The 144,179-nt window shown below is 41.9% G+C and overlaps 2 long non-coding RNA genes and 1 other non-coding gene across 4 annotated transcripts; all 3 read right to left on the bottom strand.

Moving 5' to 3' along the window:
• Positions 1-35,548: 35,548 nt before the first annotated feature.
• LOC113606378 (uncharacterized) lies at positions 35,549-50,457 on the bottom strand. Of its 2 annotated transcripts, XR_003427509.1 has the most exons (4): positions 50,386-50,457; positions 47,155-47,279; positions 44,526-44,715; positions 35,549-35,883 (listed from the first exon to the last, which is right to left on the bottom strand). It is a non-coding gene; the product is annotated as an uncharacterized LOC113606378 (long non-coding RNA). The 2 variants fall into 2 exon arrangements; XR_003427508.1 differs by lacking the exon at positions 50,386-50,457 and having other exon boundaries at positions 47,155-47,840.
• A 216-nt stretch (positions 50,458-50,673) lies between these two features.
• Positions 50,674-119,360, bottom strand: LOC113606377 (uncharacterized). The gene is made up of 4 exons (XR_003427507.1): positions 119,224-119,360; positions 94,220-94,307; positions 53,405-53,478; positions 50,674-53,081 (listed from the first exon to the last, which is right to left on the bottom strand). It is a non-coding gene; the product is annotated as an uncharacterized LOC113606377 (long non-coding RNA).
• Positions 119,361-130,435: 11,075 nt separating this feature from the next.
• On the bottom strand, positions 130,436-130,508 carry TRNAK-UUU (transfer RNA lysine (anticodon UUU)). Its single transcript has one exon. It is a non-coding gene; the product is annotated as a tRNA-Lys (tRNA).
• Between the last annotated feature and the right edge of the window lie 13,671 nt (positions 130,509-144,179).

The following is a 144,179-nucleotide window of genomic DNA, read 5'->3' as shown; positions in this document are numbered from 1 at the left end:
ACAGAATATGGGGTTGAACACAGGGCCACCCCAGAAGCCTGCTTCTCCCACTTGCTGTGTGACTAGTTCATGAACCTGAGCTCAATCCCAGAAAGGAGTTGTAAAAGATCAAACGGGAACATTCCTTACGTGGTGCTGTCCCATTACCAATACTAAGTGCTGGGTCTTCTCCTTTCTGTATCAAAACTGTGTGTAAAATAAAACCTCAAGGATGGTACCTTTGAAAAGGAAAGGTAAAGGAGACAGCAGAGGTATTTTCAAGACGTGGCAGTTGGTGTCTCATTATAAACATACTGTTAACATTTGAAATACAACCCAGAGACCTTTATCAAGCCAACAGAAGCACAGGGTCTGGTCCCTGCTACTTTTCTTACCTCATTTTCTACCTGTCACCTTCACTGTCTGAGCTCCTTGCCTTCCCTTGAAAGAGGATATTCCTTAGGACAGCAAATTCAAAGCCTTCTCTGTCTGGAAAATTCTACTCTCACATATTCATAGGGCCTCTCTCTCACTACCAGTACTATGGATTGTGTAGTATCTCCTCAGACCAGCTTCCCCCATCACCCGTGGGATCCACATACACACACTACTATAGTTAAAGTAGATAACCAGCAAGTTCACTGCAGTCCTGTTTACAATAGCCAAGACACGGAAACAGCCTAAATGTCCATCAGCAGAGGAATGGATAAAGATGTGGCACATATATACCATGGAGTACTACTCAGCCACGAAAAAGAATGAAATAATGTCACTTGCAGTAACATGCATGGACCTAGAGGCTGTCATACTGAGTGGAGTCAGTCAGACAGAGAAAGAGAAATATTGACTGATACGGCTTACATGAGGAATCTAGAGAAAATGATACAAGTGAACTTATTTACAGAACAGAAACAGACTCACAGACTTCGAGAACAAACTTATGGTTACCAGGGGGAAGCGTGGGGGGAAGGATAGTTAGGGAGTTTGGGACTGACATGTACACACTGCTATATTTAAAATGGATAACCAGCAAGGACCTACCATATAGCACAGGGAACTCTGCTCAATACATCATCATATTCACGTGTGATATAGACTGCAACCCTTACTTGAAAGTGATTTCATGAAGTCATGTAAATATAAGCGAATATGGTGGCTTATTTGGCCACAGAATACTGGCACAAAACGAACATTGTGTTTCCCCGTTGAAAGCCTTCCGGCGTGGCCACCAGCTTCTATGTTATCAGCTCACAGGAGTCTACACCTTTTCCTTTGAGTCACTTCCTATAAGCTGCTCACTTGATTACGGTAATTAAAGAAAACTTCTTCCTATGTGAAATAAGGTGTGAAAGAACAATCAGAAAAAGTAAAATGGTGAGAACGTTCCTCCAGGCAAAGCAATTTCCCCTTTGAAAGAGCTCATCCATTATGATCTCTGTGGAGACATCTATTTTCAGTCTATTACTCCCCCATGATGAAGAACAAACTCATCTCAGGGAACTAAAATACCAGGATAAGTCATAATGAACACAATTTTAGTCCTTGACAATCAAAACTCGTAAGATATAATGTCATTAAAATAAACTCAGAACAATAGTTTCCAAGGAGCTAGTAAGGTTTCCTTTGGGAAGAAAACTGTTCTCTTCCCCCTTTATTGTGTTATATTTGCAGCATAAAATATAAATACACCTCCCAAGGTTCCTAATCTATTTCTTGGTGGAACTTAGCTTATAAGATGCTGAGGACCCTACATCCAGAAACATGTAATTTCCAAATGGTTCTTTCTACTCAGAATTATGTTCAATCATTCAACATACATCGTGAGCTTTTTTATATGCATGGCACTGCATGTTGTTAAGTTTTAATTCTAGTGTTAGAAATGATTTTTGAGAGTCTACTGCATACAAAGCACTATGTCAAGTGCAACTGGAGAAACAAATATGATCAAGGCATGGTCTCCAACATCAAAGGGTACCGAACATAAGTTGTGGTTTGGACCATCAGAGAATCTGTCATCTAGGCAGGGAGAAAGGACAGGTGGGTGACGGAAGTCAGTGAAAACCCCAGATAGAAGGGCTAGAAAAATAGGAAAAGAGAAGGAGGTGTCACTTCAGGCTCTGTTAGTAAGTGGTTTATCTTGGTCATCATCCCAATTATAGGTGGTGGGAAAGAAATTCCTTTTACCCTTTGATCCTACTAGGCTCCCACTGGTATAAACCATAAATGCCTCCAGCTACTATCTCTAGCAGTTTTTCATATCTGGCCCCATCTCACTTCGGGCACATAAGTAAATGATGCTACTTAGCAGTTAGACGTATGTGTGATGGCTTTCTAAGGTTTTGCATGGGAGGATTTAGTGGTCCATCTGTTCTCTACTGTTGTGGCCCATGAATAACGGAAGTGCTAATAAACGGGATGCATTTCTGGACTGTGCAGGGAGCCAGTCTCTCTATTTAGTTACACTGAGGTTTTGCTCTTCTCAAGGGGATTAAAATCGAAAGTACCTCAAGAGGAGCAGTACTGAAAAGCATCTTTCCACACCTATTTCTCTGGGAGAAAAAGGGTAAGAGAGCATCAGTTTCACTTTGCATCTTGGTGAGAGACAAGGAGTGTAAAATCTGATCTCCTAGGAGCTAATTACCCCTTTAATATTGTGGCGGGAGGAATCCTAGGATAGGTAGGGCAAGCACATTATTTATCGTCTGTCTTCATTCAGACCGCTATCCCCAAAACACCACAGACTGGGTGGCTTAAATAACAAACAGTTCTCACAGTTCTGGAGTCTAGGAAGTCCAAGATCAAGGCACATTCAGGGTCTGGTGAGAACTCGCTTCCTGGTACATAGAGGGCTGTTGTCTCACATGGTGGAAAGGGCTAGAAAGCTCTCTGAGGTCTTTTTTATAAGGGCACTAATTTCATTCATGGGGGCTCCACCCTGGTGACCTCATCACCCCTCAAAGGCCCCACCTCCTAACGTTATCACCTTGGGGTTCAGGTTTTTAACACATGCATTATGGGGAGACACACACATTCATTCCATAGCATCATCCAAACCTGGCTACATTTCAGAATGACGGGAGCACTGTTAACCCTTACATCTGAGTAACAGGCTTCAATCTTGATGATTCCAGAAAACCAGAACACGTGATAGGTAGGAGGTGGAATTCCATTTTTTTTTTTTTTTTTTTTTTTACTATGAATCAAAAGGAACATCAGATATACCCTGTCTTTGCCTCTTGGAGGAAAAACTCTGGACACATTGCCTAGCTTAGTTAATCAGATGCTGTGGCCGGCATTTGACCCAAGAGTGGAAAAAAAATCACAAAGAGATGCATGTAGAAAGTCAGAAAAATTTCAGTGTAATATGGGGATTCCCTTGGTATAGCAGGAAACGTCCAAAAGCAATTCAGTTCTTCAGAGCAACAGCCAGTGTCCAGGGTTGCTGGACCCCAGAGGCAGCAATAATAAAGGTCAGCTGATGAACAGTGATGTCCCGAAGTCCACTGGGGACACCTTCAAGGGACCTTTCCTTCCTTGATTTCTGCTTGAGCTGGCTCTCCAGCTTAAATCTGAGAGATCCTACAGATCTCACGAACTACCATTTCTCCACCTAAGTTACCCAGAGGTGGTTTGTTGGTTTCTATTTAAACCAAGAACTCCAACTAAAACCAGTACAATATTAGATTCCTTAGATAATGACGAGGATGCTTCTACTTGATGATGGTGGCGATGACCCCTTGAACTGTAGTGCCTCAGTTACTAACTAGGGACTTTGCATTGACAACAGAATAGCATTCCCTTTAGAAAAAAATCTCTAAATACATCTTTCGATTGTTAAGGACTTCTCTAAAAATAGCCAAGAATTTTTTAATCCAAATCTTTTCCCTTTCTAGTCTCACAAAAATATCCATAAGGCCATTCATAGAAGTCCTATGAAAGAAAGAGCCTGAGATATTTTAAGAAGTCACACACTTCTCAGTTGAAAGAAAATATTCAAGGCTTTTGAAGCCCTTGTCAAATTATTTACCTTCATTTTTGGATGTCACAGCTGAAGTATTGGAATAAACAGATATTCATTTGGAAGATTACAGATGGTGAATATTAATTGTCGCATATATCAAATTATAATGGAGCTTTGTAATTACAGTAAATGGATTTTGTAATTGCTAGAAGCCTAGGGAAGGGGATAAATGTAAAGGATGCTGGAACGCCAAGGAAGATAAATATTTGTGGGGCTGTACGTGTATAAGGCATTTGTTGAGTGTTTGTAATTTAGGAGAACATGAAAGCAGAGCCCATGGTTCCCATCTATGAATTGCAGGTACCATCATAATAAGGCAAAAGTCACAACCTTTTCCAAAAGGCAATTGCCAGAATGCCTTAACTGGACCAGTAAGAATCAGAACTTGCTTCTGCTAATTTGGTTTATGAATAAGTCAGTCACTGGGAATCACCTGACACCGCTCTTACAACAAACAGGAGGGGCTCTGGACCAGTACGAGTAGTTTCCGTTTTTGAATCAAATCATACTAAAGAGCGCTGGACTCGGATCTGAACCACCTTCAGACATGTCCTGCCTGTTCCAGTGACAACTTAGGACCCCAATCGCCTTCTTGGCTTCTGCCTTGTGAGCAGCTATTGAAGGTGGGGGACCACGCTGCGGTCCATGATAAATTCCCCAACATTCCTTCCATCACATGTCATGTCCAGCTCGAGAGAGAAAGCCTGAACTACAGTACAGTATCGCTCTGAGTTCAAGGGTGGGAAAACAGGATATAAAAAGCATTTGGGATTGACACGTACACACAGCTATACTTAAAATGGATAACCAACGAGGACCTACTGTAGAGCACAGGGAACTCTGCTCACTGTTCTGCAATAACCTAAATGGGAAAACAATTTGAAAAAGGATAGATACATGTAATATGTAGAACTGAATCACTTTGCTGTACACCTGAAACTAACACAACACTGTTAATCAACTACATTCCAATATAAAATAAAAATTAAAAAAAGCATTTGGAACCATTTATTTCTTCCCAATCCACTGCAGGCACATCGATAGAAGTGGGGCTTTTTGTTTGCTTTTTTGCTATTTCTTAGAGTCTGATGTTAGGAGTGCTGATTTTGGCCGATGAGGGTGGGTTAAGGAGTGGAAGAGATAATTTCCTCACTTACTTCTTCCTCTAGTTAACTTAAAGTCCATTTGAAACAAAAAGTCAGCGGTTACCACCTTATCACATACATTTCTGGACATAATTAACAGTCACAAAACTTAAAGAGTTCACTTCTTTTCCATTTTTCCATGTGGTACGGTAGGAAGAATACTGGACTAGAATAGAGACCTGCATGCCTGTTCTTGCTCTGCCCTAGACTAGCCAGGTGGCCTCCTCTCAGCCTGTGTCCACATTTCTAAAATGAGGGGTTTCTTTTTCTCAAACGACTCCTAATGCCCTGCTTTGTTTCCTTTGTTTTCCTTATTGAAGGTATCTGAGATTCCTTCTATATGTTTATGTTTACTTGGAGTCACAAATTATGTCTACTTTTTCATCCCAGCTACTCAGCAATTCTCACTTAGTACGTAGGAAGCACTCCAATGTTATTAAATGAATGAACGGACTAAAGGATGAAGAAGTATATTCTAAATATAAACATACATGTTCTTCTGTATCATTAAAAGGTATTTTATGGATCTTTTCCTCTCATTTGGCTTCTCCCAGAAGTCTGCCAGACTTTGAGACATGGATGAGAATTCAAGTGTTTTGTTTGGAACGTGATCCCGGGAAATATAGACAGTGCCAAAGTGAGACGGGGGAAGAGAAGCTAAGAGAGTTATCAAGACAGTTCTCACTGCGGGTAATGAGAGCTTGACCCAGCTGGGGAAGGAGAGAAACCAGCATGGAGCCTACGCACCAAGCAGCAAGGGAGCTGGGGTTTTCAAGCACCAATGCCGACCGGTCATTGGCCAAGGGATGAATAGCCCAGGTGACCAGAGGAAGCCCTCTCAGGTAAACAGATGAAGGTGCTGGCAGCTGGAAGACAGACCAGCAGGTACCGATATGGTACAGGCCAAGTGGTTTACATCAACAGTGTAACATCAACATCTAGTCTCAAAACATTATTCTCTCTCTTATGCCTTCCCCTGGAGCCCCGTGATTGCAGTCATTTCCCTATGACACACCTGCCCGTTTACTTACCTTTATTCCTCACTGGCCTATAATCTCCTTGAAGGCAGAGCACATGGCTTCTTCAAAGCTGTATCCTCAATACCTGGCCTAGCATAGCTCACTTACATTTGGGGACTAAATGATGAATCTATAATAAGGGCATAATACCACGAACTTTATAAGTTTATACAAGAACCAAATTAGATAACGTTGACCGAAGCATATTGAGAAGTGCAAAGTGCTCTCCATATCTGAGAGAAGAATGATTGGGAGAAAATAAATACCATCCCTAAGCTAACCAGGCGAGGGAAGAGTCTGCCATCTTTCACATCAACACATCTTCTTTAGTTGGCTGTAGGACGAGGTGTGACCAACACGTCAACATGTTTGAAAAAAGATGGACAGCAGTGAAGAACTGATGGAGAGCTTCTATCTAGCGGGACCTAACTGGTTGAGAAGTACGTTACGTTTGGACCAGTAAAAGTACCTCTCCTAGACAGCACTCAAGGGTGACCTGGGATAGAGGTAAACAGGGAGGAGAGAAAAGAACAGCTTTGTCTAGGAATTCTTCTCTTAAACACAAACTCCTTCAATTTTAAAATGGTGAGAATGAAGTAAAAGACGATATGCTAAGGGAATTTGTGGCCCTGGTGCTGTTTTGATCCTTAACAAGCTTATTTATGAAACCAAAGGCCAAAGAACAAGGCCAGTGTTTTTCTCAGTGATGTGAAAAGAATCATTTCCCTTCTTTTTTGACCACCGAGAATTGAACCTTTTCCATTTCCCACACCAGATTTGAGAAACCCCTCAATTCTTCATACCATTCCAAATAAGCTGGAAGCCTGTAAATGGTCCAGGAGCTGAGGACATTCTGCCGGACAGTAAGATTTATAAGTCACAGTCTGCTTTACTAAGAGAGAACAGGCTTTGGGGAATTAGAAATGGAATTTTACTTCATTTGTGGAGAAATCTGTAAAGACTGGCTCTCTTCAGACAAAGAACCGGGATTGGTTGGTTCTCGGTACATCTGGGACAACGCTGGAGAAATACTAAGTGTAGGATGTACTTATGGATATGCCCGCGCTTCCCGTGCTGCAGATCCCAGGGCCATTTTTGGGTGAGAGTCGGGGGTGGACAGATAGTCAAGCTTTTAAAAGTTACGTAATTGTCCAAGGTTATACAGTCTATAAGCAGAAAAGCTAGAATAAAAATACAGGTAAAATCTAAAGCCACAGTCTTTCTATTACAATATACTCTCGATGGATTCTCCTCCTTAGAAGCTTTAGACAGGGAAGATTTTAGTCACTCTTAAGAATGTTTAGATGAACGTAACCTTGTTTAGAATGAGGGGATGGACTAGAAAAACCTTAACCCTTCTCTCCTACCATGACTTCATTACTCACCTGGGCAGTCATCTGCTGATTAAAAAACGGGAACTTTCTTGTGCCCTGAGTATTTGCAAGCGAGTCATGTGATCTCATTTATAATACACAGGTTTCAGCAGTATTTGGCACTGTTTTCCTCTAGAAAATGCCACATCACGGAGCCCTGACTTAATAAAGGGAGTCCACTGTAAATCAGGACCATTTAAAGCAACGTGACATGAACAGAATTAAAAACAGACCTAAAAACATTACTTTAAAGAATGACAGGATATAAATGGAGCAAAGTCCATTTTTTCTATCAGTGGCAGCACACAGTGTGAGAACAATTCTCATTCTGCTTCCAATCACATGTGTCTGTCCAGCAAAGGAAGAAGTTGTTTTGTTCGACATGTTTAGTTTTGGAATTAGTAGTTTTTTGTTTTGGTGTGGTTTTGAGACAAGGAAATACATCCCTATTTCTCCTCTGTCATTGTTCTCATTTTCTCCTGCACCAGGTAGACAAAGTAGACATTAGAGAAAAGACAATAGAAACCAGCAACATGCCCTACAGATAAAAAAAACAACAGTCTCCAGACGAAGGCAACCGCACAAGACTAAAAGCTGGAATCAGCCAGCATCTGAGGCAAACCCAATCTTGAAATTAACGTTTATCTCGTTGCAAAACAAGTCCTACTTGAGGTTCATTTTTGTAGTGACTAGAAACCCAAAATTGCCATGTTGGACACAGTTTTCCCTGACAGGTTTCTTATCTCACTGCATGACGGGTATTATGAGGGAGAAGTTGCACTGTAAGTAAGACATCAGCATGCCTGTCCACTGACATTCGGCTGCCTGGGGAAGAATCAGATACTGAGCTCAGAAAATAAAGCTGCCACGACTAGACAAGAGACCTGCCAACCCTCTCCCATCACTTGTCCTGACAGAAGGCCCCTGAGGCCTGTGCTGCTGAATGGGACCGTAGAGTGTTTACATACCAACATCTCCTTTGTAATTCTGTGCGAGACCTCTGGGCATCCCTCACCCTTTTCTCCAATATTCTCCAAGTGTAAGTGTTGAGCTGCATTATGAAATCAGATTGGCTACAGATGAGGAGATACCCTCCCAAGGGTACAAAACAACTAATGTTGCAGTTAACTCAGAAGACCCCAAGTCTTAAATTGCTGTCTTATATGGAGTCTCAAAGTTTCTCTGTAAATGTATAAGATGAATTTTATATGATGTAAAGGAAAAAAGATTACATATATATTTTTTCTCACAAAATAGAACATCAATAAAACAAAAAAGAGTACCTCTATCATTTTCTGCAGCGGGACCTCTGTCTGCTTACAAACTGAAGATAGGATTGAAAGTCACAGCTCTACAAAGGGCAAGCTACGTACTCCCAACTGGTTGAAGACAGACACAGCAGAACAACCTGGAAATCCCTGAGTGTTTTTAAACCTGTTCCATTTGGGGTCAAGTGGATGGTAAGGACCTTGCTTTAAGAAAAGTAGTTATTTCTGCCAAAAATTACACTTCTTGTCTGGCTCACTGCTATCTGTCTCAAGAACATTTATGGCAGGCTGACTATTTTCTGAGTGATTCCAAAATGTTTAGACTTTCAGTGCAGCATATGATGTTCTATTACTACCTCAGGTGATAAAAGGATGATGCTGTTACTAGCTGATAAATTCACCACCCTTGTGGCCATACATTTTATATAGTAGTATCCTGAAGGGATACATCAAAAGCATATCGTTGGAAAATAAGATTCTAAGTTCAAAAACAAAAACTTTAAAATAGCTCCTAAATGTTTACTGTTTTAGGACACAAGCCAGCTTGGACAGATAAAAACGGATGAATCCAGATTGCTCCCTGAATCTTTACATTGAACAGTATATTTTTTTAAAGCCTTAGGAGTCATCCAGCCAAGTTCTTTCTTTATTCTACATGTGAGGAAACCGAAACCCGGTAGGTAAACTGCCTTGTTCAAGATCAAAGAGGAGATCTGAACTGGGGTTGCATTACGTTTTATTCACACCACTCGTATCAAAATTCAAACGTGATGTGAGATGGGAATAAATGGGAAGTGAGAGCTCCTGAGTTTCTGCTGCTGTTTTTCTCACTTCGGCCATTCTGCAGAATTTGTCAACATAAAAGCAGCTGCTCTTAGCTTCAGACTAAACCCTCGATTCCCTAAATCAGGGGGAAAGGAACTGAAATCATACTTCCTCAACTCGGTAGTGGAAGTAGATGGGTAGTAAATAAAAACAAAGTTTGCAAAATATAATCAAGACGATATCAAGCATGAATACTTGCAGGTAGCTCCCTAAATGCCATTTTAAGAATCCCGGAATGGGATCTGAGACTAGAGAAAAATATTTTGTGAGAAAACGTTCTTCTTGGAGGTGTCATTAAGAAGACAAGTTATCAGAAGGTTGTGCCAGAAAGAATCAGATTTAAGAAATGGAGCGCCAAATCCTTCCGCAGAAGAGGGTGTTTGCTATCTACTCACCCCAGGACCTGCACACGGCAGTGTCAAACCAGCCTATGGACAATGTTTTCTAGTCAAATCACAATTAACTGGTAAAGCACTTAATACTAAAACTTGATGGACAAAATTGATGTGAGGAAGTTAACTCCAAGCTTCGCTGAAGTCAAGACAGATCACATTTATCTCACATCCTTCGGGAACTGGGCCTGTCAGTCAGTCACATAAGATGAGAATCGTGCGGTTACAGAAATCTGGAACTGGCAGAAACTCAGAGATTAGTCTGGAGGCTTCGAACTCATTCAGTGGGAAGCGACAAGGAAAATGCCGTATCTGTCAACGAAGCTGCTGTTGAGGAGGGCTTGGGAATGACTTGCACCAAGTCAGGGAACAAGGCAAGTGTATAAGAGAGGATTAATTATGCCATGATTCATAGTCATTGGCTGTGCTATAAATAGGTTTATGGAAGTGCTTTTCTTTTCCCTTTTCCTTTCCTTTTTTTCCAAAAGGCTGCACGGAGGAGCCTTGCTTCCAGGACTCATATAACTGCACCTAGAATCACAGAATGTGAGAGCTGGAGGGATCCTCAAGGTCTGCCCAAGGTCCTCCACCGGCATTCTACAGTTGAGGAAACTGGAGCCCAGACAGGTCAGGAAGCTTTCGGAGGTCACGGAGTTAGTGCCCTGCAGTCTGGATCGCTGGTCTGCTGAGTCCCAGAGCGCAGTGCGGTCCACCACACCTTGTCATCTTCCAGTGTGGGCAAAAGACGGTCCCTGGACCGGGCATGTTTCTTCCAGTCAAAACTCAGCCCCAGAGCCCTGTCCAGCCAGAGAACCTGAAGCATTTCCTTCCCAGAGTTCACGGGTATTTCTGATCGTCACTTTAATGAGAAGGTATTTTTAGCTCTTCTCCTCCCATGAGCGTTCTTCCAACTCACTTCCAGGCCTCGGTTCAAGCTTCGAGGCCAGGATAACTTTTTTTTTTTTTTTTTTTTTTTAAGCAATCCACTTCAGTAAGCTTTTAGTGAATGCCTTCAACGTATAAGGCATTGCACTGAGGGCCTTGTGGATGGAGACGTGAATGAAAGGGACCCCTGTGCCGAAGCAGCTCACAGGGGATTGTGAGCTAGATGAGCTAAAACGTCATGTGGTCTCCTGATGGGATCCTGGAACAAAGCAAGGACTTCAGGGAAGAACTAAAGATGTCTGAATACAGTATTGACTTTAGTTAATAAAAAGTATCAATGTTGTTTTATTCATTGTGAAAATGGACCATACAAGTGGAAGATGTTAATAACAGGATGACTGGGTGTGTGGTGTAGGGGACCATCTGTACTACCTTGGTCATTTTTCTGTAAATCTAAAATTATTCTCAAATTAAATATTTATTTTACAGAAATGCGTAAGAGTTGAAAGGGAAAAAATTGTTCCTGGACAGACCTATAATGTCTTCATTAATTTGCTGGTCTGGTTTAGGCTTTTTACCAAAGGAAACATTCTGAAGTAGTACTTAAGCTGCTCCTTTTTAAATGAGGAGCATTTTAACATGGAGAAAAACACGTAACAAATACTTTTAAACACACCCCTCATCGCAGCAAACTACTTGAGCGCTCCCTTTATCCTTTTTCCATAAGATTCCCTTATTTAACTGCTCTTAATTACATCCAGTTGCGCTGGCTCTATCAAGTTGCTTTTAATAGCACTTCTAGTAAACAGAGCTACAGAGAAAAATCTTGGTTGGTACCGGTCGCTAGGATGGGGGTGTAAGTCATAGGTATGAACTGCTTGTGTACTCGCGCCGGGAGAACAGTTATGGGGGTCAGTATGGGGGCGGGCAGGTAGAGAGAAAGGGGAGACAGGAGAGACGCTGCGATGCTATTAGATTAGTGATTCTCAGCTAGCAGTGATCAACCGTCCCCTGGAGATATTTGGCAATGTCCGGAGTCTGTTTCTATCCTCACAATTTGGGGACGAGGAAAAGGGTGGTGGAGGGCTTGCTACTGGAATCTAGTGGAGACAGGCTACAGCGTCTGCTAAGAATCCTACAGAGCAGAGGGCAGCTCACCGCGGTCCCCAGCAAAGAATTCATATTGAGCCCCAAATGTGAATAATGCCAAGGCCGAAAAACTCTGCATTAAATAGAAGAGGGAAAAATATGCGTTTGCCTCCATTATTTCCTATCCCCCAAGGAAACTAACAATTATCTGGACTTAAAAGCACTTGTATATTCTTTTGAATTCTACTAAAGGATAACAACTAACCCATTATTATTACGGACCCCTTGTTAGTGAAAATACTTGCGGAAGGTTCTTCTCAGGCCCCACTTCACATCGTCTTGGCCCTTCCTCCTCCGAGACCATTGCTAAGGCAGCGGCTGCCAGCAGTGTCATCTGACTGTGTCTTGCTTCAGCTGCACTGTCTGCCCTGGGGCCTCTCTGACACCCACACGGTGGGACGGTTACCAGAACCTTCCGGGCACTCATACATGTGCATCCTGGAAGCTCTAAGGAAGCGCTGCCCCCGGGGTCAGCATTTGAACCTTGGAGGATGGGAACTCGTGCATAACTCTCCTCTGCTTCCTTCTTTCAGACGGCAGTTCTACACCGCACTGAGCCCAGATCTCTATGCCTGTGGGCATGGCAGTGGAGCCACTGAAGCTCAGTGGAGGCCACTCGACTCAGACGGCAGTTCTAGACGGCATGGAGCCCAGATCTCTATGCCTGTGGGCATGGCAGCGGAGCCACTGACGCTCAGTGGAGGCCACTCGGCTAGGCTGCTGATGGTGGGCTTGCCCACCTGTCTTTCTCTTCTGTTTTCATTTTTACTGGAGTCCAGTTGATTTACAATATTGTGCTAGTTTCAGGTGTACAGCAAGGTGAATTAGTTATACGTATACATGTATCCACTCTTTCTTTAGGTTCTTTTCCCACATAGGCCATCACAGAGTGCTGAGTAGAGTTCCCTGTGCTGTACAGTAGGTCCTTATTAGTTATCTAGTTTATATATAGTCGTGTGTATATGTCAACCCCAAGCCCCCAATTCATCCCTCCCCTGCCCTTACCCCCTGGTAACCGTAAGTCTGTTTTCCATATTTGTGACTCTATTTCTGTTTTGTAGATAAGTTCATTTGTAGCCTTTTTTTTAGATTCTACATATAAGCTGTATCATATATTTGTCTTTGTCTGACTTACTTCACTCAGTATAACAATCTCTAGGTCCAATCATGTTGCTGCAAACTATAAATGCTGGAGAGGGTGTGGAGAGAAGGGAGCCCTCCTACACTGTTCGTGGGAACGTAAATCGGCACGGCCACTATGGGAACAGTATGGTAGGACTACCAGAGGATCCAGCAATCCCACTCCTGAGCATATATCCAGAGAAAACCATAATTTGAAAAGCTACATGCACCCCAGTGTTCACAGCAGCAGCATTCACAATAGCCAAGACATGGAAGCAACCTAAGTGTCCATCGACAGAGGAACGAATAAAGAAGATGTGGTACATAAATACGGTGGAATATTACTCAGCCACAAAAAAGGACAAAATAATGCCATTTCCCCACCAATCTTGCTTCGCCTTCTCCAGTCCACCACAGCTCATATCTGAGATTACTTCCCCAAAGAAACTACCCCATACAGCCCTTGCCTCAGGGTTTTCTTTCTAAGGAACCTAGGCTGACAACATGCTCTTTAAGAATTTTTCTTGTCAAAGATTTTCCTCCCGAGTGGCAGATAAGGATTATTATGGGTTTCATAGAGTCTCTTAGCTCTAATTTCAAGGAATAATCACAATAATAAATATTAACAATAACAAAAGTAGTTATTTATGGTAGTCTTCCTTATAGAAAATGAAACTTAGATTCAGAGAGATTGAACTTTGTAGAAATCCCTTGTGGAAAGCCAGGATTTGACCCCAGTCTGCTTGAGCTCAAAGTTCTTACCACACAGGGGCTACAAGTTTTCCTAGAAGCAGTATGAGGTCCAGGTACAAAGCCTGAGAACAAAATATTTTCTTCTGCAAAACCACCTCGCTACCATATTTCAACTCGTTGAATCTGTCATGATTGCAATACAGTGTCTAGCCCAGCAAGGTATTTAAGGTCATGTTGGAATTTCACGTATAGTTAACTACTGAGTAGGAGCGATTACCTACGATAGTCATAGGGCGCCAAAGTGAGTCTAAGAGCACGGTGGTCAGTATAGGGAAAACTGTGCGTGCACGTCTAATATGTGTATGTGTGTGTCTTTGTGTCTGTGTGTGTCTGTACTTCTGTGTGTATGTGAGGGAGAGACAGTCAGAGGAAGAGACAGACAGAGAAAAAAAGGGAGGAAGGGAGGTAGAGAACGACAGAGAGAGAGAGAGAGAGAGAGACTTTGAACCTCCAGCCCTAAAGCCAAAGGCCAAACTGTAATTAGGTTTCGTAGTCCGTTGTTTCATATTCTCAAAACTGTCACACTCCATTTACGTGAACAGTCAAGAGCTTCCTCAGATGCTGGTTCCGAGCCAGCTTCACAGTGAGTGTGATTGTACAGGGAAGGATACAGCTTTGCCTTTACAAAACTAGGAGATGTCAATGCCCCGACTTTACCTCCTTGAATACTGTGGTTGGGGGTGACGGTGGTTGTCTGCAAGTAATGGTGCTGTTGGATTTTGTTGTTCCTTTTTTGTTGTTTTGCGTTTTTATTTTGTTTCTGAAATGAGCATTAGTTTAAAGGTTTCCAGGGCGCTAGTCTTTGAATCAGAAAACCTACATTGACGTTCTCTCAATTACTTACTGTAGCTCTGAATAACTGTCATAGCAGAAATAGTTGTACTGGTAGAAGAAGTAATAATTAAAACCAACGAATGCTTATTGACCATAAATTATGTGCCAGGCATTCTGTTAAATGCATTTTACATGTGTCAGCTCATTTAAATTCCCTCAATAACATTAGGTGGTGAATACCGTTATTGTCACCATTGATGAGATGATTTATTAAATACGACTAAAAGTAGAGACATTAACTCATCCAAAGTCACACAGCCAACATGTAGGGTACCCAGGACCCAAATGAGCCTCCCTGCTCCTCACCCTTTTCTATCCTGCCGCCTTATGGAACACTGAGCTCCAGTTTGCTTACCCATAAAACAGAGCTGGTCCTCCTTTCTCCGTGTAGGTGTTGCTGCAGTCAGGGTCTTTCTTTTAAGGAGGGTGGAGAGAGGATGAATGATACCATATACCTGATTGGAAACTCTTCCTTGAAACCCACAAGCTAGACTGGCATTTTGGAACGTCATTTTTGTAATAGATGAAAATGCCGATATGAGACAGATGTGGAGCACAGAGGGTTAGTAACTTTCCACTGCACTGGGGGACTGTCCACTGCCCACCCTGGCCTTTCTGATTTTTCTGACACATCTCAATCACAGTCACACCTCGAGAACTTTAGAGTCGGAACTTTTAGTCGTAGGGGAGACTTTTAGTAAAGTCAAATTGGTTGAAAGTAGTAACATGTCCTCTCTTGGCCCAAGAGGTGGTCAAGCAGTGGCGGGCAGCGGGGGTGTGGACAGAGCTTGGAAGCGTGGACTGGGGTGTCCGCACGCGAGCCTGGGGGCCGCCTCAGGTGGTGGAAGCAGCCAGAGGTGAGAGGAGAAGGAAAAACAGGCTTATTTAGGGGTGGGGCTGGCCCTCCCCATGCTGCCAGCTCTCCCCATGCTGCCATGTGTCAATGAAGAGCGCCCCAAAGTTCAAGGTATTCTAAATGTCAAGCAAGCCTTCCAGGTTGTTAGGGAGGCTTATCTGTCAAGGTGGGATTATAGAAAATATTGTATTAATGGTTTGTAAGCTTGATTTATAACTTTCAAGTATTTAGATGGGGGCCTACGGCCGGGACCCCAGTGAGAGGAGGGCGTGGCCTGGGTATCGCTATTAACGGCTTCTCTCTATCCTCAACCAGCGGGCTCCTTTTCGCCCTTCAGGTGCCTGCACACATGGTATCTCCTGAGAAAGGCCATCTCCGGCCGCGCTGTTCTGCACAGCCCTCCCAACACAAGCCGGACCCTCTCTACTTCTTTCCTGTTTTATCCACAGCACTGGCATTATCTGCTTTGTGTCTTATGGTACCTCCAGGCCAGAGTGTTTCCTCCTTGGAAGCGAACATCTTGTTTCACTTCTTCATGGCTGCGTTCCTAGTGCCTAGAAACACAAAATAAGTGTTCCATAAATATTTATTTGATGAGAGAATAATGGATAAATTGATAAATAAAATATATGTATATATCCGCACTTTTGTCTTAATAATAAAGAGCTGTACTGTGTCTGATGCTTTTTTTATAATTTTTATTTTATATTGGACTATAGTTGATTTGAAACGTTGTGTTAGTTTCGGGTATACTGCAAAGTGATTCAGTTATACATATATCTATTCTTTTTCAAATTCTTTTTCCTCTTAGGTTTATTACAGAATATGGAGCAGAGTTCCCTGTGCTACACAGTAGGTCCTTGTTGGTTATCTATTTTAAATATAGTAGTGTGTGTATGTTAATCCCAAACTCCCAATTTATCCCTCCCTGATGCTTTATTTAATGTCAGTACACAATCCTCTCTTACTCCTTTTGGACTTGATAGCCAGCTAATTATAGAGTTAACAGCACCAAACAGTTATTTTGAGAATGGAGCAGGAAACAGAAGCAACCGATATGGGAATAAACAGTTTGTCTTATGTTAAACAAAATGGCAAACAAAATAGTTTTACCCATCCCTCTCCCAGTCCCTTTCGGATCTAAGGCAAAGTGAAACATGAATTTTTCTGGCCCTATAAAAGGATGTTACACTTGTTACAAGTGTTACACATATGCTGATTCTTTTCTGAGACTGAAGAAAGTGCTGGGGATGCAGATTTCAATAATGACGTGGTCAAGGTCCAGGGTTTCTTACATTAAGAATTTGAACCTCATTTCCTGAGAAAATATACACATTGTCTCAGATCTTAAAATAGTTTATGTACTTCAGTAACTCCATAATTATTATTTTTTTATGAATTTATTTTATTTATCTATTTTTGGCTGTGTTGGGTCTTCGTTGCTGCGCACGGGCTTTCTCTAGTTGCGGCGAGCAGGGGCTACTCTTCATTGTGGTGCGTGGGCTTCTCATTGCGGTGGCTTCTCTTGTTGCGGAGCACGGGCTCTAGGCACGCAGGCTTCAGTAGTTGTGGCACGTGGGCTCAGCAGTTGTGGCTCGCAGGCTCTAGAGCGCAGGCTCAGTAGTTGTGGCGTATGGGCTTAGCTGCTCCGCAGCATGTGGTATCTTCCTGGACCAGGGCTCGAACCCGTGTCCCCTGCATCGGCAGGCAGACTCCCAACCACTGTGCCACCAGGGAAGCCCACTGAATGTTATTTTTAAATGCCAAATATTATACTTATATATTTCATATCAATATTCCTACAAATTATATTTAGGTAAATAAATACATTTTGAAGGAAGAGAGATTTGGGATTCGGGGTATGTTTAATAATCTATTTGTTTCTGTCATTGTTGATAAAAAACATTCCATTTCAACACTCTGTAAAAGCACACACATGGAGCAAGCAAGCTATTTACTCCTTAGTCCAAATTAAAACTGTACATAATCGCCATATCTTCAGTGCTTAGAAAACAGAGCTTTGAACCTGTACAATCATATTCTGTTGAAATGAAATTAACTGAGATTCAGTAAAGCCTGCTTCATGCTCAGTAAATTCAACTCATTGTCTTAAATACACCAGCTTACGTACGATCCCCATTTCCCCTCCTAGCTACTTTACTCCCCTTCTTTTCTCCTTTTGAACTGCTGACCCGAGTTAGTAGCCAAACATAATAACACAGTGTTTGATCCTCTGGAAACCCATAAAACTACAAACCAGCAACCACCAGGATGTTGGCAGAATTTCTGTGGACAGCAACCAGCAGGGGACTTTTTTCTGGAAATGAAGCAGTACATTGCGACTATTGATACATCAGTAAGGAAGGTAATACCTTCTGCCAGGCCCTGTCCCCACCTCACTCTTACAACCATTTGAGATGGGGAGAGAGAATTCATCTTTTAAAAGACTAAAGCCTTCTTTCTTTTAGCTTTTATTATTTAAAGTCCTCTCCTTCGATTCGTTTTAGAATTCATTCTGCCGATTTTTATTAAGCACTGATGGACCTGTAGAGCCCTGAGCTAAGTACTATAAAGGATAAACATATAAATGAAATGCACCCTCTACATTCCTTCAAGAATAATAAACTCTAACGGCAACTTTAAGTTCTCAGGTAGTGAGGGACTGTCTCCTCCCTACCACAGAAATATTTGATTAATGATACAGCTGAATCCAAATGAAAGGAAGGGAAGTTCCCAGGTTCCAGAAATAAAGAGGCAACTGCAGCTAGAGAGAGCAGCTTACAAACGCTTACCAGAGGGACCGCAGAAACTAACAGAACAGCTAGGCCGTGGAGACTGGGACTGGGATTTTTTTTTTTCAATTTTTTTTTTTTTTTTTGCGGTACGCGGGCCTCTCACTGCCGTGGTCTCTCCCGTTGCGGAGCACAGGCTCTGGACGCGCAGGCTCAGCGGCCATGGCTCACGGGCCCAGCCGCTCTGCGGCATGTGGGATCTTCCCGGACCGGGGCACGAACCCGTATCCCCTGCATCGGCAGGCGGACTCTCAACCACTGTGCCACCACGGAAGCCCAGGACTGGTATTTTAACACATGGAGATGAACAGGAGAGGCTGCATTGACCTTGCATTAGATTGAGATTTACAATTAAGCCTTACATCTGGCTAGGTCTGGGCTAGATTTAAATCTTCTCTACGGGGTGGGCTATGTGTGTGTGGTAATGAGAATGTAATACCTCTGCCTGAGCTCCTCTTAATGGGAGGACAAAATAAAGCATCTATTGGAAGTTAAGAGTCTCAGACCAACACCACTGGTGTGGAGCGAAGTTTATGCAACCCACATGGTGCTTGTATCCCCCACGGTGAGAAATCAGTGTAAAAGCAGGTCACTAGCCCTTGAAATCCTAGAAACAAACTGCAGAGCAAACTAAACGCACACATTTTCACTGAGAAAAAGATCAACCTCTTCTGAGGATCGTTGCCATATCTTCTTGAGATCATGAACGTTGCACCTCACACACACAAAAAACCATTTCATGAGGTAGGGTCAGCAAACAAGAGGATAAGTATACAAGACTTGAAGTAACAGAATAATGTAAAAAGATATAACATAGGTAAGTGTCAAATAATGAAGGATAGAAAATGAACAATGGAAACATGAGAAAAAAAAGACAGGCTGATTTATAGAAGGGGGGAGACCAGAATTAAAACATGTAATCAAAGAAAGAAAAAAGATCATTGGACAAAACTAAGCTGCTGTTGATAAGAGAATTCGTAATCTGGAAGACAGACCTGAGGACATTATCCAGAATGTAGCACAAAGAGAAAGGGAAATTCAGAATATAAGACATCAAGAGAAATAAGAAGGATAGAATAAGAAAGTATAAAAATGGCTACTAGGAATTACAAAAGGAGAAAAATGGGGAGAATAGAGAATAAATGAAATATTTAAAGAGAGTAGATGAAAATTTTCCAGAATTTCTGAAACAGATAATCTTCACATTTTAAAATCACAGTCTGATATCTGGTTAAAAAGGAGATTAAAGGAGTTCTGAGCCCACTAGTAGAATATACTAATATTCCTGCAGATAACAATTATAATCAAGTAAAATGTAAAAGCAACTTTGAAGGCACTGCAGAGTGATGAAAAAGAGCAAGAAGTTGGGGACACTGGATCTTTGAAGGAAGGGAACCACACTGGGTGAGACCCCTATTTATACAGCATGCTCCCCTGAGGGCATTTTCCATTGTACAAAGTAGTTGGAACTTGTTGCTCTATATGCAAAAATTAATTCAAGAAAAATAAAGTATAAAGTTATAAAATAATGTAAAAGTTAAATCTAGAAAGACACATAGGAGGACATCTTCTCCACCTTAGAGTAGACAAGACAGGATGCACTAACCATGAAAAAAAAAGTAATTGATACATTGGACGTCATCAAAATGAAAACATCTCTTCTGACACCAGCAGTAAGAAAATGAAAAGGCAAACCACAGCCCAGCAGAAAACATTTACAATTAATTTACCTGAAAGAACATCACTATATCAAGAATATATAAAGAACTGTTTGCATCTATACAGACTTTTCTATCACATCTGATGTTAGCTTTGGTGGTTTGTGTCTTTCAAGGAAGTTGTCCCATTTCATCTAAATTGTCGATTTTTTTGGCATAAAGCTGTTCATGGTATTCCATAGTTATCCTGTGTGATTTCCCTTTGCATCCAACAACTGCACAATAATCTTTTCAAGCCCACATGAAATGTTTACCAAGATAAACTATATGTTGGACCACATGGACCAAACATCATATGCAGGATAATAAAACAGGTTTTAATAACTTTCATAGGTTTAAAATCATACATTGCCTGTTTTGAGACTACCATTAAACCAAATGGAAAGCGATAACAATAAAATATGTAGACGTCTAGAAAATTAAAATATTTTGTAATTAATCAACATCCTAAATAGTACACAGTTCAAATGAAAAATAAGAAGGGAAATTAGAAAATATCTTGAACTGAATGGTAAGGAAAACATCAAAGATTGAGAGATGCAGCTAAAGCAGTGCTTAGGAGGAAATGTAAACCTTTAAATATTTAAAATCAATGTTTAAAATTGTAATAGTTTAAATCAACGTCTAAACATTAAAATGTTGAAAATCAATCATCAAGCCTCCAACTTAAGAATTTAGAAAAACAGGGGAAAATATAACACAAGTAGAAGAAAGGAAATAATAAATATAAGGATGAAATTCAATGAAGCAGAAAAAAAGAAAGAAAATTGGCAAAGGCAAAAGTTGGTTCTTTGAAAAATGTCATAAAATTAATAAACCTCTAGTTAACTAAAACGCTACTAAAAACTTGAGTTCCTAACCAGAAATACTCCCATAAAGAAATCCCTTGGCTCAAGTCATTTACTGATCAATTCTGAATACTATAGCTAACTACTCCATGCTCATGTGTCGCAAGATTCAATATTGTTAAGACGTAAATTTTCTACCCAACTGACCCATAGATTTCAACTATTCCAATATAAATCCAGGTAGGTTTTTCCGAGAAACTGAAAAACTGATTCTAAAATTTATATGGTCATGAAGACAAAGTAGAATAGAAAAAACCTTAAAAAGGGAATTCAAATATTTAAATTTCCTCATTTCAAGTCTTACTATAAAGCTATAATAATTCAGACAACGTGGCATTGGCATAAAGGATAGACACACAGATCAACAGAACAGGAGAGGGTCCAAAAGGAGGTCCATATGTACTGTGTTGATTTTCTACAACAGAAGCAAGGCTGGAGGAAAAGGTTTTCCCAACAAGCAGCTATCTATGGAAAGAGAAAGAGAGAGAGAAAGAGAGAAAGGGAGAAAGAAGGGGGGAGGGAGGGAGGAAGGAAGGAAGAAGGAAAGGAAGGAAGGAGAAAGGAAGGAGGAAGGGAAGGAAGGAAGGGAGATAGGGGGAGGGAGGGTGGGAGGAGGGGGGGAGAGAGAAAGAACCCCAGGACTTCCCTCATATGATATGGAAAAAAAAACCCCAAAACACCTCAAGATAGATCATAGACCTAAATGTTAAGAACCAAAACCAAAACCTTTAGAAGAACAGCTGTTAAATCTCAGAGGCAAGTGCAGAGGCGTGTGACGTAATTTTCTGTATTCCTCTGAATATGTGAAGCATCCTATTTAATAATTTAACAATTTTTTTATCTTCTTCAATTTCTGAGCCAAATTGTGGCATGTCTTGCTGACTTCCCTCTTAAATAAAGTATTCCCTGGGATTCTGTCTTCAGCTTTTTTGCCTTGTTTCAAGCACTTTTGCTGAAAGTTCACAGTTCTTACTAGACGTCACTCTTTCCCCGGATGGTGACAACCACCCATACGACTCAGGAACGATTAGCTCTGAACTCCGGATTCATTTAGCCAACGGCCAATGAACTGTTTCCACCCAGACATCACATGGACAAGTAAAGCTCACCTTATCCTAGCAGAGCTGAATAACCGCCTCTTTTCTGTTTAAAGGCACTGACTGTATCACAGAGCTGGTCTAAAGCTCGACAGATCTCTAGACTCCTACTCAATATTTTCCCTTTATCACCACATCCAAAGAGTCATGAAGTAATGGTGATTTTATCTTCCAATGTTTAATGAAATATTTTCACCTTCCAGTTTCTGCTGAAATAGAGTTAGTTTTTTGTTTTTGTTTTATCAAACCTAGAAAATGTGCCCTAAATGGTCTTTTGAGGCCATGTCTTCCACACTTACAGGTTTATAATACGTCCTCCACTCTGCCATTAGACCTATTTTTAAAATTTTTTTGGTCACAATCTGATGCTAACCTACTATTCAGTCCTTTTTCATAAATCTTCATGCCTAACACTCCAGCCTTGCAAAACTACTCCGTTATCCACTAAATACACTGTTTCATGCCCTGATATGCGGCTCCCTATATTTTAAAACCTTTCCTTCCCTCACTATCAAATATCAATTTGTCTTTTAGTTCCCTGCTGCAATTTCTCCTTCATAAAATCTTCCTAGCTTCCTTAGACAGACTGAGCCACTTTTTTCTCTATTCCCATAGTACTTTTGTGAATATTTCTAACTGTGGTACTTATCACTGTATCTTAATGGCTGCTTCTCTGCCTCTCTTTTCTGATAGAATTTGAACCTACCACTGGCAAAACCTAGGTCTTACTTACAATGACAATCCTGAATACAGGCCTGGGGCTTAATCAGTACTCAAAACATGTTGAATAAGTTAATATAAAAGAATGAATTAAGAAACACAAATCCTTGGGAGTTTCTTCGTGGCCTAGTTAGAATTCTGGGCTTTCAATGCCATGGCCCGGGTTCAATCCCTAGTTGGGGAACTGAGATCCCGCAAGCCTTGTGGTGTGGCCAAAAAAAACACCAAAAAACCAAAAAACCCACAAATTCTTTTATTGTCCTTATAGAGGCATCTCTATCTCACAGTCAAAAATGCTCCTTTGCCATTAACTTTGAAGATCAAAATTATTGAGATATTTTCATGGATGAAAGTCTTTAGAACTTTAGCTATCCTGGAAAGGAGACGGGAATTAACATTTATTTTACCTCTTACAGACGAGCTATCGTGCTCCACGATTTAAATATGTTATCTCATTTAATCCTCCCAGCAACCTTTTAAGATATTAGTTTCAAAGAAGTGACTGAATTAGATTAGGTTTGGCCAAGACTAACAGAAAATGTAATAGTGGTTTAAACTACCATCAGGGACTCAAGGCCCTTCAACCTTGCTACATTACCATTTTCTACATCTTGGTCCAAGATGATCGTTCCAGCCCTGGAAGGAAGGAAAAAAAGAAAAAGTACATGGTTCCTCCTTCCAGGAAGTTATACCACAGTTTTCACTTATACATACCACTGGTTGGAACTTACTTAATCGGGACATATTAACTGCTAGGAAATCTTGGAAAGGTAGTGTTTTTATTTAATTTAATTTTTACTTTATAGTGGAGTATAGTTGATTTACAATGTTGAGTTAGTTTCAGGTGTACAGCAAAGTAATTCAGTTATATATATACATATATCCATTCTTTTTCAGGTTCTTTTCCCATATGGCTTATTGAAGAGTTTTGAGCAGAGTTTCCTGTGCTGTACAGTAGGTCCTTGTTGATTAGCTATTTTACATCTAGGAGTGTGTATATGTTAATCCCAAACTCCTAATTTATCCCTCCCCCCGCCCTTTCCCCTTTGGTAACCATAAGTTTGTTTTCGAAGTCTGTGAGTCTGTTTCTGTTTTGTAAATAAGTTCATTTGTATCAGCTTTGTTTTATATTCCACAATATGAGTGATATCACATGATATTTGTCTTTCTCTGTTTTACTTAACTTCACTCAGTATGACAATCTCTAGGTCCATCCCTGTTACTGCAAATGGCACTATTTCAATTTCTTTTTTTGTGGCTGAGTAATACTCCATTGTAAATACGTACTACATCTTCTTTATCCATTCCTCTGTCGATGGACTCTTAGGTTGCTTCCATGTCTTGGCTACTGTAAATAGTGCTGCAATAAACACTGGAGTGCACGTATCTTTTCGAATTATGGTTTTACCCAGATATATGCCCAGGAGTGGGAAAGGTAGTAGTTTTAGATGTGCGTGAGCCTAGATGAAAACTGGCATATGTATGGGGGTTTTATTTCCATAGACGAAGGATAAAAACAGATTTGGGTGGTTAAATTAGAGTATCTGCCCTGATAAAACCAGCATTCAAACATGTATCTGTCAGACTTCAAAACACACGCTCCCAATCTGGTGGTCCTGACCCGTCTCTTCTATTCTAAGTCATCTCATTTTACCAAGCCCTTTCCTTCTTTGTTAAACAGTGAAGATTTATTTCAATCTGTATGTTTCAGATCCATGCACACTTGGCACATAAAGATACCTATGAGGTCAGAGATGAGGAAAACCCAAATTGATGTCTAAAAAAACCTTGAGTTAATTTTATAAACATTTTTCATCTTCTTTAAAGCATGAACTTACTCTTTGTTAAAAATTTCTAGTCACAGAATTAAAAGAATCCAACATAGTTTTAAGGTTCTCAAGTGGTCTCCCTTAGGATGAAAGAAACTGGTAATTGGCTAAGAAATCCACACTCAACTCAAGTAATTTGGATTTTATTACCAAACATTCATTCTTTTGTGAATTCCTTACAGCAAAGTGAAACAGTGAGAGGCTCATGGTATTCATCTGTGTTGTTCTAAATCACTATTTAGAAAAAGAAAGATTAAAGAAAAAGCTAAATCTGGTCAAAGTTACCCCAAATGAGGAAATCCTCTTTGTGGGTGAAACACATAAGCCCTGCAAAACCATGTTTTATCCTAGACTTCGAGGTTCTTCAAATTCTTGCAGGAAAGGTATTAGAAAGACAAGTCTGTAAGTGTCAACACAAAGAAGTACAGTAATACCTCGTCTTATTGTGCTCTGCTTTACTGCACATCGCAGAGACTGTATTTTTTTACAGATTGAAAGTTTGTGGTAACCCTGCGTCAAGCAAGTGCGCCATCTTCCCAACGGCATCTGCTCACGTCGTGTCTCTGTATCACATTCTGGCACTCGTGCAGTATTTCAAACTTTTTCATTATTATTATATTTGTTATAGTGATCAGCGAGTGGTCATCTTTAATGTTACTACTAGGACTTGCTGAAGGCTCAGATGATAATTAGCAATATTTTTTAATTAAGGTATGTACACTGTTTTTCAGACCTAATGCTCTTCCACACTTAACAGACTACAGTATAGTGTAAGTATGCCTTTTTTGTTTGTTTTTTTTTTTTGCTGTACACGGGCCTCTCACTGTTGTGGCCCCTCCTGTTGCGGAGCACAGGCTCCGGATGCACAGGCTCAGCGGCCATGGCTCACGGGCCCAGTCGCTCCGCGGCATGTGGGATTTTCCCGGACCGGGGCACGAACCCGTGTCCCCTGCATCGGCAGGCGGACTCTCAACCACTGCGCCACCAGGGAAGCCCTAAGTATGCCTTTTATATGCACTGGGAAACCAAAAAATCTGTATGACTCAGTTCACTGCAACATTCATGCAGTGATCTGGACCGAACAGGCAGCTTCTCCAAGGTCTGCCTGCAGTGGTTCCAGATGTGAACAGACACATTAACATGGCCTTAAATGAGAACAAAATGGAACTGGAGGCCAATGATTTTGTTTCGGTAGTAATGTTACTTAGGATGAGCTGCCTGGGAAGGACGAGGGGATAGATTACTAGCTGTAGGCTGTCTCTATTCCTCCGTCTATTGGCTTGTTTACTTCTTTGAAAGATGATCTGCACAGGAAGCATCTTATAATACCTCCTGCAGCGTTAAATAAAACAAAAGACCCTAACGAAGCCAGTCAACATGCATCCAGAGATAAATTTATCTCTGGTAAACTGGTAAGTCCATTACCTGACGTGGAAAAGGAGAATAAAGGCAGCGGATGGAATTAAGGTTACCCATCTGCTGATTATCCTGGGTTATTCCGGTGTGCTGGTTATAATCACAATGTCCTTAAATATGGAAGAAGAAGCAAAAGAGTCAGCATCACAGTGACAGGACATGAGAAAGACGTGACCAGCCACTGCCAGCTTTGAAAATGAAAGGAGGAATGTGGGTAGCCTCTAGAAGCTAAAAAGCTAAGAAACCAGGTTTTCCCCTATAGCCTCCAGAAAAACAAACAAACAAAAAATGCAACCCTGCCAACCGCTCGACTTTAACCCAGTGGAATCCACTTCAGACTTTGACCTCCAGAACTACAATATGATGAATTCGTATTGTCACGGAGTTGGTGGTAATGTGTTACAGCAGCCAGAGGAAATTAATAAATCCCCTAGGTGTTTTATCAACTCCTGGACACACTCTCATTTTGGATGGAGAGATTGCTTCTTGTTACTACATACAGTTCCTTTCTCAAAGCTTTAGAGAGCTCCTGACTCTAGCACATCCAGAAGATTTTTGTCTAAATAACTGATGTCACATGGAGCCTTCCCAAGAGACAGAATGTTCTCACCTAGTGTCCCAGGATCTCACAAGCAGCACTTCTAATTTCTATGTGTTACTTTCAAATAAATTAGTGTGGGTTGCCTATAATTTTATGAAATTAAAAATGAAAGTGAATATGCCAATTAGTTTCTAGAATCTCAACTTGCAAAGGACATAAGTTCTTTTGAGTTATGAATCAGTAAATAGTATCGGAAGTGACTGAGGCCCCCAAATGGATACTGGTGTTTTCTTTTTTCTTTTGATGTTACCTTTTTGTGCTTTTCAAATCAACTTTTTTTTAACATCTTTATTGGAGTATACTTGCTTTACAATGGTGTATTAGTTTCTGCTTTATAGCGAAGTGAATCAGCTATACATATACATATATCCCCATATCTCCTCCCTCTTGCATTTCCCTCCCTATCCCATTCAAATCGACTTTAATTACTAGTTGAAGCTCGGCTGAATTAGGAAGTTTGCAGTAACCGGAAAATAAACAAGTTGAAGGTGAAGATTTTTGACTACTAAATACTAAAAATACAAAATTCAGGGTTGCTTGGTAGAGGATGAAGTCTGTCCATTTAAGCTGATGAATCTCCATTCCCTGGAGGAGTGTTAGGAGTATGACAGACACTGAAGAAGTATTTGCCGAATTAATTAGGTGAAATATGACCCTTTCTCTCCCGAGATCTATGATTCATTGATTATCACGGAGTCAGAGTAAGAAAGCAATTGGAGGTACTTAAGGCACGTGCCACAGGTAGGAGAGCCAGACACCAGTGTGACCACACAGAAAATCCCCCCAAAGTACATCTCAGGCTGGTATTTTTAACGAAGGAGCAAACCCAGTGCTTCTCTACTCTTTTTAGCATCTTCTTTTTGGGGTACACATAAGTTGAAGCTCTTTTACTGAATTTCAATTCCAGTTTGAAAAAGATATGCTGTGGAATAAGCTTGTAGTATTTGTGTGTGTGTATATATATATATTTTTTTAACTTTGCATACAGTAGAAGTCACTCTCTGTGGTACATCGTTCTGTGAGATTTGATGCTCCAAGTTTTAGCATGTCCCCAAATTCCCTCACACTGGCCCTTTGCAGTCAACGGATCCACTCATAATTCCCAGGCAACCATTGATCTGTCCTTCCTCCTTATAACTTGGCCCTTTTTAGAATGTCTTAGAAATTGAATCATAGAGGACGTATGCAGCCTTTGGGGTCTGGCTTCTCTCACATAGCAAGATGTATTGGAGATTCATCCTTGTTGATTAGCACATCAATTTAATTGTGTGGATGTAACCCGGTTTGTTTATCCAGTCACTGAATGGAAAACATCTGGATTGCATCCAGGTTTTGGCGATTATGAAAAAACTGCGAAGACCATTCGTGTATAGGTTTTCCTGTAAACCCCAATTTTGATGTTTCTTGGGTAAACATCAAGGATTAAAATTGCTGGGTCATATGGTAAATATGTGTTAAACTTTAAAAGAAGTTGTCAAATTACCGCCCGACATGACTGCAGGATCTCGCATTTCTATCAGCGAAGTGGGAACGTTCCTGTTGCTCCACACCGTCACATCCCTTGATATTGTATCATGTTTTGTTTGTGTGCAGGTTTTTAAATTTTAACCCATCTACTAGTCAGAGAAGGGTAAGGGTATTTCTTTAGATAATTATAAAGAAAAATGATTTTGCTGATTCTCAGACACCTTGCACGGTCATCCAGGCTTGGCTTCTGAGAGAAAGCATATCTTAAAGACATGTCTCAAATGACTAGTTGTAACTCCATAATAATGGTTCCAGTTTTACCCTAAACTATAGTCCAGGATGCAGGCCTTTAGAAATACTTCTCCATTTTAGTGACAAGTTCAAATAGCACTTAACTAACGATCAAAGTCAAGGATTTGATTCTCAAATGGTCAATACCATCTCTTTGTCCTTTGGGCTATCCCCGAACCCACTCTTCTCTTTGCAAATGCATTCTTTGTGTTATCAGAGGCATGAGGAAGGCCTCTCGATAGTTCATGGGAAAACCAGTCTATTTCTATTATTTAGAAAAGTAAACCCAAAGTTGCCTTTCTGTTCACGGTGGCATCTTCTTCATATAGGAAGAGTAGCAATACTCAGAATGAGAAGGGTTGAGGACTGTAAGACAATGGAACACGTCTGAAGTGCCGAACGTGATCACAGGGCACTGAGAGCATTTAAATTTCCACCCAGCCCCATTCACCTAATACTACCGAGTCAATGACACATGAATTACCCTCAAGTTCTTTTTCTTTAAGGCCTATCTCAATTACGTTGTTTCCTCCCAGCTTTGAACTTTTAAGGGAAAAGAGAAAGATAAAATCTGTGGGTTACTTTTGCAACCAGTTGTTCTTTCCCAATGAATTTTCCATGACATCTGTTTAGGAAAATCTCAGAATACACCAAAATGAGATAATGATGGGGTTTTATATTTATCAAAGGCTGCCTCACCCCCATGCACAAATAAACTAACTCCCCACTGCATGGAAGGACACTTTCACGTGCCCAGAGGCAGAGTCCATGAAAGGGAAACGAAGAAGAAGGGGAAACTGGTTCTGATGGGAAAGACCTCCCTGAATCCTCTCCGAAAGCTGGCCCTATGAACTTGGAGGCTCTGACGTTTTTATCAATGTGGCTTCCCTTTTGCTTTTGATATCGACTTGTGTTACTGGTTCTGCTTCCAGGTTGGACTTGAAAATAAATTTTAAAGTTCTTGATGATAAGGTATGTTCAGAGGAAGAATCTCATGACTCAGAAAGATGAGACTTTCCTTTTGAATGTTTCACAGCTGGCCCCGAGTGGCAGCTGATGCAGAGGGAGCGCGGCTCCAGCGGTGATGGGGCTGCGTTAGGCACTGAGGCAAGAGTGCGCTCTGGGAATAAAACAGTTTTGATCTGACGTGTGCTTTCCTCTCTTGGTGCTTTCAAATGCTACTTAATGTTATTACTGTGATTGTTAAGAGGGATAAAATCCACTTCTGTGTTCATGGTCACCAGAGCAGGAAATTATGGGATCTGAATTTTAACTGTAAGTTCTCTGGAAATGCACGCTCGTAGCAGGGGCGACTGGTAGTATTTTGAGACATTTACGTGTATTTCTCGCACCCCTGTTTAAGACGAGAATGTACCTAAGGTTAACCTCAGACTCTATTTTTGTCTAACTCTTCTTGACGACAGAAAAGTGCATCTTTTCCTCCTCAATCTCTTCTCCGCTGTAGCAGTGAAAGGATTCCCCAGGTGCTGTCCTGGGCTTGTTTCTCAAATCCTCTACGCGTTGTCATTTGCTTCTATTAGTCCCGCACAGCACATCTAAATCGACGCCTCAAGTGCTGACATTTTCCTTTAATTCTGTCTCGAACTACGAACTGCCGACTGGACACGAAGATCTGTGTTTGGCTGGCACCACGAACGTGTGTCTAAGTGGACTCTCCACCACCTGCCGTCAAACCCGTGCTTTTGCCCCCGATTCTCCTCCTGTACATATGCTGCTCTGTCATTCCTGACACCCAGATACCCAAGCTCCTATCTTTCAGACTTCTCTCACATATAACCCAGGAAATACCTTCACACTGTGATTTTTTTTTTTCCCAAAATGTATTTTACTTTACTCCCTTCCTTTCTGAGTACTCAGTATCGTCAATGTCATCTATCCAGGCATTTAAGAGCCCCAATTACATAAGGTCTTTGCCAATCTAGCCACACCCCACCCATCCTAATGGCCACCTGACGAACTTGCCTAAAATTCTACTTTAATAGGCTATTTTTCTATCCAAAAAACCCCCCAAATGTCTCTATTTGATTGCCCAATAAAGTCCATTGCCCTAGGAACTTTACTCAAAGCTCAAAGCAGACTGACTTGTACTTTTTCAAGACCTACACTTGTATCTTGCTATTTCCTTATATACACCCTACATGCCTGCTAAATGTTTGCTTTCAAACCCCCAGGATGGCGTATCTGTGGATGCCACATTTTTGTTCATATTCTCTCTACCTAGAACTGTTGTTTAACTTTTGTTAACTGTTGTTTAACTTTTTCACGTACTGAAATCTAATCTTTCCCTTAGAATTTGTTAACATTAGTGTACATCAGAATAAACCAAAGAGATTGTTAAAAATTTGGATTTCCTTGTCCAGTCTCAGAATTGTGATTTAATAAGTCTAGGAGAGGGCCCAGGAGCCTATATTTTTAATAAGTTCACCCAAGTGATTCTCAGACAGATGGTCTTGGGATTAAAAAAAAATAACTTTGAGAAACACTGAAAAGGCCCAAAAGATAGAATATTATAAAGACTTCTCTGATGTCACTTGTTGAAAATAATTTCACTTTCATTGGACTACATCAAGCGTCTTGATCATACCTGAAAAGGAGTGGGTTTATTGCAGACAGCAGCCTGAATGAGCACCCTGATTCTAGCACTGTCTAGTTCTGTGGCCTTGGGAAGTCACTTCACTTCTCTGTGATATCCCTTTCTAACATAGAATGGAGCATATAATGGTACCCAGGTAATAACTCTGTTTTCACCTGTGAGAAGTACTTGGCCCAGGTCTGGCTCACAGTAAATGATCACACATTCGCTACTATTGTATTTCTTACCACGGTTCCTAGACACACAGCGACTTTTTATGTCTTTGGATGCTGGTCCCAGCCTCTCTTTTCACCCCCTGGCAAGCATCAGGTTTATGTGCAAACATGGCCTTTCTCTTTAATAGCTCATCAGTTCCTTAAAAGCAGTGACCATGTTTAGAGAGTGAACATTAAAAAAAAGGCTCAATAACTATGCTACTTTCTTCCGCTTATATTACCTCATCTAACTCTCTGAACAGAGCAAATGTTCAATAAATATTTTGAATGGGTTAATTCAGAAGTTTCATAGGGGGAAGAGGAGGGGAAGGGAGGGGAGGGGAGGGGAGGGGAAGGGAAGGGAAGGGAGGGGAAGGGAAGGACTGGGAGTGTGGGGTTAGCAGATGAAAATTAGTATATACAGGATGGATGAACAACAGGGTCCTACTGTATAGCACAGGGAACTGTATTCACTATCCTGTGACAAACCATAATGGAAAAGAATATGAAAAAGAGTACATATATATGTATATATGTATATATCTATATATAACTGAGTCACTTTTGCTGTACAGCAGAAATTAACACAACATTGTAAATCAACTATACTTCAATAAAATGAAGAAAAAAAGAAGTTTCATGAAACGAGCTTAAACTTCAGTGTATTGTGAGCAAGTTAAAATCAGACACATTAGAGAATCTTAAACTGTATGGATCGTGGTTATTCTGCAGGTGGACCTATTGCTCTTGTATGATTACTTTTCAGAAGCTGACAATGAAGCTCTGTGAGAGAAAGTGCTCCGTCTTCCACAGTCAAATCATGGCAGAGCTGGGACTGGATCACAGGTCTCTAGACTCTGGTCCTAGAACTACATCAAGTGTACCTCTGCCACGATTGCTACCAGAGCTTTCCAACCAGGATTTCAAAAATAGAAAAGAAAAATTTGTAAAAGTTCTCTGAAGACATTCATAGAACAGGATGTACATGTTTACTATTTTTGAGTAACTAACCGAGTTCTGGTATAGGTAAGCTATGGATTCCCCATAAAAACGCCTTCCTAGAAGATGACGTAAAGCTGAGCGTACAGAATACAGCTTAAAAACTAAGGATGTCTGCGAAGAGTCCCAGAGCCAGGTCCTTGCTCTTTTAAAAGTCAGACTGCATGTCTATAGAGGAGCAGATGTTCAGCCTTGACATGCTGCGTCCTACTTTTATGGCAGTACAGGAATTAGACTGAGAGAAAAGGGGCCCTTGAGCTGGCAAACAAACCAACAAAATGACTCTATGTCTAGAAACAGGTTTCATACTCCAAAGCCCTCTGTCCATCCAGGATATCTTGTGTCTGTAATGTCAAAACTCATATGAGAAAAGAATGTAGACAAAGCCCAGGAATCCGGCCGCTGCTTAGTTCCTACTTGCAGCTATGATAACTCCTATCTGTGTGATTAAAACAAATGTTTGAGAAATCTCAGTGAGATCTCATTGATCAGACACCACTGAGCAAATATCAACAGCAGAACATGATGACACAGTCCTATAAACCATAAGAGCTATAACAAGACTTCAAAATTATTGATTTAATCGCTCAGTTACCCGGTTTGCATCCATACAAGGCAATATTGAACATGCAGCCAAATTCCCTTTTAATTATCTTTAAAAATCAAACATTTCACACGTCCTCAAGTGTTTATTCTATCACCTCACATACTTTTACCTAGACTTTCTTTACAGCATGCCTATTTTTTTCCAACATTTTAGCTTTATCCAATATTCTCACTTATTTTGCCCTTTTTTTTTTTAGCACGCTATAACAATTCTTTAATATTACAACCTTTGCTACTGCACTGTTGCTTCTTCCACCAAAGACGGATGTGGATCATGGCATCATTAAGCACAGATGTCAGTCAGCACTGAGGTTCTGTTGTAAACATACACATCTTGCCTTTCCCCCCCCCCATAACTCTTTGCTGGATAAGAGTAAAGGAGAAAGTTTTAAAAAATCAACACCCTTATCTCTTCTGGAATAAGCAATATTTATCATCTCGAGCCTTTAGGAAGATTTTCCAGGAAATATGAACCATCACATTGACTCTCATTAGAACGCCACAAGGAACAGGAAGCCCCTCAATTACTGAATTATTGAATGGGGAAAAGACTACACTCACCGGCGAAGAGTTTTTTTCCCATTCATTCAACAATTTTTTATTACCCTTTATGCACAAACCCCTGTGTTTATAAAACTTAAATTCTTTGAGTGATATATCTGCCAGAGTCCTGCAAGAAAAAAAAAATGCCATGCTCGACTTACGGTAATTTGAGGAAGATTTAATACAGGAATTATTAGCAAAGCTGTGGGAAGCATTCAGAGAAATCACGTACACACGGGTACACACAATCAAGGCAGCACCCCAGGGCTAGGGACATCCAAATTGTTATCTGTGCCTAAATGGACGAGGGAAGAGAGCAGTTACTGAATCCTGATGGGAGGGTCCTGTAGAGAGACTGCCCTGTGAGGATAACATGGGGGCGGGGACGGAGCCCTCAGAGAGACCCAGGCAGCCCAAACAGATCCTACAGGGAGGGGAATAAATGATGGAGCAAGGGACCTGGCTCTTCTCTCCTCAGTCCTGCTGTGGCCTCCCGTTGGCTGAACTCAACGGGCACTCAACGGGCTTGACAGAATCCACAACGCTCAACCTCCCAGCGCCCGGGGCGACGTGAATGGTGACGGAGAATGACTGCATCACCGGTCCCAGTGGCAACCCTCATTGTAACGACCTAACTTCATCGAAGTTAAGATGATCTTCATCTTGTTTTAGAGGAGAAAAAGCGAGGTCGGACACCCAGCTTTGGCTAAGTAGAATATTCTGTGTATTTTCTACTTTGCAGGAATGTGACATATTCTATTTCTGTATGACTATTTGCTAGTTTCTGTAGTCAGGTCTGTCGAAAAGGTAGGAAGGTTGATGCCTACATTCTGTGGTCTAGAAATTGAACAAATGCTCTGATGTGTACACTTAACATCTAGGGACCTGAAAATGAACCGTTTGGTGGACAGACTCTAAGGCAGCCTCATGACCCTCGCTTTCCAGTGTTCACGCCTTTGTGAAATCTGCTCCCGTGGCGTGTGGCGGTAACTGTAACCTACTTCGATCCACAGAAGCTGCAGAGGACGCTGCCTCTCCTGTGATGATGCTAAATAGTTACGTGACAAAGGCGATGATGTCACTGCCATGGTTACATTACTGATATAAAACTGCCCTTCTAGCAGCCTCATGCCAAAGACTTTCTCTTTTGATGGCTTCGAAGGAAGAAGCTGTTGTGAGAAGGCCTGATGAGAGGGCCACATGACAAAGAACCACGGCAATCTCCTGGAGCGGGGAGCAGCCCTGGCAAACAGCCAGCAAGAAGCAGAGAACCTGGGTTCTACAACCACGGAGATGACCCTGCCAGCGCACTGGGTTTGGTAGCGGATCCACCCCAGTCAAGCCTCCAGATGAGGACCCAGCTCTGACCAACACCTCGACTGCAGCTTTCCGGACAACCCAACCCAGCCAAGCCCAGCTTCCTGCCCCACAGAACCCGTGAGATAATACATGCGTACTGCTCTCAGCCACAGAGTTACACAGCCGTAGAAAACAAATACAAATAGGTATTTCATCTTTCTGTGCTGTGTTATTTAATAGCTCCTTGGCATACTCTCCCAAACCCCCTGCAGCTTGTGGCTTGGGGCTCAGTCATTATTTTAGTCAACACCTGTGCAGGATTTACCATTTACAAACTAGTCTCATCAGTACTAAATCAACGGTTCATTAAGATAAGCTGTTGTGATTAGTCTCTGATAAGAGACAGGACGCTGAATCTGCGAGGTCTGAATGGACTTACCCAAGGATAACCAGCTAGTAGATGACACACTGTGGCTTTGGTCTCAGGACCTTGACTACAAGTCCCAGGTTATTCCACTCTACCACAGCTGCCTTCCTTAATTTAGTCTTAGATAATTAAAACCTAGTGGCAAATGAGCCACACTTTCTACCCTTCCACGGGCCAGTTATATTTATTGTCTCCTACGATGGCAAAACACCTTTCCTTTACCTCAGAAATGCATGTTACTGGCCCCCAGACTAATAATACACAGTAGAAAGAAACCTCACGGAAAAGGGATTAAAGACCTCCTGCTACTGATCATGGCTCAGTAGCAGCAACCTTAGCTAAAATCGGGCTTTGAACTGCAGATAGGAGTATCATTACCATCAGCAGCAAAGGCATAAAGCGAACATTAAAAACAGTTTTTACAACGTCTACCCAGGCTTAATTTTCTTATTCCTTCAATAGCTTGGGGGGGGGGGTGGGGAAGGGCTTTGGCAGGACACTTTATGATTAAGGCCCGAATTCTAAACCTTATTAGTAACCAGAGCAGATGGCAAAATTAGCTAATAGATTTTTTTTTTAAAATTGTTCTCTGTTGAAAGAAATATTTGGAAGTGATGGAAAGGACTTACAATTTATCTCTTTGTGAATGGCCAACGGTGGAATTCTAGCTGTGAGGTCTGCTGCTCGTTTGATCCAAAGGCCAGCTAATGGGGCACACGGCAATCCCTTTTGAGATGGAGCAGAGCATTTTCTATAGTGGAGATCAAAGGCAGTAGCGCAACGAGTCATCAGAGTGGGCACCTGTAATAATATAAATGATGATTAAAGTGGTCCCACCCTGCATTTCCCATGATTCAATTTGAAGAGCTGTCATGGACGCTCTCCCCCATGCTGGTCTCTTTACTTAAACCTGTCAGTATCATTGAAGCTGTGGGAGCTTAAGAATCATTTTATAACAAATAAAGGATTGTTTCATGTTGGCCAAACATTTAATAGACTTCTAGAAAATATCCTGTTTTAGTTCAGCTCAGAATTTGGCCCAAGATGAGAGGATTTTGTTTGATTGTTGGTTGCTTATTTTTCTGAACCTACATTTTAAATGACAGCAGGTTTGGAAATAAATGTGATTCAACCTTGGAAGGCTCTTGCTATGTGTCTGTGTGTCTTTTATCAGGGCCCTTGATTAGAAGGAAAAGAGAAAGGAGTCCTTTTTGTTCCATCTCGCCCTGTTATTATATTCATTATGAATCTTTCCCTTTCTTTCCGCCAATTAGGACCTGTCCCAATATGGCGGGACCTCCAGAGTACTAGCGCTGCCTTGCATGCGTGACTCTTTCCAGAAATCGCTTGGCTTGAAATTCAATCCCCGCCCCCCTTTTTTAAAAGAAGAAAACACATTTCAACTGAATTCCAAAGCATTTGTATTCAGAGTCTCCATGACTCAGGGATCTATTATCAAGAGAAAATGAGAATGATTCTATTTTCACCTTTACCTAAACAAACAGGCTCACTGGCTGCCCAGATATTTGAGACTTACTGCTTGTCCTACAGAGCAGCCTCTTATCGCAGGGTCAGTTCGGAAGAATAAAGCAGAGTTGGACAGTCTAGACTTGGATTCGAATCCTAACTTCACCACGTTCTAGCTCTACAGGTGTCCATGTATTAAGGAACCTCTGTAAGTCTACTTCCTAGTCTGTACCAGAGTCATAAATGATCATGGCTCCTCGAGGCAATGGAAAGGGTTGAATGGATTGCCTGCAAGGCCTCAGCCCACCATCTGGAACATGGGGAGTCTTTAAAAGCACTATTATTTCAGGACCGATCACTGAATAGTTTCCGCTGGTTGCCTTTTGCGGTTAGTCAGTTGCTCCATCCGCCTGACTTGCCCTCAGTCTTGTTTGATGAGCTCCACACCAAACATGTTCAAGTTCTACCTACACAGAAGCAAAGATGTGAAGAGATGAGAAAGTACCTGTTTATTCTGGTCATAAATTTGCTTTGTAATTTAGGTTTACGTGTATTGATCTCACTACATTTACCTTCAAAATAGTACTGAGGATTGCTATCAGGGTAGAGGAGCGATTTGGTAGACAATGGTGTTCCTTCTTGAAGAGTGGCTCTACAAAGCACGTGGGTCATAAAGCATTCAGTGCATGTTTGCTCATGAAATGAGTAAATAACTGAAATGATGACACTTAATTAATAATTATGGTGACCAGTACATTAAATCTTTCGTTAAAAGTATTCTGCAGTTAATCATTTACGTTTAAATTCCCTAGCCTTCTTTTTGTTTTTAATTTTATTACTCAGAGACCAACAAATTGTCACTCCCAGGATATTATTGCTATTTCTGTTGAAATCTGGGGAAAGTTGCCATCTGTATCATACTGCTTCTTCTAATGAATGCACTTCTTATACCTTTCCATTCATGCAGATCTTATTATCTTTCAACCACGTTTAAAATTTTGCTCTTACACATTATTCTATTTACTCTTACGAACTTGATATTTTTTGGCCTAAATTGTAAAATATGGTTTGTTAAATATACTTTTTCTTCTGAAATAATTTTAGACTTACCAAAAACTTGCAAAGACAGTACAGAGAGTTCCCATACACCCTTCACCCGGTATGTTTCTCCTAATGCTATCACCTTACATTTCTGTGGTACATTGGTCAAAACTAAGAAACCAACATTGGAACATCACCATTGACTAAACTCCAGACTTTAGTCAGATTTCAGCAGGCTCCTTTTTTTTCATTAGTAACGTTCTTGTTCTGTTCCAAGATCTTATCCAGGATACCATATTGCATTTAGTTGTCATGTCCCCTTACATATACTTTTTGTGTGTGTGTGTGGTACGCGGGCCTCTCACTGCTGTGGCCTCTCCCGTTGCGGAGCACAGGCTCCGGATGTGCAGGCTCAGCGGCCATGGCTCACGGGCCCAGCCGCTCCGCGGCATGTGGGATCCTCCCGGACCGGGGCACGAACCCGCGTCCCCTGCATCGGCAGGCGGACTCTCAACCACTGCGCCACCAGGGAAACCCCCTTACGTATACGTTTAAAAATATATAAATATCATAAGTATTTTTACATAATATACATAATATACATAAGAAATAAATTTGTACACAATATACGTGTTAAATTTTGCCATGTGTTTTATCTCTATGAATTGACACGATCAGGTGATTTTTCTTCTTTAGCTGTTGATATGGTGGGTTGCATTGATTGATTTTCAAGTATTTAACTAGCATCGTGTGACTGGCATAAAGCCCTCTGGGCCATAGTGCATATTCTTAACATATATTTTGCTGGATTCAAGTTGCTAATACTTTGTTTAGAAATTTTACAGCTAAGTTTATATGAGATATTGTCTATAGCTTTTCTCTTTTGTAATGTCTTTGTCTAGTTGTGATATCAAGGTAGTTTTGCCCTCATTCAATGAGTTGGAAAGTACTTCTTCATCTTGTATTTTCTGAAAGAGGTTGTAAAGAATTGTGCTAACTCTTCTTTAATTGTTTGAGAGATCTCTAAATATGGGATTGACCTGGATCTGGGTCACAGAGCCATGATTCCTTTTTACCTACATTCTGCTCTTAGGAAATTTAATTTTTGTTCCTTTTAAAATACCTTTCACCTGCCAATAAATCCCAAATTTATATCTCCAACTCAAGATTGCTCTACTGAGCTCCAAACTTATAAACAATTGCCCTTCAGTATTGGTGGAGGATTGGCTCCAGAAGCCTCCACAGATACCAAAATCCACGATGTTCAAGTTCATTATGTAAAATGGAGTAGTATTTACATACAACTTACACACCTCTTCCCGTATACTTCAAATCGTGTCTAGATAACTTAGAATACCTAATGTGATGTAAAAGCTATATAAATGGTTGCTGGCATGTGGCAAATTCAAGTTTTGCTTTTTGGAACATTCTGGAATTTTTTTGAAAAACTATTTCTGATCTGCAGTTGGTTGAATGCACAGGTGCAGTGCCCATGGATACAGAGTGCCCACTGTATACAACTTTCCCCTTTGATATCTCTACTACAACTAGAATAGAACTCTTAATCCCTGTCTACTCCATTCTGATAGCCTATTCCTCCCCAGATGAGAAAATAACCACCTCAGTAAAACCACCCTATTCTCATTTGACCAAGCCATAATTGTCTGAGGAGTTCTTTCATACCGTCGCACCCTGTATTCAGTATACTACATCATGCTGTTGATTCTACCTTCAGAACACATCTTGAAATCTGTCCCTTTCATAATCTCTACCGTGACCAGCCTAGTCTAAGCTGCTAACATTTGCTCCCAGCTGGTCTCTCTCTTGCTACGCTCCCCAAACCAAATGATTGTTTATTCACATCGCAGCCAGAGTGACATCTTTAAAGTATAAATTAGACCACATCGACTCTCCTTTTGAATAACATTCCATTACATGTAGAATAAATCAAAACTTCTGAACCACAGTGCAATGTATTTTCTTTAACAGGACGCTGGCCTCATTTTCAACTAGTCCTTAGGTTAGGCTCCTGTATTCGTCTGTTAGAGCTCCCCTAACACAATACCATGGACTGGGTGGCTTAAAACAACAGAAATTTATTTTCTCACAGTTTTGGAGGCTAGAAGTCGAAGATCAAAGTGTCAGCAGGTTGGGTTTCTTCCTGCCATGCAGACTGCTACGTTCTCACTGTGTCCCCATGGAACCTCTTCTGTGTCCACATGGAGAGAGAGAGATCTCTGGTGTCATTTCTCTTCTTAGAAGACAGTCCTATCAGATTAGGGACCCAGCCTTATGACCCCAGTTAACTTTAATTTCCTCTTGAAAAGCACTATCTCCAAATACAGTCACATCGAGGGCTAGGGCTTCAACGCATGACATTTTTTTTTAGTTGGGGAGTGGGACGGAAGTACATAACTCCATCCATAGCAGTACCCAATCTCACTCTCTAGAATCTAGGTATACAGGCTCTCTTCTACACATAAAGGACACCGAGCTCACGTCGGTCTTAAGGCCGTTACTGCAATTCCCTTCGTCGGGAACAGTCTTCCCCTAAGTCCACATGTGTGGATGATTCTTGTCTTTTCTGTCTCAACTCAGATGTGACCTCCTCAGAGAGTCATGTCCTAATAACCCAATCTAAAGTCTCCTCTACACCCTGGCCATCACTTTCCATCCCATTTCTCTTTAATTTTCTTTATAGAACTTATCACTCTCTAAGTCATCTTTTTCTATTTACTGGTTTATCTTCTCACAGCCTCTCTCCCCTTACCTGACGCTAGAATAGAAGCTCCCTGAGGGCAGAGAACTGTTTCTATGGTTTGCTGCTATATTTTTGGTTCTCAGGACACTTCCCAGCACATAGCAGATGACTAAAAATATTTGTTGGCTGTTTTTTTAAATTAATTTTTATTGGAGTATAGTTGATTTACAATGTTGTGTTAGTTTCAGGTGTACAGAAAAGTGAATCACTTACACATATACGTACATCCACTCTTTTTTAGATTCTATTCCCATATAGGTCATTACAGAGTATTGAATAGAGTTCCCTGTGCTATAGGGTAGGTTCTTATTAGTTATCTATCTTATATACAGTAGTGTGTATATGTCAATCCCAATCTCCCAGTTTATCCCTCCCCCAACCTTTCCCCTTTGGTAACCATAAGTTTGTTTTCTACATCTGTGACTCTATTTCTCCTTTGCAAATAGGTCCATTTGCACCATTTTTTAAAATTCCACATACAATGCTAACACATATATATGGAATTTAAGAAAAAAAAATGTCATGAAGAACCTAGGGGTAAGACAGGAATAAAGACACAGACCTACTAGAGAACGGACTTGAGCATATGGGGAGGGGGAAGGGTGAGCTGTGACAAAGCGAGAGAGAGGCATGGACATATACACACTACCAAACGTAAGGTAGACAGCTAGTGGGAAGCAGCCGCATAGCACAGGGAGATCAGCTAGGTGGTTTGTGACCTCCTGGAGGGGTGGGATAGGGAGGGTCGGAGGGAGGGAGACGCAAGAGGGAAGAGATATGGGAACGTACGTATATGTGTAACTGATTCATTTTGTTATAAAGCAGAAACTAACACACCATTGTAAAGCAATTATACCCCAATAAAGATGTTAAAAACAAATTCCACATACAAGCAATGTCGTATTTGTTGACTGTTGAGGGAATGAATTTGGTTTAGCCAGTGCTGGCAGACTGCATGGGACCTATTCAATGGGGGAGTCCTAGTGTGCCTGGTGGTTTTTTTCAAGTTTCAAGAGATAAACCGTAGGTAAGAAGCTCTGTCTTTTCCTCATATTTTCAAAAGAACTGGCCACAATCACCTCATAAGTTGATGATTATGAAGGAGACATTTAAGCACTTGGATTCTTATGCCCTAGAATCCAGGGTAAAAAGACAGCGATAGTAACCACCAAAGTCCCTCTAGTCTCTCAGGTCAGCTGTGAGTGTAAATGAGACAAAGGTTTGCTGCTTCGTTTCTAGCTTATCACCCAGGAAGTGGCCAATGGATGTTGGTGTCCATGTATACAGTCTATATGGTACCAGTGAAAGAAGAAAAGAAGGGAAATGTAAGCATGCACCCTAGATTTCCAAAAAGAAACAGCATTTCTTACCTACACACAGTCCTCCTCTACACATTTCAACATACTTGGCCTTGTTAGTGCTCTTCTAACATCTGCCTTCCCTTTGCAGACAGTATAGTCATTAACGAATGAAATTAGCTCCAAGTTACAATGACGGGCATTCAATTTTGTTCAATTAGAGGTTCACAGGGAATTTACACATGCACAGTTCAAAGCTGTCCAACATTCAGGGGCTTGTAAGGAGCACAGACTCCGTTTAGGTTGACGTCAAGCAACAGTCTTAGGTCTACGACAGTTATTTTTCTCACTTGCCATGAGGGAGCCTAGCTTTTAAGAGACCACCTGCATAAGCACTTTGGTACAAATTTCAATGCTTTCTTGAAAATATGTGATCAGAGACATGGAGGTAAGGTGTAATAACTTTATCGGATGGTTATTTTCAGGTTATCAGACTCCGGAATCATGCAAGTCTAAAAGGAATTTCAATTTGTGGAGATTTCAGTGAAGAGATAACATTCAGAAACATCTGCTTCAGTAAGTCAATTCTCCCGAATTTAGAAAACCCAAATAATTAATCTGAGGGCTGAATGCTATCCTCACATATTTTTTATTGCAAATGTAAATTAAATATGCCACTTGAGAGATTACAAAGAAGGCAACTTGGCCCAGAGAAAGGTGCTGCGTTAAGTCAACATTCTCTCTCAGTTGAAACTTGGTCCGTGTTCCTGAGTAAAGCGCCGAGGACAACAGACGTCATTGTGAGATTTCCCAAAATCAGGAGATTTCTGCATGATACCTTCCCCCAAAGGGAATAATGGTTGGCCTCAGAGCCAGATTTTTCGAGGATGACTTTTGCCCACACATCATAAAAATGCAACCCCATCTTCTTACTTACCTTGAGTACCTTTCTGGTCGGATTCACGGCTTTGTTTTCAATACACTGCTTTCTTGACTGCTTCTTTGAGCGAGTTATACCATATACCATGGTACAATACACCATGCTATCGGTATATTGATCAGAATCAATGTACCGATAGCACGGAAGGGAAGAAGAAACGTTGGGAGAGCAAAGATGGAAAACCTAGTCCAAGGGGGCACTTGTCGGGTAGCTCTTGGGGACAGCTGCACATAAGATTGTACCACCAACAAGCATATTTGAAAGCAGCGATGTGATCACTCATGAAGCTAGCCCAGGAGCATAATCTTCCCATCTAAGATCTGAGAGTGATGGGTAGGAGGCAAGAAATGGTTTCTATCAATAAGGAACGGGCAGCCCACACATTAAAATCACTTTTCAAAACACACATGTCCTGCATATTGCAAGAGTTTTAAGACACAGAAGAAAATCATTTTTAAGCTTATCCTGTTTCTTTTAAAAGATCAAAGGGCGTAGAAAACTGTACATGAAAGACACAACTTTTTGTTATATAGATAGATGTATAAGGCTAAATACATGTTTATACTCATTATGTAGATATCCATACACATAAGACTAAAGTAATATAGTGTGTACTCTGTATATATGTATGTATATATGTAGTATACATTTATCTACATTTATCTTTATCTTTCATTCTATCTATCTATCTAATATCCTAGATAACATCTTAAGTCTTGGAAGTAGTAAAGTTGTTTTATTTTTATTTTTTAAGATTTACAGCAGTGGTTCTCAACCAAGGGCAATTTGGCAATGTCTGGAAACATTTTTGGTTGCTATAATTAGCAGGGAGGGGGCTACTGGTATCTAGTGGGTAGAGGCCAAAGATGCTACTAAACACCCCACAAGGTACAGGACATTCCCTCTCCCAGGAAAGAATTATCTGACCCCAAATATCAACAGAGCCAAGGTTCAGAAAACCTGATAGAATCTATAAATTGGGCAGGCATACCAATGAACTCTTAAGATGTCTTAGGTCTGTGACCGAGTTTATCTGGGGGAACGTATCAGATACCAGCAGCTTAAAAAAGGACATTCTTCCCACCTGACTTTTCTAAGGAATCAGTCAACACATTCCAGTGTTTTCATTGCCACATCATAAAAGATATGCTTGTATATTTCATTTCCTGGATGAGTGAAAATGAGCAAGTTGCCGTTTGCCTCAATAATTTCCAGAGGATCTCAGTAACTAGGACATTATACCCTGAGTCTGAGGAAAAATCGGCAAACGTTTCAGGAAATTTCCCTTCTTTGGCAACACTGAAAGGCCACAAACAAATTCACTTTCAAATGGATATTTAAGGGCATTTTATGAGTCTTTTCGATGTCTCTCCAAGTCTTGCTGGAGTTGCTGTGTTGAAAAGCTGTAAATTTTAGTTGCAATAAAATAGACATTACTTTTAATTGTTTCCTCTCAGCATTTTCACATATATGTAGATTTTTCTTTTAAAAAAAAAGCAGCTTGGAAAATCAGCATTTACAGTTCCAAAGAGCTTTCATACTGTCATCAGTCTATATTCTAAGGTGTTTCTGCATTGAAAGAAGATACACTACTGGAGAAATATGAGGAAAGAAAAACTAAAAACTACCAGATGTTCTTGAAACCTCGGAACAGATCATTTGTATCCTTTGTAGCTTCACTGCTTCCAGGTATGATTATCCATGGGGAAGATCAGACCAGAAGAGCTAGGCTCCAGCACTGACGGTCAGCGTTAACCTCACCACCTCCAGGGTAACTGAACACTGAGGCACCATAAAGAACAGTTCTAGGAACTCATGCAATTTGATTTGCTTTTCCAAAATTAAAATTTGGATAATTAAAAAATATATACACAGAACGTACCAATCCCTATAAATTATCATTAAAAAATTGAAAACTGGGGCTACCTGACTCTACCTGGGGAGGTGGAACTTTTCATCATAATCCAAATACTGCTGCGTACGATGCTTTGTAAATGGACAGTCCTCTGCTGGGCTGATTCTTTCTGACAGTTCTCTCGGTTCCTTTTGGTACTCTACCCATCCGTGGTACATGTGAATTTGTACTTGATGTTAATGATCTCACTGCACTTTTTATGTGATTGGCTCTGTACCAAGAGAAACAGTATGAATGCTCCATCATCAGCCACTACAGTCACAAGGGCAGTGTTGAAGTAAGAATTCAATTGTAAATACGAGACAAGAAACTTCACTGCCAAGAGGGGCTGGAAACGGGAGGAATGCAGGGATGCAAAGCGAGGAGGCCTGGTATCATGTCTTCTCTGCTTTCATTAAGCAAGCAAACTGCTAGAAGGAAATGTCATGAAATAAACAAACACAGTACACAAATAATTGCTTCTTTCTTTGACATCCTCACTTCTTTCTCTACCTATGTTTTATGATTAAAAGGAATACTTTGTTTCGACTCTCAAACAGGTTAACACTTACCTTGACAAGTCCTTTGTACGATTCCTGGAGGATAACAGTAGTTATTGAACGTATGAGTGCATGGAGAAAACTGTGACCCACAAATGAGTACCTTCTGGTGACTGACATTAACAAATGAAATATAAACCCAACCCATACAGATACCAAGGTCAAGTGGAAGACAGCCCTGGTGACCACCAAATACTCTGGTTCCCAACATCTCTTTTATTTCTGGTAAAAATTTATTAACAGAAATTTTTCAGAAATTAAGAAATGAGAAAACAGATGTTTGGAGAGCTTCGGCAATCTCTGGAAGATGAAGCTGTTAATGATTTGTACCCAGGTTTGCTTTATTCCAAAGTCTCTTCTCTTCTTTCTACATCGCAACCTCTGCCTCGTAAAACTGTAAGGGGAACACACTAACTCCTGGATGCGCTCTTCTGGCCAAGGCACCCGCCTGCACTCACACAGCATCCAATTGTTTGGCGTCTCCTTGGATGTGAGAAGCCTGCTCTTTCTGTGTCCACTCCACAGCATTTGTGTCTGCACCATGCAAATATTACAAAATGTTCTCCCTTCTGTGGAAATTTTGAGAATTTCAACACCTAAACTTTATCTAATTGTAGATGGGTTGACAGCATAGGATTACAAAATATTAAGAAGAAAATCAATTTCTTTGGGTTTACTCAGTATTTTTCTGTAAAACTGCTCTTTTAGGAAAAGAAGTCTAGTTAAAAAAAAAAAAACCCTGGTCATTCTTTGAGGGCTCCCCGTTATACATTCGGAGCTTGTTCTTCACCAAGAAATATCCATTAGGGCAACATAAATGGGACTAAATGTCCTCTATGACAAGATTCTGGAGACAGTATCACTGCTCCCTCAGGTTCATATCTTTAAAGACAATAGCTTACGCCATTTGAAGCAAAACTTGTCGTGAAAATGTTTCATTTTGTTGTCTTCCAAATGCTCAAGAGGTAAAGATGATCATCAAAAACAAGGTCGAGCCCATCAATGCATACAGCCATGGCTTAAAATTCTAACCAAAACACGTTTTATCACATTGGATAAGCTAATATTAATCTCATAAATATTCCTGATCGAAATCTAAATAAAAATAAAAAGGCTTCTAGAAAAAATCCACCCAGCATTAATAGCTCTTCTAAAACATTTTTAATTTTTTCCATCTGGTCACTTCCAAGAAAAACTATTCAGTACTTCCAAGTACTGAAGAATCAAACTAGGTAAGTCCTACTCACAGAATTTCAGAAAGGCCACCAGAGGGAATAACAAATGCTCTTAAATTTCAAAGACACAAGTTTTTCTCCACCAACTCTGGCACATTTCATGACCTTATTCTGAGGTCATACAAGTAGATGGTCCACCAGAAAGCATGAGCACAATGGCTATGCAATGTCTCTAGCTTTTCATGACTAAATTGGCCAGAGTCAGCCTAATGTCAATAAAGAAGACTAGTAGTTTTGTATGGTTATTTCTCAATCACATCTACACTCACCCTGTCACCTTGACAAGAACCAATGCCCAAGCAGTAAATTATTTCCCTTCTCATCCATATATTTTAGAGAATTAAAGGCATTGATTTTACAAGGAGAAAAAATGCTTCTCGTTGGTTCTCTGTGGGGAATAAACAAGCAAGAAGAAATGCTCTTCCGAATGCATAATGGAATTTCCTATCTCTGAAACTGTCTCTCACTCCCCTCCACCCATACATGCAACCGATGTCATTGCTGTCACATCTAGCAGGGTATCAGGCGGAGGTGAAGCCAAAGGACTCTTTCCTCTACAGCCAGGGGAATCCCCATAATTTCCAGTCTAGTACAGTTTCCAGTTTAGCTACAATTACTAAGGGTGAACATTACTCCTGGCGTTTCATAGGAAGGTAGATAACTGTGGGGTTCAAGGCAGTCATCCCAGGCGTTACTAAGCTCACCCTTTTCTCTGACTCTTTTCTAACGCCTTGTTTTTAGTAACTTTCATCAGGTCAAATTCATAGGCTGTACCTTGACCTTCCAGGGAACATAGGCCACCTGAAAACACAGCTAAAGGATTATAATCCCCTTACTTGGGTGTGCTCCCAGAGTAAAGTAAAACATTAAACTTACCATTGGCGATCCACATTGCAGGCTATGGTCCCACTCGCCCAGGTCTCCACGGTGTCCTTTTCTTCGTGCAGACGCATCACTCTCCCACATCTTGGTTGGGAGTAGTAGTAGAAATCTGACAAGCCCTAGCAGAAATTCACAGTGCAGGAAGGAATAAAACAGGTAGTCAGATGTCCCAAATGGCTGATTCCCACTGCTCTTCAAAGGCATTGATAAAGGAACAAATTTGTCACAGAAACACCCGCGACCCCAATCTGTTTTTGAGGCACGAAGGGGCCAACTGACCAACTGAATCCAACCTAGGGAAGCTACTGAAATGGTACTATGCTATTATAAACTAATTTAAAAGGGTCCCAGGAACTGACGCATGCATACCTGGTACCCAAACCCAAAGATTCAATCTAGGATCAGAGGATCTGGAATGAAAAAACTCGGTGTGGGCTTCGGACTTGTCGCCCTGTCTACCCTCTTACTTCTGTCCCTCTGATTATTAAACTTGTCCTTGGTGGACTCTTCCAAGAGTCACCTAAATTTGGTCAGGAACAGAGCCACAGGGATAACAGTCAAAACTGAACGCTCAGTATATACTGACTTAAGTGAGACTATTTTGGCTAAAAGATTTTCCCCCAAGTGGTATTTTTAAAAAAGATAACAGGGGGCTTCCCTGATGGCGCAGTGGTTGAGAGTCCGCCTGCCGATGCAGGGGACGCGGGTTCGTGCCCTGGTCCGGGAGGATCCCACATGCCGCGGAGCGGCTGGGCCGTGAGCCATGGCCGCTGAGCCTGCGCGTCCGGAGCCTGTGCTCCGCAACACGAGAGGCCACAACAGTGAGAGGTCTGTTTACCACAAAAAAAAAGATAATAGACTTGATTTTTTACAGTTCTAGATTCTCAGCAAAATTGAGAGGAAAGCACAGAACGTTCCCACACCCCCTCTCCTCACACAGAGGCGCAGCTTCCCTGTATCACCATCCCCCACCAGAGGAGAATATTTGTTACAGTTAGTGAACCTGTGTTGACACATCATTATCACTTGAAGTCTATAGTTTACCTTAGGGTTCACTCTTGGTGGTGTACATTTTATTAGTTTTGACAAACGTGTAGTGACGTATCCACCACTGCAGTATCATACAGAGGACATTCCATGTCCTACTATCTTGGTTACATTTTTATTCATTCATTCAGTTAGTCATTTTTATTCGCGTCTCTTTCCTCTATGCATTGAACCCTGTGCTAGACCCTGGGAATCTTCAAAACAATAATTAAAACAAATCAACAGCCTTTTCTTTAGCTTCTCTCTCCCTTCTTGCATCTTACTGAAAGCAGAAAGAAGAAACCAAGCGGCACCCTCAACACCCGGGCTAGAAACATTCTTGGCTAGATCATTCAGAAACTGAGATCATGAGTGTTTGTTTTTTTAGGATGCTAAGTTTTGTAGTAATTTATCACAGAGCAATATATAACTAACACATATATTAATATCAAGAGTGGAACATTGCCAAAATACGAACCCAAAATTTGGGGGTGGCTTTGGAACTAGGCAGTGGGCTTTGAGAAAAGTGTTAGGAACAGCCTGAGGGCCTGGAAGAAATTGTCGATAGAAGCCTGTGGTCATTCATCAAGCTCCAGGTGAAGGCTGGCAGGCAATGAGGTAAATGTTATTGCAAACTGGAAGAAGAGGGATCTTTGTTACGTTGTGGCAGAAAGTTGAGTAACACCACTGAGTGGAAAGTAGAAAATGTGTGTATCAGTGAACTGGGTGACCCATGAAGATGCATGTATTATATACACCCCTATTCCTTTAAATACAAAGTAGACATATTAATTGTTGTTGTTACATTGTGGAAGGAATCTTTAAGTCTAATAGGAAGACAAAAGGACAGCTTCTGTGGTGTATCTTCTTATTCTTCAAAATACTTACTAGCTGACATTCAGGTGTCTGTCTCGGAAGAACAGGTTTTCACCTCCATCCTACTGTACTCTGACGTGGATATGTGACTTGCTTTAGCCAATAAAATGAGTGGAAGTGGCGTGGGTCACTCCCAAGCAGAAGTTTTAAGAGCCAGTGCATGCTACCTTTTGATTTATCCTATGGTGAAATGTCTCATTTTATAAGAGCTACTCTATCAGACTGAATCCTGGAAGGAAGCGATCCAAAGCCAGCCAGCAATGAACATATATTTGAACAAGAAAGCAAGCTTTGTAGTTAGAAGCCACCGCCATTTGTTACTGCTCTATACATTACCCTTGCCTGATTGGTACAGCTTCAGACAAGTGCTGCAGCTGAAGGATGACGAGGATTCTGACCCATGGACCAGGGGGACAGGATAGATGCTACGGCAGATGCAGGGGCCTGGAGCGTGTGAGAGATCGTAGGAAGAGTATGCATGTCTAAAACGTAATATGGAAATTGGTTCGGGAAAGGGATGAGGGGAAAGGAACAAATTAGACGGACAGGGTCATTTATTCCATGTTAAGAAAGTCTGCCCCCCTGTCAGGATGGAGAGTTCATTGAATTATAAGGGGAGGAATAATATGTCCAAATTTTATGTTAAGAAGTTAACAATGACAGTCTTGTAGAAGGTACAGGTAAGGTGCCTGAAACACAGGGAGGAAATCCACTGTAATAGTTTAAGGAAAGTATGTTACACACGTAACCAAGGAATGGAGAACACTGGAGAGGTACGAGAGACACTAAAGAGAAAAAAAGTGAGAGAATTTAGCAATGAGGTTGATGTGATCATGGCATCGTTACAGGAACATGAAGTACAATGTATGTATTGCTCGTGTTAGATTAGACTGTTAGTCAGGGACAGTCCGTCTCTCCTTCCCCACCCTCTGTGGGAGGAGTGTATTTCTCCAACACATGAACATGTGACCTACAATGATGGGGGCGTGGAAAGGATAGTGTGCAAGTTCCAAGTCTGGGCCTCGAGAGGCATCGTTTGCTTTTCTTCATCCTCTTTGGGATCATCCCTCCCCCTTCATGAGCACATTCCCCATCTAGTCTCCTGGTTCCTGGTCCCTGAGGACAAACCTGCAACAAAGCTGATCTGAATCTGTGGCTGGAGCCCAAGTCCAGCTGATCCCAGCCAAGACCAGAGAAGTCCTGCCCCCCTTCTGCCAGGCAGACACGTAAGTGAGACACCGTGTGCCACTGAGTTCTTATTGTTGTTTTCTAGCCAAAGTTGACTGATACACCACTGGACTCAAATTTCCATGAGCTACTAACCTCAACTCCACGTTCCTTTTATGACTTTTAAAAATCTTTTCGCTGCACTGGGTCTTCGTTGCCATGCACGGGGTTTTCTCTAGTTGTGGCGAGCAGGGGCTACTCTTCGTTGTGGTGCGTGGGCTTCTCATTGCGGTGGCTTCTCTTGTTGCGGAGCACGGGCTCTAGGCACGCGGGCTCAGTAGTCGTGGCTCATGGGCTCTAGAGCGCAGGCTCAGTAGTTGTAGTGCACGGGCTTAGCTGCTCTGCGGCATGTGGGATCTTCCTGGACCAGGGCTCGAACCCGTGTCCCCTGCATTGACGAGCAGATTCTTAACCACTGCGCCACCAGGGAAGTCCCCCAGTTCCTTCTAAAAATAATTGACTGCAAGGTCCCAGCCAAACTTTACCATCTTTTCTTTAAATAATAAAAGGTCAAAGGAAGATAATTCTTAAATGTTCTGTTGGATATGTTTCTATTTGGGGGGTTGTTTTTAATCATTTATCCCGGTATAACCATGAAACGGGACATGCAGTTGTAATTATTTAAATTTCCCTTCAAGTATGAGAATATAGATTTTTTTATTATTGATTGAGCAAGTTGACTAGTTCTCACTAGAAGTGACAGCATAAAGCCACGTAAAAAGTAAATATGCAAAAGTTAATTTTACTTAGACTTGAGAGATTAGTTTAGGTTAATCACATGTTTCTGGGAAACGGTCAAGGTCCTAGTCATAAATCCATTCAACAAAGACCTTTAAAATTTTCAACCTTTTCATCCTTTTTAAACGCTATGGTTGGCTCTCTTCTTAGTTTGAAATAATGCATGTAATGTTTTTACAAGTGCAAATAGCAGTAAATGAAAGAGTGATAATGCATTAGGAAGGGAGTTTATTTGCAAACCTTCAAAAGTGGTTTACTTTAATACCCAAGGTATATGCATATTATAGTTCTGATAATGAGGGCATACAGTAAACTGTAATAAAAGTCATTGGAAGGTTTGCCAAGATATATTCTCTTGTTTGAATTAAACCTACTCTAGGAGACTGTAATTTTCCCTCTTGCATCAGAAGATATTAGCCTTGGTTTATTTCTGAAATATTTTATTTGGGTTGTATCATGTGACATAAATGGACTGGGAAGAAGCAAGGTGAGCCACTGTAGCATACATCTGAAGTCTAAGGGAGTGATACCCAGGGGATGCAAAGATGGCTGGAGAACACCAATAATTGGGATGTGTTTTTTTAGACTGTTTCGCACGATCTGCTGGGAAGCAGATTTGTGCATGAAATGTGAGGAAGCCTCAGCTCGGTACAGCCTCCCGTTTAGGAGTCATCCTCCGACTCTGTGGGCTGTGGCATCACCAGGATATTGGCCTGCTGATAACTCGGTTTCTTCGAGTCTGTTTTTAATTATGGAAGTAATATAACATTGTTAGGGGAAGATTATAAACAAGGTAAAAGAAATATTACTATTTTAACCTCATTCCTATTTTTCATTTTTGTATGTCTTTCCCAAGCTTTTTGAGTAATTACTAAGTTCCCAGTAAGACTTTCTCTGCCTCAGCTCACGTAAGTCTCATGACAACAATAGCAAGCATGATCCTTCTTTTAGAGAGAAGAGCTGGAGGTTTTAAATAACTGCCCCAAGGCTATCAAACTACCAAGTCACAGAGGAGTGAGTAGAAAACTAACTGTTTGACTACCTAGCCCAAGCTTCTTAATAAGTATCTTACAGAGTTGTAAACGTAGCGTGAAGACAGTTTTGTATCTTGCTTTTCCCACTTAATGTTGAACTGTATTTTCCCACATGACGGCGTAGTCTGTTACTGTTATTTTAGTAGCATGGTCTCCCTTAATAGAGATATGTCCTCACTTCCTGAGCCATCCTCCTATCACAGGACTCTGGATTACCTCCAAATTACCATTTTGGAATTTTACAGTTTTATAATTAACACTACAACAACTATCTTAATGCAGAACATGCTCTTACATAATCCACGGGGTCTTTTCCGCCCCATGGTCTACAACGTTTAGAAAATTTTGAAGATTTTTTTTTATATGTGTGAAGTCTAAATGGGATTTGTTCCATTGTTTCAGTTTTGGCTGGGATTTCAAAGCTGAGAAGTTATGTGACAAATGCCCCTGCCTCCTAGAGAGAGACGCCCGGTCGTTTACACGTGACCTGCAAAGGAGGCTGCCAAAACCAGGTTCGGGCCCGCTTAGCCTATCGCCTACCTTCCATTATAGAACAAAAGCTAAGAGTGCATTAGGAAGATGGATAAATAATGTTTTAGAACAACTGTCAGTAAACCCCACGCTTTTCTTCCCCTCCACTACGCTTTGTTAACCAACCTCAGGTCCAGTGAGAAAACTTTGATCTTGACATGTGAGGAATTTGGAAAACAAAGAGGCTGGCTCTCGCCTGAAAAACTTTGAAGGCAAGAGGTTGGATGGAAGGAATCCGCATGGCTGAACACAGAGAAAATACTGGATCAGGGTGGACTCTACAGAGGGCAGGGAGGCAGGCGCCACCTGGAGAGGATCTCATCATGTGGTTTCCTACAAGGGCTGAGGGCCCACGGGAGTAAAAGGTCATGCAGAGCTCAGCACCAGAAGCGGAAGTAGATGGACGTCCTGCGCAGGCACACGTCGGGCGTCGCTCAGGTCAGCGCACAGCGTCCGCGGTAGTTAGTCTTCGAAGAATCCATAGATACCCTGAGGCAGAAAGACGGCATTTAAGTACCTGTCTCCATCATCGGACTCTGGACCCAGATTACACACTGCACCAACTGATAGATCATTTCTGAGCCCTGATTCCTCCTCTCGGACTCCTTATCGCCAAGGGGGAGCCAAGAAGCAACACAGTAAGGGAGGAGGAATGAAAGAACAAGGCGGAAAAACGACGGAGTATCCACCTTCCCACTAGAGGGTTACCAGTTCCAAGTTAGGAGTCCAGAGAAGAGGCCTGAAACGGCGTTATACAATGAAGGATTGGTGCTGTGTTTTGTTTCTTAGTCTCAAACTGGACTTCTGTGTACCTGAGGATGAGTCTACCAGAGGTTTTCGTCCAAAGGCAAAGAAGGAAGATCCAACACACAATTTGGACAGGCTACTGTGGAAGAAAAAATAGAATTATTTCACAGTTTCACACCTCTGAACCCAGCTCATTCAATCAACAAGTACGTGAAATTTCAAGTTGCATTTTCCAAAACATTTTTACCGGTTTACAAACATCATCAGGGATGAAGGAAAATCAGTTCCATGATGTTTTGCTCCCTTTAAAGTTCTGTTTTGAGGTTTATTATAATTTAATAGGTGAAATGTAATCTCAATTTAATGATAATTTTTAAATTACTAGCATAAACATTTTTATTTGCATATCTATTATTTATATTTGCTCACTTATAAATGAGCTGTAACATTGGACAGTATATCTATTAATTATTTTGTTATAAATTTGCATGTGGCATTAAGAAGAGAGACAAACTCTTTCCCCTGTTTTGTCCTCTGTAGTTTGCCTCTCAATAAAAAATATTTTTTTTAAGTATGAAATTTTTAAAATGTAGTGAAACTCCAACTGTCAACGTTTTCCTTTCAATTTCTCCTCTTTGGAAATTTGGGGGAAAAAAAAGTCTATCTTTTCTTTATTCTTTGTTGCGGGATTTCTAATGTTTAAATGTTTGACTGTTTCTCCCATCTGGAGCTCATTTGTATACGGCTCAGAATCTGATAAGCGTGAGTTAACTATAACAAGTTGGCTGGGAAAAACATGTTGTTTGTATGGATATATCACTTTCAGCAATATTCGTATTCTAGTTTAAAGCACAACAAATGTTCTCACTCTCCAGTAAAGGCTGAAGAGACTTTCATAATAAATTTTCCTTACAAAAAGAATCCAGAGTCTCTCCCTTTGTAAACATCAAGTTGCCTGAGCTTAGCTCTCTTTTGTTCTCTGCCACAGCTCCCTCCCTATCAGAATTTACACACCATCCACTGTCAGGGATGCAAACTGTTCTACAGTTTGTTAATATCCAAGAAAGGCCATCACCTCTGAATCATTTTTTCCCCGAACATAAATCCTTGGGCCAACAAAGAAAAGTGGTATTTTTCCATCTCCATAATTCCTGTTATTTTAAGTCTATCCTTTAACCAGAGTGGCTTTGTATTTCTTTTTCCTTGATAACTCATAGGTTCAAATGTAAAAAATTATTATTACAAGGAACAATTATGAGGTTCAAAGCATACTGTGTGCATTCCATGCTTCTAGTTTCTGGTACTGATATACGGAACGGAATACTTGTGGTTGTCTATTCGCATGAAGTGGATGGGTTCCAGCCACTGGTGGTGAGAGGCTTAATGAAAGTCTGGCTTCATCAGACCCAGCAGGGACCTACCATCATGGGAGGTGGCCCAAGTGCCCTACTGGAGGCATCTCAGAAACAAACTTTCGACCATTAACTTATTCAGTCCAAATGGCAACCACGAAAGGGGGGGCGGGAATGGCTTTGCTGATTTTCTTAGCTTGAACATTATTCTAGATTTTAAGATTTCAATAACTCTTTCCTAAACACTGAACTAGAAAAACCTCTGACCTTTTAAAATACTTTTCATTTTTACTTTTTCAGTTTGGCGTGTTTAGTATTTTGATAACCCCCTCCTCACAAGCTTTCTTATTTAATGAGATAGTACACTTACATAGCAAAGCAAAAAAACAAAAACAGGACATCATTAATTACTGTTGACTTTTTTCTCACCATCCCTATTTACTTCTCTATAAGACCAGGACGTAACAGTTCCTTTTTTTGTGCTTCTATAGCACATATATAGTTTTTTAAACCATTTTTTTATTGAAGTATATAGTTAATTTACAATGTTGTGCTGGTTTCAGGTGTACAGCAAAGTGATTCAGTTATAGAGAGATAGATAGACTCTTTTTTAGATTCTTCTCCATTACAGGTTTTTACAAGATATTGAATATAGTGCCCTGAGCTATACAGTAGGTCCTTGTTGTTTATCCATTTTATATATACTAGGGTGTATATATTAACCCCAAACATATATAGCTTTATTATAGAAAAAAACGAGTTGTATTTTAAGTCAGTTGTGTACATGTTTGCCTCCTCTGGAATACTGAGAGCTTTTTGAGGACAAGAATGTATCCTCTTGATCTCCATTAGTCTAGCACTTAACACGATGTCTGATTACCAGATATCATCGAAAATGTATCAATAATACATATAATAACATAATAATATATTTGTGTAAATAAATGACTTCTGATCTACAATGCTTTGAACACCTCGAGATTTCAAAATGACTTGCAGATGAATATTATTCTATCAACAGCGCTTTTGCCGCTTAATATTCAATAACTATCAACGATAGTTCATAGGACCCTGATCAACACGGTATAACAAAGTGCAGCTGGCTTTTGGAGCACAGTACACTCAATTCTGCGTCCTCTGGTGTGACAGAGACTGCAGACATGCAGCAAATTCCATTACCTTTTCCCACTGGAAACACAGTGACAATATGCATCCTATCACCCTTTGCAACTAGATGTAGCCACATGACTTAATCCTGGACAACAGAATGTGGGCAAGAGTGATATCCACTTCTGACTCAGTTTGTAACAAAATTGTACGAGTGATCCTTGCTCTATCTGTTCCTGAAAGGTGAAGGATCTGTGAACCTATAATAAGACAGAACTACAGATATGGAAGGAACTTGAGTCCTTGAATGACCACATATAAAGCTGCTTGATCGGAATTAGCCTCTATGGACCATGATATGAGCTAGAACTAAATCATCAGTATGCTAAAGCTTCTGTTATAATACCTTAACTTATTTAGAAATTGGTATTTGCAAGCTGGGTGCTAACACAGCACAAACTTCAAATTTGTGGCACTGGCTTTTTAGTCAGCAAGTAGTAGAGAACCTGACATAGGAGGCTAGAAAGATGGAGGTCTAGTCCATGGTTTTCCACATCAAAATACATAACAGAACTGTTGAGCACGGTAAATAGGAAGCCAGCCCAGACCTCATGTAACAATTAAGCCTGTAGCTCTTACACAAGATGTTGATAAGAATGCGATTAACAGTGTCTATTTGCTACTACTGGCTACTCTTAGCAATATACAACAAGAGATGAACACAGACAAAACCCAGCTTGTTTTGAAGCAGAAATCAAGGTGTATATAGCATCCAGAGATCAGTAACTTTTAGGCTTTGAAAATCTCCTTTGGAACCCCAGGTAATAGAGATAATTGAAAAAGGCTCTGAATGACAAAGTATAGTAAGATTCTTAGCAAAACTCAAAGCAGAACAAAAGCACACAACCATAAGATAAAGGTCAGATGAAAGGGACGGTCTTCAAACATGTAGTTTCTGACGCTTTGAGGAGGATGAGACTGGCTTGGAGGAAGCAAATGAGAAAACCAGATGAGAAATATTGCTGTGAAAGAAACTTCAAACGCAGTTACTGGCACATGGAACTACCTAGAAATAAAAAGATTATGAAGCATGCTAATTTTGGAGACGATTATATCATTAAGGATGCGATGAGCTTTGGTCTAAAAGACTGACTTCATAAGCTTTAAGGTTACTGCTGGGTCCCCTGACTTCACCAGGGCCAAGTACAGTCCCCAGTACCCACTTTATTAAGGCCATGGTGAGTGGTGGACACAGAAGCACCTCCCAGAGGCCTGAGGCCGGAGCCATGGAGAGCACTAGAGAGGGAGGTTCTAGAGAGCGTAATTCAGGATGAAATGAAAAACCTGCCCTACCCAAAGAGTAGGGTCCTCCGTAACATCTGTCCAGAAGAATTTCAAAATTGTTGTGAAGCAGGAACAGCTGTGTGTCTTTCATTCTTTCCTTTTCCAAACAAGAGGTTAAAAACGTATTTTCCTATCTATATATCACCATTGGATATTGTGTGTGCGTGTGCGTGTGTGCGTGGACATAGGGTTCATAGGTTCAAGGAACCTTCTTCAGTCCTGATTTAGAGGTCTGAACATCACTCAGAGATCTGGGATTTGAACTTGAGGCAATGACTGGGGGTGACCTTGGGTTTTCTACCTTCTGGAAGGACAGGTGTGTTCCAGGTGTAGTAGGAGGATGAAACAGATGTTTGGGGGCCAGGAACAGACTGGGAAGAGGCTGACCAGCTCTTCATCGAGTGTATTTCCTTTCCTTCCCAAGCACACGGATAGGCTCCATTTCCCGACTTCCATTGTTCTTAGGTGTGGCTACTACCAACCGGGGTTCTTGGCCTCCTTAATCGATGGAAATTGATCAGGGGACAGTCCAGAAATTCAGGCAAGGCTTTACTGGGGCCCCTGCTGCAGCAGCGGGGGAGAGAAAACAAGTAACAGGTCCCTTGCTTGCTCCCCGAAGTGGGGGCGAGGGCTCCTTGTACGGGGTGAGGGTAGGCGTGGGTCCAGGGGTCGGGCAGGAGTGGTGGCTGAAGTGGGCTGCCCACCCCTTGGTGGTGTTGAGTGCACGGGGCCTGCGCAGGACTCTGCTGTCGCTCCCGGCTCCTCAGAAGTGGCAGTTGGGTTTTTGGTCTTTTTGTATCTTATTGTTCATAATTTGCCCCAATTGTGCATGTGTGCAGCTATTTTTAGTTCCTCATAGTTTCTCTGTATTTTGTTGCTCAAAGAGACGTTTGTCCAGATGCAAGCACTGTGGCAAAGGGTCCCAGGTCCCAGACCCCAGGCTGTCTCATAGCCACATAATTGAGAACTGCCCAGGGAATATGGGAGGAAATAACCTTCACTATTTCCAGGCCTGATCCATAAAATGACACACACGAGAGCCTTGCTCTCTTTCTGCACATGGTAACTGAATGGAGAAAACCGTGAAGCCCCGTTGGAAGGTGGACCCAGATGCTGGAAGGAGCCTGGGGTCCCTGAACACAGTCCCCAGGAAGGCTGTCCCGGCAAAGATGCCCGATGAGGGCCACGAATAAACTTTTATTTATGTAAGCCTTTGAGATTAGCTTTGTTTTGTTTTGTTTGTTATAGCCTGTGGTAGGCAGAATGATGATGCCTTCCAAAGATACCCGCCCCCTAACTCCCTGGAACCTGTGAATAGCTTAGGGTATGTGGCGGAGGGAATCAAGGTTGCAGATGGAGTTGAGGTTGCTTGTCAGCTGACCTTAAATAAGGAGATGGTCCTGGATTACATGGGTGGGCCCTTAAGTCAGGGCGATCCAATGCTAGACAGCCCCTGGAATCTGGAAAAGACAAGAAGGTGGATTCTCCCCGAGAACCTCTAGAAGGGGATGCAGCCCAGCCGACATCTGATTTTAGCCCAGTGAAACCCATTCCAGACTTCTAGCCCACAGACCATAAGATAAGAAACTTGTATTATTTAATCACCATGCTTGTGGCAGTTTGCTACAGGGGATGTGGCAAACTAATACACACTCGTAACATCACAATTACATTTACATTAAATGGCATCTAAGAAATTCCTCATTACTGTGCCTCTTCTTACTCTATCCAAACCTCCCCTCAGACTCCTCATTCATTCTGTGCATCAGAGCCTAAACAGTGTAAAATGGATAGCTCCCAGAAAGACTTGAACTTTAGAGGTGAACAAATACTACAGTTAATGTACAAACCTCTCCCAGATGGAACTTCAGTCTGATCTAGAGGGTAGGAGAAATATTCTGGCCGGCAGAACGACAAGATATAGTTATTTCAGCTTCCCTTCCAATGTTCCAGAACCTTCCTTGTTCTGATTTCAGACGACCATTTGTCAAAGACCAAGGAAGCTACCAAAATGGAGAATCGAGCTCTAGGATATCTGAGCTACCCCAGAGACTAGTTATCTGACTCAAAAAAATTACTCCACTGCTCTAGCTTGGTTTCGTTCCTCCAAAATGAGAGGAACTAGATTTAGACTAATTAATCTTTCCTATCCCTCTTTGTTCTAAGCTGCTATAAATCAAATATGTCTATATTTTTTCTAATGGTTTTCATGCAAATTAGTTCATTAGTAAATATAATTTTTTGCATGCCTGAATTTTCCCCGTTGTAGCTGTTCCTATGATTAATTAGCAACTAAGAAGAAATGTGAAAAAAACTGGGTTATGTCAGAATAACAACTTGGGTACTAAAAGGCTTTCTTCCCTTAATTCTTAAGTGGTTAGAAGTGGGATAACTTTCTCTTGTGGCTCAGGAAGAAATGGACTAGAGGACCTTAAATATTCGAAGTTTCAGCAACAGACATCAGATTTAGTTGGAATCACATGTATGGTGGCAATAGTCAAAGGGGATGCAGAAAGGGTAAGGGTTCTAAAAAGGAAGTAGAACACAAGAATCTCCACCACCAGAGAGAGGGGAAGAGACTCTCTGCTTTTAGTCGACTGTTACAAAATTCTGAATAGGAATTCTGTTTCACAGGTGTTGAAAGAGAATTGAAATACAACTGTGACCAACCACTGAGAAGCAGCTGTTCGTTCTCCATGTCAATTATACAGGAGGAATCGGCTTGGCAGTACAGCAAAAGGGGCTTAATTGAAAGAAAAATTGCCAGAGAAGGGAAGCAATAGATGGTGGAGGAGGAAACTAAGAGATCACGGAATCTACTTTCCTGAGAGTTGAAAACTGGTTACGATTTTCTCTGCCTGGTGTACCATCTGAAGGCAGGAAAGGGTCCCAGTTCATCTCTTACAGACTCTTGTGGGGAATATTCTGATGCCAGCTTCATTTTTTGTGTGTTTCTTCTCCCAACAGATCCACAAATGTGTGCATAACTGAGACTTTTTTTTAAAACCTCCCTTTAGAAGTAAATTTCCCATTCTGCCAACAGAAAACTAGAGGGAAACCAGAGGGAAGTCAGGGTGGGTCCTAAAAGTTCTGCCCAAGGTGAGATCTCTCCATGAAAGACAAAAACTCAAAACAGGCAACTTTTCCAAGTTTACAAAGGCTTCTTTTTTATCATAATTCCTGGTTAAAACCCACTGACCAAGAATACTGTTAGATGGTTCTGTAGCACTCGACAGTATATCTGAACTCTAGGCTACTACACGGAAGGGAATTTTCGCCGAGGGCCGTGAGCAAACGTGTCTCCTAGGAAGAGCTGGTTACTCGGAGGGGTCGAGTGGTCATGGGGAGTCTGTCGTCTGTGCTCAGCAAGCAGCCGCTTCAGCTTCGTGGGACCTGCTTGCTTGCTTTCTACCAAAGGAGAGTATTTTGATTCTGTCCCAATTCAGATACCAAACCCCAAAATTCACAGGTTAAAGAAAACAGCCCTGTAAACCGATGGGACAGACACATTAACACCCTGGAGACATGTTACTTAAATTCAGACTCGTCAAAGAGGATGCCCTTTTGTCACTGACCAAATTGTTAAATTGGTGTCTTGGCAGGAGTCTTTTATACTTCTCTGAAGATTCCCTGGATCCAAACCCCTCTGTGGTATTAAAACAAACAGAGTAAATATTTTCCTTGCAGTTTACATCCCGGATCTAAATATTTCCAACCATGTCAAACTCACTTTTCTCAACCACTCCCTGCAGGGTCCGTGTAGACTTCGGCTGCCAAAGAACCCAGTTGAACTTGCCTTGGGAGGGCCCCATCCCCGAGGACAGGCGAAGCTCGGGGCAGCCGGCCAGAAGAAGAGTGTCCTGCAGCTGTGCCGCTGGGCTGCGCAGAGGCGGCCGTGCAGTAGCAGGTGTGCGATCTGCTGATTCGTCTAGACAGGGAGGGAGGGACGCTCTGGCCCTGCCGCTGGCTCCCTTAGCTTGAAGACCTGCCATTTCCCTGTTACCTGTTTGCAGAGAAGCAGCAAGCACTTGCCGGGGAGAGCTGCATTTCTTCCACTAGCTCTTCCCATCCAAGTCACTCTGCTCGCTTCCTAACGTTAGCTAGTTGCATCTGCAGAAGAAGGTGATTCCTCCGAAGAACCCAGCAAACAGTACCAGCAGACTGTTTCTCTCCATCTCCCGTTTTTTTTTTCCTTTTTTTAAACTTTTTATTTTATGTTGGAGTATAGTTGGTTAACAATGTTGCATTAGTTTCAGGTGTACAACAAAGTGATTCAGTTATGCATATACGTGTATCTATTCCTTTTCAAATTCTTTTCACATTTAGGTTGTTACATAATATTGAGCAGAGTTCCCTGTGCTATATAGGAGGTCCTTGTTGGTTATCCATTTTAAATATAGCAGTGTGTACATGTACATGTCAATCCCAAACTTGTGTTTTCAGTCCAGAATGTAGTTGAAGTCCTCTTAGAAAAAGGAAACAAAGAATCGCAATTGAGCATAAGTGCCATTTCAGTCAGTATTTCTTTTCTTTTTTTTTTTTTTTTTGCGGTACTCAGGCCTCTCACTGTTGCGGCCTCTCCCATTGCGGAGCACAGGCTCTGGATGCGCAGGCTCAGCGGCCATGGCTCACGGGCCCAGCCGCTCCGTGGCATGTGGGATCTTCCCGGACCGGGGCACGAACCCGTGTCCCCTGCATCAGCAGGCGGACTCTCAACCACTGCGCCGCCAGGGAAGCCCTCAGTCAGTATTTCTTTAGGCCACATAGCATCACCTTGGGGACTTAGTCTGAAAGTGTCCCGACACAGTGGCAAAGGCAGTGCTTGACTTTTTAAAAAACTGTTTCTTTTCTAGGTGCTGACAGCAAATTCGCAAACCACCAGAACAAACGCAACTTGAACTCAATCAGGAAATAATGAACATAGCGGTGGGCACTGATACCCTTGCCTTTGGGCTCAGAGAAGTACTCCAAACTAGAGTATACGGATAACTCCTGCCTTTAAAGAAAGACTTCCATTTCTCTGGAGTCACCTAGCGTGAGTCTGCACCAGGATGCACTGTGTCCAGATCTGCCTTCACTGAAGAACTGCTGCTCTTTGGCTGCTAAGAGAGTTGTCAGCCCCTTCAAGGGCTGCAAATAGCTGTCTCCCTCATGGCCCCATCCCTTCGCAGGTGGCCCACATCCAGTAACTGACCGATGAGGAAGTAAGGTCCTGTCCACATCACCCAACTCGAGACAACTCTGAAGGGCCATTGTAGCTCCGGGGCCCCCCAGGGCTGTTGTCGGGCCCCCAGTGCAGCTCGATGTCTTGCTCTTCCTTGTCTGCTTCCTTCCTCCCCCTCCCCAGGGATTGATCCCAGGAGTGCACCTTAATCAATATCCTGAGCTGTAATTTCCGTCTCAGTTTCTGCTTGCCAGGGAACCCACCCCTGGCCACATAGGCTCAAAAAGGGCCCATCTGCAGGGATCATTTCTGTGCTGTTGCAAGAGGACAGTAAATCAAGTGTTCGATAACCAGGTCCCTAGATTAAGCAGCATCATAGGAAAATCAGAGAAGAATGCTACCTGCCCTCACCTTGGCAAGAGTTCAGAGTCTAGTAGGGGAGAGAGCATAAGTACGCGAAAAGATCACCTGTGATAGTACATGATAATTGACGACAATCAGAGGACACTGGGACGAGACACTGGGATCTAGGAGAAGGGAAGATTGGTTTTAGGACAAACAGTTGCTGGCTGTTTGGGCCTCATCGGGGTTATGGGGACCCACCACTGCCTGCAGGCTATTTTTCTTCTTGGAAAGTGAATTTCTCAGTATTCAGAGGCCTCGCCTCCAAGTCGTCTTTCCGCTTCTTCATGCCTCCTGATGAAGCTACCAGACAATCACAACAGCAACAGGTAAAAAACATATTTTCATAAATACTTTTGCTGTGAGGTTTGCTCTACTTGGCCCCCTTCTTCCTGGTTACTTAGGTTCTCAAAGCTTCTCAGCTTTTCCCATCCAAGCTCCAAGGCATTGGCATCCATCAAAGGTGCCCTGCCCTTCTCCTTGCCGGGTGGGTTTCCGGGCTCAGTCTTGCCAATTCAAAGCGCCAAAGATAGGTCTTGCTCTTATCCTGATCTGCCTTGTTTTTGAGGAGATTTCCTCAGTTGGCCTTGCTTTTCCTGGCATCCGCATTGCCTCCATTTCTAATTCTCACCTCCATTTTGCTTCTGTAGGTTTTCTCACCCTCTGTGAACTCCCAGCTTCTCTCCAGAACTAACAGGATTTGCTCTGTCTTTATACCAAACCACAGTCCAAGAATAAGGCTAAGGACACGATTACTTATTAGCTGTGTGACCTCAGGCAAATCACTTAATAACTACTGTTTACTAGTAGTCTTATTTATAAAATGAGGATACTAATTCCCACTTTTCATAGATGACAATGATTTATGAACTGGCTTGGAAGCAAGAGTCCCCAAAAAGTAAAGACAAAGCATATCTCTAATGACTAGTGATGTTGAGCATCCTTTCATGTGTTTGTTGGCAGTCTGTATGTCTTCTTTGGAGAAATGTCTATTTAGGTCTTCTGCCCATTTTTGGATTGGGTTGTTTGTTTTTTTGATATTGAGCTGCATGAGCTGCTTGTATATTTTGGAGATTAATCCTTTGTCAGTTGCTTTGTTTGCAAATATTTTCTCCCATTCTGAGGGTTGTCTTTCCCTCTTGTTTATGGTTTCCTTTGCTGTGCAGAAGGCTTTAAGTTTCATGAGGTCCCATTTGTTTATTTTTGTTTTTATTTCCATTTCTCTAGGAGGTGGGTCAAAAAGGATCTTGCTGTGATTTATGTCATAGAGTGTTCTGCCTATGTTTTCCTCTAAGAGTTTTATAGTGTCTGGTCTTACATTTAGGTCTTTAATCCATTTTGAGTTTACTTTTACGTATGGTGTTAGGGAGTGTTCTAATTTCATTCTTTTACATGTAGCTGTCCAGTTTTCCCAGCACCACTTATTGAAGAGGCTGTCTTTTCTCCATTGTATATTCTTGCCTCCTTTATCAAAGATAAGGTGACCATATGTGCGTGGGTTTATCCCTGGGCTTTCTATCCTGTTCCATTGATCTATATTTCTGTTTTTGTGCCAGTACTGTACTGTCTTGATTACTGTAGCTTTGTAGTATAGTCTGAAGTCAGGGAGCCTGATTCCTCCAGCTCTGTTTTTCTTTCTCAAGATTGCTTTGGCTATTCAGGGCCTTTTGTGTTTCCAAATAAATTGTGAAATTTTTTGTTCTAGTTCTGTGAAAAATGCCATTGGTAGTTTGATAGGGATTGCATTGAATCTGTAGATTGCTTTGGGTAGTAGAGTCATTTTCACAATGTTGATTCTTCCAATCCAAGAACATGGTATATCTCTCCATCTGTTTGTTTCATCTTTAATTTCTTTAATCAATGTCTTATAGTTTTCTGCATACAGGTCTTTTGTCTCCTTAGGTAGGTTTATTCCTAGGTATTTTATTCTTTTTGTTGCAGTGGTAAATGGGAGTGTTTCCTTAATTTCTATTTCAGATTTTTCATCATTAGTGTATAGGAATGCCAGAGATTTCTGTGCATTAATTTTGTATCCTGCTACTTTACCAAATTCATTGATTAGCTCTAGTAGTTTTCTGGTGGCATCTTTAGGATTTTCTATATATAGTATCATGTCACCTGCAAACAGTGACAGTTTTAATTCTTCTTTTCCAATTTAGATTCCTTTTATTTCTTTTACTTCTCTGATGGCTGTGGCTAAAATTTCCAAATCTATGGTGAATAACAGTGGTGAGAGTGGGCAACCTTGTCTTATTCCTGATCTTAGTGGAAATGGTTTCAGTTTTTCACCATTGAGAACAATGTTGGCTGTGGGTTTGTCATATATGGCCTTTATTATGTTGAAGTAAGTTCCCTCTATGCCTACTTTCTGGAGGGTTTTTATCATAAATCGGTGTTGAATTTTGTCGAAAGCTTTTTCTGCATCTATTGAGATGATCATATGGTTTTTCTCCTTCAATTTGTTAATATGATGCATCATATTGATTGATTTGTGTCTACTAAAGAATCCTTGCATTCCTGGGATAAACCCCACTTGATCATGGTGTATGACCCTTTTAATGTGCTGTTGGATTCTGTTTGCTAGTACTTCGTTGAGGATTTTTGCATCTATATTCATCAGTGATATTGGCCTGTAGTTTTCTTTTTCTGTGACATCTTTGTCTGGTTTTGGTATCCAGGTGATGGTGGCCTCATAGAATGAGTTTGGGCATGTTCCTCCCTCAGCTATATTTTGGAAGAGTTTGAGAAGGATAGGTGTTAGCTCTTCTCTAAATGTTTGATAGAATTCACCTGTGAAGCCATCTGGTGGGCTTTTGTTTGTTGGAAGAGTTTTAATCACACTTCCAATTTCAATGCTTGTGACTGGTCTGTTTATATTTTCTATTTCTTTCTGGTTCAGTCTCAGAAGGTTGTGCTTTTCTAAGAATTTTTCCATTTCTTCCAGGTTGTCCATTTTATTGGCATAGAGTTTCTTGTAGTAATCTCTCGTGATCCTTTGTATTTCTGCAGTGTCAGTTGTTACTTCTCCTTTTTCATTTCTAATTCTATTGACTTGAGTCTTCTCCCTTTTTTTCTTGATGAGTCTGGCTAATGGTTTATCAATTGTGTTTATCTTCTCAAAGAACCAGCTTTTAGTTTTGTTGACCTTTGCTATCGTTTCCTTCATTTCTTTTTCATTTATTTCTGATCTGATCTTTATGATTTCTTTCCTTCTGCCAACTTTGGGGTTTTTTTGTTCTTCTTTCTCTAATTGCTTTAGGTGCAAGGTTAGGTTGTTTATTTGAGATGTTTCCTGTTTCTTAAGGTAGGATTGTATTGCTATAAACTTCCCTCTTAGAACTGCTTTTGCTGCATCCCATAGGTTTTGGGTCGCCGTGTCTCCATTGTCATTTGTTTCTAGGTATTTTTTGATTTCCTCTTTGATTTCTTCAGTGATCACTTCGTTATTAAGTAGTGTATTGTTCAGCCTCCATGTGTTTGTAGTTTTTACAGATCTTTTCCTGTAATTGATATCTACTCTCATAGCATTGTGGTCGGAAAAGATACTTGATACAATTTCAATTTTCTTAAATTTACCAAGGCTTGATTTGTGACCCAAGATATGATCTATCCTGGAGAATGTTCCATGAGCACTTGAGAAAAATGTGTATTCTGTTGTTTTTCGATGGGAATGTCCTATAAATATCAATTAAGTCCATCTTGTTTAATGTATCATTTAAAGCTTGTGTTTCCTTATTTATTTTCATTTTGGATGATCTGTCCATTGGTGAAAGTGGGGTGTTAAAGTCCCCTACTATGATTGTGTTACTGTTAATTTCCCCTTTTATGGCTGTTAGTATTTGCCTTATGTATTTGAGGTGCTCCTATGTTGGGTGCATAAATATTTACAATTGTTATATCTTCTTCTTGGATCGATCCCTTGATCATTATGTAGTGTCCGTCTTTGTCTCTTGTAATAGTCTTTATTTTAAAGTCTATTTTGTCTGATATGAGAATTGCTACTCCAGCTTTCTTTTGGTTTCCATTTGCATGGAATATCTTTTTCCATACCCTCACTTTCAGTCTGTATGTGTCCCTAGGTCTGAAGTGGGTCTCTTGTATACAGCATATATATGGGTCTTGTTTTTGTATCCATTCAGCCAGTCTACGTCTTTTGGTTGGAGCATTTAATCTATTTACATTTAAGGTAGTTATCAATATGTATGTTCCCATTACCATTTTCTTAATTGTTTTGGGTTTCTTATTGTAGGTCTTTTCCTTCTCTTGTGTTTCCAGCATAGAGAGGTTCCTTTAGCATTTGTTGTAAAGCTGGTTTGGTGGTGCTGAATTCTCTTAGCTTTTGCTTGTCTGTAAAGCTTTTAATTTCTCCATCAAATCTGAATGAGATCCTTGCTGAGTAGAGTAATCTTGGTTGTAGGTTTTTCCCTTTCATCACTTTAAATATGTCCTGCCACACCCTTCTGGCTTTCAGAGTTTCGGCTGACAAATCAGCTGTTAACCTTATGGGGATTCCCTTGTATGTTATTTGTTGCTTTTCCCTTGCTGCTTTTAATATCTTTTCTTTGTATTTAATTTGATAGTTTGATTAATATGTGTCTTGGCGTGTTTCTCCTTGGATTTATCCTGTATGGGACTCTCTGCACTTCCTGGACTTGATTGACTATTTCCTTTCCCATATTAGGGAAGTTTGCAACTATAATCTCTTCAAATATTTTCTCAGTCCCTTTCTTTCTCTCTCCTTCTTCTGGGACCCCTATAATTCGAATGTTGGTGTGTTTAATGTCCCAGAGGTCACTGAGACTGTCCTCAATTCTTTTCATACTCTTTTCTTTATTCTGCTCTACGGTAGTTATTTCCACTATTTTATCTTCCAGGTCACTTATCTGTTCTTCTGCCTCAGTTATTCTGCTATTGATTCCTTCTAGAGAATTTTTAATTTCATTTATTGTGTTGTTCATCATTGTTTGTTTGCTCTTTAGTTCTTCTAGGTCCTCGTTAAACATTTCTTATATTTTCTCCATTCTATTTCCAAGATTTTCGATCATCTTTACTATCATTACTCTGAATTCTTTTTCAGGTAGACTGCCTATTTCCTCTTCATTTGTTTGGTCTGGTGGGTTTTTACCTTGCTTCTTCATCTGCTGTGTGCTTCTCTGTCTTCTCATTTTGCTTAACTTACTGTGTTTGGGGTCTCCTTTTCACAGGCCACAGGTTCGTAGTTCCCACTGTTTTTGGTGTCTGCCCCCAGTGGGTAAGGTTGGTTCAGTGGGTTGTGTAGGCTTCCTGGTGGAGGGGACTGGTGCCTGTGTTCTGGTGGATGAGTCTGGATCTTGTCTTTCTGGTGGGCAGGACCACATCCAGTGGGCAGGACCACATCCAGTGGTGTACTTTGGGGAGTCTGCGAACTTATTATGATTTTAGGCAGCCTCTCTGCTAATGGGTGGGGTTGTGTTCCTGTCTTGCTAGTTGTTTGGCATGGGGCGTCCAGCCCTGTAGCTTGCTGGTCGTTGAGTGGAGCTGGGTCTTAGCATTGAGATGGAGATCTCTGGGAGAGCTTTCGCTGTTTGATATTACATGAAGCCAGGAGGTCTCTGGTGGACCAATGTCCTGAACTCAGCTCTCCTGCCTCAGAGGCTCAGGCCTGACACCGGGCCAGAGCACCAAGACCTTGTCAGCCACATGGTTCAGAAGAAAAGGGAGAAAAAAATAAAATAAAATAAAATAAAGTTATTAAAATAAAAATAAAAAATTAAAAAGTAATTAAAAAATGAAAGAAAGAAGGAAGAGAGCAAGCAAACCAATAAACAAATCCACCAATGATAACAAGGGCTAAAAACTATACTAAAAAAAAAAAAAAAAGGACAGATAGACCCTAGGATAAATGGGTTGAAAAAGCAAAGCTATACAGACAAAATCACACAGAGAAGCATACACATACACACTCACAAAAAGAGAAAAAGAAAAAAATATGTAAAAGGGAAGACGGCAACCAAATCCATGAACAAATCTACCAATGATACTAAATACTAAACTAAGTATTAAGTTTAGTACCTAAATACTAAATGAAGATAAACATAAAACCAGAAACAAATTAGATGCAGAAAGAAAACCCCAAGTCGACAGTTGCTCCCTAAGTCCACCACTCAATTCTGGGATGATTTGCTGTCTATTCAGGTATTCCACAGATGCAGGTACATCAAGTTGATTGTGGAGCTTTAATCCGCTGCTCCCGAGGCTGCTGGGAGAGATTTCCCTTTCTCTTCTTTGTTCTCACAGCTCCTGTGGTTCAGCTTTGGATTTGGCCCCGCCTCTGCGTGTAGGTCGCCGGAGAGCGTCTGTTCTTTGCTCAGACAGGATGGGGTTAAAGGAGCCGCTGATTCGGGGGCTCTGGCTCACTCAGGCCAGGGGGAGGGAGGGGTACGGAGTGCGGGGCGAGCTTGCGGCGGCAGAGGCCAGCGTGACATTGCACCAGCCTGAGGCACGCCATGCATTCTCCCGGGGAAGTCGTCCCTGGATCCCGGGACCCTGGCGGTGGCGGGCTGCACAGGCTCCCGGGAGAGGAGGTGTGGAGAGTGACCTGTGCTCGCACACAGGCTTCTTGGTGGCGGCAGCAGCAGCCTTAGCGTCTCATGCCTGTGTCTCGGGTCCGCGCTGATAGCCGCGGCTCGCGCCCGTCTCTGGAGCTCGTTTAGGCGGTGCTCTGAATCCCCTCTCCTTGCGCACCCTGAAGCAATGGTCTCCTGCCTCTTAGTATATATACTTTTTCATATTCTTTTGTAATATGGTTTACTACAAGATATTGAATGTGGTTCCCTATGCTGTATAGTCAGACCTTGTTGTTTCTGAATATTGGTTTTAAATAAAACAAATGAAGACCATTTGCCCAGTTAAGTTAGATTATTATCCTATTGAGATTTAGATGTTGATTGATGTTTGAAATAAAGAATTTGGATTCAATCATTTCTCCCTTCTTGGCAAACGATTATCTTCAAATGGCCAGTCTTATCCCCTCATGTGAAAATGATAATGAATCACCACAGTGATTATTTCTGTGCGTCCAGGGAAACTCACTCACAACTTCCATCTTTCCCAACACAGCTCACCAGTTAGCCTGCCTTTCCAGCCAATTCTCTTTGAAAGTGGGAAGCCCACTCAAACAGGCTTCTTTCTTTTGACATACATCTTAAAGTTTCCTTAATTAATTCATTGTGCAAACATTTTATGACAGTCCTATCATGTGTGAGGTACAGTATTATACAAAAATTAATACACTAAGGCCTCTCTCTTCAGGTATCTTATGGTTTAGTAATGGATAAAGATAACTAAACGTTAAGTTAAAAAGATGTATGCACAAAAGAGGTTTAGGGAAGGTGTCTGAGTTCAGAGAACAGTAAGATACTTAGAAGACTGGTTAAAAGTATTCTTGCTTGTTTTGGGGTGCTTCCCTGGTGGCACAGTGGTTGAGAGTCTGCCTGCCGATGCAGGGGACACGGGTTTGTGCCCTGGTCCGGGAAGATCCCACATGCCGCGGAGCGGCTGGGCCCGTGAGCCATGGCCGCTGAGCCTGCGCGTCCGGAGCCTGTGCTCCGTAACGGGAGAGGCCACGACAGTGAGAGGCCTACATACTGCAAAAAAAAAAAAAAAGTATTCTTGCTTGTTTTTATCTGATGGCCCTTACAAATATCAGACCTGATCATTGTTCCCTTTCTGGTCTATCTACACGATGGTCAGAACCAATTTGTGGTCCATAGTTTCACCTACAGTATAAATTTGATGTGTATATGGAACCTCTGAGTTTTTCTCATTTCACCACTTTTATTTTCCCTTCAGCTCCTCTTATTTTTTTATTTTGTTTTTAGTTTAGTTTTGTTTTATGTATCTTTTTAAGCCATGCATAAATATATTTTAAATGAAGCAGGACCTAAATAATGATGTTAAAAATAATTCTGGGAAAGGCATAGTAAAGAGAACTGTAGAATTTCTTGCACCTGTTCACTCAGAGCAACTGTATTTTTTAAGTGTCATCATATCATTTAGCTAAAAATTGCAAAGGATGTTAATTAGAGAGGAGATATTTACATATTTTTATTCATAGCATACTGATTCCCACACTCTAATTTGAATTGTTTGGTGGGATTACAGAGATTTATGTAAAGGAAAAGCAAAGTAACTCATTACAGGATTTGAAAACAGTAAATATGCGGTCTATGTTCACTTTACCACTCAGACCCTAATCTGTAGAGTTAAATTAATCTACATAAAGGTAAAGGTAACCTGCATAAAAGGTAGAGGCAATCTACAGAGAGGTAACCTACATTCATGTTGGTTGAGTCAATGAATCAATAAGCAAACGATATTTTCTGAGCTGAAGTGCACTGGCTAGATGTTTTGCATGTAGTCTTGAATTTGGTCCTCAAATCAGTCCTAAAGGCTTTTTTTTTTTTTGGTCTCACCACACAGCATGCGGGATCTTAGTTCCCTGACCAGGGATGGAACCCGCGCCCCCGGCACTGGAAGCGTGGAGTCTTAACCACTGGACCGCCAGGGAAGTCCCCCCTACAGGCTTATACCATTCTCCCCATCCCACTGAGAATAGACAGAGGCGGAACAAGGCTAATTAATAATAATACGAGCACTCGTCTCAGTGCTCTGCAGGCACTGACTCATGAGCCCTCCCACAAAACTGATGCAGTGGGGTCTGTTGAGTTTTGTCATCATTTTATAATTGAAGAAATAAGGGACAGAGAAGTTACATAAATTTCCCCAGGTTATACAATTAGTGACGAGGTCGGGATTCAAACCCAAGCGATCTGACTCTAGACTTTGTACCCTTAGCCGCTAAACTAAGTAATTTCCCCAAATTTATCCTGCTAAACAAATGACAGGCATTCAAGTTCTACACCAAAGCCTGTGCTCTTTAATTTACACCATGCTGCCCTAGGATTCAGGCCAAACCACACCTATTGTGTGCAGCTTTTTTGTCGGATTCAGACAGAATTAGATATTCCTTCCCCTGGGTCTTCCTAGCACTCTCTCTCGCGCGCTCTCTCTCTCTCTCTCTCTCTCTATCTCTCTCTCTCTCTATATATATATATATATATATATGATATATATATCATATGTATGTAAATAAATAGTAATTTTAATCTTTTAATAATCTTTTAATATGTACATTTACCTTTAAAATACAATTTCCTTAAATGAAGGGATTATCTAATAATGAAGTAACTTTCCTTTGATTAAATATATCTTGAAAATATAAATGAATCAATAAATGAACAAATGAAAAACCCCACAACATACACCTCTGGCCTCTATTAGAATTTCTTCAGTGTAAAGAAACCTGCACTTAGTGATGCATCTCTTGAAGAGATCCTGGAAAGAGCTGATGTGTTAATTTGTATCTGTCTTTTATGTTTTAATATAAATAGATTCATCAGACCCTTTCCAGGAGAACAGTTTTGATGGAGCAAAGTACAGATAGAACAACAAGATACTAATTTCTTGATAAAGTCGCCTGGGATAACCTCTGAAGGAAGTTAAGGACAGCTGAGGTAGACACTAGAAAACTAATTTTATAGACTTTGGAACTTTCTTTTTTGGACTGGTCTCTATTAATATTCTCAAACCCCATCTAAAATATCATTTACAAATAAAATCTGTCCTTGACTAAAGGAAGTGGGGGGGGGTGATAAATTGGGGATGGTTAAGTAGATTAAGGTTAACGGGTGTGTAAGATTTCAAGTTGTTGCAACCTGCGATGCCCAAACCTGGTGGGGCAACAGAATCTCCTGGGAGCACTGAAAACTTTTCTTACCTGTGCCTCAACCCTAGTAAATCACCTGAATTCTCTACAGAGTAAAAAAATAAGAGCAAAAACTCTCCCCATGTGATTCTAACGTAAGAAGCTTGGCAAGAGAGAGTAAATCTGCTTTAACAAACTAATGTTTTAGGTCATCATGCATCACCATACTCAACACGAGCTGGGGGTGGGCTAGCTCTTAAAATGTCTCTCCACTTTTTAATATCAACTTCAAGCCGTAAATATCCCGGGTAGTGGTACTGTTGGTGGTATGGACGGCGCCAGGGCCGACTTCACGGGCCTGACACCTGTACGGTCACATAAGGCCCATAGTTAGAAGGGCTCTGTGTTTGATTTAATGCTCTGCTGTCACCTTCTTGAAACTCTTAATAATTTTTTTAAAAAGGGATCTCCTTTTTTATTTTGTACTGGCCCAGCAAATTATGTAGCTGGTCTGGGGTGGCATGCATTGAAGGGCAGGGAGTTTTATGGAGTGTGGGTGGAGAATAGTCATTGGCTAGTTTTTAGATCCAGTTAACTAGATGAAAATGAAGTCGTTAGGGAGGATGTCACTCCACATCCAGAGGAGTCTTGAACAAGCCCGTCCCCTTGGTAGCCTTTATCTTGATCTTTAAAAAAGGACAGGGAAGATGGAGTAGGTGGTCCCTAGCATCACAGCCAGTTCTGGCACGTGGCAAAAGCTTCTCTGTGTTCAGCAAAACCTACTTCCTGTTCATACTCCACACACAGCAAGACTTCAAGTGCAAACATCTCTCACAAATGGGTGTGGCCACGCATATGAGTCTGCTCGGGCTGCCATGACCAAGGACCGCAGACGGGGCAGCTTCGCCCACAGAAATCTCTTTTCTCACCATTCTGGAGGCTAGAAATCTGAGATCAAGGTGTCGACAGAGCTGGTTTCTTCTGAGGCCTGTCTTTTTGGCTTGTACCTGTCCATCATCTCCCTGTACCTGGTCTTCCCTCTGTATGCGTCTGTGTCCAAACTTCCCCTTCTTTTAAGAACACCAGTCATACCAGATTAAAGCTCACTCTAATGACCTCATCTGAACTTAATTACCTCTTTAAAGACACTATCTCCAAGTACAGTCACATTCTGAGTACTAGGGGTTCAGACTTCTACATATACATTTGGGGAGAACGTAGCTCAGCCCATAACACCATGTGATGGAGTGCTGACTAATAAAATACGGACAGCACTTAGAGATGCCACCTCAGGTCAATGCTATAGACATCCTGCATACACAGCTCCCTATTCCCTTGTCCCCCCTTCCACCTGGCTGGATAGAGACCACCCTCTGGGCAACCTTGAAAGCCACATGTCGAAAACCAATGATCCACAAGGTGGAAGGAGCCCGGGTCCCTAAGTCAGCACTTAAAGAAGAGCCACTCCACCAGAAACGCTCACACAGAAATGTGATGTGAATAAGAAACAAGCTGTTATGGGGTCAGGCTCTGCGATTTCGGGGTTCATCTGTTATAGCAGCCAGTGCTATCACAGCTAAAATAATCATCCCATGAAGATTCAGAGAAATGGAGAGACCATGTTTGCTTTGCTTCAGTTAAGCAACTGCTGGTTATTAAGCACCTACTGGGGGCTTAGATTCACGCCAGGTGCTGTAGGGCACAAAAGAAATAAAAAGCACAGTGCCTGCCCTCCACATTGCGGGGAAGGCAATGGATCCTAAGAACACCATTAAATGCTGAATTGTAGAGAAATACCACCAAGTTAAAGTTTGAAAGAGTGGTTTACCCATGGAGGCTGGTGGCGTCAGAAAGGCTTCATTTGATGAGTTGGACGTTGACCTTGGCTTGAAGCCCAGGAGGAATTCAGATCAGTGTAGGGTATCCCAGGAAGGAGGATACTCATGCAGGAAACCAAGTGTGAGAAGAAGCCACGCATAAGTGAGAAATGGTGAGAATTCTGCCCAACAGAAGCAGAGAATCCTGCTGGGGAGCGCTGCTAACAGAGAAAAGCACTACACCCAAGCCAGACTCAGACAAGCCTAGGGAGCTAGGTGATTATTTTAAGCTGGTTTATTTCAATACCGCAGTCCCGACTCAAACTTGATTGGGAAAATTCTTCAGAAAATTCTCCCTTGTGCCTTTCCCGTTGAATCTCTACCTCTTACTTGTCTCCTCTCTTGAGCACGTATTTCTGGAGCTTGTGAACAGATACTAAGATAGAACTCTAAAGCACAACTGCACCCCTGTGGCTCATGATTTCACTTTTATTTTGTTTTCATTCTACTATCATAAGTAAGTCTTATTTCTAACTCCCATTTTATCTTGTGTTTTTTTACACAACTTCTGCTAGACAGGAAAGAATTTCCCTCTTTCCTCATTTATAATGTAACGAGGACTTAATTTTGGGTTCTCCAATGAAATATCACCATCCTCATCATCCCTCTTTTAATCCCTAGCTTCCGTCTGTTGCACCTTAATTTAACTCTTTTGTTCGGCGTCTCTCTATCTCTTGGCCACTTGTTACAAGACTCCAGCCAGCATTTCCTGCTGCACTCAGTAATACCACAGTAATAGTTTTTCCATTGAAAAATACCACAAGTACGATATTTCCAATGGAAATACCACAAGAACAGTGTTTCCACTGAGCGTACCACAACGAGAGTGCTTTTGTGGTACCTAAATTCTGAGTTGAACTCGTAATGTTCATCTTGGATTCATTATAACTAGAGCCCCTACTTTCTGGAAAGCACCAAAACGGGGATGGAATTTTTATTTGTAGTTAAAAAAATACAATAAAAATAAAAGTTGGATGATGCCAAGACAATTTTGCACTTGCTTTTGTGAGTAAAATATAAATAGATTAAGCAAGTGAAAGAATGAGGAAAAACTTCATAAAAATGTACAGAGAGGCTTAACAGCTGGAAGAGCAAGGATATGTGTGTGTGTGTGTGTGTGTGTGTGTGTGTGTGTGTGTGTGTGTGTGTATGATAACATTTAAGGCAGCTCAGCAGCTGGGAAAGCAGCAACCTGTAAAAACACTTAACATTTATAGCCACTCAGTGGCTGGAAAACCAACTTCTCATAAAATCGATTTAACATTTTGGTCGCTGTTGAAGACATTTAATGCGTGCGTGTTTATATATCTCTGTTTACACTGTAGCCCCATGGATTTCAGTGGGTTTTAATAGTCATAACTTGGAAGAGACCACTTGAAACAGTTGAGGGTATATAATGGTTTGCATCATTTGACAATGACGATGTTTACCAACACATATAGACTGCTTTTAGACACTGGAGTAAGTGTGCCTAGAGTCTGATTAATTACACTCTCTTTATTAACTTCTGCATTTGTACCATATCACTGATCTGCAGTGTCCTACTTTTGAAAGTCATTTTTTTTAAACAAAATTTCCAGTTGGAATTATTCTCTTATTTTCCAGGCATTTAAGACTAAGCTTCTTAAATCCTGATCTGCCTGTAGTTTGGCAAACAAAATTATCTGTCAGGATAGCCCAGTTTTTTCCATTTCCCTTGTTATGTCTTAAATCAGTTCAGTTAAAGAGGGTAACATTTTGCTATTTTTTTCTTTCAGTTTTTTTTTTTTTCTCTTGGTTAGTTCCACAAAATGAACTTGATGAGCAACTTGTTAAAGAGAATCCCATTTTTTAAAAATCTGGTGTGGGAGGGAGGAATGGAATTGAAAAAAGAAAGTGGAATTAAAAAAAAAAATCCTTGAAACTTTTAAAGTTAGTAATACTGGAGCAAAAGTTATATTGGAAAAGGCGCTAAAATTCTAAGGCACAGCCCATCATCTTATACATGTGTTACCTTGAAGATAAAGAAGTCACAATATCTTGAAACTTCAAGTTTCTACTTGTAAAATACAGGTAATTGTACTTGCTTTACCTACTTCTCCTGAGAGCTTTGAGGCTCAAAGGATGTACTGTGTGGCAATGTGTTTGGGTGATGTCAAAGCACTAGGCATAAAATATTATCATAACACAATAATAAGACTATAACTCTCATGAAAACTTCAGCACCTTAAAGGTAAAAACTTGGGACTTCTCTGGCGGCGCAGTGGTTAAGAATCCACCTGCCAATGCGGGGGACACGGGTTCGAGCCCTGGTCCGGGAAGATCCCACATGCTGCGGAGCAGCTAAGCCCATGCGCCACAACTACTGAGCCTGCACTCTGGAGCCCACGAGGCACAACTACTGAGCCTGCGTGCCGCAACTACTGAGCCCGCGTGCTGCAATGAAGACCCAACTCAGCCAAAAATTTTGAAAACGTAAAAAGTAAAAGCTTAATAAAAATCACAAGGATGTGTATGTTCCTAGGCTTCCATTAAGTGGACATTTTTATCTCTTCAGAAGATGAAAGTTAGAGAAACTAGAAAATCAATAGACAGGTCATACACATGATCATGACACTGTCCACTCTGAATCCATGAAGTTATTTTCATCTGTTTTCTCCTCTGATCATAGCCCACCTCTGGGCATTCAAGCGGACTAATTATTCTTAACCTAGTTACTGTACTTAAGGTTCGAATCCTTTTTCCTGCTGGAGAAAGGCTTTATGATTACTTATATCAGAGTTTCCTCAAAGCAACGCAGCGGAGCAGGACCCTAGATTATTACGGCGACATTTCATTATAGCACAGCAATATGACATTCTCCTCCCTTTCTCCTTCTTCTTTTTATTCTTTATATTCCAAGGACAGGATCTACACAGAAAAACTTACTGCAACCATCTCTTTCCTACAAGGCATGTTTACGGCTTGGAACCCAGATGATACTATTATGCTCAGTGTGATGGCCTCAGCTGAGGTCTCCCCCAACCCCCCGCCGCCAAAATGAATAAAAGCCCCTTAACAGACAAACAGAGACAAAGATTTGAAATGTCAATTCTTAACAGTTCTCTAAATTTCTAGGCCACTGATCCATCCAGATTAAAAACAAATATTCGTAACTAAGAGATGTTTGAAATCTGGAATGTCTAATTCCAGCCAGGAAGGCCCGGAGGTGTCCTCCCTTTTATTCATTTTATAATTGAGAATTAGCTTCAAGTGGTAGTAGAAATAAAACATGAAAAAGAAAATAAAGTTGTTAAATGTTAGCCATTTGAGAGAACTTTCTCCTTAGAAACCCTGCTCTCTTCTAACGGAGTGGAAATAAAAGCAAGATTTGGGGGAGGGATGTGATTGAACTTGCCTATCACTCCATAAAGATGCTTATTTTGTGCTCAGGAAGAGCATTACGTTTTGGACACTGTATTAAGAAAGGACCAAACAACAATATGTCCAAGTGGGAAGGCATGGATATTTCAACCTCACAGAAAACCAAAGAAAGAACTGTTTTTTAAAAAGTGTAAAAACTAAAGAGGCGTGAACGAACGCCACAGAAACTCTCAACTAATCCCTGGGTTCCAGGTCACCAGGCACGGTTTCCACAGGGCTCAAACCGCTGTCCTTCCCTCCCTCCCTGGAGATGTCCAAACAGTGCAGGGTAACCACAGACCCCAGTGCTGTGTAGTCATCCTTCCTGCGGGAAGTGGCAAGACTGTTGATAGTAAAGAGACTTTCCAAAGTTTGAAAGTTGTAAACACGATAAATCACGAGCTGCTACGGCAGAACCAGCAGGAGAAAATGGGGATGGGAGTGGACAGCTTAACTGGCCCTGACTCTTCCTCATTATACTGCTACTAAAGCCAAAGAGCTTCTTCGAGACCCGTGGACACACCAGGTACTGGACTAGTACACGTAGTGAGGCTTCCTGAATATAAGCATTGTAACATAGCGTAATCTTGGAGGGACCAAATTTAAAGGTAGAGGATACTGTGGAAGATGGTTGTATCCTCTTACTGATACGTCTCTGACATCAGGGAACATAAAACTCTCATTAGGAACAGGGTCTAAACAATCAATAGCTAGTGAACGACAGTTAATCTGAGAGTCTACATCTCAAACTCAGGAGATTCAAGAAAATCTGAATGGTAAGTGAAGTCTGATTGAGCGAAGCAGGTGACTTACCCACTTCATGGGTGGCACTTAACTTATAAACATTGCTACTGCTGGCCAAAAATTTTAAAACCAGAGATAAAACCGAAGAGATGAAAGAAATGGGCAGTGTAAGAACATATAAGGATAAGAAGTAGCAAGACAGTCCAGTGGAGATATAGTTGTGGATCCAGGAGGGAAAAAACAACAAAACTAAAATGAAACAAGAGGAGGGTACAGAGAGCAGAGGAGAAACTTCTGGAGAAAGATACTCTCTCTTGGCAAGATGAATGGAAAATAAAACTGCAGAATGAAAGACTGCTTAAAAGAGCCGTCCCTAGTCTTCTGCCAGCACAGGCTAATCTGTATTTCTGGAACTAGCAGAAAGGATGTCAGTGGAAAGCCATGTTAGAGTCACCTTGTAACAAATATTTCACTGCACATACGGCGTCAGGAGGGAACGGGACGAATTTAGGGTTCATGGAGTGAAGAATGGCTTCAGGAACTCCAAACATCCCATCCCTGAGCTTCAACTTCAGAACGTAGGCTCTTTCCTTCTAACTGCGCATGGGAAATGAAGAGAACAGGGGCTGGGCTGTCAATTAAGATTTAAAGCTGGCTCCACGGGAAGGGAACTAGCACCCATCCAGCTGTAAATGCTTCTTTAATGAAGTATGAAGGACCAAGCCTGACACCAAGAAAAATACTCCAGCAGAGAGTTCGAAGCTTTGAAAGACAGGGGAATAAGCTGCACCCGCCCCAGACTTAGCATTCTCATTCTTGAATTCGCTTTGGTTGGTGTGAAGGGTGATCCGTTTATGCTTCTCTGCCCACATTGCTTTTCATGTCATTATGATGACTGTTAAACTGTAGATCCCTAGAAAGTAACTCTTCCTTCAGTCTTTCCTTCCTCCTTTCCTCTCTTTCTCCTGCTTTTCCTTAACGATTTCTTGTCAATTCAGTTGAGAGTACAAAAAAAGTACAGCCTATTGAATTTTCACAAAATGAACATATCCTGTAAGCATAACTTGCGTGAGATCACAAAGCAGAAAGTTCCTAACGTTGCAGAAGCTCTGAACATCTCCCTCAAGCTGCTACCAAAGGTAAACATAGTCATTACTCGTGACAACATAGAGTAAATCTGCCTGTGTTTGAAATTTATATTATTAGATGCATAGAGTCTATTCTCCTTTGTATTTGGCTCCTTTTATGTTTGTAAGACTCATCCACAGTGTCGCATGAAGCAATAGATGATTCATGTTCATTCTCCATGGTATGGCTAGACCACAACTTCATGTATAGACTCTTCTATTAATAGAAATTATTGTACATGAATACAATATTGTGTGTGTAAAGGTGTGAATATGTGTATATACCTCTTTGGGGTGTATAGCCAGAGAAGTGGAATTGCTGATTTGTAAGATATGATTATCTCAGCTTTAAAAACCATTCAATATCCTCTTTGTCGAGTTCCTGTGCAAACCTTTTCCCCATTTTTCTATTGGTTTCCTGCCTTTCCACTCTCTTAATGGTTTATTTTGAATGAACAGAAGTTCTTATTTTAATAGAGCTCAATTATCTGCTTTTTAAACCCTATATGGATAACTCGCTTTTTGTATCTTATTTAAGAAATCCTTGCCTACTTGACAATCATGAAAATCTTTTCTTATGTATTATTCTAGAAGTTTTGTTTAGTTTTACATTTAGATCTACATGCCATCTGGAATCAACTTTGGTGTATGGTGTGAGGTAGGAGGTGGAATTAGCAAAAACAGCAACCACGTAGTTAATTAGCAGGACAGAGAACAGAGGCTATCTGGGACATGACAACTATTTGTTCCAGGAAAGTCCTGCAAACCACCTTCTCCAGGCAAATATTTTATTTATCTAGGAAAGTTATGTCTCTCCTGTCAGGACAGTAGATTTCTCACCTGAACAAGCGGTTCACTTATAAGAATCAGTTTACTTAACCTAGACTCATTTTAAGGCTCTCTGTCTGCCAATCCTAAACTATTATGTCACGGAATTTTCTAATCTCATTCAGTTCCCAGCCTTGAAAGATTTTATCTTTAACCACTTTGGTCCAAATCCCAAAGCTCCGAATACCTTGCTTTGACTTTTGTTAAACGTAGACCTAACGAATTTAGTTTCCATAATCAACAGGTTTTGGGGTGGTCTTTTCAGGAGTTGACAGCAGACAAGAGGAAAGGTGTGTTTGGGTCCTTAGAGATACCAAACTGACTTAGTTCCATTTACTGAAAAGAACACCTTTTCTGTATGCTATTGCATCTCACCTTTGTTAAAAATCAAGTAACCATACATGTGTTTTCTTTTTTTATGCTTTCTAGTCTGTTCTATTTGTCTACTTTATGCCAATACCACACTTTCATAAATACTACAGCTTTAAAATGTCTTATTACCTAGGATTCTGCATCCCCAAACTTGGTTGTCTTTTGAGCTTTTCTTGGCTAATTTTGGCCCTTTGTATTTCCAAATAAGTTCTGGAATCAGTCTGACAGTCTCCAGAAATACTTCCAAGGATTCTATTCAATCCATTGATCAGTTTGGGATAAATGTAATCTATAAACTACTGGATCTTCTAAATGCATGTATATTTATATCTGTCTTTATTTCTCTCACTAATGCTTTACAGTTTTCTTTGTAGATATTTTGTACGTCTATCATTAGATTTATTCCTAAGTATTTTACATGTTTGGATTAAATTACAAATGGTATCTCTTTGTTCTACTTTCTGTTTGTTGTATTCAGAGATCTTGCTAAAATGGCTCATTAAAGCAAATTCCTTATCTGTTATGGATTATCTACTCATGCAATCATGTCGTCTGTGAATAAAGATCATTTTATTTCTTTCCAAACTGTGCATGTGTGTAAATACTTTTTGCTAGCAGAGTAGCATTTTCCCTTACTGCAATATATCCGGTTTATGTGTTTTGGGTGGTCTTTGTGGAGCTGACAGTTGACAGAAGCAAGATTTATCTAACTCCTTTGAATTGCAATAGTTAATTAGTCCTGGGATTGGAAGCAGAAGACCTGAACTCAAGTCTGTTATAATTTTCAAAAGGGTAAAATTATGACTTTCATACAAATATACAATAAATAAGTGTACATTTAAAAAATTTAAGTCATTAATTAGGAAAGCTGTTAGATGTTAAAATCAGTTCAAGGGCTTCCCTGGTGGCGCAGTGGTTAAGAATCTGCCTGCCAATGCAGGGGACGTGGGTTTGAGCCCTGATCCGGGAAGATCCCACACGTCACGGAGCAACTAAGTCCGTGCGCCACAACTACTGAGCCTGCGCTCTAGAGCCTGCGAGCCACAATTACTGAGCCCATGCACCACAACTACTGAAGCCCGTGTGCCTAGAGCCTGTGCTCCGCAACAAGAGAAACCACCGCAATGAGAAGCCCGCGCACCACAATGAACAGTAGCCCCCGCTGGCTGCAACTAGAGAAAGCCCGCACGCAGCAACAGAGGCCTAATGCAGCCAAAAATAAATAAATAAAATAAATAAAAATTTAAAATAAATAAATAAAGTAAAATCAGTTCAAAAGAAAAATCTGAACACAGATACAAATACAGGCGTTCAGGAATGCTGAGTAAATTTGCTAGTAGATGCAAATGGGTCTGTATCCACCAGGAATAAAATGCAGTATTTGAATCATCTTTTCCATAGGGTGGAAATCAATTGCAAAATCACCAGACGACATTAGCTTGCATCCCATCAGACAAGAATCATTTACGTTCCACTCTGTCTTTTACGACTTACAGAATTGTAAAATGGCTCAATCAATAAAAGGTTCAGATTCCTTAAAAAAGAAACCCAACATTTTATTGAAAGGACACCCAATAATCAGATGTCCATTTTCACATGTTTATCTTTGTTCCCCACAAACCTATAGAATATGTGATTTAGGCATGTAAATTAACATCCTTAAATATCAACTCTTCCATTTGTAAAGTAACAATAATAGTTCTTATCTTATGAAGTATTGTGAGGACTAGGTGAAATGACTGTTATGAATACATTTGAATACTATAAAGATCTGTAAATGTAGATTTATTTAAATCTATCAGAATACTTATAAGAAAATGCTCATTTTAAGAGGCACCAGTTCAAACTTGTTCCAGTTCTTAGCTATATTCCACATATTCTTCATTATGACTTTCTCAAGTTTACCATAATTCTCCATTCCCAGGGTCTGGGCTTGAATTTTCTGTTCAAAGTCTCTTCAAGAATCCAGGATAAATGCTTGCAATTTGCAATTTGTGTTCTCTTTGTCCACACATAAGGACCTTTGAATAATAAGCTAAGCATACTGCTTAAGAAGTACGGCATGAATTGGTGCAAACACTGTGGAGAACAGTATGAAGATTCCTTAAGCAAAGCAAACACAGAGTTACCATATGATACCACAATCCCACTCCTGGGCATGTATCCGGAGAAAACTCTGATTCAAAAAGATACATGCACAAAACAACCAAACCAAACCAAACCAAAACAAAACAAAAGATACATGCATCCCAATCTTTATAGCAGCTCTATTTACAATAGCCAAGACACGGAAGCAACCTAAATGTCCATCAAAAGATGAACGGATAAAGAGTACATATATATGTATCATATATAATGGAATATATATTTATATAATGGGATAAATAATGGAATATTATTTAGCCATAAAAACGCATGGAATATTGCCATTTGCAGCTACATGGATGGACTTAGAAATTATCATACTAAGTGAAGTAAGTCAGATATTATACAACTTATAGGTGGAATCTAAAAAATAACATAAATGAATCTATTTACACAACAGAAGCAGACTAACAGACTTAGAAAACAAACTTATGGTTATCAAAAGGGAAAGGGGGGGTGGGTAAATTAAGAGTATGGGATTAATAGATACACACTACTATATATAAAATCGATAAGCAACAAGGATTTACTGTATAGCACAGGGAACTATATTCAATATCTTGTAATAACCTACAATGGAAAATAATCTGAAAAAATAATAATATGAACACATGTAACTGAATCACTTTGCTGTACACCTGGAACTAACACAGTATTGTAAATCTAAATTTACAAATAAGTAAATATACTTCAATTAAAAAAACATAAGGCACAAGTAATGGGATTAATGTATCTTAAGAAGTGACTATGACTTCTTAGTCATTGTGCTAGGTTTTCTATACACTCTATTTAATATAATTCAACACTTACAATAGCCCTGTAAGATACTATCCTCAAGGAGAAATCAAAGATCAGAAAGTTTAAGTACTTGTTCTAAAATAGTGAATAGTAGATTTGGGTTATAAATCCAGTCTATACAATTTCAAAGTCCATTTTATTTCTCTATACTTTGTACAAAGAAGCTAAAGGAAGGTGAGCTGGGAAACAAGGTCTCTCCCTAAATTAAACCAAACCAAATAACTTCTAACTTCTATGTCCTTAGAATAAAGACACATACTAATTGGCAGCCTATTCACTATAGGTAGACTATGACCTTAAATTGGCAAAAGGAGACCTAGTAGAAGTAGGACCTGCAGGATGTGACTTTCTTTGCCTTCTCATTGCCAGGAATGCAGTTGATTCTTAATAAATAGATCTCTGATGTAATTGGTAAGCTCAAAAAATACGCTTCTAATAATCACTAGCTAACACACTGATTGCCAATTTATTCTGTTGGTTTAAATAAGATTTTCTTTTCTAATATATATTAGCCAGAGAAGACCACAGTATTTTATTTGAACTCTGATCTTTTTACCAGGATATTTCCCTTGTAATTCTTTATTTTAACAGTTCTGCTACTTTGGATTACAAATGTTTATATTGACACTGTAATGAATCCTGAAAACCAGTTTTATAGATAGTCGTGTAGATATACATGTATATACAGATATGGATGTAGGTATACAGATATACGGGATGTCTATCTATCTACCTCTATATGATTCATATAGATATGATTACATATTCTCTCCAGAATGCCTCCAGTTTCTTTGGTCAACTTTTTTTTTTTTTTTTGTGCAGTATGCGGGCCTCTCACTGTTGTGGTTTCTCCCATTGCAGAGCACAGGCTCCGGACGCGCAGGCTCAGCGGCCATGGCTCACAGGCCCAGCCGCTCCGCGGCATGTGGGATCTTCCCGGACTGGGGCACGAACCCGTGTCCCCTGCAACGGCAGGTGGACTCTCAACCACTGCACCACCAGGGAAGCCCCAACTTCTGTCATTTTTTTATGAGGATTCTAGAAGTTAAGAATTTTACTTTTATTGCCATTTTGCAGAAGAGGAAAAAGTAAATATAAACTAACTTCTCCAAGTTGACTAAATTAGTTTCCAAATGAGGAATAGAAGGAAGCTGGTGGACTGACATTGTTTCCAGTATTTAATTGTGCTGAAACTTTATAATAACTGTGAAAGGGTCACAGACTATGATCCTAAAAGAAACCTTAAAAACCGTACGTATTTCTTCACGGCGAGTGCGCCTGCGGGCCACAGGAGCCACCCAATCTGAATGTTAAGCATTTTCCAAATGACTGGATATGGCTCAGAGGGTGTAAATCTTAACTGACAAAATTCCCTCCCCCCACCCACACACTCGCACACACATACACGGCCAAATAACAGACAAGGCAGAGGTCTTCTAGAAGGACGAGAACATGGGCATGTAAAAGCTAGGTAAGGGAAAACGGTTCTCAATCCCAGCTGCATGTTAGAATAACTTGGAAGAGCTTGTTAAACGACCAGCCCATTTCCAGAAATTGCAGTTCAGTTGCTCTATTACCAGTGTTAATTTTAAAAGCTCCCTGGTGACTCTAATGTGCAACCAGGACTGAGACGCACTTGCTACAGGGATTTTAACAAAAGCCAGAAGGGATGAATAATTTCGAAGGAGACACAAAATGATATTCCACAAATTATCTCCCAGTTTCCCAAGGGACCTGGTACCAGTTTTCTATAGAGAGGGCAGCTATGAGGAACTAAAAGAGTTGAGGAAAGAGCTGGGTCTCTTAGGATGTTATAAGAGAGTGAAAGGGCAAGATGATGCTACTATACAGATGTAAGCTGTTATACAGAGGATGGATAAACAACAAGGACCTACTGTACAGCAGAGAACTATAGTCAGTATTCTGTGATAAACCATAATAGAAAAGAATATGAAGAAAATATATATATATAACTGAATCACTTTGTTGTACAGCAGAAATTAACACGACATTGTGAACCCACTCTATTTCAATTAAAAAAAAAAAGATGATGCTACTCTAGGTCCTAGGAATAGAGTAGAACACAAATAAGAAGTTCTTTTTCCAAATTTCATTGTGGTGAATCTAAGTTGATGTGCAAGAATTCAAACCAAACAGGAGCTGCAGGCACGTTGATACTGGGACCAGCTTGTTGAAGGTCAAGGGCAGGATGGGATAAATAATTTTCAGGATCTAGTGCACAATAAAAAGGAGGGACCACTGTTTAAAAAAATGACTAAGAATTCAAGACATCAACAACAGAGCCTTAAATCAAGCAGGAGGATTTTTTTAAGGGGAGAAACCGGTGACCCATGAAGCTGGTCCTGAACAGGATGACAGAGGAAGGGTTCCCTTGAGAGAATCTGGAAGATGGTTGTACTGCGGGTGCACACTTGAAAGTCCTCGGAAGGGAAGTGAGGAATTGAGAGCAGTTGAGATTCCAGTCATCTTGATGTTGTGAACTTTGTCAAAGAAAATGTCTTGCACTTTTTAAGCAGCTTTAATTTTTTATTTTTAGCTTTAATTTTTAAAATTATATCCCAATGTCACACAGTAAAATTCATTATTTGGAGTGTACAGTTCAGCTTTCACCATCAAACGTAGTATTAAGCGTAATATGGGAAAGATACCTTTTCTAGATGAAGAATTCTGGATTGACAGGTGTGTCTGTCTTTGCATGTCAGGACTTTAAAGATGTCAATTCATTACCTTCTACCTTGCATGGTTTCTGATGAGAAGTGTACTTTAATCCTTATGTTTCTTTCTCTGTAATGTCTCATTTTCTCTGAATGTCTTCAATTTTTTCCCTTTACATTTAGTTTTCTGCAGTTCGGATATGATATGCCTAGATGTGTCTATGTCTCTCTCTCTTTAAATTTATTCTGCTTGATGTTCTCTGAGTTTCATGGATCTATGTTTTGCTGCCTTTTGTTATTTTGGAAAATTCTCAGCCTTTTCATCTTCACTTATTTTTTATCCCCGCTTTCTCTGTCCTTTCCTTCTGGGATTTCAATTATGTGGACTTTTCATCACTTGGTATCACTGAGTGGCTCTTCCACACTCTGTTCTGCTTTCTATTTATGTATGTAATCTTATATAATCTATCTTTTTGTGTTTCAGCACTGGAAATTTCTACTGACCTATCTTCAGGCTCACTAATTCTTTCCTTGACTATGTCAGGTCCAACGGTTAACCTGCCTGTATTGGGTTGAATAGATGCCCCCCAACCACACAATATTCATGTCCTTCCCAGAACCTCAGATGGTAAACTTATTTGGAAAGAGTTAAGATGAGGTCACACTGAGGTAAGTTGGACCTTTAATCCAGGATGACTGGTGTACTTATAAATAAGAGGTGAAGAGACAGAGCCACAAAGAGAAGACAATGCCATCTGAAGACACAGAAGACACACAGGAAGAATGCCATGTGACAACAGAGGAAGAGATTGAAGTTATCCTTCCACATGTCAAAGAACACCCGCAACCACCAGAAACTAGGAGATCGCCATGGAACAGATTTGCCCTCTGAGCACCCTCGGAAGGGACCAACCCTGTGGACACCTTAACTTTGGACTTCCGGCCTATAGAACTAGGAAAGAATAAATTTCCGATGTTTTAAGCGCCCATTTCTGGTATTTTGTTACAACAGCTCTACGAAACTAATACACTGTCATACATTTTTCTTATATGTGGCATCTAAAATATGGCACAAATGAACCTATCTGTGAAACAGAAACAGAATCACGTATATCGAGAACAGACTTGTGGTTGCCAAGAGGGAGGGGTGGGAGAGGGCTGGATTGGGAGTTTGGGGTTAGCAGATGCAAACTGGTATATACAGAATGGATAAACAACAAGGTCCTACTGTAGAGCACAGGGAACTATATTCAATATTCTGTAATAAACCACGGTGGAAAAGAATATAAAAAAGAATGTATATAGATGCATAACTGAGTCATTCTGCTGTACAGCAGGAATTAACACAACACTGTAATTCAACCATACTTCAATCAAAGATAAATTTTTAAAGAGTCATTTTTGTCACTGTGTTATATCTAGTATTTCTGTTTGATTCTTTTAGTTTCCATCTCTTTGCTGAAATGATCCATCTAATCTGGCATTTGTCCTCTTTTTTCATAACCTTTCATAGTGCTATTAAATTGCCTTGATAAGTTCCAACATCTGTGTCATATCTGAGTCTGGTTCTGTTAATTGTGCTGTGTCTTGGCGGTGTGTTATGCGGGTTTTGTTTGTTTGTTTGTTTTCTAGTACGCCTTGTAATTTTTTCCTGAAAGCCACACATTTTGTGTAGGGCAGCAAAGACTGAGGTAAATAGATTTTTATGTGTGGAAATGGGCTCGTGTTTCCTTCTGCTGAGTCTTTAGTCTGGGGTTGGAATCAGTCTAGGGCAAGAGTCAGTCGAACTGGGTTTGGGGTTTGTTGTTGCCATGGTTACCCGGAGTGTCCCACAAGCGTCAGCTTCCTCTAGTGTTTAGGGTGGTGACTGGTCTGCCAGAGGGTTTTCCTTATCCTCAATTTCTGTTCCACTCCCAGCTTTAAGTCTCCTCTGTACACTGTGTGTCGGGAGGGTCTTTCTCCTGCAGTTTTCCACGGCATTTGTTACTCAATGCTGATGTGACTGTTTGGGGCGGGAAGCAACGTCCTTGTTATTCTGGATAAACCTCAGGCTTAGATAAGCACCATGATCCCAGGCCTTGGGGATCCGGCCTGCTGTGCTCCTGCCCCATCCCCAGCTCTTGTTCCCAGTCTAGACAAGCACCATGATCCCAGGCCTTGGGGATCCGGCCTGCTGTGCCCCTGCCCCATCCCCAGCTCTTGCTCCCAGTCTAGACAAGCACCACGATCCCAGGCCTTGGGGATCCGGCCTGCTGTGCCCCTGCCCCATGCCCAGCTCTTGCTCCCAGTCTATATTCCTGTCCCTCTCGCAGGCTTAGAGGACATGTGCTGTTGTTGTTCCTGTCCCCCAGCTGTAATGAGTTTTAACCAGTGACCTAACATCTAGAAAGCTCCTTACCCATCCTGCCTCCCAGGCTGTAAGGCTCTTACTGTGTAGGTGAAATGGGGGCTCACGCTTCTCCCACAGTGACCACTACCGTCCCACCCTCCACAGCCCTGAACAGTTAGGGATGCTTTCTCAAGACCCTCACCCGTCTTTTTTTGAGCATCCAGGGAAGTCCAGAGCCTGCCAGTAGGTGTAAACTATTCCCGTATTGGCAGCCCACAGGCCTCCACACTCTCTCCAGCCCCTACCTGCCCCCTCCCAATGCACAAGCAATTCTAGCTGAATTCTTTCGCCTGTGTCTCTGGTTATATTGGCCCCAGGTAAGCAAGTGGCAGAACCACTGCTCTCTCTTCAGGTGTCTGCCTCTCCCTAGACTCTGGGCTAGCTCACCGCTCTGAAACCTCAGCTCTCCGATGAGTTTGTGACAAATCATGACCTCAGTTTGCCCAACACCTTTTGTGGTCCCAAGGTTGGAACTTCCCTGGTGGCGCAGTGGTTAAGAATCTGCCTGCCAATGCAGGGGACACGGGTTTGAGCCCTGGTCTGGGAAGATCCCACATGCCAAGGAGCAACTAAGCCCGTGAGCCGCAACTACTGAGCCTGCGCTCTAGAGCCCGCGAGCCACAACTACTGAGCCCGCATGCCACAACTACCAAGCCTGTGCTCTAGAGCCCATGAACCACAACTACTGAAGCCCGCATGCCTAGAGCCCGTGCTCCACAACAAGAGGAGCCCCCGCTCACTACAACTAGGGAAAGCCCGCACGCAGGAACAAAGACCCAAAGCAGCCAAAAATAAATAAATAAATTTATATCAAAAAAAAGAATGAAAAGATCATGTGGTCTTGCAGCTTGCCTCTGTCGGCTCCTCACTTCAACTCCACCTGTAGCAGGTGTTCTTTTGGGTAACTCTGCCCCGAAGTTTTCTGATCACCTTTGTTGGAACAGACCCTGACTTGTGTGGCCAGGTTGCCCGACACACAAGCACTCACAGCTCAAGCTCCGAAGAACTTTCATAGCAACGCTTATGTAACACTGTCTGTGACCTCGCCAAAAACCCTGAAATTTCACAGCGGGAAGAATCCTCCAGGATCACCTAACACAGTTATCCATTTCTCAGCTCAGGATATTCAGGAAGACGAAGTGACTTGCTTCACAAATTGGAAGCAAAACAAGAGCTTTTCCCAGATCCTTTGACGTACTTATCTCCCCTGTAATTTATTTGTACGTCTATTCATTTCTGAAAAAACATTTATTGAATGCTACTTCACGATGGGCCCTCTTCCAGCCACTCATGTGAAATGCAGAGCAAGACAGGTGTAGCCCGTGTCTTCCAGGCAGTGCATCCTGCTGGCTTCAGCAAAATGCCCAGTGTCAGTTTCTCCAGTCAGTCACGACGGACATGCAGGGGGACCAGGAAGCAGAGAAGTCTTAGGGCCACTGAGACCACGGACGAGGACCCAGTCCCGGAACTGCTGCCTCTCGTTGATACGCACTGCCCCCACTGCAGAACACTTAGCTTCTAAAACTTAGTTCCTCTCACTTCGGATTCTAACCTTGGATCCAATCCCCCTTTTAACAGAGTCTCTGAAAACCATGTAAAACTACTCAGCAGTCCTTGAACCCTCACACCTGGTTATGAACTTATTCAGGAAAAGGTCTACCTTGCCCCAGGCCCAAACAGTCATGAAAACAGATAAGAGCATCTTCTCCAGCGATGGAGAAGCACCTCCATTTTCATGGCGGTTCTCAGTGGGGGCAGTTCTGCCTCCCAGGAACCGTGTAGCCATGTCTGGAGACGACTGGGAAGGGGTGCTCCTGGCATCGAGTGGGCAGAGGCCAGGGCTGCCGCTCACCACCCTGCAGTGCACAGCACAGCTCTCCTCTAACACCAGCAACACAGAGCCCCAAATGTCAACCCCAAACGCCAACTGTGTCCAGGTTGAGAAACTCTTACCTAGAGCTCTGGTCGCCTCACACACAAGTAACCATAACCCATGAAGCTCCACGGCCCTTGAGATCCACTCAGGATAAATTAGTATAACTGCTTTAAGTAGACTCCAATCCAGACCCTTCAGCGGATCCCAAATCACCTTGCTTGGTTCAGTTTCATCCCTAATGAGGAACCACAGTATGTTATTCCACACACATAAATGCTCACATGAAAGAAGGAATCTCAATCGCCAACACAGGGTGTACGCACCACCACTGGATTTCCTGGTAGTCTTCAACACCACATGAAACTGCTATTAACATTAGCTGCATTTTCTGTTACCCTTAATGATAAATAAATTATAGGTTTAAAGGCCTATCAAAATACAAGAAAGATATACTTTCCCCACAAACCTGGAAGAGACTGCACAAGAAACTAGAAATGTCAACATCGTGAAAAATACAGTAATCCCGTTTTAAAATAGAATACTACCAACCCCACTTCTGAACTAAACCTATCCAAGATGTGATAGACTAAGGTATTTGCTCTAAATATCATCAGTTCACCTCTTGAACTACTCAAAACTTGTATTCCCTAGTTGACAAAAACGGAATTGTTGATGCCAAGGGAATTCAAGGACTAAAGATCAGTTCTTTTAACACAACTGCTAAGGCAGTAAGTAATCATGTGTCACATACACAGCTCACACAGTAAAGAAGCCTGATGTGCATAAGCAAAAGCAACCTTCCTTACTGAATTCTCGTCATGTGCTTCTTCGTGGTCTGCACAACTGAGATTCACAACCTTGAAAGGCAGGTATTATTTTCTCCAGGTTAAGATTTTTTTTTTCCTTTCTTTCTTTCTTTTTTTTCTTTTTTTTTTGCGGTACGCGGGCCTCTCACCGCTGTGGCCTCTCCCGTCGTGGAGCACAGGCCCTGGACGCGCAGGCTCGGCGGCCATGGCTCACGGGTCCAGCCGCTCCACGGCATGTGGGACCCTCCCAGACCGGGGCACGAACCCGCGTCCCCTGCATCGGTAGGCGGACTCCCAACCACTGCGCCACCAGGGAAGCCCCAGGTTAAGATTTTTTCAAAAGCCTCCAGCAGGTAGACAACATGCCACAGGTCACACGGAAGGAAAATCGACTCCAGCTAGATTTAGACCCAAGTCCCATACTGTTTCTCCCACGACCCTCTCTGCAGGTGGTCTTGGCACCTGGCATCAGTACTTCACGGAAGGGTACCCATCTATTCACCCTCCCTCAGCTCCTCAGGTTGCTCTTCTACAGCCCATGCCCTCTGAGAGTCTGTGGGCTCAAGGGGCATAGGAAAATCAAAGTTTACCAGAGCCAGGTCCCTAATTAGTCCAGTAATATCAACTCACCTAACACGGCTTAATTTTGTTCACCTTCTTTAGAGTGGATGACACCACCAGATTGGGCACGACTAGCTGGACCAGTTCCACTTAGTCAGTGACCTAAAATTGCCTTTGATCAGAAGCAAACGTGGTTTGTGGAATGGACTGGTTTTAGATGCCAAAAAAACAATGATTTTTTTGGAGCTAGACAAACACTGGGAACGCTTACTAGCAACCACAAAGTTAGTGTATTTGATCTTCCACGCTTGACGTCAAGACAAGGTTTTTAAATATCCTAGTATTTGGCTAGCTCTCAACTTAGCATTAGAGATGTTTAGAGATAACTGTAGTTAATAATATTGACACATAAAAGGAAGGGGGTCACTTACAAGAAGAAAACAGGCAGATTTAAATAACAAACTAGTACAAAGAGCAGTAGTGCTCAACCCTGACACACAAGAGAAGCCTTGAAAAATGCAAATGCCGAGTCCCACTCCAGACCAACTGAGTCAGAATCCTGGGGGACGGAGGGAGCAGTTGCACTGTTTTCAAACTTCCCGGGTTGGTTATTACGGACGGCAAGTGCTGAAAATGATGGCGGAGAGAGGGTTTGAGATAGGCGGTTCTGTGTGCAGACCTCAGCTCTGATATTACCAACTGCACACGCTGAGAAAACCCATAAATCCTCTGACTTTCCCTTTCCCCCCGTGATGCAGCGTAAGTGGTCTTTGCCACTTCGTGGTGCCTTAAGGATGAAGGCAAGATACATCTGTCACATAACACTGGGCCAATGTCATTATTACTCTTAAGATTCACTCTGTCCATATTCTCTTAGAAGTAAAGGATTTAGTCCTAAAATGGGTAAACAGACCAGTCCTCAGAGGCCCTGAAACGACTCATCTTTGTTTCTTTCTATGATCTGGGTTGAAATCAAGTGACTTGCTATTGGAGCACAGAGGAGAAGGCTGCTGGTTCTGATTGCACCGAGGTGATCTGTGGGCCAGAGGCTGGAACTCTGGGCACCCCTCACCAGCATGAATGCAGAGTTTTGCTAGGATCCTGAACAGAATGGGCTTCCGTTAGCCACAGAATCAAAAGTAGGTAACAACCGCATCGAAACACCTATTCAAAGTGACTGCTAGTATCCAGAAAGGCTGCTAGGCACTTTGCAGTCCTTACTGCATTTGTACCTCACTTTGGCCCAACATTAGAGGTATAACCTCAACTTCACCAACAAAGAAATCGAAAGAAAACAGCGTGTCAAAAGTCTCCCAATTAGTAGGTGGCATTTCCTGCATCTGAAGCCATGTTTACCTGATTCAAAATCCTACTCTCTTAACCAGTGAATTTACTGTGCCCGGAATGAAGAGAGAACACAGCACGGAAAGGATGAAAGCGCCGCCCTGACTACCGCTGGACTTGCATCCTCCTAAGTTGGCTCCTTCCCAGGTGAGCTAACTTATACATTTATGGCTCCAGAGAGGTATCAGTTGTCAGGTTTACGCAAAACAATCTTCTGGGATATAGACTAATACGCAGACTTCCAGGTCCTACCTGCCAGTGATTCAGAAACTGTAGGTCTGCGATGGAGCCCCGAATCTGCCTTTTTAGCATTCATTCTAGGTTTCTCTAATACACATTGTTTCTGTTTTGCTTCCTTTGAGAATTATGTTTCTATATGTTATCTATGGCTTTTATTTTGTTGCTTTAAACCTACTGCCCTAAAACAGGAGACTCTGGGCCAAAACAAACCAGCCACCTGTTTTTGCAAATAAAGTTTTATTAGCACACAGCCACCCCTGTGCATCATCTATGTCTGCTTTCATGACTGCAGAATCGAGTATTTGCAACAGAGCCTGTGTGGCCAACCAAAGCAGAAAATATTTACTGTCTGGCCCTTTACAGCTAAAGTTTGCCAATCCCTGTCCTAAAATGACTCTACTGCCAGACTTTGGCAAAAGTGTGGACCACGGATTAATTTAGAAATGCTTTTCTGTATCTAACATCGTCTGAGTTGTTCAGCTTCTGGGATTCAATGAGTGCATGAAAATGTATTTTATTCATGAAAAACGTATCATTCATGATGTCTTGAGCCACGCCTGCCAGACGAGTGCTTAAATAAATTACATTATCTCCTTTTCCTACCTTCTGATGAGCCGCAAACCCAAGGGCAAGAGAAACAGATTTTTCTCTAGCAGATGACCAAGAAAAAAGCAGGTGTTCTCCATCAAATCTGCAAGACAAATGGAGAAAAGTCTGAGGAATTCATTAAGAATCCTTCTTAACTTATTTACTTGAAAAAAAAAAAAAAGGTTAGGAAAGGCACAGACTTTCCCTGTTGCCATATACTTAAAAAAATATCCAGATTGAGGGGAAGGGCCAATTGACATGGTGGAGGTAACTTCTTCCAGTTGCCGTGACTCTGCCAGGAAAGTTAACCCACCTGTTCCCCTGCAACCCATCATTATGCAAAGGCAACAGCTGCCACACTAGGACCAGAGGGAAAAGGGGACAATCATCAAGCCAGAGAAGAGAAAAGATGAGGAAGATCACAGTCAAGGGACCACCAGAGGGAAAAGGGGACAATCATCAAGCCAGAGAAGAGAAAAGGAGATGAGTAAGATCACAGTCAAGGGACCAGAGGGATGTAGTCTGGACCCGCAGCAGGAGGAGATGGCAAAGACGACGTGGATCAATAGGAACTCAGCGGTGATGCAAGAGGACCTTATACGGTGCAGGCACGCGAGCGGTGCTCAATGCTTGTTGAACGAATGTGCTTAGGAAAGTAAAGCTGAATTGGGGGTTCCAAAGAGAAAAGCAACGCTAGGAGTTCAAGGAAGGGAAATAAAAACATTAGTTTTTTACACATAATCATCCGGTATCGTATGAATTATCTCTAAGTATTTTCCCACTAGGGAAAAATAAAAGCCCAAATTCCTCCCTTCAAGCTCCGTTTCCTGGAGGAGTTAAAAAGGCTTGACCAGGTCTAGACACATTTTGTGCTCATTCCTATGCATAAGTGGCGGGGTTCCCGGATCCGCTGCGGCTCTCCCCACCTTGGCTTGCTGCACCGCAGGTTTCACCACAGGCTTCAACGGGAAGTATGTACTCTTTGCGGGACGCTACTTAGCTTCTTTTTAAGAGCTGAGCTACATGCAGGTATTTGTGACTCCAGGTCCTATTTAGGGAAACAAAATCACTGCCAGTGCGAGCGCAGTGAACGTTTTAGCAACCAACGACGTGGCCTTGGGATGGAGACGGTCTGGGGGAGCGAGTGGACCAGGCTCATTCCTCAGCCCTGGGAAAGCCAGCAGCTGCTCTGGCAGGTCGCTGTGTCTGATGCTGAGAAATGGTCATCGCTAGCGGGAGTAGGGTTCTGAGCTCCTACCTGGACTGCAAGAATGGCAGGGATTCTGAAACACTATTCTTCATACCAGGGGACTCAAGGAGATTCTACTTTTGCTTCTATAGGTTAACCAGGAATCCCACAGAGTTTGTATTAGTCAGGATTCTCCAGAACGACAGAATACCCTATGGGTAGGGTATATGTATAATGTATATGTGTGTGTGTGTATATATATATGTTCCTATACACGTACAGGATTGTGCTTTATACACATCAATACACATCCTGTACACAGGCTCTAAGTACTCTAAGCCCAATTAACAGTATATATTCCAACATACATATATAGGATATATGTATCCCATGTATGTGTGTTGTACATATAAAGAGATACATTACAAGAAACGACGAGGAACTGGCTCACACAATTACGCAGGCTGGCGAGTCCAAAGTCTGCAGAGCTGATGTCCCAGGTCAGCCAGGATAGACCCAGGAAGAGCTGACGTCCCCGTGCTAAGGTCATCAGGCAGGGAGAGCTATAGTTTGAAAGCCTCCAGGCAGAGAATTCTCTCTCACTTGGAGGAAGGTCAGACCGCTGTCCCAGCCAGGCTTTTAGCTGATTGGACGAGGCACACCCACACACCCACATGAGGAGGGCAACCTGCTTCACCTCATCCACAAACGTAAATGTTAATCTCATCCAAAGAAAATAAACCCTCCCAGAAAACACCCCAAATAACATTGGACCAAATATCTGAGCACTCTGTGGCCCCGTGAAGTTGACACATACAATTAACCGTCACAGGGTTAATTCCAGCTGAGCTGCCAATTAAATATTCTAGGTCCAATGCAAAGTGTTCTCTAATGCAAACTGGTTGACCTTTGATGAAACTTTGATTTTTGCATTGTAGCCAATCCGCGTTTATGAAGCCACTCACACCATTAAACAATCTTTCTGGATATTTAGAAAATATCAATGCTTGAAAACGAGCTAGCCCATTTACATTCCATTAGGCAGCACAGAACATTATAAATAGAATAGATAGACATTTTCAGATTTTTTTTCATCTTCTTTGTCGGTTTTCTTCTTAGATAAAACAAAATTTGAATAATTCAGGGTTCCCCATACACTCTCTGGGCTCTCCTACCTGTATATTTTCATTCACTCTCTCCTCGAGGCTTTGAACACGTTATCCTACCAGCTCTGGATAGATTATTCATTTATTCACTCATTCAGGTTCCCTTCAAATACTCACTTCTCCATTAATATCTACTTGAACTCTCTCACTCAAAAAATCTTTGACTCATTTGAGAGGCCATATATTGTATTCCCAACTTTTGAATTCCACTTCTTTCTTTCTTTCCTTCCTTCCTTCCTTCCTTTTTCTTTTTTTCGGATGTAGTTTCAATGTTCAGATGAGTCTGTAAAGCTCCTTGAAAACAGAGACAGTACATGGTTATCTTTTTCAAGGGCTAACATGAACCTAAGTACTCAGCGAATATTGAATGAATATGAATGAATACATGTGTGAGTGAGAATATGTAGTGAAATAATGTTTCTTGCTGAGCAGCTATTTTAGTAACACATCACAGTCCCCCCTGACTTTCCTTCCGTCATCTGACTTGCATATGGTCTTGAATCCTGGCAAGTTCTGGAAGGCATGCAGCCTGCTAGAGCCGGCAACTGCCTAATCTCACCTCCCCACCCTGGCCCCCCTTGTTTCTTCCAGCCTTGAAGTCACCATCAGAGAGGCCTGTTTTAGCATTTCCATATTTCTACATAAGAGATAGCAGATTTCACATTTGGTAAAATGAGCTCATATAAAATTCAGCTGTGTCTCTTGGATTAGGTTATTTTGACCTTCAAGATGTTCAGGCAGGCCCATCTTTGGGAACTAGTTGGGTTCAGCGCAGAGGAATGCAAATTATGAAATTATAAGGACACACCTATTTTTCTTTCGAGGTTTCTGGATGCGTGTTAAACTTTTAATTATCTGACATTTTATTTTAAGTCTTCTCGTACTGTTTTGAAAGCAAAGAGAAGACGCAAAATACCTTAATTCTTACAGAAAACCAAGCCACCCCCTCCATTAAATTCTGTTGGGTATTCAAATCCTAACTTCACCAGGTAATGAGTGAGATTATTCTTGGAGTGAAATGATGAAAATCAGCTCACTCAGACCTCTGTAACCTTTGAGCTAAATGAGAGAACACATCTTCCAATCAGACACATATATTGGCTATAACTGCAATTTGGGAGAAATTTTTCCAAGAACATCACAAGTTCTAGGTAGAGAGTGATGTTCATTGCAGGGGCTTTCAGGTCACGCACCGAGGTAGCTCAAAACAGTGGGAAAAACATTAGCTTGACTCAGCAATCTCACATACATCTTTGTTTTAAAACACTGAGGAGCTTAACACAAAATGAATCATTAGACCTAAACGTAAAACATAGAACTATACAACTTCTGGAAGAAAACAGGACGAAAAAAAAATCTTTGAGACCTTAGAGAGTTATGCAAAGATTCCTTAGATACAACACTAAAAGCATGATGTATAATAGAACAAATTGGTAAAGGGACATCATTAAATTTTTTTTAAGTCAGCTGTTTGAAAGACATTGTTAAGAAAACGAAAAGACAAGGCACAGACTGGAAGAAAATCTACGCAAACATATAGGATAATACCGACAAAATGACGACACTGCTTCTCATCAGATACAAAGCTGGGCAGAAGATTAATGATACAGCAATTTTAAAGAGCTGGAGAATAAAAGAGTAGAAAACAAACCAACAAAAACCTCTGTCATCCTCACATAAACAAAACCTGTGAAAACTTCTCACCAGTCAACCTCACTACAAAAACGCTTAAATGAGTTTCTTCAGGCTCAAGGATAATACCTGTGGAAAATCGGGCACTGGAAATAGTAAATATGTGGACAAATATTAAAAAGATATTTTATTTTTTTCTTCATTTCTTTAAACGAAAATTGACTGTTATAAAGCAAAAAGAGTAGCATACTACTGTGGGATTTATACCACAGTAAATAAAGTAAAACCATTAAGTAAATAAGTAAGTAAATAAGAAGTAAATTAATGATGACAGTAGTTGAATGCACAGAAGTGAGGTAGACGGCAATATACAGTGAAGTGGTAATAATTCATAAGAGATCAGGATTAATTAATTATGCACACTGAGGTTCTGACACCAAACATGAGGAAAAAAAGAAAGAAAGAAAGAGAAAGAGAGGGAGGGAGGGAGGAAGGAAGGGAGGAAGAGAGAGGAAAAAAGACAAAGAGAAAGAAAGAAGAGGGAAAAGGAGCGACAAAATTTTAAAGCAAATCTAGTAGAGCTAACGATCCAACAGAGGAGAGAAAATGCAAGACCAGAAACACGTGCTGAGTCCAAACACACACCACCAGCCCTTCCACTTACGACTGTTCTTAGAATCAGAAATATTTCACGCAACTGAAATTTACACTCGGCTCATCAAAAAATATGGATTGATTGGCAATTTGTCAGCCAGGACGTCTTTAAAACCCTTTGAATATTCTGAGGTCCAAAAGACAACGTTTTACTATCTCTTTATGAAACCCAAGTTCTGAAAGATGCAAGCAGAGCTCCAACTTTCTCCTTCATGTCTTAGGAAATGAAAGTGACTAGATGAACAAGCAAACCTTCAACAGACCTATTACTGACACATCTCAGTGAAATATATCTCATCAAGATTTTACCCTCCTCCCATCTAGTTTTAGGGGGAAAAAGTAAGGTTTTGATTATTTCTCCTTAAGTTGCTCTTTGGGAAGTCACCAGCATCTTATTCCCAGAAAAATGAATAAAATATATCCAGCTCTTGGTATTTTTTTCTAAAATAAATTGAATTGTGGCTTATTTGATTTACAAAATTTTTAAAGGAAAAAAAAAGACAAATATACTGTAGTTACAAAACTAGTTTTTAAAAGATTGGAGGCAAATAGCCTCAGAATAACCCTGAACATTTCTTTGATGATACATTCTCCAAGAAAATTTTTTAAAAGTACATAATTGTGTATGTATTTGGTTAGTGCAAAAGCCGATTGTCTTTTCAGACAACCTTCTTGATGTGGTTGGAAATTGTAACAAGTTTGGAAAGCAACTGGACATTTTATAGCTTAGATATTCCCTCCTTTGCTTTCTCCTTTCAGAAATGGAATACTTTGGTGATAGAGAGAACAGCCAGAGGCATGGAACTCAACCGGGAAGAAATATTATAAACTACAGGTAGCCTGTACCCTTCCGAATGATATCCCTTCATATGTGTTGGGCATTTCTTTCCCTGGCTCTTCCACCCAACTTCCTTTGCAAGCCATAATAGAGTAGAACCAAGAAAACGTTTCACAACATTTCTGAAGATGCCAGTGAGAAACATTGTATCTAGTTACTACTGTACTTTGATATTTGACTGAACCTGGAAAATTACGTTGGGCTGTTGGTGGTTTTTCTGTTTTGTTTTGGTACAAAATTACTTCTTTCCAAATGAGGTAGGAGGAGATGAGAGAAAATGATATCCTATTAAGGCAGTAGTATTACTGCATTAAACGATCTTCAGGAAGGAAGGTCTAAAGTGCTTGTGGGGAAGTGAAAATCGCACCCGGTGCTGCTGAGGGGTTCGCAAAAAGCTTCACTTACTTACTGTCCCCGTTACGCACCAAACAAGAGCCCACGGAAAATGTTCCACTTTGGCAAGAGGAGAATCAGTTTTGGTGACTGAATGGCCCAGGACCTTGTCCAGTTTTTGGTACTACAACCAAAATGTACTGTGGAAGTGTCTTTTTATGTCAGCAAGGCCTTTCTTTCCAGCGTTAGAGCAGATGTAACTGAGCCATGAAGCTTTTCAGGATTTCTCTTTGTCTCAGTCACGTCAATTCCATCACTATTACCAAGAGTAACAGTGACGGAACTGGCATTCCCTCATCACCTCAGCGTGTGTCTGCCCTTCCATGACCAACCAAATCCACCGCTTCCCATCTTTTCACACCTGCCCCTACCTGGGTATTTTAAAAAGAAAATAACAGAATTTGGTTATCATCCCTCCCAAAGTACCCAGGGAATGAGAACATATCATTATTTTAAATTGTTCCATGGAGCTAAGTCTTCATCACATTGCATTTTTTAATTACTTGGATAACGGGGGGGAGGGTGGGAAATGCGGGGTTGCTCATCAACAGACGTAACGTTTCAATTATGCAAGATGAATAAGTTCTAGAGATCGCCGGTACAACGTCACACCTAGAGCTAATAATGCTGTATTCTACACTTAAAAGTTTGGCAAGTGGGTAGATCACATGTGTTCTTAACCACAACGAAACCAAATGAAAAAAAAAAAGCCTACTTGAAAAACACTAAGATAATAACATAGTAACAATAACTCCCTTTTTGTGTACTACTTCATCCCAGAAAGTGAACCTACTCAACATATATTTGCTCTATTTCTCCAATACTCCCCCTAATTTAAAAAGGGTTAAACAGAGTCTTAAAGAGCTTATTAAAGCAACTGACCCAACTCCGTACGTAATTTGCAAAGCCTGGACTGGCCCCTCAGTCGGTGTGATTCCAAAGCCTGCTCTGAAGCTGAAACTTGATGCAGACACTCAAGTCACCTTGATGTAGCCTTACTCTTTTCAGAGACTAGCAGCCTGTTTAGATTAGGACAAAGTATCAAATGTCACAAGACAGAATTTCCATTTTATCCATGAAAAATCAAAGGATTTTTTAACTTAGGGTATTTCCCATCTTAATTGCATCTGATCCTGATTGCTCCTTCATTCTGTCTCCACTTCATGTAAATATACCCATCCTGCACGGCAATGAAATCTTATTAATTCAGAGCCGGCTTGTTTGGAATTTGTGATAATTTGACTGAGACAGGCTGGGCTTACATTAACTTTTCTGTTATCTAAGAAGAACGAATTTTTGAAGAAAGTGAATTCTATTAGAATGATTTCCTGGAGTTTAATCTACCTAAGGAAATATAGCAATTCTCCAGAACCCAGCAGCGACAATTTGCATATAAATGATTCGTTTTCAAATATCTCTTATGAAGTGATCAAAGACAGCCCACAAAACATGGCGGCACTCAAACATTATTTCAAGTTACCCTACATGGTTCAAAGAACTTACAAAAGTAAGGGACTTCCCTGGTGGTCCAGTGTTAGTAAGACCCCGTGCTCCCAGTCCAGGGGGCCCAAGACTAAGACCCAGCACAGCCAAAATAAATAATTAAAAAAAAAAAGAACTCACAAAAGTAAAAATTTAAGAGACCACCTATCATAGTACAAGCTGTCCATTCCCCCAGTTATTTTCAAATAACTTTACAAATTCACTTGTTTTATGTGCTGGTTTTTAAGTCATGTTTTGTGAATACCTTTGGGGTTGGCATGCCCGTAGCCCTTGAAGAAGCTGTACCTTGCCCTACGAATTTTACTTGTTTTCATTTGTTCTAACCTGAGCTTTGGACTGAGAGATAAAGATACTCATCAAGGCTCTGCCTTTGATACAGTTGGAGGTTTGGGCCAATCATTTTGTTTCTGAACCTATTTCCAGTAAAAATAGATAAAATACCCAACTTACATGTGACAGTGAAAGAGAAGATGATGTAAAGCAAAGGGAAGCATCTAACGTTGTGCCTGGCACCAGAGCAACAGCGTAATGTGAGCGTTTACTTCCCTCCATCCTTTCCTTACACGCCTGCCACCCACTCTGGGCATCTATGTGCAGTAAAGGTGGTTTTAAAAGTGACCAAGGAGGGACCTCCCTGGCGGTCCAGTGGTAAAGACTTCCCCTTCTAGTGTAGGGGGTGCGGGTTCGATCCCTGGTCGGGGAGCTAAGATCCCACATGCCTCCTGGCCACAAAACCAAAACAGAAGACAGAAGCAATACTGTAACAAATTCAATAAAGACTTTAAAAAACGGTCTACATCCAAAAATCTTTTTAAAAAGAAGTGACCACAGAGATGAGCCCAAACGAGGCTGCCCATCTGATTCCATGCCCACCTGCTTGCCCCTTCCTCTCTGAATACCCAGCCCTCACCCCTCTCCTCATCCCAAACCAATTCTCTAGAAAAGACTTCAGAAGACTCAGAAGGGTCTTAGAGTTTTAGACATATAGCATATAAGACCAACATATAACAACTGAAAAATAATAATAAAAGCATTGAGGAGTGCCCGAGAAAGCGGCCCCACTGTTCTCAAGCTCAGGCTCCACGTACCACTGAAAAATGAAGAAGAGGAAGAACAACACGAGGCCACTGCAGGAAGAGGACGATCCCCTTTGCTGTCTAGGACTTTGTGCTGTGACCAAACTGTGTCTTTCCTCTTGGTCCTGGTCTGGTTACGATGTGAACAGGGGCACTCTCTGAACCAACAGATCCAAGGGCCACTTGGGCGGCAGCTGTTTTAAGCAAATACTTTCAGAATCTGGCAAGGATTCTCAATGCCGTTGTCATCAGGATGTGTTTCATAGTCACCAGAGTCATGATGAAGTTTGTGGACAAAGATGTAAACTTACAACTGTATCTGTGCTTTGCACTGGGGGACACACAGATCATAACATGCGCTGGGATGAAATGAGAAGAGCATCTTCTCATGTCAGTTTGCACAGAAATATGCAGCTGACGTGGACACTCTGCTCCTCCCCAGGGCAACTCCGGCCAGGAGGAAGGAGAGAAGGGCTAGTGCGGCTAGCAATCTAATGCCTACAGGGATTCACTCACAGTAATCCTTGCAGTCACCATGGTAACGCTGTGGTAAGAAGCATCATCACCAGCATAACCGCCCCCCCCATTATCATCACGTCATCCTTGATCTACAGACAGGATGCTGAAAAGTTGGAGGTGGTGAGTGATTCACCTAGATCACAGAAGCCACAGGCTCATTTCTACACACGGCGTTGTGCAAACACCCCCAGTTCAAAGAAGGCAGCTGTGGCATTTGAACCCACTTCTGCCGCTTATCTGCATGTCTCTCACGACATCATTTTTTTTTTTTCTGAAAAATAAGAGGACTGAGTGAGATCACACATGTACGAGGTATAGAGCTGTGTCTGCTACAAAGTCGATACCCAGAGGAAGATCCTTTCCGCTTACACTCCCTCCCACCAGCTGTCTTTTCTCTTCCAACTGACAGAAGAATCGGGAAACAAATAAGAATTGACAGCACGCCACAGTACTACTGCCAACTCTAGAAGTTTGGGGGAACCAGTCTTCCTCTTTAAAACACTTCAGGAAGAGAAAGAAAAGCGACTGTATAAGCAGCTCTGATTTTCCTGTCTGTTGCTGCACTTCTGAACTTCACCACTAAAAGAAAGCCCGCCAGCCAGCGCAGTCTGAAACGGCTTTCTGATCTCTGATCCAGTACAAACACAGGAACTAAATTATATTTCCAACCAATCAGTCCAGGTCCTCTGAAAAGGAAAAGCATTTTCCTGGACTGACAGATGAACTTGAATCAGAAGAGAATGCTTTACGTTCACAGGTGGGCCAAGGAATTCACAAACCGCAAGACAGGGCAGAAGTCCCTACCCCCAGATTAACCCTGACTCTGTTCTCAAAGCGGGAAAGAAACACGGAGTGCAAGGATTTTAGAGTAATCTGGAGGCACCTTTCATAAAGGCCTGAGCACCTACAGAATCCTCTAAATAGAGCCATCAGGATCTCAAGAAACGTAATTCATCACAGCCATTTTTATTCGTAAAAAGCCCTCTCTGGAGGTCTGCCATAAAATCAGCATATTCACGTCACTTGGGAGCTATTAATCTAACGAGGTATCAGCCACAAAGAATGACTTGGGAAAGGTACTGGGCGGAAAATATAAATGTCTCCAGACTAACGTGTGGGGTTGGGGGGGAAGGGGGAAGGAGGATTCTCACAGAATCTTTATTAGCTCAGATATCTGGCACATACAGAATTTTCCAACTTGGCCATCTACAGAGGAACCAAATCGCTAGGACCATTAGAGCAAAAAGGACGTGCTGCTTAGCTCTTTTTTTCATTTTGCAAACACCAAAATGTTACATAATGACTGCAGTAAAATCTGGAAGTATAAATATTAAAAATGAAAACCAAATAAAATAAACGAATTCCATGAACGTAGAGATGCCAACTACTCACATCTTGGTGCACGTCTTTCCAGATAGTTTTATATGCATCAACATCTAGGTGTTGCTGTTCATTGCTATAGGTCACTGTATTTGTTTTACAAAAATGGAATCATAATACAGGAACTTTGTTTCTTACACCAGCGGCCCAAGACTATTGTAGAAAAGTTAGAAAACTTAAGTAAACAAAAAGGAAAATGTTCTAAGTCATCTACTTCTCCAATACTTGATATCTCTTTCCCCTGATGTTTTCGATGCACTTTTATACACTGCATACAAATTTCTTTTATAAATGGTGCGGTTGTATCGAAGATATTCTGTTACCTGATTTCCTCACGAACCCTGAACAATTTTCATGTCAAAAAATTGGGTATGCGTCATTACTGTTACTAGTCTCCTTGTCCATCCTTATTTCTGGAAGAGACGTTTCGGGTTCAGAAGGTATATAATTTATCCACTCCAAAGGATGGCAGGAGAGTAGCCATCTCCTCATGGCCTAGCCTATGTTGAACCTCATTGTTCATTTTTCATCATTGTCAGTTTCATGGAAGAAAAATGCTATGTTTAGTGTTTATTAAATCGAATTCACTTTGAAAAATGCCTGTGCTCATATGTTTAACTTTCAGAACTCGACTGTGTACCAGGCACGATTATAAGTAGTTAATAACTATTAATTTAATTCTCTTAACAACCTTATTAAATAGATGCTATTACTATCACTCCCATTTCCTAGATGGGAAAACTGAGGCACGAAGAGACATATTAACTTAGCTAGTAGCAAGAGAGCTGGCAGCGGATGCCAGAATTCAGAGCAGGCAGCTGGGCTCTGGAATCCACTTCGGTGTCGTGGCACTTGCGTCCTCTCCACATCCTTCTGTACGAGCAAGGTCCCCACACAAATCTGCTTCTCTTATTGCCAGCGAAGCACTTTCTAAACACTCCCGGCAGACTTTCTCTTATATGATAACAATACCCCATGGCTGTAAGGCTGCAAGGGAGGCTTAGAAAATAAACAGGGAGCAAAAAGCATTCAGATGACTCTCATTGGCTGACAAAACAATGACTCACCCCCTGGGACTTGGCTCACCACCTGGGCGGCAGTAAAATGCAGGGCGCTGTTTGCAAACAAGAAGCAGGGGTGGCAGCGACAGCTGTCGAGTGAGCAGCTCAAGGGGTGTGCCGCCCAGGACCACGTGCCCAGTGTCAGCAGCTGCGAGCAGAGGTCTGTGACCCGGGCCACAGTGGCAGCAACCGTGGACCGAGATGCCACACGTAAATGGGAGTCTCTAATCGAAGTCACAGTTCAAGAGGAACAGACCTAGAGCTCTGGTTCCAGTTTCAAGACTGATGAAAGTGAGATTCGCCTTTCAGTATAAGCCAGTTCCCTTCTGCGCGTGTAAATGTCTCCGAGTGAAGGAACGGGATTCTCACAGGGTGTGGAGAGCCTGGGAAAGGGCGGACCAAGAGGCGCATCACACAGGGCTACGGCAGCCCACGGGTCAGGTATCACAGGTGGGGCGCTGAAGGCACCACTCAGGCAACCGGCCTTAATGGTAGGCAAGGCTCAAGACGCAGCCAAGAGCCAGAACTCAGGGAGACGACAGCTCATGGGTGACAGTCAAAAGCCTGAAGCCGAGAGATCTAAAGACTGGCCAGAGCGCACGAGACACAGGCCAAAGTTCGGGATCTTCACTGGATAGGAGGAAAGTGAAGAAGATGATGCAGAGCAGGGACAGCATCTCAAGTTCAAATCCAGGTACACCGACACAGTAACGTACACCTGGAGCTCTGTCCTCCTGCCCCAGTCTGCCGAGGCTGCCTGCGTGGGCTCCTTTGGAGAGCAAACAGGGGCTGTGAGAAGAGCCTTCTCTCTCTGGTGACTCTTCACAGAGAGTGGCCATTGCACACATTTACTTGCTGAGGCTTCTGTAGTTAAAAAGCTGGGTGATTTATCCAGATGACTCAGCTTTTCAAAGCTGTGAGCTGGAAATCACTCCCGTGCTCCTTCCATCTGCATGCTCGCCAGCTCAGTTCTATATAAAACCTAATCACACAGACTTATTTGGTTATGCAAGTTGCAATACCACGTTCAAAGGCCCCTAGCATTTTCTGCACTTTTAACTAGTATGACATTGGAGCCAAATAGATAAATGAAGGTGAGGTGCCGTTCCTCCAGGCGTCGAGTTGCTAAAGCTGTGAAGACACTGAAGAAATAAGGCATGTGGCAGGATCTCTGTCCGAGTCAGGACTCAATGAAGACCTCAAAAAGGCCCTCACATGCACACGTGCCCGCCCACCCAGATGCGTATACACTTGCTAATTTAAGCCAGCAGAGAAGCTCATCTTCTGAGTATCACCCACCCTTCCATACTTTACTCCCAACCTTTAAAGGATCAGAATATGTTTCTTATTGGAAAATGTAAAATAAATAAATAAATAAATAAATCCATAGAAATGGCCTCCATGATTGAAAACAGAAGCTGGCCATTAAGACATTCTCGTTGGAAAAAAAAAAAAAAAAAACTAATGGAAAGTCAAATGAAATGGAACACCACCAGTGCATTTTATCAACTGCATGTCGAGAAACCACACCCAACACATTTTATCAAAGGAATGACAGACACGCTAGACTGTTAATTACCTACAGGTTTCTTTTCTAAATTTATATCCCTCATGGGATGAAGGCTGAACAAGGAATACGCTGACAACAGCATGCGGGGGAGGAAGGTGGGTTCACGGGGACTTGGAAATCCATGGACCTCCGTTTCTCCATTTCTAAGTCATGGTTCAGCTGAGCCAGAAAACCACATGCCTACCTGGAGTGGGGCCGGTATCTTACTGGCAAGGTGACATTCCAACAATCAAAACACCTGATAGCATCTGCCCTGCACTTGGTCTTTTTTTTCATTGCTTTGTCACCAGCTTTTTAAAAGGTTGAGCAGGAAAAGAAGTCATGAAAATCCAGGTTAGTCTCATGCAGACACATGGCTTAACTTTTACTTTATTCTGTCTTTATTGCTTGAATACTAACCTTGATTTCAGAGAATCCAACAGTAAATATTCATAAAGTCATTGATTCATTTATCCTCCCTCTCTCTCTCTCTCTCTCTCTCTCCTAAATGCCCAGAGCTAAGCAGAATTTAAAACTCAAGACAGAATGGCAATGGAATTTTGAGGAAATTTCTTTTTCGTTGACAATGATATGGGACTATTTCTCACTGTACTCTTGCCAGCAGGAGCTGGCTGTGAATTTGGGAAAGAGTATGGCTGAAAGCTGACAAAAGGGAAGAGTATTTAGGTGAGTGTGTGTGTGTGTGTGTGTGTGTGTGTGTGTGTGTGTGGTGCAGGGCAGGGACAGGGAGGAAGTGATAGAAAATTTTTCTCACTCCCTGAGGATCCATCCTTACCATTCACTGAAATAGCAGAGTCTAACAGAAGGTATTTAGCCTAAGGGAGAGGGGGGTTCCGTTCTGCAGAGGTCCCTTTATTCAGGATGCTTCCTGGGATTCCTGAGTCATGGTCTGGAGCTGGTTTGGAGGGAACAAAATGTGAGAAAGTCTTTGAGCCTATCTGGTAAAGGCAATCCTAAGAAAGTGTGAAATGTACATTTTATACAGAACCGCAGCGCACTTCGTGTTTTCTGCCTTCAGGGGGAGAGGGAAGATCCGTCTAACTTTCCAAGTGCTTCAGTTCTGAGGCTGGGAGACCGTGTCCGATCTTTTCTCCTTTCGAGCAGAGCCGTGGAAGCATCCCTCCACTTCTCCTGTGCCTGCCCTTCCCCTTGGAGGGGGCGGCCCCGTGTAGAAGCCACTTTATCAGGCCTGGAGCCGGGCTTGGAGGGATGGTGCAGCGAGGGCGCAGCCAACAGCACAGCGGAACTTGGTGTCAACAGTGTCCCGCGCTGATGTGAATGAAATATAAATATTGCACAATGCGCCATTTAAAAAACATCTTCCAAATATTACACTCCCACGTGACGGGTGGCTGAGTGGAAGGCACCCTTCCATCTCATCCCAGCAGAAGTTAATAGCAGCCCAGGAGCTGAAACACCAACTGTAGAAACACTTAATGTTTAGATCCACTTCGCGGTTGGAAAAAACAACTTTTTTTTTTTTAATGTTTAAGAGCTGCTCCAGCAAGTGGAAACAGCAACTCCTTGTAAACAAACCTAACATGAAGATACGTCTTGGTGGTGGAAAACCTAACTTCATAAAGTCAGATTTCCGAGATTTTTTTTTTCAGCTCCTCGGAGACTTCAGAAGCAACCACATTCTGTCAGTTGATGCAGCAAATAAACAGACGCGAATGAGAGCGTTTCCATATCGTATGTCAACTGCATGTGTGTCTGATAAAGTGCATGCAAACTCGGGAACCCCGCTCACTGTGGAGAAAATCAGTTATGATGAAAAGCAAGCACGCTCTCAGCGCGGCAGCTGCTCCACAAGGGACGTCGGTGACAGTGTTAAATGTGATGCGAACACTTTGAGGCTGTTTCCAGACGCACCTCTCTCTTTCCAGCTACCATCGTGGTACTAAGTACCTGTGCCCATTCTGAGGCACGGGGTCCGACTCTCCACTGAAAATCCATCCCATCAACCAGCTAGCCGGGGCAGTGCCACAGAGGCGGGCAAAGCCCACACAGAAAACCATACCCCCTTCCTCAGTGTCAGCCCTAGTTCTCTGTGGAATAGAAACAATTCAGGTTTATTCATTGGATGGCGCTGTCGGCGCCTCACCAAAAATCTCATTGGAGGGCTTCCCTGGTGGCGCAGTGGTTGAGAGTCCGCCTGCCGATGCAGGGGACGCGGGTTCGTGCCCCGGTCCGGGAAGATCCCACATGCCGCGGAGCGGCTGGGCCCGTGAGCCATGGCCACTGAGCCTGCGCGTCCGGAGCCTGTGCTCCGCAACGGGAGAGGCCACAGCAGTGAGAGGCCCGCGTACCGCAAAAAACAAAAACAACAACAACCACCACAACAACCAAATCTCACTGGAAATCTACAACTAGAAAGTAATACACTTCCACTGTGCTAAAGAACTCCTCTTTAAGGGCAAACACCCATCTGTATCTTGTAGCAGGAACTTCTCTTTGTGTCTGAGCTCCACCGCTTTCCCTCAGAGTAAACTGGAGCAGGTTACTTAACCAGGCTGTGCTTCCGTTTCCCCACCTGTCAAATGCAATAATTATCCCCACTTAATGTAAATAATAAACGAGACGTATGAATCTGAAAAGCATTTGGCACTGTGGCTGACGGGTAGTAAAGTGCTTGATAAAAGGAGGACGTTGGTTTCCTACGAATTTACTTGAGCAGTGGTTTTTAGTAACTAAGCTCCACTCTCAAAGAACACGAGTACTTTGCTGGAAAAAGGTCACTGTTTAGGACAGAGCTGGGGAGAAGTCAGCCTTGAGTTCTCCAGACAAGTGGTTTCTGTGCAGTGAATCCACCTGTGTGTTGGGCAAGTTGATCTTTAAGGGGTGTGGGGAAAAAATGTTAGAACCGCTATTCTGTTATTGATCTCAGCTTGAGTTTCCATTCTGTGTGTGATTTATAATGCATTAAAAAATGTTTCACATAGTATCACATGTATATAATATATAAATAAATAAAACAGATACTGGGTACTTTTTTTTTTTTTGCTGGGAATGAAATGTGTGGAGACAAGGGGCATCCAGATCACAGCCACATGTCTTTGGGATCTAGGAACATAAAGTAAAGGAGGCGGCATTGACATGTAAGTTGTTGGGAGATGGTTCTAGAGCCCGAAGAAAGAAGCAAGGTCCAAACAGACTCACTGGATATCCAAAGAAACCGTCATGTCCTGACCCAGGGAACCCAAGCTCCGGGTCTGAGAAGTGATGCCTCCAGGATCCCCCGATGGCAGAAGTGTCCCGAATCTCATCCCACGGGGGTTTTCCATGACCTCATTCTGCCTTTTTGTCCTGTAACTGTTTTATAAACCAATCCTAGCACGGCAGTGGCTCAAACTTGCTCTCACCTCACAGTCATCTCTAGGCTTGTCTAATCATTGTTGGGTCCTTCCCCAGTATTTCTGACGCAGCCCATTTGGGCTAGGGACAAAGAATTCGAATTTCTAAGGCGTCCCAGGGGATGCCGTGATGCTGAAGCTACGATCCGGAGGACCCCACTGCCATAACCACTGGCTTCCAGTCAGGAGTAACTTCCTATCGACGGCCACAGATCTCCGAAATTTAAATAATCCTGCTTTAATCGTACCAGACTAAATACAATTGTGGGAATAAGGAAAGTTTATTTCTGATGAGAAAGGGGGAAGAAAGAAGTAAAGGAACTCACAAGTACTGCATTTGTGCTGTAGGTAGAGGACTTCATGCTAGAGATGCAACTGTGACCAATAAACGATGCAAATAAGTCCATTATATAAGATGTGGTGATGATAAATCTGAGGCAGAAAGATAAAGAAGGAAAGAAGAGCGGTGGAGGTGGGCTGTCGTTTGGATTCTGTGCTCAGGGACGGGCTCCCTGAGGAGATGCAGCAGGACATGAAGAAAGGAGGGAGTCACCTGCGTTCCAGGCAGGAGAAACACGTGCAAAGGTCCTGGGGCAGAAACTCACCCCATGTGCTTGAGGAAGGGGTGGGAGGCGGCTGTGGCCAAAGGAGGGCCAACAGGCCAGGGTACAGGGTGGAGTCACAGGGCTACGGGAGAAGGTGGTAGCGAGACCACGGGCAGCTCGAGCGTCGCTGTGAGAACTCTGGCTTCTACTCTAAGACGAGAAACCACGGAGAATGTCATGATCTGACTTACGTATTAAGAGCCTCCCTCAAGTCTCTGGGTTGAGACGGGACTCTAAGCCCCCAAGATAGTGGTCAGGAGGCTACTGGCGTAGTACAGGGAAGCAAGGGCGGAGGCTTGGACGAGGTGTCCTGATAGAGGCGGCAGGTCAGCAGCTCCTGAATGGTTACTGACTACAGAGCCAGCAGGGTGCCATCCGCACGGGGGTAAGAAAGAGGGGACTGAGCCCGGGGAAGCATGCAGTTGCCATGCCCTGGGGTAGGCCGAGACTCACACAGGGCCTGGCACGTGCCACGCAGCAATACACATGAAATAAATAAATCCCAGGTTGGTTGGCTGGTTTTTTGGCCGCACCGCGTGGCATGCGGGACCTCAGTTTCCCGACCAGGGATCGAACCCGCGCCCGCCCCCTGCGTTGGAAGCGCGGAGTCTTAACTGCCAGACCGCCAGGGAAGTCCTTCCCCGTTTTAAAGAAAAAAGATCTGAAGCTCATAGACATCAATGTGCTGACAGAGTCAGGATGGAAAAGCAGGCCCGCCTGGCCTACAGGCCCATAATTCTCTACAGAGCCGTCTGGGATGTTCCCAAGAGAGTGCAACGGAGAAGAGGGACAGACAAACAGCCCCTCTGGTTTCCACTCTGAGCGCATCATGAGTCTTCTTGCCCAGCCTGACGGAGGCTCTGTCCAAAGGTCGCAAACCAGGGACCCGCTGGCCTAATAAGGCTCGCTGCCATGTTTTGCTTGGCCCTCGAAGCTCTGGAAAAACAAGTCGTGTCTGAGTGCCTTGAGGCTGGGTTGGTCCTCTCCAGCTCGGCCACACACACACCACGCCCTCTTCCTGAAAGCTGCGCCCTTCAGCTCTTACCTGCTCGGCCCCTGAAGATGCTTGACTTTCCTACCAGCGATTCAAACCGACACGCCCATGGGAAGTCAGCCACGGGGCAGCGCAGGGCGCTGGAAAGAAGTCCACGGAATCAGACAGATGTGGGTTCACACCCGGCCTTGTCGTTTATGATCCGCGTGGGCCCGGCCACTTTACCTCTCTCTCCCCATCTGTCAAGCGGGGAGGACAGGGACCACTTTGAACTCCTGCCGCGAGACCTCCACGCGACGTACGTACACCAGCAGTGAGCGCTGCACACGCGGTCATGACCACAGGGTGGGTGTTGGCATGCTCTTCCTGTAAGGAGCCGGGCAGGTTAATACTTCAGGCTCTGCAGGCCACACAGTCTCTGTCCCAGCTACTCAGCTCTGCCATGGTAGCATGAGAGCAGCCTTAGAGAACGCGTAAATGAATACGCGGCAGAAAGAAAGTCTCAGTAAAGGTGTATTTATAAACACAGGTGGAGGCCAGATCAGCCATCAGGCTGTCTTACTTCAGCACTTCCCCTCCCCGTTCTGCTCTATCTCATCCCCTCTCTGCCATCCAAATAAAAAGTCTCTAGTTCTGGGGCAAAGACTACTTCATATTCTTTTTTTTTTTTTTTTTTTTTTTTTTGCGGTACGTGGGCCTCTCACTGCTGTGGCCTCTCCCGTCGCGGAGCACAGGCTCCGGAAGCGCAGGTTCAGCGGCCATGGCTCACGGGCCCAGCCGCTCCGCGGCATGTGGGATCTTCCCGGACCAGGGCACGAACCCGCGTCCCCTGCATCGGCAGGTGGACTCCCAACCACTGCGCCACCAGGGAAGCCCCTTCATATTCTTTTAATCCAACCTGTAAGGTGACATCCGCAGTGATACCAGTGGCTGCTCTATTGCCCCATCAGAAACGCAGAAGCAGCTTCTTCCGTGGCCTGATTTCAATGAATGTCGGGCAGGGCCGGTGGGAGGGACTTTCCCCAGGAGCGAGGCATCCCCAGCAAAGGCTGGGCTTTCCTTGGTTGGACGTCTTGCATGTGTTGGTTGGACAGTGTTCATTGCTGGACTTATGGAAACCCGGCTGGCCGCCGCTGCTCCCCAGCAAGTTCAAGGACACGGAGAGAGGGTTGCGGTGCCTGGAGTGAAGCTGGCCTCGTGCTCCATCCCAGCCCCAGGGGGAGCAGGAAGGCTTCCACGCCCTTGGCACTGGAGTGTCCCGGGCAGCTCTGCAGCCATGCTTCCCAGCCTTGGACCTAATCGGGGCTTTGAGGTGCAGGCCTTGAGGGAGAAGCGGCTGGGCTGTTCCCACCGGGTTATTTTGGGAGCTGGCATGAGAGGGGAAGGCACTGAGTTCACCATCTGCACCACTGGGCCGTGTGGACCGGGCCTCTGCATCAGCCCTGGAGCACGCTGGGGTCATTTCCTCTCTCAAATCCCCAGCTCAGGCAGCACCAGAAGCTCGGGGGCCGGGGGCAGAGGCAGACACGGAGGAAGCTGATTTCTTCATTTTCCTCCAGAAATTTTTTTTTCCCCTCACTTTACCCACACTCATCTCAAAGGATCTGAAATGAAATTTCAAAAAAAAAAACTTGCATGTTTTGGGGGAGGATAACAATGAAGCCAAATTAATAGACGAAATGGAGGAATCAAAACTACTGACATTTTTTTTTTTTTTTAGCCAGACGTTAGCAGAGTTTGCTTCTAATTATGAAGCATAGGCTCCTCTCAGCAAACCTCCCCCAGTCTGTGGATTACCGTCACCCTGATTATGTGGCATTGGGCGCAGGGGCTGAATTAGCATGAGGTCTCCTGTGACAGCTCTCAGAACAGCCACAGGAGCTGCCACCAAATGCTCCCGTCCAGGGCTGGCTTCTGCAGCACACGAGTAGGTCCCCTGCTGAGAAGGGCCCCCGTCCTTGGTTTAATGCTCCATGGTCACTACCTCGAAATTCTTCATACTTTTTGAACAGGGGTCCATGTTTTCGTCTTGCACTGGGCCCAGCAAATTATGAAGCTAGTCTGTTCTTCTTCTCCTAAAACAGTGTTTATCATCCTTTCTTACCTTCTTCATTTTTGCCCTCCCAAAGAGCCTTTTTTAGACATTTTTTACCCCTTTTCTGTAAAAGAAGTAATCTCCAATATCTCTTTCATCTGGAATACTATTATGACTTCCCAAAAACACAGGCAGAAGCAACACAAATATAAATAAAAGAGTTATACTGAAATAACTTTAGCAAAGGTTTACCGTGGGACCGGTAACCATCAATGGTCACAGGGTGAAGCAGGTAGCACAGGTGAGTAAAGAAAACAGACAGGGGTAGAAAACGGAACGAGAGAATCGCAGGCAGGCATGTCTTGAGTGAAAGAGGCTGTGAACCGTCCACTCCTGCTGGCTGTTGCCAGGTGGGAGTGTGGCTCCAGTGTTACTAGATATTTTGGGGGTTTTATTCCAAAAGAAACCAAAAATCTAGATTCTTATGTGCACTTATGCCAACGTGTAGATGTGGACAGCTGACCCCGCTGGTAAACCTCCGCAATTCCCGCTGCCCTGTGTTCACGGCTTTGTGTGATTCCCCTCCGCGCCTGTGGATGGAACCCGCGACTCACTTCGACCCAGGAGAGTAGAACAAAGGTGACGCTACTTTTCAGATGTAATCGAAGCCCCAAACCAGTTGATTGTGAGTTAACTGAAAAGTGGATGCTGAGAGTGGGCCTGGCTGAATCAGGTGAAAAGCCCTGAAACGTGGACTGGTCTCTCTCTGAGATGAGATGCTCCTTGTGGGCTTAACAAAGGAAGTGGCCATGCTGGAGACGCCCATGGGGCCAGAAGCTCAGGCACCTGGGTTCTAGGTCGTACAGAAAGGAACGCTGCCAGCAGCCTGAATGAGCTTTTGCAAACGGTTTCTTCCCCACTGAAGCCTCTGGATGACTGGCCGGCTCCTTGCCTGCAGCCTGATGAGACTGCAGGCAGAGGACTCCGCTAAGCCACACCTGGACCCCGACCCCTGGAAACTGTGAGATGACAAAGCTGCATTGCTTTAAGCTTCTAAGTGTACAGTAACTTGTCAGATGGTGATAGAAAATGAACACAACGGCTTATTCAAAATTTCTGAAACAGTCTGCAGGCCAAACCAACCTGAGGGGTACAGGTGGCTTACGGGCAGCCACTGTGTGATACATGACGATGGAGGGCCCACAACATGCAACAAATCACCTTAGGCATTAGGCATTAACAGATGAAAGGTGCATACCTAGAGAAAGGCAAATATCACAAGTCAGCACACTGTGGTAACTGCCGAACCTTACACAACAGAAGGACGGACCTCCTGGTGCAGCAGATTTCAGAACCCATCTGCAGCCCGTGTAAACTCAGGAGCTGCCATTTGCCTGTCTGATCTGCATGCCTTTTGGAAGGAAAACTGTTTCATCCCCACTCTGTTTCCTCTGCATGGCCCCATCCACACTTTGTTTTAAAATCTTCTCATCAATGACTCACAGTTTTCTTAAAAAGAGATGAAGCCTAAATGATATGAGACCTGGGTTTATTCTCTTAAGCACCAGGGTATTTACATGCTGTTTCAATTTTGCGACCAATCAGCCAATGTTAAAATTCTCCCAGTTCAAAGGGACGACTGCGAGAGGACAGCAGAAGTAAGGCTTGGGGAAGTAACAGGTCTTCGGCGAGAAGGTGCCACATTCCCTACACTTACAACGCAGCCAACACTGACCAAGGCGTCGAGACCCATGGAAACTGGGACCAAGCTTGTACAGCATGAACTGGAACCAGCCAAGCAAGCTTTCTGGGCCCCAATAACCTCACCGAATCACCTCTTACCTGATCTTAAAAAATATATAATAAACCAAAAAAACCCAACTGGCCTCCATGTTTCTACTCATGTCTCCCACATGAAGCCACAGTGATATGCTTCAAACATAATTCAGATCCTAATTATCCAGTGGTTTCCTATCATGCACAAATTAAAATCCCAACTCAATCATGACTTATATGAGCTGACCTCCTACCTACTTTCCTTCTTCTCCCAAGGATCTGTTAGTTACCAGAGTTTGTAATTTAAAACATAATGTTTCTGTAACAGTGTTCTCCCAAATAAGTACCAATCCCTTTTCTGAAGTCTGAGGTCTTCTGCCAGCATTCAGCGGATGTTCTGTGAGAATCTCGCCACATGCAGATGTAGTTTTGATGTATTTGCGAGAGGAGGTGAGTTTCATGTCCTACTGCTCCGCCATCTTGATCACTGAGTAGCAATGGCGATAACCCAACAGTACGCACTGGTATGAGCCTATGAGTAACTGAAAGATGTAAATGCTTCCATACCAGCTAGTAAATCAGCTGCTGCCCTGAACCCCACCTGCTACTTTCTGTTCTTTGGGGCCTTGACCTTACCATGATCCCACAGTAGGCCCTTAGTTTTCTGCTCAAGAAACATGGCCAGTGTCCATTCCACTGGGTGAGTACCTAAGCCACTCCAGTTGTTAAATATCTAGATTGGGATGTGACCCGATGGCAGGTGTGCTATTGGAACAAGATGATCCATCAGCAGGTACCTAGTCACCCACCAAAGGATCAGAAGAAAGATCAGACAGGAATAAGAGGAAAGGCATAAAAAAGGTTCCGGAAGCCAAGAGCAGCTATCTTTCAATGTGGTGGAATAAAACTTGCCCCGTCGTTTGGCTTGGGGAACAATAAATGGGCAATCTGGGAAATACATACAAAGCACACACTTGCTCTTTGCACTACCAACACCACATGAAGGGCAGAGTAATTACGTATTCGAATATCATTGCTGGGAAAAGCTCAGTGTGACCCAGAGTTCAATACTCAAACACATTGGTTCCAGGCGAGATTGCCTTTCATGGGGGGATGCGCTTTCTCCGCGAAAGCCTTGCTTCCCAAGGAGATCAGCTCCTGCTCCTGGTTACCCGAGTGGATCCAATAAGGGCGTCCTCTTGATTACAGAGCCACGAGAGCAGCACTTTCTCTCTTGCTCATAAGAAACCACATAAAATGAAACAACAGAAACCTGTAAGGACGTCTCCAGCTAATTGCCCTGGCCTGGCAACACATGCACGACTGGAAGCAAGTTACCTAAGGAAGGAGAGTGACCAGAGTGAAGGGATGTGATGTCAGCGTCATCTTCATTTTCCTTCATCTCATCTGTCCCAAGTCTGGAGGGATCCAGACGGGCTCACATACCACCTTATCGACTGGGCCCGAGGCACCCACTCTTCTCTAGGGAGGTGAGCAAGGAGATCAAGGTAAATCAAGTTCTCAGGCCCCAAACCGATAGCCGGCTAGACTCCTATGTTTTCCAAGTCCCCAGTCCCTACCCTGAGTTTCCTTTATCAATCAAATACCTACCCCGCGTGCCAAAGGGGTAAGCTGGGTCCCTCCAGAAGTTCCGCCAACTCACAAAATTCCCTGCCCCTGTCCTAGTTCATGCCATGGTGCTGAGCTGCTGCCCTGGGTCTGTACTAATTGAACCAAACTCTTCCATTTGCCTTTTGTGACTGAGGGTCCCAGTCCAAACCTTGACTCTTACAGCGGGGCCTCCTGCGTGACCTGGATTTGTCAATTCCCTGACACGAGATGAAAGTCTCCACATAAGGTCCCGCTTCCCAGAGCAACACCTGCCACTTCCCTAGACAGTCCCCTGCTGTGCTCCACCATCCAGAGTGGACTTTCTGGTGTGACTTGCTGGGTTATAACCCAGGTGCTCTGTCCGTCCTTTGAAGCTCAGACCTTGGGCTCCCGTGGCCGGGATCAGTCTATCCAGCAATTCCTTCTCACTGGCTCATCTGCCCTTTCTCAGTTCACAGGTCCTAAGCTGGTCCTTACAGCTTGGCCTCCACCCAGCCCCCTGCCTCTAAAATCCCAGTGTATGCAGTCCCCCAGCCCCTTTCTACTGGACCCTTAGGTATTCAGTCTAGCGGGGCTGACAAAACACACCTTGAGGACTTTTACCAATTGGGAGAGCCCAAAATTGCTCGTGATTTTATGACTCACAGCCTCCTACCTGCAAACCCAAATGGAAGACATGACGTTCCCACAGAGTGTGATTGCGCAGACCAAGCAGAACTGTTTACCTCTTGGTGCTCAGATTTAAGTCTTTATTTGCTTCATCTTGTTACAATAAAATGTGACTTTTGAACGTTGCGCTTTCAGATGTATTTATCTAAGAGGATTTTTCTCCATTATGTAAAATAAAACAAAAAGGATCATTTGGGGGGAAAATGTAACATAAGTCCATCATTTAGTAAGCTTTTCCAATTATATCTATTTGATTCTGACTTTCTGCCCAGATGCGAATGGAAAGTTTTTTTTCCATTTAAAAAGCAAATATCTTTCATTGAGAATAGCGCAAACCAAAAAGCGTGCTTCTTTTCTTTTTGTCTAGCCATATTTGCCGTCTTTATGTCATAATGACCTTTCCCCAACATATTCTTCTGTTCCTCTTTAGTGCCAAGTTTCTAAAAATAAAGTGGCTAGTGAATCTCTGGATGTAGGGATAATATTTTGATTTCACTGGTACATACAATCAGGAAACATATTTCTGTTTATACTCTTAAGATCAGTTGAGAGTTGTAGATGAAGCCACGTTCTGTCAGCACATTTTTTTTTCAAACCTGGAAAATGTAACAAAATCCAAAGCAGCTGTAGGAAGTAGAATGTACACTCCATTTGTACTCAGCAGGAGGAGAGCTAACAGGAGGTAACGGGATAGTTTCCACATGAAAAAGTTACAAAGAATTTAACCTGTAATGAAAAGTCTGATAATCTCCAGGAATGAAAGATGCTTGGATGATGGGTTTGGGGTTTCTCTTGAGTTCAAAGGATCTGGTTTTCCCTATAAATGCCACGCAGGAATCAGAGACGTCCATGTGGTCATTGTTATGTCTGATAGCCAACAAAAGCGCAGACCTCATCTTTAAGCCATTAAACAGTGACTGTGTGTGCATTCTAAGACCATGGGTTAGGCTGCTCAGGCCTTTCTCTGAAGAACATAGAAAGCAGAATCTCATTACTTTATCACTGTCTGCTCCGAGGCAAGGATGCTCATGTGTGATGACCAGTTTAAAGTTGGTTTCTGTTTAGATTCGATGTGTGAAGATCCTGTAGAGGCTAGAACTCCTCCAACTCTGAGACGCACACAAGGAAACTCTGGACCCTGTGAAATGCAGATTTGAATTCAGTACGTCCGGGTGGGATGGGACCTGGGATTCTACATTTCTATCAAGCCCTCAAGAGGTCAGATGGTGCTAGTGGATGGGCCGCTGGTGAGACAGCAGGAGTGCAGAGGGTTTCTTCCTCAGCCGTCTCATCCTGTCTGTGGCTGAAGGCTCCCCATCAACTCTCTTCCCAGGATTTGGGTCCTTGGGTAAATCCCCTCCCCCTGAGGCTGGGCTGGACCTACTGACTCACATCTGACAACTGAATATGGCAAACAAAATGGCGGCACATCTCTTCTAAGGCCAGTAACAAAACGAATGCAGCCTCGGTCTAGCTGTCTCTCTCTCTCTCATCCTCTTTCTGTTGGAAACCTCTCGACTCTGGGAGAAGCTAGCAGCCAGGCGGATAGCCACCCACGTGGCAAGGAATGGACATCTCTGGCCAAGAGCCGGAGAGGACCTGAGCATCCCAACAGCCACGGAAGCAAGTCTGAAAGTAGATCATCCCCAAGCCAGGCCAGAAGAAGACTGCAGCCTCTGCCGACACCATTTTCATGAGAAACTCTGAGCCAGACGCACCAAACAAGGCCATGCCCGGATTCCTGACAGACAGAAATGTGCAAGAATAAATATTTGTTGTTTGAAGCAGCTGAATATTGGGATCGTTTGTGACACAACAGATAGATAATTAACACAGTGTCTTTCACAAAACAGAAGTGTGTAAAAGTTGTCTAAAAAACCGAACCCTGGTGAAAATCTCATTGGCTATTTACCAAGGTGCATACATTGTGGAGGCTCAAAACTCACTCTCCTACTGTCACCCTATATCGGGGGTAGCCAGGCACCTCTGGGGCTGGACCCATCCTTCCTGGTCACTTTGCGATTGGGATTGGGACTTTAGGATCTCTTTAGTTTGGGATTCAAGCCAATCTGGGTAGCACTGACTCAGAGGGCAGTTAGCTCCCTATTATGATGTGAAATTCTGGTCTTTTGAGGATGGCTTGAAGGTGGAATCCACTGAGTCTGGCTTCTTGAGATCCGGTCCTCTAGTCTAACAGCTTCAGTTTCTGCTTATATTCTAGAACTTTCTAAAGCAGGAGCAAAGCAATTCTCCTTTAACAAAGACAATGCATATTTACAAAAGAGGCAGGGCAGAAGAGCTAAAAATGAAACTGAGGTGGCTGGTCATTGCCTCCTAGGTTTGTTTTTCACTTCTGCTCTTGGACACATAGGTTCCCACCTATTTGCCTTAACCTGCCCTTGAGTTGACCTGGTTCTTAGCGAGGACGAAGTGTCTGTGAACTGAAATCCTCTTGATCCTAATTTCAACCTGTGGCATCTGCACCTACTTTTTTCCATATTCACCTTATTCTAATGCACTTACATTTTTTAAAGGAGGAAAGATCAAGGAAGAAAAAAGAAGAAGAGGTATTTGGAAACTTAAGGCAAAAGTGTGTTAGGTTTTGATGGCCTGATAGGACATAACATATGTGTATTTGAATTTCAAAATATATTCACATCCCTCTCTGCCTGCTCATCTGCCACTAGTTCCCATAACTATCACCTCCTCCAGACTCTGCTGCAGTCACTGGCCTCCGGTCCCTTCATTTCCTGGAGTACAGCGCCACTCTCTGCACCCCAGATGTGGACAGTGCCATGCTGCCCACAGGACTAAGCCCACCACGCACAGTTCTCTAGAGCCCAGGGCCAGCCTGCCTTTCCAACATTATCCTTCGTTCCTCACTTCCTTGAAACACTCGATTCTGCAAATGCATTGTTCATGCCATTCACCCTTCACGGATTCAATCTCTCCTCTCTTCCCACATAAAAAATATACCCCCATCGAATCTAAAAAAGGCTACAAATGAACTTACCTACAAAACCAAAACAGAGTTACAGACGTAGAAAATAAACTTACGGTTACTGGGGGGTAAGGGGGGAGGGATAAATTGGGAGATTGAGACTGACATATACACACTACTATATATAAAACAGATAACTAATAGGGACCTACAGTACAGCACAGGGAACGCTTCTCAATACTCTGTAATGGCCTATATGGGAAAAGAATCTAAAAAAGAGTGGATATATGTGTTTGTAAATATAACAGATTCACTTTGCTGTACACCTGAAACTAACACAACATTGTAAATCAATTATACCCCAATAAAAATTTTTAAAAAATAACCCCCTAGCTGTCTAGATCCAGATCAGACGCTGCCCCTCCCACGTCATTCTGGTTCACGGTGAACCAGATGAATCTCCCTTCTCTGAAGACGCTGTTTTTGGTTTGTATGGCACTGGCTTATAACCCTCCTCTGTCCCTTTCTTCTGCTCTTGTAGCCAACCGTCACTCCCCTCTTGCATTATTTTGTACTTCAAGTATTCATGTATTATTAGCATGTATTACTATTCATATATTCATATATTCCTACCTCAAAGAAATTGTTACTAGATGAAAGGGACCCTGTATTTATATTATTCACTTATTTCTTAAGCATTTAACTTCTCACACTTTAGATATTCATTTAATTGGTGCTAAGTAAATACTTGTGAGTCTAATAATTTGAAATGATACATGCACCCCTGTGTTCACAGCAGCACTATTTACAATAGCCAAGACATGGAAACAACCTCAATGTCCGTGGACAGATGAATGGATAAAGAAGATGTGGTATATATATATATATATACAATGGAATACTACTCAGCCATAAAAAAGGAATGAAATCATGCCATTTGCAGCAACATGGATGGACCTAGAGATTATCATACTAAGTGAAGTCAGACAGAGAAAGACAAATATCATATGATATCACTTATATACGGAATCTAAAATATGACACAAATGAACTTATCCATGAAACAGAAACAGACTCACAGACATCGAGAAAAGACGGGGGTGGCAAGGGGGGGGGGGGGGGGGGAGGGATGGAGTGGGAGGCTTGGGGTTAGCAGATGTAAGCTATTATATACAGGATGGATGAACAACAAAGTTCTACTGTAGAGCACAGGGAACCATATTCAATACCCTGAGATAAAGCATAATGGAAAAGAATATGAAAAAGAATGTATGTATGCACAACCGAAATGGTTCGCTGTACAGCACAAACTAACACTATATTGTCAATTAATTATCAATAAAATAAATTAAAAAAAATATTTGTGAGTCTAACTAGTAGGACGTACGTTTCCCAGTGTCCTGAGCCTCATGACAAATTTCTGGGAGCATGAGAAACAAAATTATGAAATTAATGGCTAAATAAGACTGAGAAGTGGCTGAATGATGTGTATTTACAGAAAGCTAACCACACTCAATGTGCCTGTTTCTAGCTGCGTGCCTTATTAGCTTATCTCAGCGGACCCTGCGTTTGCTCGTGTGTGGGCATATACCTCCATCTCATAGATGTCAACCTGCCTCACACACAGACGTACACAGCAAAGCTGATGGCGAACCAAACACCCCACACTCTGGACATGCTGCGTTAGAACTTAGACTCGCAAGTTGGTAAAACTAGAATTGATGGTCAGGGCATAGTTTCCCATCCTCTGATTTTGCTGAGGATTATAATCATTGTAAGACTTGCAAATATGGACACAGGTGTGCAAAGTAGGGCAGAACCCTTGATTCGAAGCCCAGAGCTCACTCTCTCTTTGCCACTCCATGTTCCTCCCAACTCCAAGAAACACCGTTTGCATTTTTATTAAGCTTGTATGTGGTCAGAATATACTGGGGGAAGCTGAGAACCTGACGTTAAAGGTAAGTTCTGGGAGGACCTGTTCGCTGGCATCAAAGGTAAAGTAAGTCTTTGGAAGGCAGAAGCAAAAGCCTTGAAGGTCAACCAGGACGAAAGGACACCCACCATGGAAGTGAATTACTAACTGTCACCTTTACCTTAATCTCCAGATTCCTATTCACAACACAGACACACACACAGACAGACATGCACAAACACACACACACAAGCTCGGATTTTGGAAAGGTGTGGCCTTGATTAGGAATCAAATTTATTTGGTAAAGGAGAATCTGTCATCCTAAACTTTGATCTCAGTACCAAAGAAAGAAGACGTGATCGTTTGACAGTGAAGATTCTGTTCAACTCACTGACACACACACACAACTGATTCAGGACATGCTGTATGAGACAGCCGGTCCAGAGAAGAAAAAAGCCAGGTATTCCAGGAAAAGCCGATGGACAGGCAGTCAGGAGACATGATGAAGGTCACAGAAATCTGAAAGTCTCTGGCCCCCGCGGAGAAGTAAGTCCTGTGTTCTTGCTTGCTAATTTCAGGGGGAAGGAAGTCAGGCACGATACCTGTACTGTGGTGAGTGTGCTTTAAAATCCACGTCACAGAGGAACTTCTGGGATCAGTCTGTCCCTAGTTGCATGCTTAATGTTTGATGTGAAGCTAATTTAACACTTTTGGTAAATTATGTGACTTAACCTATCTGTATTACAGACTCACCCACAATTTAAGGGGTACAAAGAGGGTTAGAACACACACACACACACACACCCCTCCAAACTGGTACATCATCTAAGTAATTCACTAGCAAAATGTGCAAAAAGTTCACCAGCGCAGTGTGGCAGGAACGTCAGGACTGTCCTTAAACGCTACCACCTCAATTATGCTCAAATGTATCTGATTTCAGGGTTTGTCCCTGTTGATTGTTGAAACCGTACTAGTTAACATTCTTCTTTTTCTCTTTTGCTAAGGGTTGGGGGAGGGGAGAAAGAAAACTACCCGATGACCTCAGAAGATAAAACTATGGAGTTTTCCTTAACCACCTGGGACCCTTGGGCCTGCCTTCCGAGGTAACAAGTTCTACCACCGTCTGCCACCAATAAGCAGGCAGGCACATGTCACAATGTCAAGGAATCTGTGGGTGTAGGTGCCTGTGAGTGCGGGTGTGTGCATGTGAATGTACACGGGTGTACACAGGAGTGTGCGCATGTGTGTGAGAATGAGTGTGTGCGTTCATTAAAAAAATACCTTCCTAAGAAGGAAATGGAAAATCACTGGCCCAGATGGAACCTAAAAATAAAAACTGAGCGTGGAAGGGTATTTTTTACAAACAGAAACATCTCACTATATGTTACTTTGTTCCAAGAGTTGATGCCACAAAGTGGCCTCAATTGCTTTGAAGATTATTGTTTGTCCCCAGTGCTCTGGGAGTTTGAACTGTGGTAAAAAGAGATCTCAATCATGTCTGTCTTGACCCCGAGTCCTTGGGCATCTGATGAGAACAGTAAACTATCTCGTGTATGTTCACAATGGAAAATATACCCAAAACGTACCCATCTGAGGGTTCCCATCTCTACTGCTCCTCTGAGGTAAGAATCATTATGCTAATCTTGTAACAATGGCAACAAAGGTACCAACAGACTTGTCTAGCAAAACACAACTATTTTACTTGCAAGACATAATATTTAAGAGAAAAGGCTCTGGGTTCAAATCTTGTCTTCATTACGTACTAGCTATATGATCTAGGGCAAGATGGTTAACTTGTGCATGCCTCAGTTTCCTCTTTCCAAAACTGGAATTGGCAGTAAGATTACCTACTCTACAACGATATTATGAGTACAAAATGAGTTAATATATGTAAAATGATTGGAACAGAGCCTGGTACAGAGCACCTCCCCAGTAAATGTTTATTATTATTGTTGTTGTTGCTACTGCTGCTGTTGTTTTTATTTTATTTTATTTTTTGCGGTACGCGAGCCTCTCACTGTCGTGGCCTCTCCCGTTGCGGAGCACAGGCTCCGGACGCGCAGGCTCAGCGGCCATGGCTCACGGGCCCAGCTGCTCTGAGGCACGTGGGATCTTCCCAGACCGGGGCACGAACCCGCGTCCCCTGCATCGGCAGGCGGACTCTCAACCACTGTGCCACCAGGGAAGCCCTGCTGTTGTTATTAGTGTTAAATATCGCGCCTACTCCTGTATCTTTCCTATTGGCAAATACAATATACATTGGCTCAATTAACACTAAAACCTGCAAATGTAGTTGTTTTCAGAAAACTCAGGTCTTGCCATGGCTTGCTGAGTGCTGGAGATGCGAAAAGTGAACAAGGTAGGCATGGACCCTGCCCTCTTTGAGCTATAGCTCCAATAGCCTATTAGAAGTTTATTTATTGATTCTCTTCGGAGAGCAATGGGTACTTTGGGATTTTTATAACATCTTTATTCAATGTTAACATCACGAAAGTGGTTTAGGGATATTCAGGTATAGTCAACGTCCTCTTTGTAAATCTCTGAAGTACTTACAGAAAGCGCAAGGTGATAACAAGATTTTAAGGCAGCAAATATTTCTTGGAATTACCAGTCTTCCAAAGCTCTTTTTTCTACCTTCAAAGAAAGGCACCCGCCAAGCAAAACTTTTCAATGGGAAAACGTGGTGCCCACAAGACACATATGACGGTTTCCCTGGAGGCTCGCTGCCGATGGCTCTAAAGACGGGAAGAAAGAGGGGAGGAAAATAACCCCAAATTCCCTCTGGATCACGATGAAATAATCTAGCAATATGAACCAGAGGGAGGCATCTAAGGGGAACAGGAATAAGCAACTCTTCATTGTTTTGGAACAAGTGTGCCTTCTTTGCTTGCTAACAATCTATCGTGGAGTGCCACGGTGCTGTTTCACATCAAGATTTCAAAAACTATTACAGCCTGCATAGGTATTGGAGGCGCAACCAGATGTGATGGAGTTTCCATTGCTTTACTTAGTGCATGGAAAATATTACTAATGGATGGTGTCAGGGGAGGCTTAACTGACCCCGATTGGATAAACTCATCTGGGCACTTTCCTTTAAGTCAGACCCTTTAACTAAGTGCTCCTGTCATTTCACAATCCCCTCCCCCACTTTATGAGATATCTGACTATATATAGCTCGTTTTAGGCAAAGGAGAAATTCCATGACTGCATGAACAGGTGGGCTGGGGACTTGGGGGAGGGGTGGGCTATCTTTCCTTGAGACTGAATTTTATTTACAGCCAATTCTTGACTGTCTTTGACATGCAGGACAAAACCGAGAACAACGAAGAAACTGAAGTCCTCAAAATCCCATTCAGTCTCTCTCCCTGCCAGTATTCTCCAAGAACGACTCAAAAGTTACAACATTTAGACATCTAATTGAGCAAAATTTTATCTCCTTTTATTATTCCTATTGCTCTCTCCAATGCACGAGCTGAGATACAAAAAAAAAAAAATGGCCTACCAGAAGAGAGAAAGGGTCTCAGAATCACTCCTACACATATTAAGCTAGAGTTGACATCCATTTTTTGTTTTTAATATATGATTTGTGCTTTAAATGGTCTGAGAGATACTGGCCATTACAAATATCAGAGAAACACGTGACCTCCACTTTCTTAGTATACCATGGTTACCAAAAACATGAAGTTCTTGCTACAGTCACAGACCTGCTCATTTCTTTTCTTTTTACTTTAGAAAGGCTCAGAATGCATCGTGGTTTTCTCCGTGTTCATTCATTAGAGGTGCCCTTCATTCCCTCTCGTGAACTTGACGGTGATTCCAGAAATGAGCTCATTAAGATCCAGAGCTCAGTATCAATTCAGAGGAATATGAAAACATGCAAATGCTGTTCTAAACCTCATGGTGACTTTACCTGAACCCTGTGCCTTTCTTTGAACCTCTTTTGTCAGCAACTCTGGGGTGGCGATCCCCTAAGAAGAACATTCCTTGAAAGAAGGTTTCTGGGACTTAAAATTTAACCTTGAAATTGTAAGTTAGAAAAATGTCAGGACGATAAAATGTGACCATGATTTCAGAAATGAACAATGGCTTAGTGAGCTCCATATATTAAATTTTGTTTTCAATGTGCTGCTCATTAAACAGGATTTTAATGAAGTGGCACTGAACTTTGAAAACTTACAGTTGTGATATAAATGCACGATGGTCCTTCCTTTTCTTAAAACATCAAAACTCAGACATACCTGCTTCCTGGTTTAAAAATATGATAAGGGTATCATTAATGAAAAACAAAATCCTCATAGGTTTTATAGCCCTGTGTCAAATTAAAACTCAAAAGAGCCTATTACTGTGTACGAAAAGTACCCATGTTTGCTGTGCGGTTGATATATTTTCATTGGCATCTTAGTTGTTTCTGTTTAGCAGTGTGGGTCCCTACAAATGATCTCTTGCTGTCAATTGGAGGTTTGCCTCAGTGTTATAGAAACTGACAGAACCGAAAAAGGAGAAGAAAACAGAGTATCCGCCCAAAGTGAACCAGCATCAAGGCCGAAACCATGTAACGTCATCATGAGCGGCTGGTCTGAATTCTGCTGAATCCTCCAGTCTTGTTTTGAAATGATCCTGAAAAACCGAGGTCTCAGAGCCGGCATAAACACTTAGTGCCTGGAATGAATTTAAGACTTAAAGGAACAAATGAAAGTTGAATGAAGGAAAGCCTTACTCTAGAGGGGCCATGAGCAATTCCCAGGGCATGCTGCTGTCGGAATGCACTGCAGAAATACAACGGAATTTCTAATTTGCTTTAATTAGAAAAAAGTAAACACTGCCCTCAACATGTCATCATGTTTATATAGGAGCCCAACCAGCTGATTTTCTGCTGGCATGGCCCTGGAACCACTCAATTAAATCTCAGGGCACAATTTCTTTTTATGAATGAAGTACAATTACTATGAAGCCAGATAAGTTTTTTTTTCCATCTGCTTCATTGGCTGCGACTCTACAAGGACAAGTGACCGAACACAGTACCTTCCAATTTTCAATTAACCAATGACAATTTCCAAGACTATATCACTTCAGAGTTCCTCTTTCTGAGGTATCAACATCACTATTTTAAAACTTTCCACTTTGCAAGACTAAAAGAATAAAAATACTTTATTCCTAGCCTGCAATACTAGCAATAGAATAATTAATCTGAAAAAAGAGAGAAAGGGGAGTTTACTTCTTAACAGGCTTCAGGTAATCTTATAAGGTGAAACCCTAGTGAAGGTTTAGCATAAGTCTTTGAATTTTGATAGAATTTTTCCAGAGCTGGAAGGAACGTGGCAAGTATCTTCATGTTAGAGATTATACAACAGATACTCATCTTCCATAAATTGCTGAAGATATGGACATTTTAGTACAGCACTGAGTCAATTATCCTGTACTCTTTTAGATCGGTGAAATTTGAATCACAGTGAAACAAATTAGGAAAATTTTCTTCGAGAAGCTTAGAAGTAAGGAATCGTGTGTTTTTTTTTTTTTTTTTTTTTTTTTCATAAAAAGGGGATGGCAAAGATTCCTAGTACTCTAAAGGAGACTGACATTGTTATTAAATACAGTGGAAAGTTAGTTATTCTGCTATTAATGTGAAAGGAAGCAACACTAATTCTCCCGAACAGCTGCATACTTTAAGCAAAGTAACAGAAGACAGATCTGATTCTGGAAAGCAGGGGAATTCTTCTCCAACTCAGCAGCTCTGTATCGGTTTCACATACAAGGTAAGTGCAGTTGTATTTTGTACATTCCAGTGCAGGGGAATAAACCCTCACAATTCCAAAGGTTAGCCATTCAGGTTTGTTAAATCCATGTTAACAAGATCCATACTTGGGCTTCAGAAAGGCTCTCAGCCAACACCTCTGGCATCAAGACCGTGTCTCAAATACAAGACCCAGGATAGCTGCCCCTTCTGAGTGTCCTTTGCTCAGTTAATATTGAGACTTCAAGTTGCAATCTTCCATATCTCACTTTTTTCATTTTTTAAAACATGCGCAATAGTAACATTTGATCTACCTATAAAACTGTTGCAACTCGAAGGAACACAAATGGGGATGCACTTTCATATTTGTGTAGATCCTTTCAAGTTTCTAATGATCCATCAATGCAGAGGTCAGGACTAAAGGAAGTTGAGTCAACCAACATCAAAAAGAGGAATGAAGAACAAAACAAAACAGAATCTCTCTCACAGGAAGGCACATTTGCTCTTCTTGGCGTATTTCACATAATCCTCCAAGTACATCACCTGTATGTGTGCAATTGAGTTGGGTCCACCTTTCATTTAAAAAATGCAAGATGGACTTTAATTAAAAGATTTAGGAGCCAAGTTTACCTAGACTAAGTGAGAAAAATAGATAGTGATGTAGCTTTGGGGGCCAACCTGTATATAAGTTGTGAACTTCCACTCCTATCCAATACTCCCTCTCTCTCTCTTTCACACACACACACACACACACACACACACACACACAAACACACAGAGGCATCTTTTTTTTTTTTTTTTGCGGTACGCAGCCCTCTCACTGTTGTGGCCTCTCCCATTGCGGAACACAGGCTCCAGACGCACAGGCTCAGCGGCCATGGCTCACGGGCCCAGCCGCTCCGCGGCATATGGGATCTTCCCGGACCGGGGCACGAACCCGTGTCCCCTGCATCGGCAGGCGGACTCTCAACCACTGCGCCACCAGGAAGCCCGAGGCATCTATTTTTTAGCCCACATTATTCAAATTTTATTTTGCCTCCTATATTGAACCTTTAATCACTTCTCTAAAACCCAGAAATCTTTACAGGTTTTATTGCAGAGTTGAGTTTAACCAAGGCAAAATACACCTTCCACTGGCATCAGATCCTATCATTTCGGGTCATCAAGCACCCTGTCCCTTAATTTATCAAGACTGTCAGATCCCCAAAGGGCAGTTTTTAAAACTTTTTTTCAACCACTCATCACACCAGGCATCTTCAAACAGCTCGCCTGGAATAGGAGGTTCTTAAGGCATTTCTCCCGATGAATCAGCATGAAAATACAGAATGAGACTACATTTCCAACCTCTGAGCCAAACGATCAGGAGAAATTGCTGACAGTGTGAGAATATAATAAGTATTTGATATTTCTGGAGTCATTAATGTGCTAGAAAGACTTGGGCCATGGCTAGTGCTCTGAGGTCCACAATGTCCTTCAGGCCAGATGAGCACCTCGGATGATACAGAAAATGTGAAGAAGTGGCTGGCATAAATCTTTTTTTTTTTAATGTAAATGTTCTACTTTTTATTTCTTTTATTAGTTTTTTTTCCTTTAGCCACGCCGCTTGGCTTGCAGGATTCTTAGTTCCCCGACCAAGGATTGAACCTGGGCCCTTGGCAGTAAAAGCCCCAAGTCCTAACCACTGGACCACCAGGGAATTCCCTGGCATGAATCTTGATGCCTTCTGAGTGCCTAACGGCTACCTTCCACTCACGTCCTTATTGAAAACTATCACCTTCCTTCTAAGGCTCCTCCAACCTTCCTCATCTCAATAAATGTCTCCAATATCCATTCGGTTTTTCATGCCGGATGCCTGCTAGACCTCAACTTCTCTCTCTCTCCCCTTTCACATTCAGTCACCACCTTTTCATGTTCTTTGTTCAAAATAACTCTTATGTTTATCTAACTCCCTCTCTCTCTCTTTATGGACTGCCTCATCGGGGTCCAAACCATCATTTTTTCTCCTAACTCAGCTTCACGTACCGCTCTAATTCCATTGTAGTCTTCTGTCAACAGGGTAACCATACATCCTAGTTTGCCCAGAAGAGCCAAAATTTACACCTGTAGTCCCAGCATAAAGTTTCCTGATTTGGATAATAAATTATCTGATCACTACACATATAAGTAGAATTTCCTTTCACAACTACAAATCCAATTATGCCACGTCCTGCCTAAGACCCTTTAATGGTTTCCACCAGCCCTCGCAATAGTCTCACTAGCCTGACCTGGTTTAAAACAATCCAGCATGATCTGGGTTCTGCCTTACTTGCTAGCCTTGTCTTGGGTAAGTCTCCCATTTGCCTTACTTCCTAGGGTATTCCCCCTATGATCCATCTCATCTCTTATCAATTTACCGTAACAGTAAACTGGTTAATTGTTTACGCCACAGAGTTTAAAATCTGAATGCAAAGATGATGTCTAATTATTCAAGACACAGTACACTGGACATATTAGTTCCTCAAATATTGTAGTCATAGTAGAAATAAATACTTATTTGCAAACATGCACTGACAGTTAAGTGAGGGACAGAAGTGCATGCAATATGATCCTATTTTGTCAAAATGGGGTTATAGAGATAGATACGTAGATAGATAGATAGGTATAAACCAGATGAAATAACAGAATAACCACATGAAATGTAAACAAGTTCCACCTTGATGTGAAGATGGAAGTCATCATTATTTAATTTTCCCTTTAATTATCATGTACCTTCAGCATTAAGTCACCAGCAGACAGAAATTAAGTGCAGTCATCTTTCCATTACCTCCATGTAACATCCACTCAGCAGAATAATATCGCAAATACCCTACCAGTCTTCCAACATTGGAAGGTATGGCCTCATGCTACGTAACTGTGAGAAAACACAATTCACAAGGAAGATTTGCCCCTTAAATTGTTACACATGCAAATGCGTTTTTAAGGCCGAATATAAATCTTCCTTTTTTCTTCTCTTTTTCATTAAAAGCACAATAGCATTTTTTAAAAAAGAGCCCAGTAGCACTTAAAATGCTATTTCAGATTACATGTGCCATGGGCAATTCTCCTCCCACCCATCTTTTACTATCATGGATAATTTTTACATAGTTTTACTTCGAAAACACAAATCAAAAAGGTCGTTGTCTCTGATGAGGTCATACTTACACCATTCTTTTCTCAGAATTCTAAACCTTCACCTTTGCTGCCTGAGAGCTTCCTACTCTGCCAGTAAGTTGACAGGAAAACGTTCTATTCTCAGTAGCCCATCATTCATCATGGTCCTGAACTAAGAGAGTGTTACACATCGATCTACAGATTTCTGGTTCCAAAAATAAATATTGCTGGTGAGGTAACAAAAGCAAGGCAAAAAGCTCTCTCTTACGTTTCCTTTCCTAAACATCAGCCAGCGCTTTCAGGGCACAACAAGGGTGAATCTGGAAAGAACCCCATCCACAGACCACGGCAGCACATTTCTCTAACACCTCTTCTCTGTCAGGAAGCATTGCTCCTTCAGTTCTCCACCTTTCATGCTTAAGCACTGAGAAAGCCCAGGAGAAAGACAATGAACAACGAGGAGGACTAATTCTCAAATCAAACACATCATTTTTCCTTTCCCATTTCTCCCATGGGAACTGATACACTCACAAAAGAACTGAGTAATTGTGCAACCAGTTATAATTTTACACATCATTCACATCCCATAAAATTCACCTGTTTAAGTATACAGTTTAGTGGGTTTTAGTGTATTCACTAAATTGCGCAACCATCACCAATATCTAATTCCAGAACATTTTCATTGCTCGCAAAAGAAACACTGTACCCACGAGCAGTAAATTATCTTTCCCTGCCATCCCTGGTGCTTTGCAAACACTAATCTACTTTGTGTCTCAATACTGGACTATTCTGGACATTTTATATTACTGGAAGCATACGATGTGTAGCTTTTTGTGTCTAGTCTCTTTCACTTTGCATATTATTTTCAAGGACCATTATGCCGTAGCATGTAGCTGTAGCGCTTTGTTTATTCATTCATCCATTGATGGACATTTGGGTTGTTTCCATTTTTTTGGTTATTACAGATAAGGCTGCTATAACTATTCATGTACCAGTTTTTGTGTAGACATGTGTTGTCCATCTCTTGGGTATATACCTAGGTGTGACATTGCTGGGTCATAGGGTAACTCCATGTTTAAGTTTTTGAGGAACTACCAACGTGTTTTCCACATCAGCTGTATCATTTTACATTCCAACCAGCAATATACATGTGTTCCAATTTCTCCACATACTTATTGATTGTTATTCTCTAGTTTTTTAAATTATTGTTATTATAGTCATCCTAGTGGGTCTGAAGTGGTATCTCATTTTCGTTTTGATTTGCATTTCCTTAATGACTAATAATGTTGAGCATTTTTTTCACGTACTTACTAGCTATTCGTATAGCTTTTTTGTAGAAATGTCTATCCAAATCCTTTGTCCATGTGTCCATTTTTAATTCAGTTTTTTATTCTTTTACTGTTAAATTGTTAGGATTCGTTTTCTGGATACATACCCCTTATCAGATATAGGATTTGCAAGTATTTTTCTCCTGTCCTGTGGGTTGCCTTTTTAAAACTTTTTTTGATGGTATATTTTAAAATATAACAATTTTAATTTAATGAAGTTCAATTTATTTATTCATTTTTGCCTGTTTTTTTGGTATCATATCTAAGGAATGATTGCTTGATCCAAAGTCAAAATGATTTATGCTTCTTTTTGTAAGAGTTTTATAGTTTTAGTCCTTATAATTAGTACTTTAATTCACTTTGAGTTAATTTTTACAGACGGCATGAGGTTGGAATCCACCTTCTCATGGGGGTATTCTATTGCTGTAGCACCATTTTAAAATACTATTCTTCCCCCATGAATTGCCTTGGCACTCCTGTCAAAAATCAGTTGATCATGAATGCAAGATATTATTTACGATTCCTAAGTTCTATTTCACTGATCTGTATGTCCATCCAATGTTAGTATTATACTGTCTTGAGTGTAGTCTTTAGTAAGTTTTTAAATTGGAAAGTTTGAGTCCTGAAACTCTGGACTTCTTTTTCAAGATTCTTTGGCTATTCTGGGTCCCTTCCATTTCATGTGGAAATTACAAAACACTGTTGAAAGAAATTAAATCACACCTAAATAAATGGAAAGGCAGACTTAATATTTTTAAGAGGACAATACTCCCCAAATTAATCTACAGATGAAGCACAATCCCTGTGAAAGTCTCAGCCACCATTTTTTGTAGAAACTTAACCCTAAAATTCATATGTGTGTGGTAAGACAAAGTTTGCTTAAGAACACATTCATCAAAGCCACTAGATATAAATTGACCTCTTCTGAGATAAAATACATGTCAATAGGTGTTGTTTGTCAAGTGTTGGTTCAACGAATGATTGCAATTAAATTCAGTAAGCATTGGTTGAGTACTTGCTATTTTGCCACCAACATCCTAGGTATTGGGATAGAGGGATACATTTAGATTTCCAGTGGTGAAAGGAACCACGAAGTGCACAAAAGGCATAAATGAGTAATCTGCAGATAGTGTTAATTCCTGCAAAAGAGTACAAAAAAGAGAAATGGAGCAGAGAGTTACTGAAGGGGAAAGGGAGAGCTACCTTAGCCAGGAGAGTCCGAGCCAGCCTCCGGGAGGAGAGGACAGATGAGCCAGACTCATGATCATTTCGGGCAAGATTATTCCAGGCAGAAGGAGAAACAATTGCAAAGGCTCAGAACTGAACCTGTTTTATTCCGTCACACTCAACATGGAATTTTTTCCCAGAAATAGAGGAGAGGATATACTCTTAGATTATGTATCTCTTTATTTCGATTTAAAATTTCTGCTGCTGGAAAAGACGGCCTAAGAGAACAGGATATTTCTCTAAGAAATGAAAATAGCTTTGATTCTAGAGAATTCTCTTGATTGTCCCAGTGACATGTACTGAGGAAAAAATATATTCAGTTGAGGTTCACTTTGGGGCCATAAAATAAAAGCCGCCACTTACCTATGGGATCAAATTTAATGACTGTCGGAGATTCATTTGGTTGTTCTGTTTTATTTCATTTTAAGGTTAATTTAGCTGAGGTAGTTCTTATTTAATCAGAAATATTTATCCATTTTCATTAATTATATATGTCCTTGCTATAAGGTATTTTTTGCCTTTTTTTTCTCCCAAGTATATTCTGATTAAGGTTTAGCCAACTTTATGACATTTTAATGAAAAATACGGGAGCTATTCCTTGCGCTGGAATTCTTCTGAAAGAGTGGCGTAGCGCATGCTTATAACTAATTCCAATTATTCAGAATTCTGACCCAGATCAGACCTTTGGGGGTTCAGCTCATTTACATTTCATAAAATGCAACTTCCTATGTCTAGAGAATAAAGGGCTTTGCAAGTCACAAGGAAACGGCTCAAAAGGCATCCAGGACATCAAATGGCTTTAACAAATCCTGCTTGATGAGTTAAGTGTAAAGGAATCAGAAACATATGGCTCACATTTCCCTTAAAATACACATAGGTTTGACAGTGAAGAAGAAAAAAAGTGGCTGGCCCAGTGTGGTTTGGGTTTTTTCGAACCTAAAACATTTGGAAAATAGTTCAAGATGGTTAATGAACCCCAAAGCGAGCCTGGGAATTGTTCTGGATTTCACAAGCAGTGCCTCCTAGGAAGGAAGAAAGAAGAGAAAGGAAGGAAAGAAAGGGAGGGAGAGAGGGAGGGAAGAAGGAAAGAAGGAAGGAAGGAAGGAAGGAAAGAAAGGGAGGGAGGGAGGGAGGGAAGAAGGAAGGAAGGAAGGAAGGAAGAAGGAAGGAAGGAAGGGCCTAAAGAACGGGCAGGCTTGGACTTGTCTGCGAAACACAGAACCCTTTGCATTCCGCTCTCAAGGAAATTTCTGTTTCTTGGTCCTAATTCCTGATTCAGTCATTTTAAGTCACAGCTGTGGAAAGGTCCCTCCTCCACTTCCTTCCCATGGCCACTACCATCATAGGTGCCTCACAATTAAAAAAACAAAACAAAACAAAAAAACCGAAAGAAGCAACATTTCTCAACCTCTCTGTCCTTTAAGGGACTGTTGTAATTTGACCTCATCTAGGAAACGACGAGCTTGGATACACTGCATTCCCAGGCTTAAGTTACTGTGTCATTCTTGTTGATACAATGACCCATTTCACCTGGCACTGTGTCCCAGGAAATTACAAGTCCTGCCTCCAAGGACTCGACAGAGAGCCAGCAGGAGCCCGGCTCTGAGCAGAGGGCCAGCGGCCCAGCATCAGTCACAGGAGCCAGGCGCGCTCCACTCAGGCCCGTGGGGATGGGGGGAGCGGCCACGCGCTGCCACGAGACATCCACACGTGGCTGCAACGGGGGCTCTGGGCGCCCGCTGGGGCACGGAGCTCCTGAAACTCTAGGTGAGCTGCTCTAAGCCTCAGGCAGAGCCGGCGCTCCTCTGATGCTCACTTCGGAAGAAGTGTGCCCCAGGCCGTGCTTCCAAAGCGCCTCCTTTCAATGTCATTATCCACTTTCCATTTCCATGACCACAGCCATAATTCAGGGCCCTCATTCCTACCTGGCGTGTATGCTGGCAAAGGCAACTTCGGGCATGCAGTCTTTGGACTACCACTCAGCCGCGTAAGAGGGAGCTCTGGGCCTGGACCACTTCCTACCAAGAGATAAAGGCCCACAGAGCCGGTGCTGAGCTTCTCACCTTGGGTGGAACATCTTTCCCTGCTCCAGGCGCAATGTGTGTCCTTTGTCAAGTAGGTACATTACATGGCACCTGGCCAACCCCCCTACTGTAACTACCCCCTACGGGGCAGGCATGGGGTCCTTCTGCTGCAGGACTGGAGGGCGCCCTGCCAGCCAACTGCCTGGCATCCGGAGTTCTCCTAAATCCGTTTGCTTGTCAGCCTCAAGTAAGACCTCTTTTCCCTGTGAAGTTTCTCCTCGACCCTACGGAGAGGGTCTCCCCAGTCAACCTCCCAGTCTCCCCTCCAACCATCAAGGACAGCGACACAGGGCTTTGCAGCCTTCCTCTCCAAGCAGCCCTGCTGTCACTTTGGGAGGCCTCAGTAGGCACACGGATGCCGCCTCCAGTGCCTCGTCCTCTGAATTCCTCAGTCCTCAACTTGGGTCTCCTTTCCCTGCTGCTTGTTCCATGGTCACATGTATCCCTCGTGACACTACACGTAAACATCTTACCTTCTCTCGCTCCAGCTTCCTAAACTCTCAGCGCTCTCAACTCTTTACCTGAACTTCTCTCCAGAAGATCCAACCTTTATTGTCTCCATCGCTAAGCCCCTCCCCGTTCAGTTTCTGCCTTACGCTCTTGGGAGGAAATCACACTGTCCTGCAGCTGGACGCCTCAAACACACACGGCCCCTGACCTCAGGTGGCCTGGAGAGCTGTCCTCCCAGGCAGTTTTCTCCAAGATACAGTTGAGGGTCTTTAAAGGCAGGCCTTACTCCTCCCCATACGTACTTCCACGCACTCCAGAGTATATTGAAGGTGAGTGACTAATGCCTTTTACCTAAAAAGTTTTAAGCTTTATGAATTCCCTATTAAACATGGTAAGCAATACCAGTGTAATATTTACTTAAGAGTAGATCCAAACAATGATGCTCACAGACATTAAAGAATACTTATGATGTGCTCGGTGCTCTTTTCATATACAGATGCAGATACATGTAGAAAGAGTTGTAATGTAGACAGATATAATACATATCGATATATCAATATGTGTAAGTATATATATTTGTGTGTTTTATAGGTAAAGATAAACACACATCTTCGTTTTATAGGTAAAGATACTACACTAAGGCGTAAAAAGACTAACAAACTTGCCCAGAGTCATATGGCTATTACATTGTGATGCTGGGATTTAAACCTAGGCATTATAGTCACTCTAATGTGAGGCCTTCCTTTTTTTAGAAGTGTCCATTTTTCTTGAATACTTAATCAACTATAATATCTTTTAAGTTTTATCCTCCTAGGAGGTTCTATCAAATATAGGGACAAGTCAAACTAGCAGAAACCCATTTGTGGATATCAGCTAGCCTTGTTTCTGTTCTCGGTTTTCATTTGTTGTGCTTATTTGTTTATTTATTGTGGTGGTAATTGTATGTACACGTGGTATTGACGGAGGTGGACTTTCTGTGAAGCTAAAAGAGCTTATATTTCAGGGCCCCTCACTTACATGGGGCTTTTCTGTGGTCCTGCGAAAATTTTTAGTAATACGGTCACTTGGTCATATACTTTCCTAAAATTTGTAAGATTCAGACGTCTTAACTGTAAACAGGTTTGCCTTTCCACTCTGACCTCTCATGTCAGTTGCCATTGGAATGTCTGTAGGCATTTTGGTAATCCAAGTGAGGAGAAGTTGAAATCAAAATATAATTAATGTGGGCTAGTGGGTATATGTAGGAGACTCACAGGGTTGTCGTGGATGGTTGCGCGGCATCCAGCCTGGTACAGGAACGGCTTCCACAGCAATTCCTACAGTCCAATCTGCTGACCGCACAGTGTTATCACACGAAGATAAATGGCATAGAATAGAGCCAGAAGACAGACTGTAGAAATTCCTTCCAAATCATAGAGCTCATATAGGAAAGAAATTTGATAGAGTTTGTCTCAGTATAACAAGTCTGAAAAGGTGTGGGGCTTTACCAATAATTAGAAAACTGGAGGAAGCTTTTCTAAATAATCCATCATAATAATATCAGTAATAATAATGAAATTTTGACTTCCAGACAAGATGTTGTATATAGTGGCAGGTCTTTGTTCCTGGTGTGACAACTAGGGAAGAAAAGGATACATTACAAAATTATACTTTCAGACTCATCAAAAAACTTTGGACGCAATGAGGACTGGATCAACTAAAATGCCAAAGAGAGAAGAGCACTTCCTGAGAGAGCTGCCAACCGAGCGATGGTCGTTTCCTCCCTGAGGGCACCGGCCACCCGGGAAACTCTGAGGGTCAGACTTGGCAGTCTTGGGATGCCACTGCAGAAAACTGGCACTAACAGTGCCCCCAAGAGCCACACAGGCTGGCACGACAGACAGGGATCTGAAGGAGCCCAAAAACATGACCCCACAGGAAGGCTGCTGAGTGCCCAGGCCGTGCAGGCGGTGGGGTTCACCTGCTGGTAGCGCCAATAAGACAAAATCCTTCAGTAAACACAAATACCCGCCATATTTTGAACCTGTTGGGGTGGAAGGTTAGAGTGTAATTTAAAGCCTCTGGGAGGCACAAATTTCATTCCTGAGGAGGTAGAGACTCATTAGACTTTTCATGAAACCCGTGGAGGACCACAGCCAAAAGGGAGGGATGGGGCTGGGTGGTACTTCAATTTCATGGTTCTGAGGGTAAAAGGACCTGCATCAAAGCATGGCCCACATCCTCCTCAATACGTGTGCCAGATATTGAAGCTGTCTGGGGCTGGAGCTTACACCTCAGATGGAGTGAGCTGGCAGAAGGACTAAGGAGACAGAAATCCACCAAGTTCTCAGTGAGAAGATTAAGGATGCAGCAGCGATAAGGGCTGAATCTAACTAAAAGCACAGCCAAGCCCTTACTACATAAGTGCAATTACTGTTAGACTTAGATGATCTTTCCCTCACCTGCCTAGCAAAAGAAAGGGCAACACTTCTTTGGGGGAAAATAACATTATATTCAATATCTATAATTCTTTTCTTACAAAAAGACTGGCATAAAGTTAAAATTTAAAAAACAAAGAAATAGATAATTTATCTGATAATCAAGAAAAAAATTAAGCAACAGAAGTAGACTCTCAGATTATCCAGATACTGGACTTTGTACATTAAGATAACTATTGTAAGTATAGTATATAAAATAGAGGAAAAAGATGGACAAAATAAATGAATGGATAAAAACATGGAGAATGTAATAAATAACTTGAATCTGTAAAAAGAATTAAATATACCTTCTAGAAATGAAAAATACTATAACTGGAATTACTCATTAGAGCAATCTAGACAATGCAAAAAAAAACCACAATAGTACACGCAAAGACTAAACAATAAAAAAATATCCAAACTGAAGAAGAGGGAAAAAAAGGAAGCAACAAAGAGGAAAAGAAAATACATATAGAAACATTCAAACTGTAACATACTGTATTTAAACTTCCAGGATGTGAGTAGAGACAGAATGGGGACCAATTTGAAAAACTAATGCCAAAAAACCCTGAAACTGATGAAAGGGATTAAATCATACATTTGAAAGATCTGAAAACCCCAAACAAGGTAAGCAATCTCCCTCTTTCTCTCTCTCCACTCCCCGCAACACACACACACACACACACACACACACACACGAATAAGGAAAACTTTGGTTAAAAATCAAAAACCAAAAGAAGTTAAAAAAAATCCAGAGAAATAAGAAACATTAACTAAAAAGGAGCAAAAACTATTTTCAACAAAATATTGATATAAAAGCCAGAGGATAATGTAAGACATTTATAAATTGTTGAAAGAAAAAAAATAAGCAAAACCAAAAATGCCAGCCTAGAATTTTATACAAAGTGAAAATACAAAATACATTTTCAGAAAAACAACAGCTGAACTAATGCATTAAAAACTCACAGTATGAGACATTCTAAAAGAAGTTCTTCAAACCAAGGAAAATGATCCAAGGTGAGAGCACAGAAGAGCAAGAAGGAATGAAGAGCACAAGAAAGCATGACTGTGCAGGTCAAGTATAAAAGAATACTGACCACTTGAAACAACAATAATATCTCGTGAGGTGCACAACATATGCAGAAGTAGAATATGACAAAACAGCTCAAAAGACAGAAGAGAACAGGATCAATGGAGCTCGTACACTGCTCGGGAAGTGGTGAAAGCATTAAATGAAGAAAGAATGTCATTTAAGGCAAGGATGCACATTTTAACCTCTAGAATAATCACTACAAATTAACCAATTTAACTTAATTGACGTATAAAACACTGCATTTAGCAACTGCAGAGTTTCAAATTCTTTTTCAAGTGCATATAGAGTAGTACTTAACAAGATAAAAAGCAGAGAAGCAAGTCTTAACAAATTTCAAAACATTAACAATTAAGCAGAATATTTCAAAACAGTGAAATTAAGATAGGAATTAATAACAGAGAAATGTTTTGAAATGTTTGAAAATCTCCCAAGTATTTGGAAAATAAGCAGCAAAATTCTAAACAACTCACGGATCAAAGAACAAGTAACAATGGAAATTAGAAAATATTTTAACCAAATGATAATGAAAATATGACGTATCAAAACTTATGAGGTGCAGCAAAAGCAGTCCTAACAGAGAAATTTGTGGCTTCAAATAAATATACTAGAAAAGAAAAAAAGTGAAATCAGTGCTCTAAGACACCATGAAGCTAGAAAAAGAATAGCCTAATAAATACAAAGAAAGTGGAAGGAAGGAAATAGCAAAAATAAAAGCAGAAATTGATTAAATAGAAAACAATCATATGATAGAGAAAATCAACAAAGCCCAAAGTGTTTCCTTTGAAAAGGTTAATAAAATTGACGAAACAGTGACAAGATTCATCAAAGGGGAAAAAATAGAAACACAAGCTACCAATATCAGGAATGAAAAAGGGGACATCACTACAGATCTTACAGATACTAGTAATAATAGTAAGAGGATAACTGTCAACAGCTTTATGCCAATGAAATTAGCAATAAAGTAAAAATTTTAAAATTCTTAAAAATCACAACCTACCAAAACTATAAAAAGAAGAAACAGAAAATCTGAATTAAATGTGTAATTATAAAACCTTCCCACAAGAAGGATCCAGGCCCAGAGCACTTCACTAGTTAATTCATCCAAACGTTTGTAGGTAAAATAATACCAACCTTACATAAACTCTTTTAGAGACTAGACAAAAAAGGAAATACTTCCTCTTTTTTTTGTGGGGGTGGGCGGGTGGGGGGGTGGAGGAAGCAGCAAAATTTTGATTCCCTAACCTGACAATAAAATTACAAAAAAAGGAAAATTATGGGCTAATCTCTCTCATGAACTTATATGTCAAAATTCTTATGGAAATACTAACAAATTGAATCCAGTAATACAGAAAATGAATAATACACTATATCCAAGTGAGGTTTATTCCAGATAGGCAAGAGTACATTAATATTAAAAACTTAATGTAATTCACTACATTAAGAGTAGAAAAATCATGTAATCATATCAATAGATGCAGAAAAATTTTTTTACAAAATTTAACACAAATATTTATGATTTTAAAGACTCATAGAAAACTAGGAAAAGTAGAAAGCTTGTTTAAACCGATAAAATACCCACGAAACAAACATTATGTTTAATGGTAAATATGGAGAATTTTCCCCAATAGCAAAAATGAGACAATAACTACACTATTTATATTCGGCATTGAAAGAGTGGTCTTGTCCATTTCAAGAAAGCTATAAACGAAAAGAAAGATCTGAAAGATCTATTATAAAGCCATAGTAATTAACACAATATAGTACTGGTATAAAAACAGACCAAATGACTGAAGAGTACAGAGTGGTACTGATACAGACCCACACATATAGGCTCCCTGATTAACAACAAAGGCAAAACCACAGTGCAGAGGGAGAAGAACAGCCTATCACCAAATAGTGCTGGGTCAGTTGCACAGCCACATGGACAAAATGAGTCGCCCAGAAGTTGGAAAGCTTGTGGCTGCTCTGACCTGCCTTGTTATTATGACACCAGGCAAGTCTATTGCATGGTCTCAGTCACCCAGCATCTGCCGCTTAGATGGTCCAAGGTTGTTAAACCATCTTTCTTTTTTTTTTTGGTATCAGGATGAACATATGGTGGTCTTTTCCATACTCGTAATCTCGAATTCCAAATCTGACCACATAGAAGCACATCAACCACAAAATTCTACTCAGAACGATCCAAGAAATTGCCTGAGTACCTGCAGTTCTCTGTTACGAATCTGGCATGAAAGAACAGAAGGAAGGGAACGGCATCAAACAGACACACACAAAGTAATACTTGTCTCACCAACAGACTTCACAGTGAAAGTAAAAAAAGAGGGGGTGGGGGGGAAGGAATCCGTTGAAATTCTGTGAGTTTGGATTCAATCTGAACCATATGTAGCTCCAGATTAGGTCATATTCTCATGATAAAAGTACTAATTTCGTCTTCAATTCTGTCTGCTACTCAGTATTTCCATGATCTCTTATTAGCTGATCTCACGCATTATTTATCTGGTCTGTATTACTCGAAAGATAAGGGACTTCAACTAAAGCCCTGGAGTTTCAGCAAGAGGTGTGGTATTCAGCTACCTAGATGTCAGGGGAAAGGTAAGAGAGTAAAAGGTACAATGAAGCACAGACTCTGGAGCAGGACCACCTGGATGTAAAGGTGTGATCTTGGGCAACTTCCTTACTTCCAAGCAGTGTGATCTTGGGCAACTTACTTCATTTCCCTGGGCCTCAGGTTTTTTTACCTATGAGTTTAGTAACAGTACCTATTTCATTGGGTTGATTAAGTGGGGATTAAGAGTTAAAGAGTAAGGTACTTAATATCGTGCCTGATAGGTGATTAGTACCGTAAAAATATTAGTTACTATTTCTCATATGTAAAAACTACACAGAAAATTCTTACCTTCTAAACGGAATTGGTTTTGGCTTACTGTTAATCGCACGCTAACCTGAGCTTTCCATAAACTGCGATTTGAAACAAATCACTTGTTTTCCCCTTGGGAAAAAGCAAGGGGCGCTTGCTGATTTCCTGCCAGAAACCCAAAAGGAAGGAGAGGCAGAAGGGGGCAGAGGGGTAAGGATCTGGGGCTTGGAGGTTAGTGACCTTGCTTTAAAACTTCCCCCCGTGCCTGTTTTCCAGCCGTGCGACACTGCAATGAGTGATTTAATTCTTCTTCTCATCTTTAAAATGGGGACCTGATAGCATCGATCTCCTAAGATAAGCAGGCGTGTTCAACAAGATAATGCATCCAAATTATTTACTGAGTATTTCAAGTACCTACAAAGTAACAGGCACTATACCATGTTATATCACTGCTTTTAAGTGAGTCCCGACATAGAAGTGCTTTGAAACACCTAGTAAAAATGCATTTTAACAATTCAAAATCACATCACTATTATTTCATCTTCACAGACTTTGCGTCTTTCAGTTTGGGGTTGAGTTTGCCCCAGACCCTCGAGTCTTCATCCAATTAAAATGCTCACTGGAAAAAATTTGAGGCTCTTCGTTGATTAACACCAGTCATGTATCAACTTTAAATATCAGATATGACCCACAAAATGCGTGTGTATAAGCCAGGCGCTCTTTAGAATGCAGTATGTCACTCA

The sequence above is a fragment of the Aethalodelphis obliquidens genome, unplaced genomic scaffold (genome assembly GCF_003676395.1).
Source record: "Aethalodelphis obliquidens isolate GAN/ISIS:26980383/991018 unplaced genomic scaffold, ASM367639v1 scaffold44, whole genome shotgun sequence".
NCBI classification, from domain to species: Eukaryota; Metazoa; Chordata; class Mammalia; order Artiodactyla; family Delphinidae; genus Aethalodelphis; species Aethalodelphis obliquidens.
The sequence above is the reverse complement of the archived record's forward strand: the minus strand, read 5'-3'. Positions and strand labels throughout refer to the sequence as shown.